This window comes from Ylistrum balloti, unplaced genomic scaffold (assembly GCF_031769215.1).
Source record: "Ylistrum balloti isolate Yb309-2 unplaced genomic scaffold, AGI_CSIRO_Ybal_v1 Utg371632, whole genome shotgun sequence".
In the NCBI taxonomy this organism is placed as follows: Eukaryota; Metazoa; Mollusca; class Bivalvia; order Pectinida; family Pectinidae; genus Ylistrum; species Ylistrum balloti.
This window is the reverse complement of record NW_026782831.1, coordinates 2,084-142,104: the sequence shown is the minus strand read 5'-3', so window position 1 is coordinate 142,104 and position 140,021 is coordinate 2,084. Positions and strand designations below refer to the sequence as shown.

Below are 140,021 nucleotides of genomic sequence, written 5' to 3'. Positions count from 1 at the left end.
GTGACCTCGAAAGCTCTTCTTTCTGTACTGATTTTCTTCTCGATAAGAATTGTTTTATTACGAAACATACATCGTAATATTAAAAAGATAATGATAAGATAAATAAGTGATAACGATATAAATATATGGATTGGAAGTCAGAGGGCTTCATATGGATACAGCAGCTGAACTTACATTGCATCATAAATGGTTTTTTAAAACTAGCTTTCAGTCCATAAATGACATCCCAATCGATTTCCAATTGAGGCAGACAATGCAAAACGCTTCAAGGTACATTGTCGAATTTACTGGATAAAAGGCGGATTATGTGAAAAAGAACAAGTATCTTTTGGCATGTTGTTGAATTTACAACATTAAACAATCAATGATTTTCAGTACAACCTGCCGGTAATTATCACGTTTTAAATAATGATGACGTACAGGAGGGATATTGCAACTTAAAATGTCCAATTTAGCATCATTAGGCTCCATCACCAGACACCATCAGGCCTTGTTAGGTAAACAATTAATAAAGTCAAAATAGACCAGCCATATATGAGGTAATTCTGACCTACTTCCTTTTTTTAATCGATTTTCGTAATACAAGCTATTATATTAACATTACAATGTGTTTAAAATATTGCCGGTTAGAAGTATCCCTGGTGATCAAAGTTCTAGGGGAATTTTTTTTAAAATTAGCTGTTAGCTACGTTTAACCTATGTTTGTTTTAGCTAAATATCAATACTATTATTTATTATTGATCCAGTGGAAATTTGCTCACAACAACACTGATACCTATCCTACAAGACCGATTACATGGTTCATGTCAGTCAGTCTCAAAGATCAGCTTTTTCAGAACTGAAGGCACCAGTATACTTTGACCACTTATTCAGCTATCAAGAATCGTCTTGCAACATATTAAAAAGAAGTCATTGTCCATTTAATGTGATTAAAAGTATATTCTGGTGTATTGCTTTTGATCAAACTCAACTCATCAACAGTAACTTAATAGTTTCGATATATATTAAAACTTTACTTGACGTTTGTTAAAGGGAGGTAGCTCAAGACAGCTTGATATTTAATTAGTGTATTTTGCGGTAAGTAAACCCTATACAATGTTCCCGTGTGGTGAGATCATCTAATTTAGTCAAGCTTTACTTAAATCCAAACAATGTTTCTGGGAGATGCGGGCTGGTATGGTATGATATACTGTAACTAGTAAAGGGCCCCAATGAAATAGCAGAGAGAAACTCACCACTCTCAGAATAATCCCTGGTATTCGACCAAGCAATGAAGATAACCTTTTAATCTTCAAAATGCAACAGTCTAAATTTACACACCTTTCTTTGACCGTGAATTCAAAACAAGACCGGCGAATTCTGCGATGTAGCTATGTCTCGCCACTGAAATCTAGGTCAAATAACGCTGGTATTTCATTCACTTTTACATGACATTTTTCGATTACATATATGAATACAAACTCCGCATCGTATGCCAAGTGTACAGTTTAAAAAATCTCTGAAATCAGACTTCATTTTTTTCCATGCTGTACTTCTTCAACAAACCAAAACAAGCTGTGGCTGGTGAATGTCTCTTTAGTATTCAGTTGCCCCCTCTCGAAGTTGCCCATCTCTCATAACAAACCCTCGTTCACCAGAAAACTTGTTGCAATGTCCCTGTTTATAAGATCATTGTTATATTATATAAAAATAATATTACTATAAATAGATACGTATTTAAATATCAACATTTTTATTCCTAAAAGTATGACAGTTATTTATTATAGTACACAAACTTGTGACCTCACATTTTCTATGTGCCCCCACAAAATATGACATTTGGAATCATAAACTATATGCAGCTGACCTAAATATATATTCGGACAAACACTTATTACTGATTGGGAACAGGATGGTCAAAATTGGCTCTCCTCCTTTGAATCCACTCGAATGATAAGATTTAGCGTAATTGCTAGAGTAGATATTGATCGTAACGCTGCATGATGCTGTATTGTTCCGTTGACTATAATGTAGAGCATACTTGGGTTAAAATGAAATACAACACGAGAGTAAATTGTCATGTAGTTTGAAAAGCATCTCTTATACAATTATTTGTACAATCAAACATAAAATAAAAATAAGCTTTAATGTGCGTCCCAATTTCTGATCCCATTTCATGAATTTTCTGTAACCTAAGGAATTTTCCTTACCTTCAAATTCTCCACAGAAAAGCATTACATAATTAGGGATACTTCCTCTAAGCTTTTCCTAAACAGAAGTTACATTGTTAGCCAACACTTGAGACAATGATAAGTGATAGAACGCACTCCAAGGCTAGAATGTACAGTTAAAAAAAACAAATACTTGCTATCGATAATTAGAAGTGTGTTGGATTGGGTAAGAGATCTAATTTCAGTTTCACGAATCTTCAACTTAAGGGAATTTTCTCAACTTACGTAATGATTCTATGACATTTAAGATTTTTTAAAGTTGGTGAATATTCGTGATAGTGAGGCCAAGCATGCTGGTACTGTTTACACTAACCACATTTTGTTTGATACAATATCTACTAACTGAGCTAAGTGATATTGAGAAGACGAGACAAAAACAAGTGATGTTTAACATTACAGCGTAATTGAATCCGGATAACAGACGATGAAAACAGTTGCAGCGGTAAGTTTCAATCCGGTGTAGTTCTATCATTCAATATCTCAGTCTTGTATGTGATATTTATAGAATTTCCATATGTATGACACCTTTGGGATATCTTTAATGTTTTAGAATTATGTTTAGCTTGTTGAGGATATTCGTGTTGTATCTTTGACGCTAAGTTAAGCTGCTTCATGATGCATATCCGGAAGTCAATTCGCGTACATCGTACCAGAATGTGACGAAACGGCTTCTCGTCGATATATGACCAGTTTGTCAATGTTTGTCTATCAATTTACAAATGCACGGAGTCATTGCATGCATATTTTGTCATACTAGGGAAATGCAATTATGATTCAACGATAAAACCTTTTCTCTATTTTAATCATAATAACAAAACAAAATAAAAAAAGATGAAAATGACAAAATTTCGGCGTCATATTCTAACCTCATATAGTTCGTGCATCACTAGAAGTTTTAAGACAAAACAACTGTATAATGAAGTTCCATTCATAATTCAGTCATACTAAACATATCAAAATGTGCTATTCACCCATGTGGCTTTTGTACAAACGGAAAGCTACTAGACTTAATTTGTAGGCTACTGGACGCCATTTATAAGCTACTCTACGAAATTTGTAGGCTACTGGACGCCATTAGTTGGCTATAGGGCGCCATTTGTAGGCTACTGGGCGTCATTTGTTGGATACTGGGCTTCATTTGTAGGCTACTGGGCGCCATTTGTAGGCTACTCTACGCCATTTGTAGGCTACTGGACGCCATTAGTTGGCTATAGGGCGCCATTTGTAGGCTACTGGGCGCCATTTGTAGGCTACTGGACGCCATTTGTTGGCTACTAAGCGCCATTTGTAGGCTACTGGGCGCCATTTAAAGGCTACTGGACGCCATTTGTTGGCTATTAAGCGCCATTTGTAGGCTACCTGGCGCCATTTGTAGGCTACTGGACGTCATTTGGAGGCTACTAAGCGCCATTTGTAGGCTACTGGACGCCATTTGTTGGCTATTAAGCGCCATTTGTAGGCTACTGGGCGCCATTTTTTGTATCTGTGTAATCTGATGGACTTTAAATACATATACGAACATGTTAACAATTAGCATGTAGCAACCATTCATACCTAAACTGAACTATATAATTTAAGATTATAGCGCTAAATTGTAAGATATTTGAATAATCATTTATTTGAAAATTCATTTATATATAAATACATGTAGCAATCCGGTTTTCAATGTGGCCACTCTACTGTCTATCAAAAGAAAGAAATATATAATATGTGTGAAACTTGCAACCAACATGTCTTGTTTTTTGTGATATCTCTAAAGCGTTCCGATCATGTGTGGCACAAGGGACTGAATGTAAAATTAGTAAATTATCGAATAAAGGAGATGATTTAAAATTGGTTAAAATTATGTCAGTAACCGGAAACAACAGATATTTGTAGGAAATAGTCAATTTTCCGTCGGAACTACTAATGCTGGCGTTTCACAAGGGTCAGTGTTGGGGCCTCTACTTTTTATTCTATATATATACGATATAGCTAATAACCTTGGAAGTCTTTTCAAATAATTTGCTGGTGATACTTCTTTATCATGTTCTGGTCGATCGCTTCCGGAAATTGAACTGAAATAAATAATGTCTTAGGAAAAATATTAATTTGGGCGGACACATGAACGGTGATATTTAATCCTCTAAAAACGGGAGCCTTACAAATTTCTAATAATGAACATGAACACGTTATAGATATAACATATAATAAAGTACATGTAGATTTTGTTGATAATCATTAACACCCAGGAGTTACTTAAGACTACAAATGATCCAGTCATATTGACAGCATCTGTAAAAACGTATCCCCCTTAAGTTCAAATATACTTAGGTAGATAAACTTTTATTAATTTTCAAGTCATATATTGTGCCATTATTTTAATACTGTTGCGAGGTTTTGGACGGGTGTTCTCTTGGGTATGCAGACCAATTGGGAAACAAAACTTCATTTAGAAATTGCAAGACTAATTACTAAAGTTAAGTAAAGTTTATTAACCGATACAGAATCTTATATGATCCTCTTCATCGGACTCAAAAACATGACATTAAAATCAAAATTTAAGTAAATGCGATTCTACTTATCAATGTATCTGAGATCTACAATTACAGACGAGTTTCTGATTATGACAATATGTATCCAGTGTGTTTTTAAATATATTTACGGTCGGCGATAATACCACATTTTCCTGGAAGGCTATTCCAAACATTTGCAATACGTAAGGAATGTTGTGGAAATATTTTCAGCGAATGATCTCTTATTCCTTGCCTTTGTGAGTGGTCTTTCCACATCCTAATAAAATCCGTTACCCATTCATCATAAACATTATTAAGGATTGTAAACACCGCTATCATATTCCCTCGTTGTCTCCGATAGCTGAGTGATGGTAAACACTGGATTATCTTCTTTTGCTAGCTGACTATAATGATATTCTGAAAGTGGATTAGAATCACCTGAACATTCTCGGAGAAAAATGTAACTTTTCTGTAAAATTCCAAATCAAGTAACACCTTGTTACTTATCCACTCAACTGCCTTCCTTAGTATCTGAAAACTCCCATTATTACCGACGTGACGCTAACAAGTCCTCTTTTCAAAATTTCCTACTGCAACTAACCAAAAAATCATTTTCCCATTTACTACTTTGGAACCAACTAGATCTAAAGATTAGGTAAAGTACTTCAGTGTTAAAAAAATCTATCTCAAATAGAACACAAATACCTAACTAATACTTTGTTGGAAATAGAATGTCTAATATTTTGCATGCAAGATTAAAAAATAAATGTAGCCCTTTTAGATAACGACCTTTTGCAATCTCATCTAATTGATTATCGTCACTGTCAATGTGGCCAGCCTATTGAGGATGCACGTCATTTCGTCTTGGTTTGTAATAATAATGTAGAACAGAAAATAGAATTGTACCGCACTACTACATGGAAGCAGTGATTTACCTGTAGAAAATAATGTTATGATATGCCAAAACACTCCGAAAGATCTTCTTGACTCAAATAGATTTTAATTCCCCATCTCTCCCCTTTGATCAGTGTGTTGTGGACTAATTATCATTAAAATGAATTCAGGTGTTTATCCTATCTTTTCCGATGCTGATGGAATTAGAGAAACGAATGTTTCAGAAGGCAACGACGAGAATGTAGAAAGCAAACCATGGTAGAGGATATGACAGATATTAGTTATCGTTTTTTATAAAGTGATCAGTGTAAACTGCATCGGCATCCGAATTGTTTATTCAACTGATAATCTATAAATATCAATGATTATTTATATTCGAATAAATAAACCTGTTCTTCCCCCCTCTCTCTCTCTCTCTCTCTCTCTCTCTCTCTCTCTCTCTCTCTCTCTCTCTCTCTCTCTCTCCTAAATATTTATATAAATGCAAATATGTCATTTTGTTTATAAAAATTGTAAAACCTCTTTTGGAAAAGAGCTTCATATAAGTTCAAAAACGTGTACACAATCCTGTTGTATATACTGATACTAATAAAATATGTATAAATCAAATGATTAAAGATGACAAATAAGCCTTTCTGTTCAATTGTTAACGGATAAGCTGGGGAAAACGTCAAGACTGGACACGCAGTCAAGTACGTGTTTTATTCTGAGTCTGAACACTTCAGCTGATAAAGAGATCCCAAGATAGATCCGTGGACGATCAGATTCCAGCCATTTATGCAACGAGCAGGATTCGTGCTCAATAGCAGATATGGACAACAAAGTATGACATGTGTCATTTTTGCGGTTAAAAGATAAGAAGTAAAACGCTTTCATATCTGTGGCCATGTCCAAATTTATAATGGATTCTGCAACAAATATGTATAAAGGTCACGGTGAGCGATAGTTGAAGGCGGTGGAAGAAGAGTGTGTGACGGCTGTTGAATGGGAAAACATTCAACACTCTAAAGAAAAGAAAACCTATCCCATAGAAATGTCAAGGAAAACACCGAGGTTTCAACAGAATCCTCATTTAATGTCAAAGTCGATGAAAGATTGACACGAAAGTCCTACAACACTCCTACTTCTACAAGGCAAAGTATGCGTAGGACATTATCAACTGATTTCAATTTTTTTTTTTTAGAATGGCATGACGCATGTCTGCCCAAAGAATACTTTTAAAGCTGCTGTGTAATCTATTAAAGCTATAGCAAAAATCACGTTCGGGATGCTTAAGCTTAACTAACCATTTGATTAGCAAACTGTGCTGCATGTTTATACGTGTTTGTCATGTGTTATCAGAATACCATGCCTAAGATAAGAAAACAAACCTTTCAGATGCCAACATTCTCGCTTGATATTCTCAAGAGGAGTCTTATATAACGAGTCAAAACCTCTATATAAAAAAAACCCAGATTGCCAATAAATCAATTAAATAAATAAGATAAATAAACGAATAATTGAATAAATGAAAAAAAAAAATGCCAAAAAGCAAAAGTTATATAATGATAAGATATCACGTGCCAATTTATGTCAGTTTCTTCGTTAGATTAAGATTGATTCATTATTTTGAATAATGATTATTTATCAATCTAGACTTGAAATAGCAATTTACACATAAGGATATAATCAGCAATTATTTTGGGAAAAAAAACTGATAAAATGTTTATCTTCGCAAATTAGGCATTCAGTATCACAAACAGCCGGAAGGCAATGGAAACAATCATAACAACGCACAATCTAACATAACCCGATATCAATATATACCAATGTTATAATATCCTAATACTGTATAAGGTAGCAGCATTTCGTACTGCTCATCAATACCATGCGAGCGAATCCATTTTGGGGAAAAAACTATTAAGTAAAGATAGCTTACCATGCACAGCAGAGAAGTATTCCAATGGTCACATAAACCCGTGTAGATATACAATAGAAATGAAATGACTTTTTCTTCTTGTTCCTGTGAATATATATACTTATTGATAAGCAATAGAGTATTAATGCAAATGTCATCCAAGCTATGAGCCTAACACGAATCACGTTATTTAGCGAACCTGCGAACAGCACATGACTGTATGAGATAGCGCTTCCTATGAGAAGCTGTCAGGTTTCATGATCTTGTGAACACTGCCATTCTGTGACGGTTTCTCTGTCCTTATATCCTGGCCAAAGTAATAAGGAAACTGACCACCGCTGGGTCAATCCAGACACACGCGTAGATGGCACATGAAGGCAGGATCATACATATATACCAGATATGCATGGATATTTTATAATGGTAATTGTTTGGTTATTAGGTAAAAACGACAAGCGATGTCCATGGAAACTGGCATTAATCACGTATGGGGATTGACAATTAATGTACTAATTGCCATTTTTCTAAGCGTAGACTTAATCGATCGCGAACGAAGACGCTCTTGGAATATTTCCCGTTAATATGTCATTAGTTAAAATGTTTTTTTATGGAATCGGTACAACTTACATTTCATCATTTGTCAAAATATATTAGGTAAATAAATTGAATGTTTTTAATGAGAATTGCCTTTAATTATTTTATTAAGTAATGATGCACGTGGAGACCCTATTTATTTTTATTTAGTTTTATGTATTAATTGTTTTTCGTGTGATTGATATATTGCGTTATAGTTTAGTTAATAAAGTGACACTTTATCTCAAGAATGAGGCTTTAGCTAAAGGAAACTTTTACATATAAAAAAGTATGTTACGATTCAGAATAAACACATGTACTTCACGTTCTTCTGAAATGATCAGATATATGAAATTTGTTGAATTATGGAGCTAGCGCACCTCCTCATCTAGATGTTAACATTTCATCGATTACTTTATCCCAGGCCCTTAGCATCACCAACGAGTCCTAGAAGGACGAAACGTCTGCATGAACGTCTGCATGACGTAGTCTCACTGACGAGTCCTAGAAGGACGAAACGTCTGCACGACATAGCCTCACTGACGAGACCTAGACGGACGAAACGTCTGTACGATGTAACATCACCAACGAGTCCTAGAAGGACGAAACGTCTGTATGATGTAGCATCACTGACGAGTACTGAAAGGACGAAACGTCTGTATGATGTAGCATCACCGACGATTCCTAAAGGGCGAAACAGCTGTTTGATGTAGCACCATTGACGAGTCCTAGAAGGACGAAACATTTGTAATTGTTTGGTTCTACTGTATCTAACTCTAAATTTGTATTAAAATGTGCTATTCACTTGTGTCTTTCGTACAGCCTTCATATTGTATTAAAACGTGACTTGCTTTATATGTGTGTTTACCTTGTCCTAATTTGGGAACTTAACACAACTTACTTGGAATTATAAAGATTCACATAGTGGGTGTCTCTGATTAAGATTATGCCTCTTATCCTTCCACAACACTTTTCCACATCAATCGCTTATCTCGTTCTTTTCCTACAACGAAACCATCATGGACAGCTTTCCACCAAGCAGTATGATAAACGTGATAGTTTCAGTTTCCCAATTGTGAATTTTTCAACTCTGGATAGCAACAGCTATGGTGTTTATATGTCGTAAGTGATTCGATATTCCAGGGACAGTTACTATTATCAAGATTTTCGTGCAAGAGGTCTGCAACTGACGAACAACCTTTTAACACAGAGTTTCAAAATTTGCAGTTTGATGAAAATCATGGGCAGTCTTAAGGTCGACATAGTGATCTCATTGAGAAATATTCTATTTGTTTGTGCGATATGAAGCTGATCATGTTTGATACTCATTAATTTCCCTGTTGGCTCCGTTGTTGTATACATTGTTCTCATTTGAGAACGCGACATTACTTGGATTGACAAGGTGAAGCAGGAGACGCCAGCTCTTCCGGAACACATAGTCTTATTCTCTTTGTACTTTTTCACGTCTCCTTGTAAAATTGTCTTTTGGTTTATGTTTTGCCCTAATTTGATATTAAATTTGGATTATGATTATGTTCACATGTTGGTTTTTCTTGTTTTTAAACAATAGAAATTAATATTTTCAGAAGAAAAAATCAAAAGAAAGAAACTCATACCAAAATCTCAAAGATATATCATTGAAAGAATACGAAACTTAATAATCATTGTTATTATCACCATAATGCAGCAATATTCGTTTTTAATGTAAATATCAGTATTGTCGCGTAAGCTGACATGCAATGTGATGTGTTACTGCCCATGTGTCGATTACAGTTCAATGCTCAACGAGAAACCCAATTACTTACTTGGATTGACCAAGATTTACATGTCGGGTGTCGTCGATGAAGCAGAAGACGCTTACTCTTCCGGAATTGTACCGTAATTTTATTGAATTTGAGTTCGGATTATTATTATGTTGATATGTTAATATTTAGTTTTTAAATTTATATAAAAAAAAAAAACATACACATTGTACCGTCGATGGAAACGTGTAATAAAATAATGCTGCTAACTCTCCAGGAGGTTGTTCACTGATATATGTATTGATATGCTGAAGTGTTCTCTCATTCGCTAGTTACGCTAGCGTGTCCTCGTCTTGTCTACAAACATATCTTCGATAGATAAAAAAGGCTGGAACAAAAGACATACTAGTAAATGGTATCATCCAATACAGACTTAAACAAAGATAAACAAGAAAATAGTGCCCTCCAATTCAAAGACCTGAACAAGGACACACCAGCATATAGTGCTTTCGAACACAAAGAACTCAACAAAGATACACTGGTAAATAGGGCTTTCCAAAATAAAGAACACAATAAAGGTACACCGGTAAATGTCAAAATGAATAGATGTAGATTGGAAGATGCACTGTTTATCTTATATCTCAAATCCGATTGTTAGTAAACATTATTATCCCCAGAAGAGTTCCCGAGACGCCGTCTAATAAGGTACAAGGTAAAGTAGATTATAGGGTTTCCAGACATAAAGGATGTGTAAACAGGTAAATATTCACGAACGATAAGAGATCAAGTCTGATGCCATTAACGTATTTATCAAGGATGATAGGTTCTGGTATTTTGACAAAACTAATGAGCAATTATCCAGCTTGTTGACAGTCTAAAGAGATAAATGTCACTACCGGTGTTTTGTTATCTACAAATTTCCATTGCACTACAATAGCGTATCAAATACTTCAACGCAGAATGATAGATATGTTATTTCAAATAAAACCTTTCATATAAACTTAATACTAAATCTTCCGATGCTGATTTCCTTGTAACATACATAGACGACTGTCCAGGAAAGATGTTAAATTGTTTTGATTATAGTAACACATTCAGAGTGATCATTGTACTAACTTACTTGTGTGTTGAATGGAATCGACCCTACCTATTTCAGTATATACTAACTACGATCTCGTTTTGTCTCAATTCCTTTTATGGTGAGTATGTAAGAATGGTGATACTCATCTTTCTACAGATATCCTACCAATTTTTAAACAAGTGTTTCAAAATGTTCTTATTTGCATGTTTGAATCTCCTATTAGTTAAATTTTACAAATCAAATGCAATTATAGGCAAACGACACACAAGTGACCATTCTGTCAGCACGATATCAATTTGAAATACGTACAAGTAAAAATATATATAAAGCATTTTTCTACGTTCAGACTAATTTTTTATGGAAAAAAAACACGTCTTAATACTCTGTCGTAGTTTTATTAGAAAAGCCGGACTATTCAGCAAGCTTTCGATAAGGCGCCAGAGTTTCTAATCAGTTTTGGCTTTGCAATGGCACAGCGCTCGTTATTCAAATTTTGTGACGCGTGGCAAAATTGGACGGTCCACTTGATATGTTGAAGAGTTCGTCTGTAAATGGGTCACTAAGTAAAGGCATGAGTGATTAGATGTACGAAATATACAAAACATGCATTCCAGAATAGAATGACCGTATTGGAAAAATAATACCATTAATCAAAAACGACTTTTCCTCTGGAAGATAAATTTGATATTCACGTCAATGAAATGAAATAATTTGAAGTTACCAACGAAACAGATGTGCCCGTCAACTAACAACACTTAATATTGATTTTATATATCAGCTGACGAAGACTGAACGGAAATATATCAATTGAAGCTGTTAATGATACGGGATAGCTAAGACTGCAATAATTATAACCTCTCTGTCACGGCAGTAGACATCATCACGTATTCCTGTGGTGGAGGCTGGTTATTAGGTTTAACACGGAGTCCTTGTCTCCTTCATTCATTTAATTAGTAGTGTATTTACCATGAGGAATGTCCTGTTGTGATAAACTCGTTTTCCCACCACAAAATGACTTCTTGTGCGCATGTTTCAAACTTGAATGTGTTGATAAGATTGCTTTCAAAGTACAACCCAGATCTCCAGCAGTTTTCTACATCCGTTATACTTTTTTAACTGCTTATACACATGTTCTACTGTTCTTTTTTTGCCCAAAGTTGATATTTTTTATCATATTTGGGTAATATTGGATCAATATCTCATCATGACGGTATTACTTGTGTTGACGATGAAGTGGAAACACTACGCCATATTAACACATATTGCATTACAGGGGATTTTAATGTGTAGGGCCTTTTTGCATTGTAACAAAACACGAACAATTTTGCTAATTGTCTTTTTAAATGTTTTGATAATTTACTTACGTTGATGATGTTGCATGATTTCATTTACTTTTTAATATCTGTCGGTAATTCTTTTATTTTGTGAGCTGTTGAAAACAGTTCATTTTTAAGTTTTCACATAAATCCTTGTATAGCTCTTTTTTTCCCCGTTTTATTAGTCTCCAGATATCTCTCTATAGGTTTCCGAAAAATGTCTTTCTTTGTGTTTAAAAAAAAAAAAAAAAGAAAAACAAATCTTTATGTTTCCGAAAAAGAAGTCTTTCTTTATGGATGTTACTGAGTGATGTGACTTGATGGCTTTAATAGCATCCATTCTCTTTCATACGGTAAAATTCACTAATAAGTCTTGTTCTAATAGGGGAAAAACGAATTCGCTCGATTTATCTTTTATATTTTTTTTTTTTTTTCTTAAAAATGCAATTTCAGCGGGTCTCAATAAGAGATCTTTATCATCTTAGAATGATAGAAAAGGAATGCTTACTTCGTTCAGTGCCAATTTTATAGAGCTTTCTACATCTATTTTAATCCATCGTATCACGAATTGCCGCAAACAGCCCATGATAATGGCTAACAGAAAACAGCGGTTTTAAGACGGTGTATCTGTGGACGATGTTTGACACACGTCGATATCACATTTCTCCCTTATAAAAGACCTACAAAAGACACCGGATTTCACATTGTATGTCCAGCAAACCATTTTCGTGTCAAAGGTTTTGACAACACATTACTAGAGTAGGTTTATATAAGGAAAAAACCTTAAAAAATGAGAATGCAGACAAAGATGATATTGTTGATGACGGTGAAAGTGATTGAAAAGATCTCAGAATCAATGAAACGAGGGCAAAATCGTTAACCAAAGAAAATTAACGAGGGAATTGAATACGGGAAAAACAACAAGAGAATAAGGTGTTCGAGAAGGGTAAGTGTCTTCTACATCATCAATGTCATGTTCCGGAATCAGAAAAAAAGCTCAACAGCCTACCCTTCATATGGCACGAGAAAGTGGAATAGTTCTCGCGTGGAACTGAAAAACTGAACTGAAATGTAAGGCAATTTTACCAGTTGGAATTGGGAAGGTTGCACTCAGTCAAGTATGAAAATTAATTCGGCGAATATTGGATATTGGATCAATATCTACAGATCGATACAATGAACATATTAGCTTATTAGCAAAGTAAAAAAAAATCAAACAATATTCTTGGGGACAGTGTCGTATAAGACACATTAGACGGTGTTACACCATTACTGTGACGGACAGGAGACACCAGAGACATGGTTAGATGTACTACAACAATTACTGTGACGGACAGGAGACACCGGAGACATGGTTAGATGTCCTACAACAATTTTGACTAGGAAATGCGAACTTATAATGATACAATATTTAAAAGAAAAAACAAAAAACCCTTACGATAACCAATAGTCACGCATAAATGGAGTGTACCGACCCTTCTACTGTATGACCCGATAAATTAACTGACGCGGATAAAATAATACCAGAAAAACGAGAAGAAAAGAAAGCAACATTACTTGCCACAGTCTGCCGCCTGTGCTTGATTCAATAATGATAAACAACGACATTTGCATATCGCGTAAACGAATGGACTCATACGTCGGTATGAAAACAATCGTCCATCTCGTGCACAGATCATACCCGTAACGTATATACGTCTAGCATTACCGACTATTAAGGTCACTTCCCCCATGGATAATAATTAAGTAAACGTTACAAACACAATGCAAAACACTTTCACAGAGTCGGACAGGAGACAGATAGTGTTAGACACAGTACATCATCACAGGGTCGGACAGGAGACAACAAACATAGTTAGACACAGTACATCATCATAGGGTCGGACAGGAGACAACAGACAGTGTTAGACACGAAACATCATTACAGGGTCGGACAGGAGACAACAGACAGAGTTAGACACATTACATCATCACAGGGTCGGACAGAAGACAACAGACAGTGTTAGACACAGTACATAATCACTGGGTCGGACTGGAGACAACAGACAGTGTTAGACACAGTACATCATCACAGGGTCGGACAGGAGACAACAGTGTTAGACACAGTGCATCATCAAAGAGTCGGACAGGAGACAACAGACAGTGTTAGACAAAGTGCATCATCACAGGGTCGGACAGGAGACAACAGTGTTAAACACAGTGCATCATCACAGGGTCGGACAGGAGACAACAGTGTTAGACACAGTGCATCATCACAGAGTCGGACAGGAGACAACAGACAGTGTTAGACACAGTACATCATCACAGGGTCGGACAGGAGACAACAGTGTTAGACACAGTACATCATCACAGGGTCGGACAGGAGACAACAGTGTTAGACACAGTGCATCATCACAGGGTCGGACAGGAGACAACAGACAGAGTTAGACACAGTACATCATCACAGGGTCGGACAGGAGACAACAGACAGTGTAAGACACAGTACATCATCACAGGGTCGGACAGGAGACAACAGTGTTAGACAGTGTTTAGACACAGTACACAGTGCATCATCACAGGGTCGGACAAGAGACAACAGTGTTAGACACAGTACATCATCACAGAGTCGGACAGGAGACAACAGTGTTAGACACAGTACATCATCACAGGGTCGGACAGGAGACAACAGTGTTAGACACAGTGCATCATCACAGGGTCGGACAGGAGACAACAGACAGAGTTAGACACAGTACATCATCATAGGGTCGGACAGGAGACAACAGACAGTGTTAGACACGAAACATCATTACAGGGTCGGACAGAAGACAACAGACAGTGTTAGACACAGTACATTATCACAGGGTCGGGCAAGAGACAACAGTGTTAGACACAGTACATCATCACAGAGTCGGACAGGAGACAACAGTGTTAGACACAGTGCATCATCACAGGGTCGGACAGGAGACAACAGACAGTGTTAGACACAGTGCATCATCACAGGGTCGGACAGGAGACAACAGACAGTGTTAGACACAGTGCATCATCACAGGGTCGGACAGGAGAATACAGACAGTGTAAGACACAGTACATCATCACAGGGTCGGACAGGAGACAACAGTGTTAGACACAGTGCATCATCACAGAGTCGGACAGGAGACAACAGACAGTGTTAGACACAGTACATCATCACAGGGTCGGACAGGAGACAACAGTGTTAGACACAGTACATCATCACAGGGTACAGACACAGTGTTAGACACAGTGCATCATCACAGGGTCGGACAGGAGACAACAGTGTGACACAGTACATCATCACAGGGTCGGACAGGAGACAACAGACAGTGTAAGACACAGTACATCATCACAGGGTCGGACAGGAGACAACAGTGTTAGACACAGTACATCATTACAGGGTCGGACAGGAGACAACAGACAGTGTTAGACACAGTGCATCATCACAGGGTCGGACAGGAGACAACAGTGTTAGACACAGTACATCATCACAGGGTCGGACAGGAGACAACAGTGTTAGACACAGTACATCATCACAGGGTCGGACAGGAGACAACAGTGTTAGACACAGTGCATCATCACAGGGTCGGACAGGAGACAACAGACAGAGTTAGACACAGTACATCATCACAGGGTCGGACAGGAGACAACAGACAGTGTAAGACACAGTACATCATCACAGGGTCGGACAGGAGACACCAGTGTTAGACACAGTACATCATTACAGGGTCGGACAGGAGACAACAGACAGTGTTAGACACAGTACATCATCACAGGGTCGGACAGGAGACAACAGACAGTGTTAGACACAGTACATCATCACAGGGTCGGACTGGAGACAACAGTGTTAGACACAGTCCATCATCACAGGGTCGGACAGGAGACAACAGACAGAGTTAGACACATTACATCATCACAGGGTCGGACAGAAGACAACAGACAGTGTTAGACACAGTACATCATCACAGGGTCGGACAGGAGACAACAGACAGTGTTAGACACAGTACATCATCACAGGGTCGGACAGGAGACAACAGTGTTAGACACAGTGTATCATCACAGGGTCGGACAGGAGACAACAGTGTTAGACACAGTGCATCATCACAGGGTCGGACAGGAGACAACAGACAGAGTTAGACACATTACATCATCACAGGGTCGGACAGAAGACAACAGGCAATGTTAGACACAGTACATAATCACTGGGTCGGACTGGAGACAACAGACAGTGTTAGACACAGTACATCATCACAGGGTCGGACAGGAGACAACAGACAGTGTTAGACACCGTACATAATCACAGGTACATCATGTTGATGTGATCGTAAGCATTCAAACTGTTGTTTATATCTTTCAATATCTCTTCATTTAAGAAAATGTATATGGAATGTATTGCTTGTTTTGATATGCTGTTTTATGGTTAAACATTACTTTGTGTGAGTACTACGTACTGATAATGTCGTTTACCTGAAGCATGAGGTATTGATTATCCCAATGAAAGCGTCTAGATATCCATTAAGGAATGCGAGATGTTTACGGTACACTAATTATATTATCAAAGAAAATGTAGAAATCAGTCGTGATTTCTTTAATGATGCTGTATTTTCATCGTTAATGTTTTTGATGCTTCTCGAATCGTGATTCCAATTACATATTTCTTGTCATCAGAACACGGCACACTAACAATAAATACAAAAGACGAAAGGTCATATATATATTACATATAGATTGACAATTTGCATCGACCAATGAAAAATAACACTTTTGTCGGTATACACCAATGAAAATAATAAAAATTGGCCAATCTTTATGCTCCGTACCAAGAACACAAAAACACACATCTGTGGAGGGGTGGGGTAGGGGTTGAGTTGTTTACTGGTAACAGAACTTTCAATATTTCGTGGCAAACTTCCATTTCCACGGAAGTCAGCAAACAACGCAAGTCGGTAGCTCAAATTACCTTATCAGAGGTCGAACCGAACATCTTGTAAGCGGATTTAGACATTTCAAGATGATTGGCATTGACAGCAACAAAACAGCGACATCTGTTCTGTCGTGTAGTAACTTGTCACAAACCATTATTGTTAAATTCTTACTGAACGTTGTACTGCAAATTCTGTCTGTTAGTGACAATAATAAGTAACATTTTATGTGAATACAAAATTAAATAAATAAATTCACATTGAAATTAAATTTTGTTTTAACATATCTAAATAAATTATTTGTTTTTAAAAATTGGGTTATATCTTGATGCATTATGCAAAGTTATAATGAATGAGTGGTGTCCGCGAAAAGTTATAATGAATCAGAAGTGTCCGCGAAAAGTTATAATAAATGAGAAGTGTCCGCGAAAAGTTATAATGAATGAGTAATGTCCGCGAAAAGTTATAATGAATGAGTGGTGTCCGCGAAAAGTTATAATGAATGAGTGGTGTCCGCGAAAAGTTATGATGAATGAGTGGTGTCCGCGAAAAGTTATAATGAATGAGTAGTGTCCGCGAAAAATTATGATGAATGAGTGGTGTCCGCGAAAAGTTATAATGAATGAGTGGTGTCCGCGAAAAGTTATAATGAATGAGTAGTGTCCGCGAAAAGTTATGATGAATGAGTGGTGTCCGCGAAAAGTTATAATGAATGAGAAGTGTCCGCGAAAAGTTATAATGAATGAGTAATGTCCGCGAAAAGTTATAATGAATGAGTAGTGTCCGCGAAAAGTTATAATGAATGAGTAGTGTCCGCGAAAAGTTATAATGAATGAGTAGTGTCCGCGAAAAGTTATAATGAATGAGTAGTGTCCGCGAAAAGTTATAATGAATGAGTAGTGTCCGCGAAAAACATTAGTCAGCTTCGTCCTTTTATATCTGTCCTAAAATGCAAGTATTTTTGCTTGTGTCTTTAGTAATAACAAATATATTTCGCTCATGTGTCTAATATCTTTCACCTCCTTCTAATATCTTTTGTACTTAAGACACTTGTGAAATAGATTTGTCATTACTGAAGACAATCAAATATCCTCTATGTCTTCAGAAGAAAACAATGCTTTCAATTATTCTGAATAGATGCAAAACATTGCAAAATTAGGGTAGTATTTTCTTCAATAACCCATTACACAAGTGGACCGTGACAGAAAATTGTCAATAATCAACTGTGTAAGGATTTTTACACGGTGAAAAGTGTCAATGGGTTTACCGGATGGCAGTGTATATGTGGCCTGCATAGTTTGCTGGAAAAAAACTTGTAAGTTATTTTTTCTATAGATGAAGATTTTAAAACGTAATGATGAGGCCATAAAATACCTCCATGTATATGATAAGTAAGATATGTTAATTGAAATATTTCTTATATTTTGAAAATTTGAATTTGAAATTCTGATTTTTACATTTGTATTTGGTTGATAAAATCATCGGAGACTGCAAATAAATAGGACAACACAGTTCTCTTATTATCACACCCACATTAGCATTATTAATGCAACTGAAAATGCGTTTTTTTCGTTTTCGTTAATTTCACAACGAAAATTGAATGCTTCATTATGTCAAGACACGGAAAAGCACTCTAGAACACTTCCTCTATTTCTGTTTTTTCTCTCTCCGTTAATTTTTCAATTTCTGACGAAATCTGTAAATGTTAATAAATGATAGCAATTTTCGAATCTCTCAACGACTGGTGGTAATGCTGGAAATGTGATCATATTATAATCAAACAGGTTCAGGACTAAATTAGATTCCCGAGTCAATGTATCAGCCTTTTCTGATAAATAACGCGTATAACGAGGTCACCGGATGTTAGTGTTATAGGAAGAAACCTTGTAATGTAGAGAAAGACCAAGTTACATCATAATGTAGAGAACAGTCAAGTTACATTATAATGTAGAGAAAGGACAATTTACATGATAATGTAAAGAAAGGACAATTTACATCATAATGTAGAGAAAGGACAATTTACATCATAATGTAGAGAAAGGACAAGTTACATTATAATGTAGAGAAAGGACAATTTACATTATAATGTAGAGAAAGGACAATTTACATTATAATGTAGAGAAAGGACAATTTACATGATAATGTAGAGAACAGTCAATTTACATTATAATGTAGAGAACAGTCAATTTACATTATAATGTAGAGAAAGGACAATTTACATTATAATGTAGAGAAAGGACAATTTACATTATAATGTAGAGAAAGGACAATTTACATTATAATGTAGAGAAAGGACAATTTACATTATAATGTAGAGAAAGGACAATTTACATTATAATGTAGAGAAAGGACAATTTACATTATAATGTAGAGAAAGGACAATTTACCATAATGTACAGAACAGTCAATTTACATTATAATGTAGAGAAAGGACAATTTACATCATAATGTAGAGAACAGTCAATTTACATTATAATGTAGAGAAAGGACAATTTACATTATAATGTAGAGAAAGGACAATTTACATTATAATGTAGAGAAAGGACAATTTACATTATAATGTAGAGAAAGGACAATTTACATTATAATGTATAATGTAGAGAAAGGACAATTTACATCATAATGTAGAGAAAGGACAAGTTACATTATAATGTAGAGAACAGTCAATTTACATTATAATGTAGAGAAAGGACAAGTTACATTATAATGTAGAGAATTTACAATTTACATTATAATGTAGAGAAAGGACAATTTACATGATAATGTAGAGAAAGGACAATTTACATGATAATGTAGAGAAAGGACAATTTACATCATAATGTAGAGAACAGTCAATTTACATTATAATGTAGAGAAAGGACAATTTACATGATAATAATGTAAAATACTAGAACTCGGCTAGAGAGAACTTTTACATTGGTAATGTAGAAAGGACAATTTACATCATAATGAAAAATGACCTACATTGGCGCCCATGTAGAACCCGGGATTAGTTACATGCCCCATCGGCATCGCTGTAACCCCTGGAAACTCGAGGACTAGTTATTTCCATTATAATGTAGAGAAAGGACAATTTACATCCCGGGTTCGATAATGTAGAGAAAGGAAAGGACAATTTACATTATAATGTAGAGAAAGGACAATTTACATTATAATGTAGAGAAAGGACAATTTACATTATAATGTAGAGAAAGGACAATTTACATGATAATGTAGAGAAAGGACAATTTACATGATAATGTAGAGAAAGGACAATTTACATTATAATGTAGAGAAAGGACAATTTACATTATAATGTAGAGAACAGTCAATTTACATTATAATGTAGAGAAAGGACAATTTACATGATAATGTAGAGAAAGGACAATTTACATGATAATGTAGAGAAAGGACAATTTACATTATAATGTAGAGAAAGGACAATTTACATTATAATGTAGAGAACAGTCAATTTACATTATAATGTAGAGAAAGGACAATTACATTATAATGTAGAGAATTTACAATTTACATCAAAACTCTAACAGATAACTAGGATAAAGGGTGAGAAATTTACATCATAATGTAGAGAAAGGACAATTTACATTATAATGTAGAGAAAGGACAATTTACATCATAATGTAGGGAAAGGACAATTTACATGATAATGTAGAGAAAGGACAATTTACATGATAATGTAGAGAAAGGACAATTTACATCATAATGTAGAGAACAGTCAATTTACATTATAATGTAGAGAAAGGACAATTTACATCATAATGTAGAGAAAGGACAATTTACATTATAATGTAGAGAAAGGACAATTTACATCATAATGTAGAGAAAGGACAATTTACATTATAATGTAGAGAAAGGACAATTTACATTATAATGTAGAGAAAGGACAATTTACATGATAATGTAGAGAAAGGACAATTTACATTATAATGTAGAGAAAGGACAATTTACATTATAATGTAGAGAAAGGACAATTTACATGATAATGTAGAGAAAGGACAATTTACATCATAATGTAGAGAAAGGACAATTTACATGATAATGTAGAGAAAGGACAATTTACATCATAATGTAGAGAAAGGACAATTTACATGATAATGTAGAGAAAGGACAATTTACATTATAATGTAGAGAACAGTCAATTTACATTATAATGTAGAGAACAGTCAATTTACATTATAATGTAGAGAAAGGACAATTTACATGATAATGTAGAGAAAGGACAATTTACATGATAATGTAGAGAAAGGACAATTTACATTATAATGTAGAGAAAGGACAATTTACATTATAATGTAGAGAACAGTCAATTTACATTATAATGTAGAGAAAGGACAAGTTACATTATAATGTAGAGAATTTACAATTTACATCAAAACTCTAACAGATAACTAGGATAAAGGGTGAGAAATTTACATCATAATGTAGAGAAAGGACAATTTACATGATAATGTAGAGAAAGGACAATTTACATCATAATGTAGAGGAAAGGACAAGTGACATGACAAGGTAGAGAAAGGACAATTTACATGATAATGTAGAGAAAGGACAATTTACATCATAATGTAGAGAACAGTCAAGTTACATTATAATGTAGAGAAAGGACAATTTACATCATAATGTAGAGAAAGGACAATTTACATTATAATGTAGAGAAAGGACAATTTACATCATAATGTAGAGAAAGGACAATTTACATTATAATGTAGAGAAAGGACAATTTACATTATAATGTAGAGAAAGGACAATTTACATGATAATGTAGAGAAAGGACAATTTACATCATAATGTAGAGAACAGTCAAGTTACATTATAATGTAGAGAAAGGACAATTTACATTATAATGTAGAGAAAGGACAATTTACATTATAATGTAGAGAAAGGACAATTTACATCATAATGTAGAGAAAGGACAATTTACATGATAATGTAGAGAAAGGTGAATTTACATTATAATGTAGAGAAAGGACAATTTACATGATAATGTAGAGAAAGGACAATTTACATCATAATTTAGAGAAAGGACAATTTACATTATAATGTAATGTAATGTAGAGAAGGACAATTTACATTATAATGTAGAGAAAGGACAATTTACATCATAATGTAGAGAAAGGACAATTTACATTATAATGTAGAGAAAGGACAATTTACATCATAATGTAGAGAAAGGAAATTTACATTATAATGTAGAGAAAGGACAATTTACATTATAATGTATTTACATGAGAAAAAGGACAATTTACATTATAGAGAACAGTCAAGTTACATTATAATGTAGAGAAAGGACAATTTACATTATAATGTAGAGAAAGGACATTATAATGTACAATTATAATGTAGAGAAAGGACAATTTACATCATAATGTAGAGAAAGGACAATTTACATCATAATGTAGAGAAAGGACAATTTACATTATAATGTAGTAGAAAGGACAATTTACATTATAATGTAGAGAACAGTCAATTTACATTATAATGTAGAGAACAGTCAATTTACATTATAATGTAGAGAAAGGACAATTTACATGATAATGTAGAGAAAGGACAATTTACATGATAATGTAGAGAAAGGACAATTTACATTATAATGTAGAGAAAGGACAATTTACATTATAATGTAGAGAACAGTAATGTAGAGAAAGGACAATTTACATTATAATGTAGAGAAAGGACAAGTTACATTATAATGTAGAGAATTTACAATTTACATCAAAACTCTAACAGATAACTAGGATAAAGGGTGAGAAATTTACATCATAATGTAGAGAAAGGACAATTTACATTATAATGTAGAGAAAGGACAATTTACATCATAATGTAGGGAAAGGACAATTTACATGATAATGTAGAGAAAGGACAATTAACATTATAATGTAGAGAAAGGACAATTTACATGATAATGTAGAGAAAGGACAATTTACATCATAATGTAGAGAAAGGACAATTTACATTATAATGTAGAGAAAGGACAATTTACATCATAATGTAGAGAAAGGACAATTTACATTATAATGTAGAGAAAGGACAATTTACATTATAATGTAGAGAAAGGACAATTTACATGATAATGTAGAGAAAGGACAATTTACATCATAATGTAGAGAACAGTCAAGTTACATTATAATGTAGAGAAAGGACAATTTACATTATAATGTAGAGAAAGGACAATTTACATTATAATGTAGAGAAAGGACAATTTACATCATAATGTAGAGAAAGGACAATTTACATGATAATGTAGAGAACAGTCAATTTACATTATAATGTAGAGAACGGACAATTTACATTATAATGTAGAGAAAGGACAATTTACATTATAATGTAGAGAAAGGACAATGTACATTATAATGTAGAGAAAGGACAATTACATGATAATGTAGAGAAAGGACAATTTACATTATAATGTAGAGAAAGGACAATTTACATGATAATGTAGAGAAAGGACAATTTACATCATAATTTAGAGAAAGGACAATTTACATTATAATGTAGAGAAAGGACAATTTACATTATAATGTAGAGAAAGGACAATTTACATTATAATGTAGAGAAAGGACAATTTACATGATAATGTAGAGAAAGGACAATTTACATCATAATGTAGACAAAGGACAATTTACATTATAATGTAGAGAAAGGACAATTTACATTATAATGTAGAGAACAGTCAATTTACATTATAATGTAGAGAAAGTCAATTTACATTATAATGTAGAGAAAGGACAATTTACATGATAATGTAGAGAAAGGACAATTTACATGATAATGTAGAGAAAGGACAATTTACATTATAATGTAGAGAAAGGACAATTTACATTATAATGTAGAGAACAGTCAATTTACATTATAATGTAGAGAAAGGACAAGTTACATTATAATGTAGAGAATTTACAATTTACATCAAAACTCTAACAGATAACTAGGATAAAGGGTGAGAAATTTACATCATAATGTAGAGAAAGGACAATTTACATTATAATGTAGAGAAAGGACAATTTACATCATAATGTAGGGAAAGGACAATTTACATGATAATGTAGAGAAAGGACAATTTACATTATAATGTAGAGAAAGGACAATTTACATCATAATGTAGAGAACAGTCAATTTACATTATAATATAGAGAAAGGACAATTTACATTATAATGTAGAGAAAGGACAATTTACATGGTAATGTAGAGAACAGTCAATTTACATTATAATGTAGAGAAAGGACAATTTACATTATAATGTAGAGAAAGGACAATTTACATGATAATGTAGAGAAAGGACAATTTACATGATAATGTAGAGAAAGGACAATTTACATTATAATGTAGAGAAAGGACAATTTACATGATAATGTAGAGAAAGGACAATTTACATCATAATAATTAGAGAAAGGTGAATTTACATTATAATGTAGAGAAAGGACAATTTACATTATAATGTAGAGAAAGGACAATTTACATTATAATTTTGAGAAAGGACAATTTACATTATAATGTAGAGAAAGGACAATTTACATTATAATGTAGAGAACAGTCAATTTACATTATAATTTTGAGAAAGGACAATTTACATTATAATGTAGAGAAAGGACAATTTACATTATAATGTAGAGAACAATCAATTTACATTATAATGTAGAGAAAGGACAATTTACATTATAATGTAGAGAAAGGAAAAATTAGAGAATTAGAGAAGAGTAGATTTGATATGGACATCAATACAAACTCGGATTAAGAGACTCATTATCATAATTATCATCCATATCTTTAAAAAGATATAGTTCACAATATGAAATCAAAATTGATTTTCTACTAAAAAAACTACAATGGTATTACAAAGAAATTCGTCATAACATTAACACCACACTTTACACAGTCAGGAAATAAATGTCAGAGAAAATGGAAATGTTCCAATTCTAATAGAATCGTCCATCCCTTTGTCAATCAGCCTGTTTTTGCAATTTTAGATAATTAGTCTTTTATGAAAAAACTGTTTACACACACATCTATATTGATACTGACTCAAAGATAGGAGTTCGGATAATAACAGTTATTGAATTTGTTAGCGTCGTGACTATTTACCAGAAGTATGTGTTTGTGTTGACATTGATTATCCGCCAGACAGACAGTCCCAATGCCGGTCTGTTCAGCTGGAACTAATACGTCTCGTCTTCAGCGGAAGTGGTCTAAGAAACCTGGTAAAGTATTCCATACTGAAGAGTTCAACAACATCATTAAGCAGAGATACACATCATGCCACCTATCGTTAAAAATACATAGTTCTATTTGTTAATGAAAAATAGCATTGGATATAAAATTATACAATTAACGAGAGTTAGTCTCTCTTTAGATTTGTGTTGGCATAGTATTTCTGTTGACATGACGATAATGTCTTTGTTGTTACTGTCCACTCGTCCGTGATATAATCCTGGTAGGGTTACTTTGTTCACTATGTTGAACAGCCCTGTCCCAGACATGTTGAACAACCCTGTCCCAGAAATGTTGAACAACCCTGTCCCAGAAATGTTGAACAACCTTGTTCCAGAAATGTTGAACAACTGTGTCCCAGAAATGTTGATCAAACCTGTCCCAGAAATTTTGAACAGCCCTGTCCCTGAAATTTAACAACCGTGTCCCAGAAATTTTGAACAACCCTGCCCTAGACATGTTGAACAACCCTGCCCCAGAAATTTTAAACAACCTGTTCAAGAAAACAACTTAACCGTTTTCAGCGGGAACGGTCTTCATCAGTGAAATAATCTGTTTCTCTTATATGAAGCCAATTTTAACGCACATCACGGAACGAACTTCATGAAGCTTTTCAGCTTTGGTAATTAACGCGAATCAATTCAAGGAGAATGTTTACGTATGAATATCCAGTAACGAACTTGGCTTTGTGTTATTTTAATCTCTTCAATATTCTGTAACATGTTGCAAATTTGTGTAAAAGGCTGACGATCGCAAATCTTAATGAAAAGGGTCATTTGATGTTACTGCGGCGAATCTCTTTGCTGATTGGCTAATGCTATTTAGCATGCCTATTAGCGTCTTGATAATTTCGTTAATTTAAGATAAATGATTCGATCGTTTCCTACAGTTTCCTTGAGTAAGGTGGTATTCCTTCTCCTGTTTTTAATATGTCTTGATATGAAAGCGGAGAACGTTTAAGACGTAAACGGTCCAATAAATCTGTATGATTGAGGCAAGGAGAGATAATTGGTGTATGTTTATTTCGGTAAAAATAGGTTCACCAGAGTACTATGATCTCCAATCATTTTTGATAATAGTGCATCTTCACCATTTACACGAATGTCGAGATTCTTTCTGACTTCCTGAAACATATACTTATTCTTCCTCTTTTTTCACATATATTGAAAAACTGAAAAAAATAAGCCGATTGCGGAGGATATTCACACTGAAATAGCATGGTTGCTAAAATACTGGAAACATATTTAAATAGCAAATGAACATAAGGAAACTCGACAAGAATATGATTCTATCCTATCTCAATACCACTTTTTTTTTAATTTTGACATCAGCGATGTTACTTTCGATTTTCATCACATGTGACACTGTTTTGATAAAGGATTTCTCCCATCAGTCATATTGGCTTTGCAGGTATTGGCTTCTCTGCACTAAGGAATTAATCCTATAAGATTCTATTATTAAGATTTTATAAAGCCTTTAACGGACCTAAACTGTAAGGGTAGTTAGAATTAGGATTTTAACTGGATACATTAATAGGATGTAAGGCAGGATCGTTTAGTCTATTAGAAACAAGAATTGAGCACAAATCTAAACATGGTCTCAATTCTAGCAAAACCGGTTTTTTTTAATTTGTTTATTCAAGCTGATCTGAATTTTAAATTTTGAACCAAGGAGCTGATTTCCAGAATATTGTATACAAATGTCCTTAATACAAAGTAACAAAAACAGTCTAAATCACATTACGGATGGACAACAAGTAGCCTTCCTAATTGTTGACGTTGTTGAACATTCTGTCTCTGACAAAGACATTAAGTATATAATAAGCTTGCCTAGTGTTAAGACTTCTGGTGATCACCTTCAGCTATAGTCTGTTTTGAATAGACATTATGGATGTTACTGTACCAATGAAATATATAAAGAGAGGAAACATATATTCATAATTCTTTAACCGATATTCACATATGACATGACCTGGAAAGATAAGAAATAGTTCGCTTCGAAAATACAACGATAGTTCAGGACGATGAATCCTGTCATTTTCATTGGCTGGTATTTATATTTAACATTGTGTACTCCCTTCCAAGATGGCGGCGATTGTTTGCATTTTTCCTGAAGTCTTCAAATGTCTGTATTCAACGATCACTCGTATGTCATCAAGTATATATTTGTACATTACTTTACAACACTACTGGTACATTTCGATCTACAGTTGTTTGTAAATTGAGAGTTCAAATCTAATGTGATTTTTCAGGCAGACACTCGACGTTCCGGTATTTTCAGCATCACATCACTGACTGAACCTTGGGCCTATTATCTAAAATGGTTTAAATAAGTAGGAACTATAGTATGAAGCTGAAACGAATGTCATGGTAGCAACATACCCTCAAAAATTGTCATTATTTTTGTATTATTGATATATTTATGTGTATTGTTGGTGTACTAAACATGCTCAACCCGGAAATAATGCATTGTAAAAGCAGAACCCGTGTAATATGATTTCCATGTATAGGTTGCTGAAAAAATCTAATGTGATTTTTTCAGGCAGACGCTCGACGTTCCGTTAATTTCAGCATCACATCACCGATTGAACCTTTGACATGTTATCTGAAACAGTTTTTAAATAATTAAGTAGGAACTATTGTATGTTTGAAATAAATAATTTTTAAACGATTTCGATACCTTTACCATTGCGAATACTTCTTATTCAATTCTTTTGCTATATCTGGCTTGTTCCCAGTGTTAACAGAAGGGAATTCCTGGGCTCAAATTCAACACAGGATTCGTTGATTGAATTAACCAATCAGCTTCGTTTTCGTCTAAATTTTGATGGTGGTCTTGGTGTATCTTAGTTTCAGCGAGAGTAATCTTGCAGGGAATAGTTGTTACTAAGGCAAGTAATCCAGCTTGCCTATTCAACATTACATTGTCTTGACGTCTACGGCAACGTCAAACTATTTGACGTCAAAGAGAACGACAACACTTACCGAACCTTTTTTGAACACTACTTAAGTTTAGGTTATGATCGGTTTTTATAATTTGTTTCTCCTTTTAAAATGTGATTAAAAGAAATTTTAATAGTTTCCCGTTAAATATCACATATATTTCACTCTTAAAGGAGAATATGTTCAATTCAATTCGTAAAATATAGAGACACTAGAATAGAGATTAATAGATATCCTCTGTTTATTACTGTTATGCATTCGGACATTGGTATAGTTGTACTCCACGTGACCCCGAGGTTCAAAGGTCAGTTGGCAGGTCTGATGCTCTTGATCATAAGAATCATGATGTAAAAATGAGATCAGATTTTCTTTTTTTTTTTTTTTTTTTCACAGATGTGGCGATTGAAAAATTTAAAAGGATGGAGCATTTAGAGCTGTAGGAGTTTAATTGCAGCGAACTTGAACTGAAGCAAGGACAGATGTGAAGTCCGGAATAGATTATTTTTGTATTTGGTGATTGCTATATACAGTTTAAGACTAATTTTGGTAATTTGCAGCAAAATTATCAAAGTCACCTTTGGAATATGTTCAATTCAATTCGTAAAATATAGAGACACTAGAATAGAGATTAATAGATATCATCTGTTTATTACTGTTATGCATTCGGACATTGGTATAGTTGTACTCCACGTGACCCCGAGGTTCAAAGGTCAGTTGGCAGGTCTGATGCTCTTGATCATAAGAATCATGATGTAAAAATGAGATCAGATTATCTTTTTTTTTACAGATGTGGCGATTGAAAAATTTAAAAGGATGGAGCATTTAGAGCTGTAGGAGTTTAATTGCAGAGAACTTGAACTGAAGCAAGGACAGATGTGAAGTCCGGAATAGATTATTTTTGTATTTGGTGATTGCTATATACAAGTTAAGACTAATTTTGGTAATTTGCAGCAAAATTATCAAAGTCACCTTTGGAATATGTTATGAAATACATTGTAAAACTTCGTTTAGGGATATACCTTGAGATTTAGAAAATCATTCTTCTCCTATAATAGAATATAACCGGCACATCTTTGACACTCGTTTTCGTTTGAATTTACGTTTCACATTTAAGCGAGTTTAGACCTGGGTTTTATGGAGTTGGTATAGGTTGATAGACGCGTGTAAATAGCGCTCGAAATACGATTACCAAGAGCTGAGATGGTCGAATATCGCTTAAAACTAGGAAGTAAAGTTTCCTCTGTGGGCGGCTAATAAATAGATCTACAGAATATCAAATGGAACTCAAGGCAATACCAGGTCAGTTCTCATGGGTGCAGTGTCCGGTTCTTGTCAACCAATGGATATAAATCCTGGTCTTTATCGCCTCCGTTTACTTTCTTCTTTCCGGGGAGAATTTCTCCAGTATGTCGTAAGGCATTATCGTACGCTTATCATTTTTTTCACTCTTTATTTGATCAGAATAAAGGACTCCGAACGCATATCGTCTGTCTGTCTGCCTGCTGCCTGCATACATGTATGTATGTATTGTATGTATGTATGTATGTATATATAAATTTCTTCTATATAAATGATCTTACACTCATTCATCTAAAATTGCAGAGTGCTCCTGTTCTTTCAGAGTTATTACACATAAATAAATCCGATGCCAAAAGCCTGAATCCCTGTTCGAAATGAAAGCTCGCCATGTAATCACTTCCTCATCATTAGGCCGGAAAGCTCATCTTTCAGCCTACCGGTATTATTGCATAAAGTCTTTCCATTCTACCCTGGTTACCTTGCACTGTTCAAAGACTTAAATAGATAATTGACAGATATATATTCGGAAATAGGAGCAAGCAAAAAGCATAGCAGAAAAAAATAATAAGGAAAGAAAAGCTTCCATAATAATTTGCTGGGGGTGTGTGGGTGGGGGGAGTTATATATTTTCATGAGGGTTGAATCTTCAGTGTGTGACAAATGTCCAGCCAGAGCTCATAGAAACAAAGAGGAGATACCGACATGCCTATAGAATCTGGATCAAGGCTGAAAATCAACAGAACGAGGATAATGTATAGAAGAATCCAGTGTTAGTAATGTGATTTTTCTAGAGGTGTAACGTCTAACTTGATAAAACAGGCATATAAGTTGTAACAAATATAATTTATAGTGAAAAATCGAAGCATACAGTGTGTCAAACCATGTCTAACAGCCCAGCATGTCTGGAAAAGGTATTTTTGGTGTGATCAAAATAGTTCTAGTACGACAGAGCAGAGGGAAAATATAAATTTCTTTTGAGAAAATAATATGGAATGGTATCTTAAAGATTGAACAAAAAAATACACAAGTGAAAAGCAGTTAGATACAGTAGAACCAAACAATAAATTAAACGGCATCATACAGCTGTTCTAGAACTCGTTAGTGATGCTACGGGCCTAAATTTTGACGCCTAAGAGGCCACTGAAGAAAAATGATCGAAAGAAAAGTCAAGTTCTAGACGGGGAGGTGCTTCATGCACTATGCACTTAATAAAAAATACGATATCTATTCCAAGTTTTTACGTGGCGAATACAAATGGATTGTGTTGAGTAAGAGGTGTGAATCATACAGGATTTTTATATTGGATGCGACATGTGTAGTGACAATAAAAGAAGAGCGAAAGTACTGGAACATGGTTTACCTTTAATGTTAAACTCTGTGATAGTTTTGAGTCTTTGAAGTATAAAAGGTTACAGATACTTTACGTTACGAACATGGAATCTGTTTTCCAAGCTTTTTTCTTTGATAAATATTTTAGTTTCCCTCCGACAAGGATATCTCTCCAGACAGCAAGTAAACATTGTCCTTAAAACACAGACTCCGGGAGTAGCTCATTTCATTCGATTAAGTGTAAAAGATTGCCTAGATGTTGCACATGTCGCGTTGGAACAGTACAAATTGCACTGTCACATGATCCGAAGCTATAGTCAGAGTTCTCATGACCTGGTCTGAGTAACACGCTAGTTGTTTTCAACATTGCTGAGAGATATAAACCTGCCGAAGGATTCGCCGTAGATATATAGAGAAATACTGACATTTCCAATGTAGCCATATATCCTTGATGTAGTAATCTAGAAAGGAAGCCAAAATAACTGACTGTAGCTAATGAATACACCAAATAAGGTGTTACTTGTGACACAGACTGGCTACCTGACTTCCAAACTACCATCAGATACACCAAATAAGGTGTTACTTGTGACACAGACTGGCTACCTGACTTCAAAACTGCCATCAGGTACACTAAAAATAAGGTGTCACTTGTGACACAGACGGGCTACCTTACTTCCAAACTGTCATCTGATGTATCAAATAAGGTATTACTTATGGCACAGGCGGGCTAACTGACTTCCAAAATATCATCATTTACACCAAATAAGGTATTACTTATGGCACAGGCGGGCTAACTGACTTCCAAAATATCATCATTTACACCGAATAAGGTATTACGTATGGCACAGGCGGGCTAACTGACATCCAAACTACCATCAGATATATCAAATAAGGTATTACGTATGACACAGACGGGCTACCTGGCTTTCAAACTGTCATCGGATACACCAAATAAGGTGTCACTTCAGACACAGACGGGCTACCTTACTTTCAAACTGCCATCAGGTATATCAAATAAGGTGTCACTTCAGACACAGACGGGCTACCTTACTTTCATACTGTCATCAGGTTTATCAAACAAGGTGTCACTTGTGACACAGACGGGCTACCTTACTTTCAAATTGCCATCAGGTATATCAAACAAGGTGTCACTTGTGACACAGATGGTAGGTATGTATATATATACTGACAAAATAAAGAAACACAACTTTATTAATTTCATATATAGTATACATAGCTGTATAAAAAGTAAGAGGAATATTTGGACACCATACCTAATCCCCCAATAAATGTTAAAAATCCGTGACAAAGAACTACTTCTGTACATCCGATGTACTTAAATTACCAATATATCCCGGCGCGTACAAATGAATGCGTTCCTTTTCATTCCAGCTAGTGACGATTGCTGACTATCACAAAGACGTGCCATCACCGATACATTTGTAATCAATAATTGTTTTTTCCAAATGTGCCACGGTTATCCTAACGTGATAGAGGACTGCCACTTTCAATGCTCATGGGAGGTAACGCTCAACAGCAGGTCGCTACTTAATTCGGTGTTCACAATTCGACTATAAACGGTTAGTTTTACATCTCAACGACACGGAAAGAGTTGGTGACAGAAAGAGATCCGGACGTCCACGTGTAACGTCGCGACGTTAAGATCGGCTTGCCCATTTGCGTGACGGGAGATTAACGGCAGCGGAAACGACACGAAATATCATTGGTAATGGAAACCGTCGAACCCACCTGAAAAGTGTGAGAAATATACTGCGAAAGCCAAATTTATGCCCACGTCGTCAGTACGTTGGTTTGACATTGACACTTCAAGGTCAAACACGCCGTTTGCGATGGTTGACGGCACATGTGCCCAAATGTTTCCCTATGAGACGTTTGAAGTCCATGCTCTTCACGGATGAATCTCGATTCACATAATTCAGATCAGATGGTCGTCAACGTGTGTACCGGCGTCAAGAAGAGCGTGTGTTTTGGAGCACCACAGATTTGGGGATGGATCGACTATGGTTTGGGGAGTAATTTCCCATGGTTTAAAGACACATTAAGTGATTATTTATGGAAATTCAATCGCTGTACACTATCGAGATGAAATCCTGAGGTCTCTTTTTCCTCTTCATTATAGGGCACAGTTTGATCTGTCAGCATGACAATGCTAGCCCACCGGTTGCAAGAGTTTGAAGGATTTTTTTGCAACCTAGAACATCGTCCCTACTGAATGACCTTCATATAGCCCCGATTCGTCCTTACTCTAACACTTGTAGGATGAATTAGACAGAAGAGTTCGAAGTCGAGCAAACATCCCAAATAAATTTCGCGAACAGTCTTACTAAGGAATGGAACAACATTCCTCTACGGACAGTCAACGTCCTTATGAACTCCATACAATGCAGAATTAGAGACACTATACATTGTAGCAGTTCGCGGAGGACACATACGATATTAGGGATTGGTCTGACAACCACCGTTATCGTAACTTTGTGTACATTGTGTTACCCTAATTCATGGCGGCCTATTGAAGTCATGCTCCATTAAAACATTAGGAGACGGGTGGCTCAGTAATCGCATTTCACTTAAATATTGCACTTTACTTTTATTTTATTGAATCTTGAAGTTGCGTCCCTTTTCTTACCATCATAGTGTTTATAAAAGATACCGACCATCGAAACAATAGCTATTCTAACTAAATTCGGCGAAGGAAGATTCAGACATAGAACTTTGAAAACGTACACGAATACTGCTGGGCGTTATAGAAGGTCAAATGTCTTCTGCATCGGTGGCGAAACCCGAGTTGTAAATCTGCGGAAAACGTATTGTAATAACGTCACTCATCTACTCCAGACACAAAGCAACACAATGGGTCAAGACAATTTCTCTTGAGACGTTACCTGAAATGAAGCCTGCATTTAGTCTACGGCTCTTGCTCCGGGAAGTGGAATCTTCTCACGAGAGAGAAAAGACGGTTTATCTGATTAAGAAAACAAAGGAATATAGCAACAAGAATACTAACAGAGTCTAGGTTGATTTCTCCCCAAGGGGGAACACGTATTCAAAGACCAATGAGAGCGAGCATTACATTGTCGACAGATATGATAAATACTTGGCAGGTGATTATTGATAAGATGTTTGAAAACATTTATGATTACCGGCACCATCAGATTAAACAGGAATATATTTTATAGACAATCTTCTAGCTTTATTTGATCTGTATTCCCAGGTGGTTTGTGACTCTCAGAAAACTAGGAAATGAACCCCTGCTTCCGTCTGTGATGTCGTTGACCCCCTAATAGCCCTATATGACATTGACATGCCTCCCTCTTGTTGTTCAGTAAGGTAGTCACCAACTACTACAAGAAGAATCCTCCTGAAACCGTCCCTGGCTATTCACGGGCTATATACAGCAAACAAACAAAAATAATTTTTCCTTTACTTCATAATCTCAATATTGAAAGAAGACTCGATCACTTGGCTGCTTGCGATTGCTGATCAAGATTAACTAAAATCTAACGGTAACCGACTTTTCAGTTACCCTACTACATACTTTTATCATGAATGGAATTAACCCTGAAGGAGTTAATTTTTTTTCCAATTCAAAAAGAGATTCTCTAATTTCAAAAAGGCTGACACTGTTACACCCGATATGTTACCTTTCAGATGTTAGAACGATCTTAAAACCTGCTACTGGGCTGGGAAAGTTCCTTTTACAGCTTCGGTGAATGTTTTATGAAGGAAGAAAAAACATGACATTTTGCCTCTCGAGATCCCTTTCATCTCATTGCTTTTGGTTGGTACGACCTTTAGCCTTCAAATCTTCTTGTTAACGTCATAAATTTTCCTGACGACCAGCAACATATACAGGTAGACGGAAATAGGACATCTGAGGGTAAGTAAACCTTAGCATTTCACTGCAACAATAGCCATTAGTAGAAAATGTCGGACTGAAACATAGATCTCGGTTCACCCTCTATGGGATTAAAGAGATACCAGCAATAACTTCAGAATTGATGTCAATGAAGATCACATAAATTTATTTAACGGACTTTACGTCCACTGTTACGGCCTACATAATTACGTCTGTGTAAGTTTATTGTTGTCTTTTTTAGAATGTACCAGAATTTAAATATACTTTGGAAACTAAATTTCAGGAGTATGTGAGTTTCCCTCTTTTTCGATGCATTGTGGAACAAGCAATGCTCATGCAATTCTTACACAGTTAACAGATGGGAATACATATATCAATTATAATTTTAAATACTGAGTAAACATCCAAACCTGTAGGGATTGTAATTTATCATAGACAAACAAACAAACAAAGAAAAAAAACAAAAAAACAAAAACAAAAACGATTTTTGTTAAACTACACATATGATGACAGTAACGTCTCATCTCGTAAAAACAAGTATGTGAACACAATCATAATAATAAAGTTGCCACTCGTTGACGATTTGAACACAAGATAGATAAACACGGAGACTACTGAAAAGTACAAGGAAGCCCAATGCCATCATCTTGCCTAGGTAAAAATCATGTGAGAGTATTTCGTACATTTTTCATTTACATTTCATTGTATGTTGTCAGTACCAATATTTCAACATCATATTAGTTAAACTGTACAGCATTGAATATGGAGAGTGACAAAACATATACCCGTGTTAGAACAAATAAAGGCCAGCACTGTGGATCGCATAAAACAAACTGAATCCTGAATCATCATAAGTTTGAGAAATTGTCTAAGGAAATATATTCAGTACCAGTAATGGGACCGAAACACTCAAACTGGAATCTAATCACTCGAGCTGATAAGTAGCTGAATATTTTGTCGTGGAAGAGTCAGAAAAAGAACCTTTTAAATACAGAATGTAAGTCCTGCTAATTTTGTCAGTTATGATTAAATATCCTATTTCGGTAGACAATACGAAGTAGCTTCAGGAACAAGGTGATGATAAAATCTTGAACGTGTGTTATGACAATGTAGACTTTCTTTACTTGAGAAAACAGTTTTGCTTCAGCTTCAGGAACAAAGTGATGCTAAAATCTTAAACGTGTGTTATGACAATGTAGACTTTCTTTGCTTGAGACAAACAGTTTTGCTTCAGCTTCAGGAACAAGGTGATGCTAAAATTTTAAACGTGTGTTATGACCATGTAGACTTTCCTTACTTGAGAAAACAGTTTTGCATCAAATGCAAAGTGTCAACCGCAGAGCAAAATTGATCCATCTATCCTCAGGGGAGGAACGGATTTGCTATAAATAGGAAACCACAAGTCATGGTACCTTATTTCTAGAAACCCATGCTGTTCCCTCAAGTAAATGAACTTAAATAGAAGATAAGGGCGAGATATCTCTTAACTATCATTGTTACTGTACCTGGGTTGTGAACGACATGGAGATGATCGCTCTGTTTTGCCGTTACTGAATTGTCCAAGAAAGAAACTCGTTATTTTCCCATGAAGGTGTCTAGCTTTACGTTGTTATAACCACAGCAAGGTCTGCTCTCTCAATGATGTTCCAAGGAAAAGATCGAGGATAGAAAAGCATTCTGCTACCATATACCAGTATGATTCACTTAAAGCACCTCCGCCTTCTCTATACTCATTCATATACCAGTATAGTGTTACCGAAGCAGAAACCTGGTGAATAGTGAGATCCTTGCCATTGAAAGTGGCTATATACCAACAGAGTATGCCCAGTCGAAGCTCCGTATGTATATATGCTTTGTATGAATGACGCAATCATGAGCTGATGATGTCGAAGATATTATGGAGGATAATTCGTGCACTGTACACCAGGTGTCGCAAAACTAAGACAACTAATTACAGGTTTCAAGTGGGTTTTATTTTCAAAGCCCACTTGTATTCACATGGAACTTTTCCCTTCAAATTTCTAGACTCGTTTTGCAATGCCCATTCCCTTCGAAGTTCCGGACTCTAGTCTTTTGCAATGCCCAAAACGTAGCTTTCTATGTAGATCTTGAAAGGTTTTAACACATACCTTGAAACCAATGCAGTGTACAGCCTAATACAGCATATAAAGTACAAATTTTGAAGCGAGAAGTAATTTAGTGTTTGTAAGATAACGAACCTCCATCAATGATCCATTTAAGGCAAGTAACAGTTTGTCTCTGCTTACCGATAACAGATCGGCTTGCTAGTTATAGATCATTTTTAAACATTAGTTTTCGAAATCTAGTGAATTATCTTTGACTTATATCATGTCTTGTGTAATACTAATTTCCTCATTTACACCCTTATTTGGCTGTTTATTCAGTCTTTAGATGGAAGAAATTCCATTTTTATTAATTTCGTCAATAACTTGTTAAGTTGATTTCAACAGGGTTTAACAGGGATGCGATGCAGAAATGTAATTTAATACTTCAACAAGAGAAGGCCATGAATCAAGGTCCGCGGTAGAATCCATGAGATGGTTGGCTAGGAGGACTTAAGGATTTATTTCACCAACGGATTAAGACAGATGTCTAAAATTGGTTTTATGGGACTGTGGCTGTCTAGGCTGTAAATGACAAGACGCAGATGCTGAACATATGTACTTTAACACAAGTCATGATTATGCTGGATTACCCTGTATTCTTGATTATACAAAATACTGATTTTTTATTGTAAGTTTTCAGGAGTTGCCAAAAGTTAAATGAATGCCAATGTGCTCTTATCAACATTTTATAAAGAATTTTCAGGGTAGACAGGGCTCATCCCAAGGTAGAAAGATATTCAAATTTCGGTTGAGATGGACCTGCGCACTTTTAAGCTCAAAGACCACATTGTAAAAATGATTACCCCTCCCACCTCCCACATCCCACAACCCCAACCCCGCCCGACCATCACTAAATGGAAAATACGAAGTCAAAAGATGATACAAGTTTGTTATTTCATAACAGAATTTCATTTTGTTGTCAACATCCTATGTAGCCCCGGTTGGGACTAGGTCACATGTCAACTTTTACATGCGAGATATAGCGCTGACCAAGAAGTCCCTCCTCGGACCAAATCCACAAAACCATGGGCTACTTTTTCGGCTAACCATTAGCTCTCGAGACACAGGTCCACTAACATGGGCTGGATTTGCGATCCACCACCTAGTCTAACCGTAGGAATAAAATAACTGGTTAACCGCTATAGACCAGACCCTGTCTAGAATTATTTCACTGATTGATTCACCGCCCTGAGCCCAGCTTGCTGCCTTCCATAGACTGAAGCCACTGGTCTACCATGGGTCAGATTGTTGATTTACAGCGTATAGCCTTGCCAAGCATTATCATGTGCTGCCTTGGCCACTGCTGTGGGCCTGAATTGTAAATAGAATGGCAGATTTGGACTAACATTGCCAGGTCAAGCTAGATTTCAGTACCATATCCATCCTCATCAGATCAATGAGTCTTGGAGAATATATTTTTAGCAAACTGCATTCCCTTTCTCATTAAGAGACGTCTTGCAAACACCATTTTGTCTTCTCTTGATACAATTTATCAAAATATAAAGAAAACGCGGTACTATACAGTACAAAAAGCGGTGCTACTTACCATGAAATTCTAAAGGGATTAACCCGAAGAATGCGAGTATAGACAATATAGTTTGGCGGAGAAGCACATCTCCTTTGACATACTACCTACAGCCTGATAATTGGTATTAGAACCTCTATGTCATTGTTTCACGACCGTCCGTAATTTTCTTAATAAGATCAATATCCATTCGCCTTGAAAAACTGCAAACCTCTCCTGACTGATAGATTGTCCGTTGATCTTTTCCCAAAGAAAAGACTGATTATACAATTACGTTGTCTTAGCTGAACACTGTATCAAATAAAAACCGGTTTAAGGCTATAATGGACTGCTGCCTCTTTTCAGGGCGTCATTTTATGAGTCCCTTGCTTATTGTTAGAGGTAAATAAAAAACCTAATTATCTCTCGATAATTTTTCAAATTCATAATTTAATCAAGGATAATGAGATAAAGATTTGGAATTGTTCCATGTATTTCTAAATTCAATGCTTCGTAAGGAAAACTCTTTTATTGTATAAGAATGTAAATGTATTCATTGCATCGTTCGTCATCCAAAATTATATAGATATACATGGTATTTTTTCTAGGACCAGTTATTACTGGCACGACTTACGTTGCGTGTAGAAGCAATTACATCATGAATAACGTATCGCTTGTGTTGGAATGGCAGTAACAGTTACATGATAAACGATGTACTCTCATAACACGGGGACAGAAACATTGAACATAAAGTACAATTTGTACAAAGACTAATTGAGGGTTAACCTATTGGTTGCATACATAAATGATTTTTTGCACTTACATGGCCAAATTATCAACTAAATTACCTTACTTATGATGTCATCAGCTACTTATATTATATATAAAGAGGATGTGGAAGATGTTATGCAATATTTTTTTCATATCCATTATTTGCCTTTCACTAGTATTTCCTAGACATGAAACGGAAATCTGACTTTATTTGGGGACATTTTATTGCGTAGTTGGAAAGACCAAAATAAATTTATAATGTACCTAAATACAGTATTTTGGAATCTGAAAAAGGATAAGGATTTATGTATTGACAACTTTAAGAGGCCTACGGTAGATTATTCTTCAAGCCGAATATAGAACATCGATATCATACTTCTTACAAAGATTAAAAATCAACAAAAATACCGATGAAGTATGGTAATTGATGTTAGGTCTATAAATGTATCTTGTTCTGAGGTGACAGACTTGACATGTTGATAGAGACATTAGTTAGTTATATGTGCACTCTTCGAGTCTATGTTGTATGAAAAACTAGCAAAATCCAGACGTCACACCAAACGAGCTTCGTATAAATGTTTTCTCTGGCTGTTAAATTCATCTTCACTTTGACAGCCACTGTAGATGCCTATAAGGATTAGTTACAAAACCATTAGTTTAATATTATGAAGCTGTATGGTAATATTATGAAAATGCACACAGCACCTTTCAGTTCACGTAATCAGGATTTGAAGATCTGACGAGGGGTTTCCTTTTCAAGAAACAATTATTTTCTATTCATGATAACAATTTGAATATGTAAAACGATAGAAATTATATATGTTTCATTTAATCTACAGTGAACATTTACCGTACACGTCGCAGTGTATATTTGAACCTTTTATCTAATTTTGAATGTTTGCGTAGAAATGAATCACGACAGTGTCAACCTCAGAAAACACATTTTTAAATTTTCAGTAAATGTAACCTAGTTTCGTGATTCCTTGTCACCACAATTTGATGCTACAGATAAATGATTCGAAATCAATCATTTCAAGTCAACGGATAGAAAAAAATCATGGTTCTATTTTTTTCATAATAATATTTTCAACGGCATCATTCCACCAGAAGTTTGCTCCTGTTTTACCGTGATCCATCACCATTGTTGACGGTCGGTCGGTCATTGCCATGTAATTAAGACTGATTTATAGCAAATTCTTACACGGCTTGGTAATTTTATTCTCTTTAAGTGTGGACCTCTATTTAGAAGAACTACTCCTTACGCTACTACTTTTGGTAACTCGAACTGAATCAATTCTGTTGTTTATGAATCCTTCAAAAGCAGGCTTACTTCGTAACAGAAACATGTGTTTACCGACATGCATGCCGATTAATTACGTTAACCATATGTTTTGCTTTCAGAGCATCATGATTTACTGCTCAATAAATCAAGTGTTAAAACCAATCAAGCTAAATAAAAACACACGAAAGACTAAATCCCCCTGGTGCACACTGGGAATAACATCACAAGTTAATTAATCAATATCAGTGATCAATATAATTATACTGAAACTGTTTGAACACTTCAAAAGAAGTAAGTGGAAATGTTTTGTTGCAAAATTAAATCTCGATCTGTAACTTTTGGGCTGAGCGAAGGTCAGAATAAAATTCATTGCAAATCAACACCCCATCCTCTCTCCCTATTCCCTCTGTATGTCTGTTAGTTGCCGAAATTATGCACGAAATTGTGATAATGAGAACAATTTCTTGAATATCAAATCAATTGAAACGTGTTAGCAACATAGTGTGAGAATGCAGGAGCATTGCTCTCCAGAAATGGAAAATTTAAAATAGGGAAATTGAAATCCTCACATTTATCATACCGCTTTGTAGAAAAATGTGTTCATTGGTTCAATACTTGGAAAAGATCGAGGAAGACAGCCTATATAGAAGGTCTGTCGTGCCCTTGATTCCAGTATTAAAAATAGCCAAACAAAAACCGCATTATCCAGCAGTTTTGATTGTCTAATAAAACACGTCAGGCAAAATCTTACATCTTAAGGATGAGTCGGGATTATTTTAATCGGCCGAAATAAGTTTGCAAATTATAAAGTGACGTGCCTAAAAATCTTTCACGTACAGACTGTGTAAACATCGCTTAATCAAATATTCATATCTGAAAAATTATTTAAATTACATAACTCATTTTAATTAGAATTCGGCGGTATGACCTTTTGCCGTTATTATACTCTGTGGTCGTCTCGGAAGAGGAGTGTACGAAGCCGCAATGGATCCTGCAGTGAAGGCTATATTCCATCTATAGGTTCTGAGATCTTAATTAATTTCCATACATGCCTTGTCAAAAACGTTATTCTTCCAGAAATAAAACATACAGATGCACAAACACATTCCCAAAACAAGAAAGATACATAGGTGATACCAAGACATACCCTGCTCACTCCGCAGGACACTTTTCGTTGGCAGTTCTCCAGATTTTCACTGTCTGATCTTCACGTGGTGTTGTATCTTTTTATGTTGTAGTTTGTATCTGACTATAATGCATCTACAAGGGACATGATTAAAAGCCAAACCAATTAATAGAGGTTATCGGGTACCAGACATCAATACTAAGTCTGTCTGAGATCGAGGTAGCCAAAGACGTTAGTTTTATTGTCAACGTCAATCGAACTGAACCAACAGCGTGTTAATACTACACACAGTACAACGTTTCTCAGTAGAAAATATCACAGAATTCCAGTTTCCATTAATTGACCAATGATTAGATTCACGACGTCACTCTACCCTCTTTTTCTTGTTGGTGACTGATATTGTCAACATTTGACGAACAGACAGCCTGGTATACTCTTCACAATGAAATCTTTTCTGTACAGATCGTTTTGTTAGGGGTAAATTAATCAACTTGGCAGATTGTTGAAAAAGGAATATACAGGAACACCTACAGAATCTTAATTCTAACTCAAATTCAATAAAACTATGGCAAATATGAAGAAAACAGAAATATTTGCGCGGAGATTCCTGCAAAAAGTACAGGGAGAATACGACTAGGTGTTCCGAAAGGGTAAGCGTCTTGTCCTTCGTCGACTACAACTTTAAAGCAGAAAGCAGAAAGTAGAATGAAATGTGTGTTTATTTGCAATTCAGAAAAAACACAATGTCGAATACAAATGCAAAGACATAAAGCCTTAATGAGAATAATAAATGGTCATTAATGCACAATGATGCTATACAGGGCGTATCGGTGTAATGTACCCCAATATTCTGATGAATTTCTTGTTTCAATAGAAAAAAATTTTTTTATTGTTAACCGTCTCAAATCATTAGCCAAGAGGGAATAACACTAACATATTCTCAAATTCATCCCAATATTTTGACGACTTCTTGTTTAAAAAAAAACAGAATTATCATTAACAATTTTAGATCACTAGCCAACATGGAGTATGAACTAACACATTTGTCGCACTGAAGTGACTTGGCTATGTAACAAATATGGTGTGGATGCCACTGTAAAAAGACAAAGAATATTGTATACTCGTAGATGTCAGGCGTTTAATGTTATCTACGTCATTCGTTATCGTCAAGAATGCTTTTCTCCGTCTTTAATGACTGTTGTACACACTAAACTTTCGAGAAATTCAAAATCCGCGACATTGGAGTGTAAAATCGTCACCCAAACATGATTAATCATGTTGGAAATAGATCAATATTCCTGATTACAGGGCAAAGTATTACTAACTGGTTTGCGTGCTTTTGGCTATAAAGGGCCTTTGTTGGTATGTATATGCAGATGTGCGAAGGATACATTTTCAGCTTGTAAAGATAAAGTATAAATTATATAATAACGTATTATGTAAATGTTACTTTTTTTCTCTCATGCTTTTATAATCTCCTAGATATCTATATTTAATGTTTATCTATATTCTTCCCTTATAATCGTTTGTACCTTAAGTCTGTCATGTTGACATATCTTATACTTATACAATTCAAATGATAGTGCAGCCAGCTTTTTCAAAATTAATGAAATCCATTTATCTTGCATAACTGTTCGTGCTCTTCAAATTCAAATACGTCAGTATCTTTATGCAAATGTTTTAGTTATCTATCGAACGCTTTCGTCACCAGGACAAGATATGTCGCTTTTATAAATGATACAAATATTACAGTCATATGAATGATTAACAGGAGACCTGAGGATTACTGGATGCTATCGCCGACTTATAAAACCTACAGTTTATGCATTCGCCTTCGGCGCCAGCCTGACAATTTGTCAAGCAATCAGTTTTCTTTCTCTTCAGAAAAATTTGATTGCATAGAAATAGCAAAGCACGAGATAGATACATTTACACCGGGACCTTAGCTAAACATGGCGCCATGTGGATGAAAATTTAATGGATATACGTACAGGATATCACTTTTGACGTTATTATTCACCAGATTGCCTGATATTTTTGCAGAAACAACTGTCAATGGTCTTGACATCATAACCTAGATATCTGAGGACGAGCTGAGATTGGGTATTGTATCGACTTCCTACAGGATAGATAAAGTCTTGCATTATTATTTTGATACAAGTTTGTGATAAGGTCGACAGCTACATACATTGCCTATTATATCATCTGTGTATCTATATTAGTAATGTCTGATATGGTGATTTCTGTATCATTTTCTACGAAAAATTATATTGATCAAAAGCAAACTTAGTAAAATCTTAAAGATGGTTCTCCTGGCACTATTGATCTACTAGCCGTGCTGTTTGAAATATAAATTATTTGTCTTTCAATATATATAGCCAGCAAGTATTTTGACAGGTGTGGGTAGATCAAAACTTTTCCAAATCATGTTTAATAATATTAACGATTGCTTACTTATCATTCAATTCGTTTACGTGAGGGACGTTGAGTTGATAATTGGATATCTCTCCGTTGAGTAAACAATAAACATGTCTTGTGTTTGACAGATGAGATTTGCAATCAGATTCATACAAGCAAGTCAAAGTATTTCCATTTAAAATGAAATAAGACTGACAGTTCGTGAACACACCAATTGTAAAATGACATCACTTTTAAATAAAAGTCGGAGACATATAAACTATCAATATTTCTGAATAGGTTTACAACCAACACAATTAGATCCTATATTGGTTAGAGATGTTGCTGAAATCGTGAAAGCTGGAAATAGTCTGCCTGTCGACCCCTTCCGTCAATCCATTTAGTTTATAACCAATTACTTAAATTATACAGCTAGGCTATAGATATGTCGGAGAAGGGTTCTGGTATGGATAGCAGTCGATTCCTCCCGGGAGGGTGTCGTAATGACCAATATGCGCATTTTGGATGCACTTTCAAGAAAAGTAATACCAATTTACGTATCAGCATTTAACCAAGAATTTAGACAAACACAAACCAAGCTATGGTGTATTGACGTTCATTACAATCCGATCACCATACATCTAGCAACATTTCTCTAAATGTCAAAACTTCGAAATTCACCCTTCAAGATTTCCTATGAAAGTGAAAGTGCAAAAACAAGAAAGGAAAAACTCATATATCAGCAGAATGTTGATCCAGATCCAAAGTTATCAAATTAAGGCAAAGGCAGAAGGAGGATCTAGATTTTAAAGTCTTCAAACGTACCAGGAAAATAAGACCAGGAGTTCCGGCTATGAAAGTGTCTTCTCATTCCAAGACAACACTTGCAATATGAAACCAAGTAAGTAATGTCACGTTCCCAAATAAATGAACTCCTGGCATACAAACGAGCAACAGACACGCGCAACGCTACATTGCTCAAGAACATAAAAATATTACCAATGGAGATCAGTATAAAAGCCTCAAAACTTTGTAATGATCTACATCAATTTGTAGCTTTCTGTTTAACAAGTTTATCGATCAACTACCGAGATTCAGTTCGAAAGTCTCGATACTGGGAACAAGCCCATGAAAAACGAATCAATTGTGATGTGATTTTTATGCGGTTGACTTTGTCAGTGAATTTCTTGTTACTGAAAGACTTCGTTGTTATATCTAAAAGTGAAATTGAATTATTTGCAATGATTTGGGGCCTGTCTTTTGGTAAGAGCCTGGGATGAAATCAGAAATATGTCAGCCAACAGAGTTGCACAAAAACATGTTTTTGACATCAAGACCATTGAATACACACTTTTTATAATGATAGACCGATGTATTAAATCCGCTCTGAAAATAATTCCATCGCATCATGCTATCGTCTCGCCCACTCTCTAGTATGGTCTTCCAAGAAATCCATCTTGTCTTGAAAACTCACTTTCCTGTTAATGAAAGGAGCTTCACTTTTGGTCCTTCATGTAAAGCTATCGAAGTTAAACGATTTGAATGCAATAATGCCGTAACCGCTATTTAGTATTTGTCCAGCTGCACCAGTTTGATAAGGAGGGGTAGAACATGTAGTTCTAAGGTCATCATCATTCAGTTGTTGCAGGGTTTGATTGTAAAGGCTTTATATCATGAAAAAGTGGTTAAGGCAATAAAGCTAAAAGACATTTTCAAATGTCACGATACATTCAGCTGGGGAATATTTTTATCTAGGGAAATTGAAAGCTAAACTGCTGAAATAAACTATTACCGTTATATGAAACGTTAAAAAATTCTGTCTTGTGCTTTCGTTTAGTATGCAGCTTCAATGATTGACATAAATACATTTCTATTGCTTTATTTATCATGTAACTTGAAATTTAAATTTATGAAACCACAACAATTCATGTCTGAATCCATCCTCTCCAACTTCAAAAACGCCATTTTGACGCCAGATTTAGCAATAAATTGGATGCTGTAAATAAAAACATGATATAGCAGGAAAGGATTTCCTTGCGACATATCACATTTATTTTTGTGACGTCTTTGAAGTCCAAGGATTCTGTTTCCGGTTTTAATGTAATAGTGACGTCACTACCCTTTTTGCCATGAAATATCCCTCTCAGCGCATTGCGGTACCTAATAACACCTCTGTAAATTGCTCACGCCATTTCAAGATTTTTGAAAAGTGTATTTTGTTTCAAATATTAAAGTACTTCATTATTTTCTTTTTTGTTATTTGCATCGTCATTTTGAAAATAAATGTTTGCTCTTGTGAAAAATGACTACATTTGCTGATACGGTTATAAATGTTATGGATTATATCGCGGAAGATTAACTTTGAGTAAACAGTCACCAACTGTCGTGTTTACATTTTATACTTTCACTTTCACTTTTCAACTAACGATGTGTTCTAAAGATACATGTTCATACGCAATGATATCAGTGATAAGTAATGGTATTTTGACTAAAATATCGTCATGCTACCTCTCAAAAAGCGTTTATATGTTGTTTTACGCTGATCGATGGCATTTTTGTATCAATGTTCATCAAGGTTTTCAATCTACACCTTTAGTAGGTAACAAGGGACGTTAAAGGGTTGATTGCTTTCCAAATAGTTTTTTTTATTAGTTTGATCCCAGTTGGATTCAAGTTCACGTAGCGGAATTGAATCTTGCGCTACCAGCCAATGTAATGCTATAAACAATTGTAATCAAATAAAATCAAAGAAACTATTATAAGGTATTTGGTTAGATACTGTAGATTTCCGGAAATAGAAAGGTATGACGTGAAGACGTGATGTGTAATAAAAAAGACTGATTTAAGCACCCATGTGTTGTTCATTACATTAATTCCCGATCCGATTTTTTTCTCAAAAAATAAGATAGCAATGAAGGAAATATTCTTCGATTTTTTTCCCCTTTAAAACAATACTAACTCAAAATGTATCTATTGGTTACGAAGCACGTTTTTCCACATCATTCACCCTTGTTGGTTCGGATGTAAGCGCGCGAGTGGTTTAGTGGGAGGAAACCGGAGTAACCAGGAGAAAACCAAGGTGGTCGAGAAGGGGACACCCATACTCATGTCCGTTCTGGGAATCAAACCCCGGACATCTAAGTGAAAGGCAAGTGCGCCCCTGACCACCGTCAAGAATGGTACATCTATTAAGTTGACCCGATGCCTTCTCACGTCCTTACGGATCAAACCACGGACATCTAGGTGAAAGGCAAGTGCGCCCCCGATCACCATGAAAAATGGTATATCATGTGCGCTAGCTTACCGGCTAAGGAAACCGAAGTACCAGGACGAACAACGGACGTTAAGGTCTAAGGGATTGTGTAACCTCTGCGCCGTCCGGCCAACGGCTTCATATCACTTTTTTAACGCACTACTGCCTCAAAATCATTAAATTTGTTGAATTGAATTTTATTTTATCATATGCAATAATTAAGAAAGAGAAATGCCCGTATTTACAAGTTATAAAACAAGAAGAAAAAAACCAAATTCTCAACAAAATCATCAGTCAAACTCAAATTTGATATGAAATAAAACTAGGGCAAAATATAAACAAAAAGTCTATAGAAAAAAGGACAAGGAAAATAAGACCAAATGCTCCGAAAGCATAAGCGTCTTATTTTTCATCGAAGCCATCCATCATGCTAATCTTGGTAAATGCACATTACTTCAAGTAAGCCCATACGTTTAGAACACGGGTTAAGCCTTTCGTGTTGAGCTATCGCTGCCCTATCCTACAGTAGATCGATAGGAAATTAAACGACGATCGGTCGAACAGTAATTAGCTATACCAAAGTGTAAGCCACCGCGTAGACTATCAAGACGAATGATAAAAAGTCGCCTCGTAATAAACCGCTTCGTGTGAAATGTAAAACAAGCAATGATTGATCCATTGATTAATCGATAAGGACACTAAATGGTCTGACCTAAATGTTTTACCGAATCAAACTAGCTGACCTGTCGATCTATTGTTAAATACAGAGGTTTTCAAGAGAATAGGAACTCAACTGAATAATACCATCATCAAGATGTTGTTAAAGTTGACAAAGACTCTGCCATGTATTCACACGACTTGTTCAGAAAACCACAGAAAAATAGCAAAATTACTAGCAGTCTTTTAACCATCAGAAATAAAATAGACTCAAAAATTTCATTTAAAATAATTCATTACCAACCAGCCAAACTTTTATCAATTTTAATAGCGGCACGGTTCAGAATACATTAGACAATCAATCTTAACATTTCTTTCGACCTATGCATAGTTTTCGTGGTCACCTCTAACGCATACAGACAAAATACTGACAAGTCCTACAGAGACGAAACAGTTGTATGATGCAGTGAAGTTCACCGTTTTAATTCTTCTGTATCTAATCTTCGTTTAACAATAAACAATGCCAACATCTCCAGCGTCATTTGCACAATCCTTAGTGTGGTGTTTTGCTTGATCAACGATCTACCTTGTATCAGTTCAAACTGAGTAATTACATTTCGTCAATGTAGGAAGCTAAGTAACCAAAGAAAAAGAAACATTTCATATTGGCTATTTCTAGAAAAACAACAGGACGAATAGTTCCTTCATTTTGCGCTCGTATTGTCGAATTGCCTAGAAAGAACTCTGTGGGATATTCTCAATTTTCTCTTGGAGTGTAAAATGTTCTAAATCAGTTGAACGACTGAGTGGAAAGTCAAAATACCTGTATTATGTTTCATAAAAAATGTAGCAATTTGTTTTAATTGATTATTGTATTACAACTATTAAAGGGCTTATTGTACAAAAAAATGTAACTTTGCAAAATGATATCCTGCTATACGTAATGGACAACTATTAAAGGGCTTATTGTACCAAAAAATTGTAACTTTGCAAAATGATATCCTGCTATACGTAATGGACAACTATTAAAGGGCTTATTGTACCAAAAAATTGTAACTTTGCAAAATGATATCCTGCTATACGTAATGGATTCATATTACATGGTATCCTGCTATACGCAACTATTAAAGGGCATTTTTGTAACTAAAATGATATCCTGCTATACGTAATGGATTCATATTACATGGGCCCATTTTAGTACTAACCTTTTATTGATACTGTTAGTATTATTGAGCTTTAAACAAAGTATATTAAGGTAACATTGATAATATTGTGTACATGTATGTGTATTACGGAACAAAAGCTGATCAATGTCCCTCTGAATGTCAATATAAAGAAGAAAGAAGAAAATAAGGACAGTCAAATTAGCCGACAGATTGCATCTTGGATTTCGGTATCTAAAGTTTAATATCAATATTTCTCAAAAAATACATATAGTGAATGAATTTATCACAAATTTCAAATGATGGTTTTTGCTTTATTTTATGTGTAAATGTCCAACTATAATTTATTTGAAAAACAAAATATCTGACTGGTGGCCATTTTGAATTCGGACAATGTTACACAATTTACATTGGACATTGCTGTCTCTATAACCTCAAATTTAGATGCCTGGTACTGTTTTTTTTCATTAAAAAATACAGGTTTATCGTTTTAGATGATATTACCAAATTCGTGCATCAAATAATCAAGATCAGTTTAGAGGAAGGAAGATAAAACGAGAGAACAGATTAAACTAATAAAGAAACAATAAAATTTACACTATGATGAAAGTCTAAGAGAAGATTTTTCTTTTGTTAAAAGTTTGACCTAATTATACAGATTTTGACTTTTGATCATGACTAAATCAATATTTTCATGTTTTTAAATTTTTTTTTTTTTTTTTTGGTTTATCATCTACTTTTTTTAAAATTTGTATCATTTAGTAGAAGGGCCTACTTACAAGGATGCCTTTTTCATTTAGATTTTTACTTGTACTTTTGTTAGAATCTTCCAATTTATACTGTAAACACTAAGTTCAGCTATAACTATTTCTAATGACCTTTGGAAACAAGTGAGGAGACCTCGTAAAATGGATGTGGTACAAATCATACTTATAGACAAGCAAGTAAGAAAGGTCGGTGTTAACTTTGTTTTTGAGTGTGACATTTACTTTACGACCGTGGAAGTTGATTTGGAATTTGTTATATATATGCATTTTTGTTCCTTTTCTTTCTCTTCAGTTTAGTCTTCTCAGTTCCTCTCTCTTTCAGTTTCGTTTGGTGTCTCGTTTGTATCTCTCTTTCATTGTATTTCCTTTTGGTATCTTTAGTCCTTAATTGTGTACTGTTTTGGCTCCTCTTATTTTTTCTATCATTTTGTGTTGGTAAATCCTTACTTCCTTCTATCTATCATTTTGTGTTGGTCTTTTTATTTACTTTCTTCTATCTATCATTATCTGTTGGTCTCCTCTTTACTTCATTCTATGACCTCAATTTATGTTGGTCTCTTCTCTACTTCCTTCTTTCTCTCATTTTGTGTTGGTCTCTACTTTCTTCTATCTATCCTTATCTTTTAGTCTCCCCTCTACTTCCTTCTGTCTCTCATTTTGTGTTGGTCTCTTCTCTACTTTCTTCTGTCCCTCATTTCGTGTTCTCTACATCCTTCTATCAATCGTTTTGTGTTGGAGCCTTTTTTTTCTTCTGTTTCTCATTTTGTGCTAACCTCCTTCATTTTTCTTGTTTCCTTTTATTTTTTTCTCCAAATTTTTCATGTACCTCTTTTTCATTTGAACTATCATTATTTCTTGTTTTGTTCTATAGAAATTAACTTTATCACAAGTGGTGAAAATATTTAACTCGAAGCTGTCGGAATTATAATTTTTAATATAGCTGTTCTGTAACCTTGTGTCGCCTTGTTTATTGTTGATTCTTCTGATATGTTCAGCATTAATGTCCAGACAACAGGTTTTATCAAAACCATTTCCATCCATTAGAGACATTATCAACATTTTTCGTACGTGAATATTTTTCATTAACTATATGACATAGTGCTTAACGCAATAGCGATACCACGTGTGTATTCTTTGGAAGACCTGACCTTGGCTAGATGTGTAGTAATCAATTAGTTCCGTTCGTTTTGTTTACTCATCATTAGAAAATTAATTACACGCGGATCAATTAGGAAATAGCTGTCCAAGAAGAATACATGCAAAGTATTGAAGATTAATCGGACAGATTGCAAACGAAGCGTAACAAACATCAAGTGGTAATACATGTTAGTGTCAACACAAAATGGCAGCCGTAATGCCTATGTCACAACACATGGTGGTGGCAGACCCAAATAATGGTTCTGAGTATAAAACAAATATGGAAAAGATCGGATTTGAAAATGATAAATGCACTTTGAATATCAATGTTTCAAGAATATATATCAATTTCAATCCTGTTTGGTGACAATTCAGCTTGTATTAATTCTGTATAAACATAACAATTGTTCTGATTCACTAAGTAAACTTTTCTGTGCTCGTAAAGCCATTGTGAATCCATCTACACTGCACAGTGTATTTGTTACAGCTGATTGAATACTGAAGTGATTGCCAGGAATATTAACTCTATATGATAGACGTCGGAAGATGACGAATCATGTTTCAAAATATTACATTACCCTAGGTTAGTGTTTATAACAAAGTGACAATAAGGCCAATATGATTGGATTAGCTATTGTTCTTCTGCTGTGTGCAATGGGTGCTAGTTAGAACGTGACAGTAAAACACATGTTCAATACACGATAGAGAAAGCGAAATCAATATCTGAATATATATCCTATAGTAGTATACTGACCATGATATGTATACACCTTAGTAATTATCTGCGCATGATATTTAAGACTAGCAAAGGTGATGTATATTCTGACATATGGCGTTATAGAATGTAACGTTGACAGGAAGAGTGGCCCAGTGGCTCATGAGTATGACTTTTTTAATAACAAAGATTGTACATAAGACACACAAGTGAATAGTAACTTTTGATAATTCAGAATCAGATATTGTTGAGCCAAACACCGAATTAAAGCTATTTCGTCCTTCTAGGACTAGTCAGTGATGCTAATTGACTGATGGTAAAGCCTATTTGGCGACTAAGGATGATATAATCTGAGTGAAGGTAGGCAGGCCCATAAATAGATAAAGTTCATAATTTTCGTACGTATCAGATAAGTATAGAACAGTGTTATATTCCTAACCGGGCCACAATGGTGATGCCACTTTCTTTATCTCAGTAAGTAGATAACGGTTTTTTTATTTATGTCATGCCTCAGTGATATCCAATAATAAAAAAATACCAACAAGTTAACCGAATTGTCATCCAAACCAGAAAAAAATGAAACAAAGCAAAACCGGAGGATATTAAAGGTTAACAGTAGATTCAGAAGGGTCGCCATTTTCTGCATCAACGATGACACATTGGTCAATCTAAACAACGGACGTAATGTTCTCAATTACGAACAAAGAAAACAGCAATGAAACAACGTAACATACATCGATGCATCAAATCCATCAAACTTTCCATCACACAAGGAAGTGAATATTTCCAAATGATATCATGGTGGCAACCATAAAGCAATCCACATATCATCTTAACTTGTATTTAATGGTTTGCTGAGTGTCTTTTGTACAATCTCCGAGATTGCAGGCGATAGACAGTGCTGGCGGAGGATTAGTCCCCGAGGCTTGTTATAACCTGCATGCCACTTTTTAATTCATTCCAATAGTCGTTTTCAAAAATATAAGATGGAGGAGACTTATGAAATTCTCTGAATTATGGAGTTAGTGGACAACAACTCGCCCCCACTCCCATCCCCGTCTCCCCTCTGGTGTCTGCTTGGTTGAACATTCATTCAGGCCCTTAGCATCACTGACACGTTCTAAAAGGACAAAACAGCTGTGTGTTGTAATTTGCTTCAATATATTGTTCTACTATATCTAAGTCTACATTTGCACATTTGTATTAAATGGTGCTATTCCCATTTGTGTCTTAAATCCTTGTTACTAGCCCTTGAAGATCGAATAAACTGTGAATGTTAACGCAATATATTATGGAAGCAGAAACATTACTGTAACTTTATCTAGAATAGATGGACTCACAATTCGTATATAGTAATCATCACGCTTATCATACAGATTGGTTGAAAGCTGTCCCTGCTGGTCTCGCTGTAGGAAAAGATCGAGTTGGTTGGCAGTTTGATTGGTTGGTTGGTTGGTTACAGGTCTCGTGACTATCCCCATCTCAAGGGATTTTTCAGCGACGAATGTCAGTATTCTAGTGACGTGAGGGAGCGACCTGCAACAATCCCCCACTCCCCCCCCTCCACCCCCTGACGTTTTGGTTGAAGGTGGCATGGGTTGGGCTGGGCCTATGTAATTTTGATTTAATATTGTGTAATTTTGGTGTTCATCGAATGCCATAATAACAAGGTATTCAAGTTTAACTGTATCCACAAAACCTCTGGAACGCCTACTCTTCTTTGAAAAAACATAAAGGTGTCTTTATCGTGCGAAGATGGACACCATTTAAAGTCCCGTCCGCTTGACTATCTACACTGGGGAATAGATCATCACGCGTATCATGCAGCGTGGTGGACAGTAAAACACGATGCTTCGTTGGAATGAGTAAAACAAAGAGGCATCCAAATGATTTGATAAAATATTACGAACGATTTGTTACAAAATGTCCGAAAAACATGCGAGAATTGATTAAAGTTATCAGCGACATCTGTGGATAAATAACCGTCACTTATTCTAGTTATGTGACAGAATGAATCCCAGAGGCAAGGAACTCAATATCACACCATGAAGCAACAAATAACATACCATCTTGTCATCAAAATTTTATTCGAATTTCGATAAAGCGAGAACAATTTAAACGCTCACCGATAACTCCTTTTTGATGTAATGAACGGGTATGAAACAGGCTCACAAACGATATGGTGTCAGCAGTGCAGGAAAACACTGGGTTAGCAAAGTCATTTGAAATAGCTTCCGAGCAAGCCTCACTTATCACAGATTACGCAATGTTGTACCTCGTTTCATGAACTACATATCTGAAGTAAAACTATATCTCTAGTTCGTGATCAAGCATACCGTGTATCGAAAAATAAAGATATCTTAACAAAACCAAAGTATCCGGGATGCACAGCGATTTACGCGATCGCCTGTCATCAATTTAATGTGAAAGAGGACAGGGTCACTTGCCTGTGCGCTAGGGTTTCCAAGGCCACGCAGGCTTTCTTCCACAAAGCGATTCCCTGTGTATTTCCAATCTTACTACCAGAAAAGACTGATACTAAACAAATTACTTGTTTCGCAATGGTTTTTAATTTTCAAATTTCAAAAATCTCTAGAATCTGTTCAAACTGTACAATAAATTTCTTGTTTTGCTCCACGAGTAATGTAGACTCCGAATTGGTAGACTTTCAAATAAAAATATGTTTATGATGGGGACAAATAAAAATGATTTCGCAGTATTGTATTCTATTTCCAAAACAAAAGATGTCATAAACGGGTGTAGCGAAGTCTTTCCAATAATAACGCTCCGAATTATATTACTGATAGTTTGTTATTAATAATATTGCTTATTATTTCTTGAAACATGATGATCACATGACCTTTATATTCTCGTCCTTTTTATTTTCATATTTTGATCTATTACTTTACGTGTACTTTACGTGAGCCTAAGCTATTTGTTTTTATTCCACCACAGTGGTGTTTCTACGATATATTTCTTTTTAGATGTTCTGTTAAACTCCTTACTCATCTGCTGATAAGGCTTTAATGAAAGACTATCCTCAGGCGCCATTCGTGTACTACGATGCCCCTGTAGCATAAGAGACCGATGGTGAGGCGATTTATTATCAGACTACAAAGTTCCAAGTGTGACCATTTATTTTCTAAGAATTATTTCTTTGGTGCTCACTAAGACCAAAAACTCTGGACAGAGATAAAATCACTAATGCCTCTTTGTATTGATCAAAACTAGATAACAGCTATGTGTACATGCAGATCACGTTTAAACAATCACAAAGGAATGTTTCAGTTACTGTGACAATTCATAACTCATCATTTATCTAGAAGAGAACACTCCTACATCAGTTCATCACTAGATTGACCTTGCTTTCAAATATGGCGATTTCGGTCTCTGCAGACTGTAGATGTATGCATTAAACATTGTTCTATTACCATCTCACTATGTAATGTCTTCCCTAGAAAAGGAATTTGATTATCTTTCCGTTGTCATGGGTTTGTAACAAGAAAAATACAGTAATACCATTAAAATCTGAGTTGAACTCAGCATCCAGTAAATCGCCATCGGGAAGTTAATGACTACAAGGCGCCTGTCATAAGTTGTTCGGTGAATAAAACCAAAAGAAACGCCGGCTGTTTGTAAGGTTGTCAATCAAATCCGCAATATACTTAATAATTACAGCATTTTGTTAATTGAGCACGAGGTTTGCTCAATGTATTTTTAATACCACGCACTCTTTGATCCGCAGCATAAATCACTCTTGTAATGTTCGACGTTGACAGAAATTGGCCCATCACTGCCTCTGACATTTTCATTTACGACTGGTAACGTGTTTTGACGAGATTATTTTCAATTTTTTAGTTGTCTTAAAATTTTAATTTGATTAATTTTCAGCTATAATTTTACAACAAGCATATTTCAAAATAGAGTGCGTGTTCCATCTCTGGTTTCGATGATTAAGATAAGAACATAAAATCTATAAAAAGATAACATCATATATACATTATATGTACATGAAGATTTTTGAAAAAAAAGTACACTACGAAAAAGACTTATTGTTTCGGAACTACACCATTCCGATGATTAATTAGAAGCGTCTGCCATGAACGAGGTATCGACTTGGACAACAGAAACATCTTACGACCACAAGTGATATTGAAATTATTATCACACAGGGAAATATATTATTATTCGGTGTTATGACGAAGACCATTCAAAATCTTTTTAAAAAGTCTTAAAATGCTACTTCAAAAGCCATAAGGTTTATCATTCTAAACAGTTTTAAAAACAACTCAACATTTGTTTGGTACGGATAATTAATCTTGATGGATAGACTAATTGACAAAGTACATCACCATATTGACTACGAACCAAAGTCAGTTCTTACGCAAAAGATATGCACTGCTAAATGGAATTAATCCATTTGCTCGCTGGTGCACTGTCGTTCATCTATTTGCGCAACTTGGCACAATCTTATTTAAAGTGAAAAATGAAATGTGACATTTTGCTTTAAAAGAAATGAATACCCTTGCATTACTTGAAATGTTTATCGATAGGATAGTTTATTTGTGGTTTTAAAAACTATCAAGGGTTTGTAATTTTTAAAGATATATATCACCTAGTTATCAAGAAATATATGTAACAAAACGACAAAAGATCATTTAAAATCGTTTCATAAATCCATCAATGCATAGCTATCAAACACCACATCACTTTTAATTTCTTTATATGATTACAAAGTGCGGTTTTCACTGATTGCATCATATACGGTTTGATAAATATCGATTTTTAAAGAAAGTTATTATGAATATATTTCATGCTCGTTAGTCAGCCTTGGTGCTTCTGTTGTAGTATACCATGTTCTCATTTGAGAAGCTGATATTACTTAATTGAATTCATCAAGAAGATTTACATGGCGGGTGTCGTCGATGGAGACAAGGACGATTACTCTTTTAACATACATTTTTCAGGAGTCTCAGTTTAAAAATCTTTCTTTTGTTCATGTTTTACCTTGGTCTTATCTATTCTGACTTTAGATTACGATTATGTTGACATGTTGGTATTTTCTTGTCATTTTTCATGAAGGCATCCATCACACAAATTGCATTATGCAATCTACATCCATTTATAATCAAACGGGCCTAGAAGCTTAATTCAAGACTTATAACGACACTGCATTGTTTACCAGTCATTCGTCCTAAAGATTACGCATTTGGCAAGTGTCAAGATAAATGAAAACATGCAGAATGATAGCTCATGGTGTTTCATGAAATCCGCCATTCAGCTGAGATTGTTGACGTACGTCTGAAGGCTTGGTGGGCTAGATAAGCAGTTGTCAATATACATGATGTGTAATCTTTTGATACACCTAAAAATAGTCCAACCAATACAGTTGAATGACCCAGGCAATGACCATTGCCTATAAAACAGCTGACTAACCAATGACACAAGTCAGGCGACAACTGTGTTATGACACAAGTCAGGCGTAAGCTGTATTATTACATTGTATTTCGTTCATCGGCACTTGTTGACTTTGGTAGAACAGCTGACTAACCCAAGACATAAATCAGGTGAGGGCTGTGTTATTACATTGTATTTAGTTCACCGGCAGTTGTTGACTGTGGTACAACTGCTGACTAACCCACGATACAAGTAGGCAATAGCTGTGTTATTACATTGTATTTCGTTCACCGGCAGTTATTGACTGTGGTACAACTGCTGACTAACCCACAATACAAGTAGGCAATAGCTGTGTTAATGTGTTATTACATTATATTTAGTTCACCGACAGTTATTGACTGTGGTACAACTGCTGACTAACCCACGATACAAGTAGGCAATAGCTGTGTTATTACATTATATTTCGTTCACCGGCAGTTATTGACTGTGGTACAACTGCTGACTAACCCACGATACAAGTAGGCAATAGCTGTGTTAATGTGTTATTACATTGTATTTAGTTCACCGACAGTTATTGACTGTGGTATAACAGCTGACTTACCTAAGACATAATCAGGCGCGAGCTGTTTAATTACAATGTATCTCGTTTACCAGTAGTTGTTGACTTCGCATTTTGTTTTTCCACAACGATTTGAAGTGTGGATGCAGTATCTGATAGCCAGGCTGGTTTCGCTTGAAAGTCAGACCGCAGGCAGTTAATATCGAATTGTCAATATATAGGTGTTTACAGAATCAACATCCACCACAGCGTTGTAAATGTAAGCACCTTAAGTACACAGGAGACTGGTGCAAACACCTTAATCTTATTGTGGTTTAATTTCTTGTGTTAACAAGAACAGCTGGTATTTTAGTAATTTACCACAAACTCGTTAATAGAATTATCGTGAGAGTAAAAGGTCGATACAAAAATGTTAAGAGCGCCTGATAAGGAACTGGTTAAAGGAAATGTTATCTTAAAGCAAGTTACAACAGAAATATCAACAAGAGTTCAATTCCCCAGTTTCAAATACTTTCTGATATGTTTGAAACAGAGACAGGCAAAAGTCAGACGTAATTATTGGCTCTTTCAACTCAATGATTTGACTTAAAGAATGCGCTTTTAGTTTTTTTGTTTTTTGTTTTCTTTCGTGTGTTTTTTTTCGGATGGGGATATGGGCTGGGGGTTAATTGGATAAAGTCCCCCGCCCCCTGCCTAACTCGCTATGAGAAACGGTAGTGGTTTGTAGACGTTTTGCAATCATTATGAAAAATGCTCAGAATACTCAGCATGCAAGCGAGGATTCATGTAGTAGTTCCCGCATCTATTGTCAGGGTTGTATTCCTCAGGGAGAAAATGGCGAGGTCTTATTTCAGTCAGAGTTGACGGATATGAGTACCGGTTTGTAGATGTATGTTCAGCCATCCATGTAAGTCCTTTAGAAGTACCAAATTCGGAAACTTTAAAAAATGCTTCTTAGGTTGAATGAAGAACCATTGCAATCTACGGCATTATGTAGCTGTTGAATCACAAAGCATAATCGAACATAAAAATGATCATTTCGAAACATGAATAAGGAAAGCTCCATTATTCATAACTTTATCAAAATGATCATTTGCTCATTACATGGAAAAACTGGATCGTGGTTTATGTTATACATGAAACGGTATAACTGTTATCAAATGATCTCTACATTCCGAAAACCATTATAAAGGTTTACTTTGACGGTTCAAATTTTCGTGGTTTTACAAAAGTTTTCAGGCAGCAAGGATAATTTTTCACGAGTCAAGAAAGAGCGATTTTGTAAATATCTTCCCAGAGTATTTATTTTTCGCAATTTTTACATTTTCTTTTTCTTTTTAATGCGAAATATAATAGAAGGCCTCATGCAGGCATCAATTATTGCAATTATTAGAATTTCAAACTTTCGGATCAACATACACTTGTACGTGGAAGTTACTGCTTGTACAGGTGTCAGCGCCTTTCTTTAATATATTATCACTTGTTTCGAGAAGATATTTATCTTAAACACAAGCAGTGATTGAAAACTGTATTTGTGCACATTTGAAAACATCTGTTTCCTTTATTGAAAGTGACTGAATTTTGAAAGATGATTATTCGGCGATAGGATGAAAGTGTGTAGGCAACTGTCAAATTGTCGCCGCACATTTTTATCCCAATATCATTTTACTACTGTAGAAAGACTGAAGGATGAGTGATGTTTCATACGTCAGGCAACATAAAGGATGTTTAAAAGGGTTTCATGTTATTATCTTTAAATTTTGTTTATATGTATTACAAACATTTTTTTTTTTTCAAAACTTGGTAATACAAAGCTGATAGATCGGAACCCGATCACAATAAACTTCTAATTGTGTTGTGAAAAGATGGTACGTTTATCACAAATTTCAAGTATAAAAAAGGTTTTAACAAAATGATTCTAGTATAAAAAGTCTATGCTTGCTGCGGAAAAAAGCAAACACATGTACATGTATACATCCAACTTCTTTTTGTTGAAAGGGACAAATGATGATGATAAATGTATGTCACACAAATGTCTACTTCTGACTATCGACAACACAACTTATATCACGTTTATCACACAAACGTTGACATGTGACAATGATAACCGCAAATTTAGGCCCATTACACAAATACCAACGAACGCCACGTAAATAAACCATTCATGACTTCAGAACACCATGAAATGTCAATTCTGAAGACATATTTCTTTTCGGAAAACAAACTTCAAAAAATAGCAAAATTTCGATGGAGATTAATATCAAAATAGGGTGTTAATCTATCAAAGAAGTGTGTTTTCCCAGAAAAGTAAGACTAACACAATCATTGATTTTAAGCCTGCAGTAAACTTTCCGCTGCGAAGAAGAATCGTTTTTCATAACTGTAATACTCTTACAGCAGGGGGGCACTGTTATTAACGCAAAAAATGTTACATAACCACGACATCTTTTTAAAATGTCAATGTAAAATATTAAAAAAAAACACCTATTATTTATTTTCCGAATTGCAGTAAAACGATATTTTTAAAGACATCTTTCATATAATTTTTATTCCATAAACTATTTTCATCTTTTTTATATGAATCTGATTAAAAAGACTTACCTTGTTATGTCCATGTGAATTTTACTTTCACGCACCAACCGTAAGTATGTACTCTTCCTTAATGCCAGGAGTTTTGCTGAGTCTGTATATATCCATGCGTCGTCCTGGTGTCCTGGTCATGTGGAACTGAGGATGCTTCCAGTTGTATGATAGAAGCGGCTGATGCAATAAAGGCATGCGCTTGATAACTGTTAGCGGAGTACGTCCCTAGCTTAATATGTTAAACCTAGACGGCTATCTTCTTCTAGCCCATAGACCATCTGTCAATATACTGGCAAGTTCAAGCTGAAATAACGTTGAAACTCTCGTTTATTATGCATTCTAGAAAGTTAAAGAAAACCAAGACCATAATAAAATACTTTGGTTTATAACATGGATATAATTGATTAATTAATAATATGATATGATTTGTCTAATAGTTGATACCTCACTCAGGTGAGAAATATCGCTTACAATAGATTACAATATCAACACAGTCCTAAAATATAAGATAAGGGGAAGCTGACATGTTTATCCTTAGAAGTGGAAAGATACAGAGTAAAGATGAATATATAGGTCCCCACTAGAAAAAACAGTCGCTATAAATGCCGGTATGACAGTAGATTATCGATCGAGTGTCAAGAGGTGTTGTAATTGATGATAACTAGTATGACATTGCGTATCGGACAGTTCACAATCATCTGATATCTAGTAAGTAACACAAATACCTGATTACAAAGACCATCTTGATAACGTAACACAAATACCTGACTACAGAGACCATCTTGATAAAGTAACATAAATACCTGACCACAGAGACCATCTTGATAAAGTAACATAAATACCTGACTACAGAGACCATCTTGATATAGTAACATAAATACCTGATTACAGAGACCATCTTGATATAGTAACATAATTACCTGACTACAAATTCTCCCGTTTTAGCCGGGAAAGGTCAGCTTGTCATCCCTCGGGGGAGATAGCCTCGTGCCGATTAGCACGTGCAAAAGTAGAAGTTCGACCGGAACTATTTCTGGATTGTAATCAAACATCGTCTGCCAGCTATCGGTAACCTAAAGCAAATCCAAACTTAACAGAATTTTTATCAATCAAGAACTTCAAAGTGGGAAGTTTAGTGAGAGCAAGTGCAAATGGTAGGATGGGGAATTAATGGGGACACTTTTCGTCCCACAGGAACATATTTCATGTCATGTCGGCAAGTGTACGTTTTTAAGTGACAGCGAGAAAAACGACTGTTTATATATGAATGTGGCATATATCGCATGTGTTGATCCATTTAATTGATATATAATATTTGGAATACTATATTGTAAATGATAAATTAATAAATAAGATTGATTTTTAGATCTATATTATGTTGCGTAATGATTTACATGCATACGGTGACGTCATGAAACATGAATTGTGTGTTGGAGATTTCTCTGTCACACCCTCATGGTAGGGGAATATTTTATTAGACCATCTTTATATAATAATACCTGACTACAAAGACCATCTTGATATAGTAACACAAATACCTGCCTACAAAGACCAGCTTGATATAGCAATACAAGTACCTGACTTTAAAGAACAGCTTAACATAGTAACACAAACACCTGACTACAAAGACCATTTAATATAGTAACACAAATACCTGCCTACAAAGATCATATATATATAATAACACAAATACCTGCTTACAAAGATCATAAATACATAATAACACAAAAACTTGTTTATAAAGGTCATCCCTATATAACAAAACAGATATCGACCTTAATAATCATATCTAAAGGATATCACAAATACTTGTCTATAAAAGTAATATGTACAAGTTGATACAAATTAATGCATGTAAAAGTCATCCCTACACAACAACACAAATCTCTGTCTATAAAGGTCGCCTCTATACAACAACACAAATATCTGTCTATAAAGGTCGCCTCTATACAACAACACAAATATCTGTCTATAAAGGTCGCCTCTATACAACAACACAAATCTCTGTCTATAAAGGTCGCCTCTATATAACAACACAAATCTCTGTCTATAAAGGTCGCCTCTATACAACAACACGAATATCTGTCTATAAAGGTCGCCTCTATACAACAACACAAATATCTGTCTATAAAGGTCGCCTCTATACAACAACACAAATATCTGTCTATAAAGGTCGCCTCTATACAACAACACAAATATCTGTCTATAAAGGTCGCCTCTATACAACAACACAAATCTCTGTCTATAAAGGTCGCCTCTATACAACAACACAAATATCTGTCTATAAAGGTCGCCTCTATACAACAACACAAATCTCTGTCTATAAAGGTCGCCTCTATACAACAACACAAATATCTGTCTATAAAGGTCGCCTCTATACAACAACACAAATATCTGTCTATAAAGGTCGCCTCTATACAACAACACAAATATCTGTCTATAAAGGTCGCCTCTATACAACAACACAAATCTCTGTCTATAAAGGTCGCCTCTATACAACAACACAAATCTCTGTCTATAAAGGTATCTGTCTATAAAGGTCCCTCTATACAACAACACAAATATCTGTCTATAAAGGTCGCTATACAACAACACAAATATCTGTCTATAAAGGTCGCCTCTATACAACAACACAAATATCTGTCTATAAAGGTCGCCTCTATACAACAACACAAATATCTGTCTATAAAGGTCGCCTCTATACAACAACACAAATATCTGTCTATAAAGGTCGCCTCTATACAACAACACAAATATCTGTCTATAAAGGTCGCCTCTATACAACAACACAAATATCTGTCTATAAAGGTCGCCTCTATACAACAACACAAATATCTGTCTATAAAGGTCGCCTCTATACAACAACACAAATATCTGTCTATAAAGGTCGCCTCTATACAACAACACGAATATCTGTCTATAAAGGTCGCCTCTATACAACAACACAAATATCTGTCTATAAAGGTCGCCTCTATACAACAACACAAATATCTGTCTATAAAGGTCGCCTCTATACAACAACACAAATCTCTGTCTATAAAGGTCGCCTCTATACAACAACACAAATATCTGTCTATAAAGGTCGCCTCTATACAACAACACAAATATCTGTCTATAAAGGTCGCCTCTATACAACAACACAAATATCTGTCTATAAAGGTCGCCTCTATACAACAACACAAATATCTGTCTATAAAGGTCGCCTCTATACAACAACACAAATATCTGTCTATAAAGGTCGCCTCTATACAACAACACAAATATCTGTCTATAAAGGTCGCCTCTATACAACAACACAAATATCTGTCTATAAAGGTCGCCTCTATACAACAACACAAATATCTGTCTATAAAGGTCGCCTCTATACAACAACACAAATCTCTGTCTATAAAGGTCGCCTCTATACAACAACACAAATCTCTGTCTATAAAGGTCGCCTCTATACAACAAACACAAATATCCGTCTATAAAGGTCGCCTCTATACAACAACACAAATCTCTGTCTATAAAGGTCGCCTCTATACAACAACACAAATCTCTGTCTATAAAGGTCGCCTCTATACAACAACACAAATCTCTGTCTATAAAGGTCGCCTCTATACAACAACACAAATCTCTGTCTATAAAGGTCGCCTCTATACAACAACACAAATCTCTGTCTATAAAGGTCGCCTCTATACAACACAATACAACACAAATATCTGTCTATAAAGGTCGCCTCTATACAACAACACAAATATCTGTCTATAAAGGTCGCCTCTATACAACAACACAAATATCTGTCTATAAAGGTCGCCTCTATACAACAACACAAATATCTGTCTATAAAGGTCGCCTCTATACAACAACACAAATATCTGTCTATAAAGGTCGCCTCTATACAACAACACAAATATCTGTCTATAAAGGTCGCCTCTATACAACAACACAAATATCTGTCTATAAAGGTCGCCTCTATACAACAACACAAATATCTGTCTATAAAGGTCGCCTCTATACAACAACACAAATATCTGTCTATAAAGGTCGCCTCTATACAACAACACAAATATCTGTCTATAAAGGTCGCCTCTATACAACAACACAAATATCTGTCTATAAAGGTCGCCTCTATACAACAACACAAATATCTGTCTATAAAGGTCGCCTCTATACAACAACACAAATATCTGTCTATAAAGGTCGCCTCTATACACAACACAAATATCTGTCTATAAAGGTCGCCTCTATACAACAACACAAATATCTGTCTATAAAGGTCGCCTCTATACAACAACACAAATATCTGTCTATAAAGGTCGCCTCTATACAACAACACAAATATCTGTCTATAAAGGTCGCCTCTATACAACAACACAAATCTCTATAAAGGTCGCCTCTATACAACAACACAAATATCTGTCTATAAAGGTCGCCTCTATACAACAACACAAATATCTGTCTATAAAGGTTATCTCTATATGATAACTGACATACCTTCATACAAAAGTCATATCAATATAAGAACACAAATATCTGTCAATAAAGGTCATTTGTTTATAAAAAATACCTGTATATAAAGGTCATCTCTATATAATAACACAAATTCCTATCTATAACGAAAAATCGTTTCGGTTCTAAAGAGTAAATACTCAGAGATCCGCTCATCCTCAGAGATCCGCACATCGTCAGAAGTCCGCACATCGTCAGACGTCTGCACATCGTCAGACGTCCGCTCATCGTCAGAGATTCGCATATCGTCAGAGGTCCGCTCATCGTCAGAGGTCCGCACATCGTCAGAGATCCGCACATCGTCAGAGATCCGCTCATCGTCAGAGATTCGCACATCGTCAGAGGTCCGCTCATCGTCAGAGGTCCGCACATCGTCAGAGGTCCGCACATCGTCAGAGATCCGCACATCGTCGGAGATCCGCACATCGTCGGAGGTCCGCACATCGTCGGAGGTCTGCACATCGTCAGAGGTCCGCACATCGTTCGCTTATCGTGAAAGATATACATTTGTAGTAAAACATATACCCGTCGTCAAAAATTCGTTCACTGTTAAAGAATCGCTCACATTCAGAGATCTGATCATCGTTTACGATCTGCTCATCGTAAAACGTACGCACAGCGTCAATAATAGGTTCATCGCGCAAAATCAGCCCATTCATAGTGTTTCTGCCTTGTCGAGTTTATTTATACGGATCGATTGGAAATCAAGGACACCGCAGATCATCAGTTTATCTCGACCTTTTCCTACATCTAAACCAATAACCTTCCTCCAAGCTGTATGATAAATGTGAAGATTTCAATTTCACTACTGTGAATTTCCCACTTCTGAATAACAACATTCCAGCATTCTCAAAGTATGGTGTTCTTATATATCACACTTTTTTGTGCAAGATGTCGGCAACTGACAAAAAACAGGAATTCGAGAGATGCAGATTGGTGAAGGCTATATTCAAGTTTTATGGTCGCCATAAAGATATTGGTAAATATCCTATTTACTTAACTTGACATGTGTGATTCTGGTGGCTTAATTCTACTTTTTTTTATGTGGTAACGTTACGTTATTTACTTGGATTAACCACGATTTAAATGAGTGGACCAAGATTTGCATGGTAGGTGTCAATGATGCAGTAAACTGCTACCTGTCATGAACATCTAGACTTATTCTCCATGTACTTTCGCAGGAATATTCGTGTAAAGCTTTCGTTTGTTCTCATTTTCTCTCAGTTTCATACAATATGAGTTTGAGTTAATATTCTGTTGACATATTGGTATATTCTTTGTTATTTTTATAACCGCAGATCTGTGTGAATTCAGTTGAATATAATCGAGTTGATTTGTGAAGCATGGCAACCACGATCTCTAAAATTGGTGATGAACATCACTAGCAATTTTTCCTTTCTTGTCTTTCGTATGTGTGAATGTATTATCCCTTTTCCTTAAGTTTGACTGCTTGTTCTACCACCTTGTAATTAGAATGCCTATTTGCAAGATGAAAAGATATATATCTTGTGTGAAATATGACCAGGATGCTCAGATTATCGACTTCGATGATCGATTCTTCCATCGTCAAAGGGAATATGTTCAGCCATTAGTGTCTAAAATAACACTGTGTAAGGGTTTACTTACGTGGATTTTAGAATCCAGGTTTTTTTTTTTTTTTTTCTTTCTTTTTTTTTTAGAAAAAACCCAGATGTATCAGGAATCACATTACTCAATTATCCAAATATCCAATTTTTTCGATATTAGACAGGTACAGTTTTTAGAAATCTGCAAGCTTTCGTTTCCAAACCATTGATTCGACATTTACACTAAAAGATATGAACTCCTTGATCAAACATCGATGATATGGATACCGATAGTTTTGAAAGCGACAATTATGCAACTGTTTTGAACATTTTGGAATTTTTAGTCTAGAAATACAGTTGTCGGATAAAACTTTTAAACTGTCTGTTCTCAGTTGAAAATTGAAATCGCTCAGATTCAAGACATGATGAAAACAGATCTGCAATTGGAAAAAACTGATTTATCAAATAAACGGACGTATTTTGCAGATCCAGCACCTGAAACCGAAGGAATACAAAACTCTCCAGCTGAGTTAATTTTCTCGACAAACACCACATCAAACTTGTCCTGGCTGTTGGCTTCCCTTGTACTTTAAAGAATTCGATTACCATCACTACCATCGATTACCATATCTAATTAGTCTTTGATATTATTATTTCTACGGACAGCAAAATGAAGTAGAAAATCGACAATCCTGTACATAATCTGTATGGCACGCAAAAAAAGTGTGAAGATATTAGCTTTGTGAAACATTTCGTGTAATTGCTGGCTACGAATTTAATGGAAAACAGAATCATTCAAAATGGATACCAAATGGGAATCATTACTTGTGAATGTGTTGTTCATAAAACTGGACAAAACGTCCTGAAATGCGGATGCTGTGACCACACACCAACGGCAGAATTGACTTCGTGGAAAATTAAGAAAAAACGAGATGAAAATTTCCTTTTTTATTCGTTGAAGTTAATTTGGAAATCTCTAAGGACAGAATTACATGTCGCCGTTACAAGCCAACAAACTGAAAGTGTGTAATCTTTCAATTGAGACCATTGGCAACTGTGAGTGATACTAAGTGCGACACTGAAGAACCAAAATAAATCAACATCGTGTCAAAATTGACGAATATGTTCCCGGAAGCAGAAACAGGATATTTTATATAAATTATACATTGTTTTCCAAGTCTTTCTCGTCTTTGGTGGTAAAATCTTTCAACATACTATTAGCATACCTATGGGAACTCACTGTGCCCCTCTGATGGCTGACTTTTTCTGTCATACGAGGATGAATCTATCGCAGAGCTTATCAAAAGAGGCCACAAAGACCTAGTAAAGTCTCTCAATTTCACTTTCGGATATATCGGTGACACCTTGTCTTTAAATAATATGGAATTTATTGACCACGTCCGTCGTATATATCTATCAGAACTTGAAATCAAAGACACGACAGACACTTCTACAACAGCTGTTGAGCTCGATATTTTTCCTATAACGAAACCAACATGGATAGCTTTCTGCATATCTTTTCGATTTCATGTTCCTTACTTTGAATTTTTCATTTCTTGACAGAAGCACCCCTGCATTACCAATCTATGGTGTTTACATGTCTCAGTTTCTTCGATATTGAAGAGACTGTTCCAGTTATCATGATTTCGCGCAAGAAGTCGGCAACTGACGGACAAAGTCGTAACAAAAGGGTTCAAAAGATGCTGGTTGATGAATATTATGGTCGCCATAGAGATCTCATTGAGAATCATGAAGCTGGACGTATTTGATGCCCGTTAGTTTGCCCGTAGGTTCCGTTGTTGCAAACCTTCTTGTCATTTTAGGACGTGCCATTATTTAATTGGATTTACCAAGATTAAAATGACAGGTGTCGTCGATGAAGAAAAAGATGTTTGCTCTTATGGAACACCTGGTCTTATTTTCCTTGTATTTTTTCAGGAGTCTCTGTATAAATCATTTTTCTCCTATTTTATTGAATTGATTTTGGATTATGACTATCGTGCTATGTTGGTATTTGTTTTAATGGAAACTTGGTATGCAGGTTAAGGCAAACCTTTGGGACTATATGCTTATTACTTGCAAATACCACCTGCAATCTTAAAGAGTGTATAAAAACCACACAAATTAATAGCACCAAGAATTAGATACAGTAGAACCAAATAATACATTAACTAGCATTATACATTTCACTCTCCCTCGTCCTTCTAGGAATCGCAAGTGATACTAAGGTTTTGAATTTTTAAATCAAGGAAGGGTTAAGGAAAATAAAAAAAAATATTTGTGTAGAAATGTTAAGATTTATATGTATAGCTGCATTTGCCCGATAATTCAATTAGTTTCGTATTTTTATACAAGAAAAAGATACAACCTATGAAATCGACCTTGGATTAAGATATGACGGATTTATGGACGATTCCTTGAAACCATAAGGGATCAATAAAATGTGAGTATCTAATAGTAAAATACGTAGGTCCACTTACTCCAAGACCTTGTCGTTTGAACCCTAATGTCAGCTGAGCTTGTATGTCTCGTTATAATACAATATTACCCATTATAACCCATTATCGTTTTTGAAAGTACCGAACATGTTATCAAGGCTTTGACAGACCGACTGTTTTTATCCCCATCGTAACTTAATTCTGACTGGTATATCCTATTGATTGTTACACTTAATTGCAGTAATTAGGGAAATATATGATGTGTTGTTTTGCAAATGAAAATCATAAGGAGTTAATTCACATTAAGACTGTCGATAGATGTCGTTCCCAATGGTTGTGAGATTTGTAGTGAAAATGAAAGCAAAAATATTTTTGCTGTATCCAATTTTATTAATAGTTTGAACAGATTGTGTAATCATTAATTAATTCACTCCAAACTCGAAATTACAAGTTTAAAATCTAAAAGATATTTAATAGACAATTGAAGAAGTACCATTTTCAGGATTCACTTGGTGATGCAATATTGTGTCAGTTAAACAACTTTCAAAGTGAAAGTTAATTGTCAGAATTTCTGCTACAGGGTGAGAGTGAACTGTAGGAATGTCTGATACAGTGTGAGAGTGAACTGTAGGAATGTCTGATACAGTGTGAGAGTGAACTGTAGGAATGTGTGATACAGTGTGAGAGTGAACTGTAGGAATGTGTGATACAGTGTGAGAGTGACTTGTAGGAATGTGTGATACAGTGTGAGAGTGACTTGTAGGAATGTGATACTTGTAGGAATGTCTGATACAGTGTGAGAGTGACTTGTAGGAATGTCTGATACAGTGTGAGAGTGACTTGTAGGAATGTCTGATACAGTGTGAGAGTGACTTGTAGGAATGTCTGATACAGTGTGAGAGTGAACTGTAGGAATGTCTGATACAGTGTGAGAGTGAACTGTAGGAATGTCTGATACAGTGTGAGAGTGAATTGTAGGAATGTCTGATACAGTGTGAGAGTGAACTGTAGGAATGTGAGAGTGACTGATACAGTGTGAGAGTGAACTTGTAGGAATGTGTGATACAAGAGTGTGAGAGTGAACTGTGAGGAATGTGTGATACAGTGTGAGAGTGAACTGTAGGAATGTGTGATACAGTGTGAGTGTGAGTGAAGTGTGAGAGTGAACTGTAGGAATGTCTGATACAGTGTGAGAGTGACTTGTAGGAATGTCTGATACAGTGTGAGAGTGAACTGTAGGAATGTCTGCTACAGGGTGAGAGTGAACTGTAGGAATGTCTGCTACAGTGTGAAAGTGAACTGTGAGAATGTGTGATACAGTGTGAGAGTGAACTGTAGGAATGTGTGATACAGTGTGAGAGTGAACTGTAGGAATGTGTGATACAGTGTGAGAGTGAATTGTAGGAATGTCTGATACAGTGTGAGAGTGAACTGTAGGAATGTCTGATACAGTGTGAGAGTGAACTGTAGGAATGTCTGATACAGTGTGAGAGTGAATTGTAGGAATGTGTGATACAGTGTGAGAGTGAACTGTAGGAATGTCTGATACAGTGTGAGAGTGAATTGTAGGAATGTGTGATACAGTGTGAGAGTGAACTGTAGGAATGTCTGATACAGTGTGAGAGTGAACTGTAGGAATGTCTGATACAGTGTGAGAGTGAGGAATGTCTGATACAGTGTGAGAGTGAATTGTAGGAATGTGTGATACAATGTGAGAGTGAACTGTAGGAATGTGTGATACAGTGTGAGAGTGAACTGTAGGAATGTGTGATACAGTGTGAGAGTGAACTGTAGGAATGTCTGATACAGTGTGAGAGTGAACTGTAGGAATGTCTGATACAGTGTGAGAGTGAACTGTAGGAATGTCTGATACAGTGTGAGAGTGAACTGTGAGAATGTCTGATACAGTGTGAGAGTGAACTGTAGGAATGTGTGATACAGTGTGAGAGTGAACTGTAGGAATGTGTGATACAGTGTGAGAGTGAACTGTAGGAATGTCTGATACAGTGTGAGAGTGAACTGTAGGAATGTCTGATACAGTGTGAGAGTGACTTGTAGGAATGTCTGATACAGTGTGAGAGTGAACTGTAGGAATGTGTGATACAGTGTGAGAGTGAACTGTAGGAATGTGTGATACAGTGTGAGAGTGAACTGTAGGAATGTCTGATACAGTGTGAGAGTGAACTGTAGGAATGTCTGATACAGTGTGAGAGTGAACTGTAGGAATGTCTGATACAGTGTGAGAGTGAACTGTAGGAATGTGTGATACAGTGTGAGAGTGACTTGTAGGAATGTGTGATACAGTGTGAGAGTGACTTGTAGGAATGTCTGATACAGTGTGAGAGTGACTTGTAGGAATGTCTGATACAGTGTGAGAGTGAACTGTAGGAATGTCTGATACAGTGTGAGAGTGAACTGTAGGAATGTGTGATACAGTGTGAGAGTGAACTGTAGGAATGTGTGATACAGTGTGAGAGTGAACTGTGAGAATGTCTGATACAGTGTGAGAGTGAATTGTGGGAATGTGTGATACAGTGTGAGAGTGAACTGTAGGAATGTGTGATACAGTGTGAGAGTGAACTGTAGGAATGTCTGATACAGTGTGAGAGTGAACTGTAGGAATGTGTGATGCAGAATGCAGGTTTGTTGATAATAATAAGCATATTTGACATTTAAAGTTTGGTTACTACCCTCTCGAAAGAAACCCGTCTCTGTATTTACTGGAAAAGATGTTGAAAAATTATTTTTCGGCAAAGTTTGTTATTAGTACGGTAACATTACCAATGATACAAATATCTACCAAATCTGGTGAATCTTGCTGTCAGTTTTCTTGTGTTTTCCTTCATTAACTAGTTTGAAACTTCTAAAATCAGACTGTTGCTACTTACACTTACAACTACACTTTCATTCACACTTCTGCCAGGGTAAATATATTTTGTCGGGATAGCCGTCCACAAGTTCCACCTTCTCTAAATAATTGTTTAACAATAAAGACTTAAACGTTGACCATTTCTGAATTGGGTTAACGGAATGACGTCACTCACTTAAAAGATAAATTTCTGTTATTTTCAATCAATTTGTTATAGCCATTTAAGTTCCAAGACTATTGCAAAAGGGATTTAAAACTACTTAACTTAGGAGTCATCAAATGTAAAAGTACTACACGGCACTTCAAAATCATTAGTTATTCCAATTAAAGATCATTGCCGTATTTCGGGGCAGGAATACCTCTTAGTATACAGTATTCCCAGTGACAACAGGTAATCAATCAACCAATTAAATAAGTTCTACTCTGGCCGTGTAAATTCACGGTATCACACATAAAATGGAACCAATCTTGATCAACGCTTCATGACATCGTGGACGAATCAATTTTGAATGATCGTTCTCTGGAACAATTGAACATTTAAAAAACAAAGAAAACATCAACATGTCAACAAAATCCTTAATCCAATCTCAAATTCAATAATGCTAGGTGAAAATATTAACAAAAGAAAGAATCACACGCAGGCTTATGAAAATATATAGGGAATAAGATCAAGCGCAGGGATCTCGAAACTATTTAGATCCGGATTCTCATCTCCAAATTCTCAACTTGAATACTTGCTCAAAATGGTATTTCTCAAAAAAATTCTCAAATATTTTATAACGTACTTAAGAATCTTCTCTAGTGAAAAGTCTTCTAATGACTATTTTTTGAAAGCCATACCTCATTTTAAAGGTGTATCAAGACAGAAAGGCGAACGATAAGTCAGTGTAATCGTTTTCCCAGGGCATGTTGCTAACCTTGAGCAGTACTTTTTATGTATGTAAGGGTTGTTTTCACTCGTAATCATTGTTTTTTTCATATTGTTAATACTATGTGATATTTCATAGTGTTAATCATCATCTGTTACCTTTCTGATGAAAAAGTTAACATTTTTTTCTGAAAATAAATAGGCAAAATCCTTCTTCCAGCTTGAATTGTTGTGTGTTGTTTTCACTATCAGTATCTTAGATGACAAATGATATTATCATAAAACAGCGGCATTTAAGTTTGCCTTCAAATGTAAATATATCATATTTCTGACTAAAAATCATAAAAAGGCGATATATTCACGTAAACAACAGTGACATAAATTTTTTTTAAAAATAATAAAATTTCAATCAAAACTGTACAAATGATTATGCAAAACATAATATCTGCATGGTTGCATAAATCAACGCAGAATTTTCATGTGTATTAAGATGAAATACATTCGCTAACAATTTTTCTTCTGTTTATAGCTGGTGAATTATCTCCCTTATCAACGTACATGTGAAATTTACAAAGGGCAATAACTCTTCCAAAGGTTAACAAATCATATTGCTACAAATAGTAGAGGAAGTTTATATGCTGTGAAAAACACTGAGGCTAACATTATTTTATGTTATCTTTCGGGAAAAAAAAACATTAAATGAATTTGTCCATTTGGACAAAACTACTGTATACAAATTTAATCATCAATACACAAGGGACAGAAACAGCTTCACAAATTCGTATAATGGAGGAAACTTCTTTCTTTCTTGTTATAAAAATCAAGTGCGTCAAAAGAGTTTTCTACATGTCATTATAATAATGCTACAAGAACATCAAAATGCACCTGTAAGGAGACAAGCTATAAAAAAGACCATCCATGAAAATCAAACAATGGAAACTTCATGTTGACACAGGATTTCTTTAAAACAAAGATTCTGATGTTATGTCCAGTAATGATGAAACATGGTTAATTAGTTTATAAATTAATTTGAAAATATCCTCCAATGCATTTGGTACAATGAATACATAGAAGGGGTTGACACCTCTATCCGTTTGCACCAACACATTTTGCCTGATGCAGCTGTCGAGATTAACATCTTTGGTATTCAAACTTTTGTTGCTGCAAAGGGCTACCATTTTTGTGATGTGTTTTGTCTGAGCTCAAATAAGCAAGAGTTGGGGAACTGCTGATACTGAAATGATTAGAAACCTGTTATAGCTGAAAAGAAAGCTAAACAACTGGATAACTGACAACCAAATTCAATGTTTTCAATGAGAATTTTTTTTCCTTGTATCTCTACTTATTCAAAACTGACATCTAATGACTATGTACACCATTGGCTTAACATACCTTTTTTAAAAGAAATACTGTCCCCTGTCAACCAAAAGTGACTAAAATTGACAAACTAATCCTTTGGCTTTTAATGACTCCTTTACCGGTTCTCGATTTGACTGAATTTTTTACCATACATCCTTGACATTAAGGGCCAAATAATATATAAAGAATTTTGGTGCACTCAAACTGGAAATACATGCCTCAGTTCTTTGAAAATTGTCTCAGTTGAAAAAAATGACAAAAAAAAAAAAAAAAAAAAAAAGATCTTTTTCAATTTAATAAACTATATATATATATATATATATATATATATATATATATCATTTTGCAATATTTTGATACATATATACCACCATATTTTCAATCAGATCTTTGTAAATGAAACAGTATATCATTTGGTTATGTACGCTGTGGTTTTAATACGTTTTCAGATGAAAAACTGAACCTTGTCATACTCCTATGGTTACGACAAAATTCCATTCTTTCCGTAAGGGGTCACTTTGGGTGGAAAGGGATTGGATAGTTGTAAGGAAGAGGCATGGATTTTAGTTTTAAGTTTTACTATTTTCTTTAAAGTTAATATACTCACAAAAGGGGACAGACAAGAATTACACATAAAAATATTTCTTGAAATACCTTTGTTTATTTGTGTGTCATAAAAACACATTGACAGGGTAAGTAGTCAAGTTGTTTCAATGTTTATATTTAAGTTTAATGTACAATCGGGGGAAGACGATTGATTAAAGCTGATTTTGACTTTAAATGAAGGAGTCATCGTTTTTATTGTCATCATCGTAAACAATGTGAAATTGTGGATACCATTGGTATCCTCCTGATCATTACTACTTTTATTTTGTCACATACATCATCATCATCACTCAGGAAACTTACCCATCTTTATCATCCTGCATCTCTCGAATTTTAATGTTTTGAATTTATGACAATTGCCAACATCTTGTTCGAAAATGGCGATAATAAAACAAACTTTAAGATATCGATTTAAAAGCGACATATCAACATCACTGTCTGAGGAAGTGGATTACTATATATGTTGGACTGAGAATGCTTTTCGCTCTGTTCTGGTGGGTTTTTTTTTTTTTTTTTTTTTGTTTTCTGGAGATTTGTTCATGAAATCGGTCCCCGAATCTCTTGTCCATTCTCTGATATATATATATTTCACATTTGGTTTTGCTTTCGCAATCTACATCGTCTTGGATGTTTCGTCCTTAAGACGGACAAGGACATTTCGGAGAGTCTTGTGAGATTTCATGGCTGTTCACAGTATGACCATTGTTGATAATTTAATTGGTTTCTGACAAGCCTTTGATATAAGGGATGATCTTTCATTTTGTTCTTTTCCTTAGAGTTTCGTCTCTTGGTCGTTTCATTGCTTTCCCAAAAATAGGTGTTATTTTTTTGGATGAAAGTATCTACATGTTTTCATAACGTTACTTTTGGTGTAAAGGGGGATGCGATTGGACGTTTTGGTATTGGTCAGCCTTTGTGTGCCTTTTTCTTCTCGACCATTTCTTAGATAAAACCATCATCTTTCTTTCCTAGAAATATGGCATGGAATTGCTAAGTAACCCCGAATTCTTCATCATGAATGAATTTGATGCTGTTGGTGGTTCTACGGTGTTCATACACGCTATCAATTCCTTCTGTGACCCCTTCTTGACTATTTCCAATATATTATCAAGATATCGTTTCCACGGACTAGTCTTGCATTCTACAGAAAACTATTGATATACTCTCTATTTGACTTATAAAAATGAATTTGAGGTTAATAGATTACATTAACGTTAAAATGATAGAGGAACGGAAAAGCCTAAAAGATATTTCTTAAGCTTAGAAAATAGAAATTATACATTAAACATTATCCCCCCAAAATACGGAAAGAAAATAGTGATACATATGACGGCCCAGGTAGAAATTTCTAATGAAGGTGAAAATTTTTATGAAAAAAAGATGCTTCAGGAATTGTGGTTGATGGAATACATTTTCTGAAGCATTTTAAAGTTTCAAAACTAGATTAGAACTGTTATCCTGTGGATAATTATTATCTCCTCAGATACAAAGATCTTACACTAATCATTGCAACCGGAATATCTGGTAAAATAACGTTGCATGCATGTCTACATACGGTCCTTTATATTAATATGAAGTTTCATTGAAATTGGTTCACCGGTTTAGGAGAAGTTCTCCGGACAATATTGCAGACAACATCCAGACAGACAGGGTGGTACATTGTATCCTTTCTCCTAATTCGTTGTGAGGGTTTATTATCACTAAACGAAATGCCAAGATTGCATTTTTCGATAGAAGAAACAGGTAAAAAATTTTGAGAAATAAAAATGATAAGAACCTTGGTTCGGAGGGTTTCTCGCCAGATTTTTTAATGTATAAGAAAACAATTAGGTACAGGTGTTGTTTGATAGTTGCATTTTAGTTATAATAAAAACGACCACTTCATTAACCTTTAAGTTCTCCCTAAACTTACTGTCTTTCTTTGACATTCTTTTCAATGATCGCGGATCATAAAGTGTATGATAGAAAAAAATGAAAATAGAACGTTCACTGTATAGCAGTGATGTTTTAAATATTTGTTGATAGTCTCGCTGTTACACATAAGCTTGAAACTGAGTCATGATCTTCAGAGAAAATCAATGTGTATCGTCATTCTATTTTCAATGTGGGTAAAATATATGCATTAATGATTACTTCTTCATGTATCATGAAAAGTTCGAGTCATTAAAGAGTCCTTGTCTCATAATAATAGTCAGTTATTTCACCATGACTGTCGTCTTGAATATAAAATAACATGCAATGGACGATCGACATTTTCTTTGGGAGAAATAACTTTGAATTGTCACGATAAAACACATGTAAAACTCTGGTTCTTAGAAGTCGCTGAAGTTTGGCTCAAAGTAGATGATTTCGTCATCTGCTTCTGATGAGATTGTGGCCCACCCTCTCCTGGTAGTGAGATCAAATTAACATTTGATTGTAAAATAGGGAGGTTTATAAAGTCATCAATCGGTTCCTTCACTAGATTATCAGCCATGCCAAGCAGAAAAAATGTATTCATACTTCCTTTGCCTTTGACTTCGATAGGACCTCTATCACGAAGCTTGAAATTGTCTCCTTCTAAAAGTCTGAAAAATATAAAATGCATACAATATCAGAAATATTTATAAAGAATACAAAATGGTCTTAAAAAAACAAAGAAAATGCCAACATGTCTCCATAATTTTAATTCAAACAAACGTATAAAATAAACAAAGAAACGATTTATACAGAGACTGAAAAAATAGCAAAGACAATAGTATATTCAAAGTGAAAATAATATTAATATGATATTGCAGTACAAGAGACGGTGGCGATATGCAAACTGTGAAAATGTGCCCTACCTTCACAAGACAAGTATCACAGTAATCGTCATCTGGCATGAAAACACCAGATATGAACTAATAAGAAGATAAAAAAAAACAACACGAAGTTGTAAACAAACATCAAGTTAACAAAGCATGCTGTGAAGAATAACAGTCGAATTGTTGGATGTTGTTGCTTATACTAGATACCTTGAGAGATTTTCATTTTTCAAATTTAAAATGATATCTTGAGATTAAACTTTTGATAAATTTTATTCAGTTTCTCACATTTGACATGATTTAAGAACATCTTAACTGAGATCTGATTGTTGATTCCGTTGGTGTCATTTGATAAAATCATATTTCCTATTCATTGGTCTCAGAATTCATTCAGCGTTGACAACATATTTTATCCTTTCTTATCATCATATGTTTATGATATCATGAAGGCATCAACATCCGCCCAGCTCTGTAGAAGACGGTCGATATATGATAATTGTCGACATGTTTTATCTCCTGTTCCATGTTCTTACATATATTGCCAACGACCAAATTTATAGGATTTCAGGCTAGATCCAACAGGGATATTGATGCCCACAATTAGTTGGCCTTTATATGTGTTTTAAACGTTTGATCTTTTCTTTGGTTTTTTTCCTCTGTTCTTGCACTTAATTCAATGAAATCATCGGATGAAATGGTGACAATAATTGTTTATTGACAAACCAATGAAGATCACATATCGACCTGTTTGTTTTTTTCTGATCCATCCCTAAATCAGACAACCACAATTAACGACCAAGGATAATTTATATGTGAAATTCGTAAAAGAACCATCTCGCATTTCTCATGAAATAGCAATAACAATAAGTCATGGTCAAAGTCAAAGATGGGCGTACGTTATCAATTATGTTTATCTGATCAGTTTCATTTCAAAATAACACAACTATGAACCACGTGGAACCAACGTACGTAATTTGAAACAGATCCATCCGGTGTTTCTCGAGCAATTTAGGTAATTTTATAAAATTATGAGGACGTTTTATGGTCGCCACAGTTATTTTTATGAGAACTTTTTTATTTCTACGATATAAAGTTTGACATGATTGATGCTCGTTAACAAGCCTGCCTATTTCGTTGTTGTGTACCTTGTCACTTACTCTGATTGACTAGGATTCACATCGAGAGTGTCGTACATTTATCTCAGTGCAGATTGTTCTTTCGTTCTTATTTTGCCATAGCGTCATCGACTTTATGTTTGAACTAATAATCCGTACACATGTCGGTGAATTCTGTGATTTTTTAATACAAAACTCATAACGTATGACACTTAAACTGATGTAAATAGTGGGGAAAAATAACCTACTGTATATTAAAACATTTCCATACGTCTCGTTTTATATGATCGACAATGCATTTCAGGGTATCTATTTGATATGAATTATGGCAATGCCAATTGGAGCGAGCGTAGTATTATCAATGATTAATATCAGTTTGGTTAACAAACGTGACAAACTATGTGGCGACAATATTTATTCAACCTAAGCTTATTCTCGATCAGTCAAACTCTTTGTACCTGTAAACGTGTTACAGCGTCTTGGTGAACGACACTATTTGTTGCGATGTCCGCCACGTAGCTATCCGCCACTGGTGCAGGGCATTACTGGGAAATTCACTTCCGTGTCACAACCTCGTTGCTGCTTGCATATGTGGCAATTTTCATTTTTCCCTTTCTCCCGTGCTTCGCGCTCGCGCTACAATTGCTAATAATTGAAACTGGCCATTTTCAACCATTTTTCCGTTTCCTGTCTCGTCATCTTATGCGGTGTCGCTTATACCACTTCATGACCAACCACTTAGAAATACGGCAGATTATCACTACTACACAAAACGTTTTTTAATCAAAAGGCCGTATGAAAAGGTACATAGTCTAAACGCCCCCACAGGGATCAGGTTAAGTTATTGATGGAGGTATTTTTTAATCAAGTCATCTATTCGTTCCTCTGCTTGGAAGGTCATTTTACAAATTACATCCTTATACTGTACCGTTTTTTAATTATACACCAATATACACATGATCCCCACATCCTGCAGTGATAATAAGACGATCGGTATTAGCGGTGACATTTAAGACTGTCGACGAGGCATCTAATAGACTAAAATTATTTCTTCCAGACTCCCGTACATCTATGACCAAGTGTTAAACAAACCGTAGCCGAATTGACTACAGTATATTTACAAGGTTGTGTACATTTATTTCTATAATCTGTTTACCATCTCGTCACATTATTTTCGACCTTAGTACACAAAGGAATGTAGAACAACCGAAAAATTGGTCGATTCCTTATAAAGAACATTATGTACGCACGACAGTACTAGTAAGCTCCACACTGATCATTTGCCTGATGAAGTTGACGATGTAGTCATCGAAATGTCACATTCAAATCTCCTACTGATTATGTTATAGTATCATAATGACATAACCACACCGAAGAAAGTAGTCCGAAATATCATAGCAAAAATAAATCTTATAAAAAGAAATTAGCGACACACAGAAATCAATTTGTTTTTACGCTGCGATGTAGGCACTTAGAAATAACACCTTCAAGTCTCTACATTAGATGCTCGACTAAGACTATCAACGCCGGAAAGATCATTAGTAAAGTGCACAAAGATCTAGTGAGAGAAAGAATATGTGATATTAACACATGCATTAAAAAGCGGGATAGCAAAATTCACGGTTGTTTACTTAGCGGTTACCGGGTAACACTCGCGGAGACATGAACAAATTGTTGAAGTGCAGTGTTTATTACGACTAACGAACATCATTTGACAAACAGGAATTATTTGGTACGGAAATCGACGAAAAACAGCACAATGGCAGCTGGGGATTAGAATGAAACTATTCTAAACAAATGGATGATTAACATCTCTAACACTCAGCTTACGGATAACGACAAAACACTACTAACTATATCTGTAATTGTAAGGGTTTGAATGATGCTCTCGTTTCAGACAAATTTCCTATTGATGAACAGTTAAGTAAGAACTCAAGTTACGCTGCGATTGATCAACTGAGATCACAAATGACAGATGTCGTAAAAATCAACAAAGTTACCAGCAAATAATAATATTAAAGGAAGAACGCATTGCACTTTAACAATTGAGCAAGGCCAGATCATAATTTTACCAGTAAACATGGGGTAAATGACAGTCGTCATGGTCGCTGACCAATATGAGAGCAAAGATGCTGCTATGCTCAAAGACAACAAAGCACATGAACACTCAAAAACAACACTACCCAAAAATTAAAAAAGCGCCGGTCAGCTATCTTATCAAAACTATAGCTGAAAAGAAGATCCTTGAATTATAATATAGACACTTCTAGAGAACATTGCTAAAGTGTTGTGTGCACCCATGATCCAAAAAGAAGATAGGACATACGGCGCATGATGGACTTCCCTGGTTCTATTAGTTAGAATGTCTTCAGGTCACTAGCAGAGATTTTTGGACGCTGGTGGGGAGATCAGAACCTTATCTGAAAAATTCGAAAGACTTTGTAGGTAGTATCCCACGGTACTTATTAAATACGACCGAGAATTGATATCACACAGTGTAGTGTCTCTTTTTACCAGCACACTCATTGACAAAATGTTTGGTATCATTCGGAGCCACATAAAGTAAGACCTGTCATGGCAAAAAATTACTATTATCCATATGCAAGACATTATGGATTTACTAGAATTTGTACAATACCTACGGCCCTTGTAGGTTGCATGCCTTATCTGTTCAAACGGTATGGTGATGCGATTATGGAAATAGTCAACAATTACAAAGAGATTTGACTGCGCAAATCGATACCGTAGATACCACCAAATTCACCTGTAAGGAAACAATATATGACACTATGCCATTCCATGACACCTAACAAGGAAAGATGAGGGTACTGTATTGATATATAAGATAAGAAGGCAAACGGACCAATATCTCAAATTCCCATCGCACCTGCTCTTACACCAAAAGCTTGATGTTGTACAATCTCTGTGCAACAGATGTAAAACGACTGTCACAAAAGAACTAGACAAGAAGCAAAAAAAATCACAATTTGGTAGAAAGCAAAAATAATTTAAAAAGAGTCCAATCAACAAGTAAACAATACTAAATAAAATTATAGGCAGTCCTTACAACAAAGGTCTGTCAGAAACCATTCAGAGGATTTAGCGTTGTCATGGTATTGCAACAGTCATGAAACCACACAAGACAGGCGGCTGGTCAATAAGGTCATCTAGAAACCCCAGAGCAGGCAACTGCTCAAGAGAAACGAGGGGAGGGGCACATTTACGACCCAGTGTTAAACAACTCATAGCGAAACTTACTACAGTACACTAATGTCATTTTGTGTACTTTTATGTATAATCTGTTTACAATTTTATCAAGCTATTTTCGACCTTCATGTACTTAGGATTATGATTCCTCCGAAAAAAATCGTACACTTCCTTACCATCACGTACACTACGTACATCAGGGCTAGTACGCTCTAAATGTTGTCGTTGTCCTAATAAGAGTGACCTTGTACTCATCGAAACGTCACACTCAAATCCTCTATTGGTTTTTCTTGCCAACACGAAGAAATTGTTGCGTTCATTATTTTCATCTCGATGAAAGCGTAATTGGTGTATTGTACATATGTCATAAACCATCAACATGAAGATAGATCAAGTTTCTTAAATAATTCCATTTTATCTCTTGTTATAGCTTCTCTCGCAAGCTATGTTTGGCCTTGCATGAGGACGTTTACAGATCACTTGTCCTGTTCCAAATAAAAACTTAAACGTCATTCATGAATATTCAAAATGTTTCCTCCCGCGGGGCGTTTTGGCTTTTTGTGAGATTTCCATTTCCTATCACAGGATATTGTGTGGGATTTCCCATTTCACCTACGAGGTATTGTGTTGGAGTTCCCATTCCACCTACGAGGTATTGTGTGGGAGTTCCCATTCCACCTACGAGATATTATGTGGGATTTTCCATTCCACCTACGAGGTATTGTGTGGGAGTTCCCATTCCACCTACGATATATTGTGTGGGTTTTCCAGTTCTGCCTACAAGACATTGTGGCAGATTTCCATTTCCTCTTATAGGATATTGTGTTGGTTTTCCCATTCCACCTACGAGGTATTGTGTTGGATTTCCATTTCCGCTCACAAGGTATTGCGTTTGATCACATTTATTTCCTCCCACTGACCATGGTGTGGAGTTTCTATTTCTTTCCTCAAGATATTGTGTATGATTTCCATTGCAGTTGTAAACCTACTACAGACAATTTTCATCACTGTCTACCCTCCCACATATCTTTGTCTGAAATCGATAAGAAACTTCTAGAATTCTTATCTCGAGCCATAGCTCGTTTAATGTTTCGTTTCCTAGGTTACGACCATGCTTCCAAGAAAGAAATAACACAAGGCCATATCAATAAAAGAGACTAATGACGAATTGTATCGTAATTTTGACTTCATCCGATAACGAACATAGAAGATATCAAATTTTGAAGGGGGTTTCTGAAAAAAATACATTTTAGTGTGCAGCAAGTGAAGCTGGATAACTGGCATATAAACTAAATGAAGAACACGCCCATGATGCCATTTAAAATAAATGCATTTATCAATCGTAAAATTAGATAAAATAAGTTGTGGAGAGCAATACAAACTAAAGTTATCACAATCAACATAAAATAGTGGTAACCTGGATCCGTATTTGTTATCGAACTTAACGGTATGTAAATGTAGAAGATATGTTTCTGTAAACCAGATGATTTATTTTTAACGCAGGTTGTGTGATGTAATGGTATTTTAAGACGTCGTTTACCGACCTATGCATACGTGTGTTCTTGCCATCGTAGGTGACATTGACATGTATATAAACTGACTTAAATTCCCACGGTCGCAATGCTTTAAATGAATTCATGACTGAAGAAATCTTCAAGATAACAAACTGTATCGTATAAATACACAAGGGACACAACAGTGAACAGCACATTCCATGCTAAAGTTGTAGATAAGACATACAAGTTAATAGTGGCCAATCCAAGTCAGGAATGTCACGCTCTCTAATTTGAACAATAATAACGGACCCAACGGGCAAACTAATAAGCATCAAACACATCCAATTTTATATTGCAAGAAAGAAATGGAATATTCTCAAAGAAATCAGTATGACGACCGTAGAAATTGCCAATAATTTTTTTCAGCTTGCATCTCTTTAAACCATGTATGTACAATTTTGTCCGTCAGTTGACGACCTCTTGCAAGAAAATGGAGATAATGGTAAAAAGCCCCTAAATATTGAATAAGTTTCGACATGTAAATTTTATAGTTTGGGGTTGTAGGGATGTTGCTATAAAGAAATGGAATTTTTACAATAGGGAAATTGCTATCATAACGCTTATCATACACAATTTGGAAAGCTCTTTATGTTGGTTACGTTGACGGAAAAGATCGCCATAAGCAACTGATATAGAAGACTCTGTGGCGTCCTTGATTTCAAATTCTGGTGGAAATATACGATGGACGAAGTAAAACCATTTCTTCCTATTCAAAGACAAGACGCCATCGGTGTAAATCTTTCTTTTGTTCATAATTACCCTAGTTTTATTGAATTTTAATTATGATTGTGCTGACATGTTGGAATTTTTTGTTGTTTTATGGAAGAAATCTGAAGATTGGTTATACAACAATTTCGTCGTTCTAAATGTTATGAGTGATGTTAAGGGCCTAAATTATGAAAACCAAGGAGGCAACTGAAAAAGAGCGAATTATCTGTTTAAGACAAGATGATAATGTAAACTAACATCCTGAAATTACATAAATGTCATAGATTTTAATGTTAGATTATCAGAAGGAATGTCAAGTAAATGTGACTTTTTATGCTATTGGTTAATTCATGAAAGCATCTCTTTCAGGGAGACTGATATACCAAATAATATACTGGCTGATTAACAAGGATCGGTTTGATAATATCAAAACTATCAATATGTCACAAAATAAAAAAAATCGTATAGTTTCTCGTATAGCGTCACAAAAAATTGAGAACCGGTAAAATTGCCATGTTAAATCTCGAGCAAAGTGACTATATTTCAAGGAATTGCAATTAAAGATAAGTATAATTATCTAATTCTTATTATCGTATTCTGACAAAGCAAGTGTTTACATATGTATATAGAGTCTAGAGGTGGTTGTTGAAAAACATGAAATAGTCACCATGCATAGAGGACATGTCTGTGAGTGTAGTGGACTTATTTTATCTCGTGTAGTTTGTGAATTTTTCTTGAATCATACAGTTCTACATTAAGTTGTAAGAGGTATAACAATATATATTTATTAGATGAGCGAGATCGAGTAATATCTTGTACTAGTTCAGTAATTGCATCAGAATGAAAGACATATGCATTATTCCAAGTTGTCATAAAAGGTTCAAAGACAGTGAGAAAACCCCAAAATTGCCTAGGATTCTTGATTCTCAGCATAATAGCTATCAAAAATCTTTTCTCATAGAAGAGGCGTTATCAATGGGAACCGATAGCAAGATTTGCAAAAGGTGTTACACAAAGTATCTAAACAAGACCAAGACCAGATACAAAATATCAGTAGTGACAATGCAAATAATGTTCAGATTTTCACAGACGCTATCCCACATTTTATTGTCGACGATCTGACGTAGGCTGCAACCTCTCTTCGGAAATGTTCTATATGTCAAGTTCGAAATTATTAATTTTTATCAATTAACAATATCGATATTTTTTTTTATATTTACATTAAAAACTTGCAGCAACGTATGCAAAACTAACATCAAATGACTGTGTGCACTATTGTTTTTTAACAGATTTGTTCAGTAGATCAAGACTCCCCCCCCCCCCCACCCCCGCCTTACCGCAGCCCAACAAAATTGACTAAATATGAAATACTAATCTTTTGACTATAAAATGACACATTTACTGATTTTCCTGAAATTTTCATCCTAATGTTCTTGACATAAATGGCTAAATAATATCTAATATATATAATATTGTATAATATGATTATATAATATTTTCGGTGCAGTCAATGCTTCTGCCTTAGATGAAAAACATAATCCTATTTCTTGGGCAGTCACTCGAGGTGCTACAAATGCCACCCACTTTTGGTGCGTAGGCAAAATTGCATTCTTCCTAAAAGAAATCCTTTCGTGAATCATCTAATAGAAAAAAACATACTTGTACTAACATTCTTTCGAACCATCTAACATTAAAATCTATGACATTTATGGTTTTTTCGTTGAGGAAATACTAACCCCCTATCTGACCCCAACAAAACTGACTAGAAATGAAATACTAATCATTTGACTTTAAAATGACACATTTACGAGTTTTCCTGAAATCTTCACCAAATGCTATTGACATACAGGGCCAAATAATAAATAAAGATTTTCGGTGCACTGAAACTAGTAGTACATGCTTTATGTTTTTGTTTTTTTTTTTTTTAATTGTCTTAACTGAAAATATAGAAAAAATATCATATTTTTTCAATTTTGAAACTGTATGGATTTTTCTATTTGGCCATATGTTGATACATGTTTATGACCGTATTGTCAAACTGATCCTTGTTAACCAAAGAGTATATCATTTGGTAATGTACGCTTTGTATTAATACTTTTTCATATAAAAAAGTGAACCATGTCATATTCTTTTGTTACGGTAGTAAATGGGTCGTAGCACAGGCCTAATGGACCTTTTGAAGTTTTTTATCCTATTTCTTAGGAAACCTCTCCAGGAGCTACAAATACCACCCACTTTTATTTAAGTAGGTGCGTAGGCGAAATTCCATTCTTCTAGAAAGGGACCCTTTGAATTAAAATTCATTGTGATAGCATGAAGTAATCTCTTTTAATTTCAGTCCTTATGGCATTTTTTCATTTATTTTCTTCTTTACAACACAGTAAAATGATACCGCATCACTTGGGCTTTCAAATACCGGATATGCCTATAGCTAACAAAATAGGAAAACCACGTGACCGGCGTGATTCCACTTAGAGAAGATTTGGGTTATTGGATTTAATGCAAGGTACATCACATTTGTTGAGTGACTTTTTTAATCCTGCATTACGTACAAAAGGGCTAGAATATATAGTGAGAGAAATAAGTTGATAAATTACGCATGAGTCGTTGGGCTGATGTGTATTCTTCCAGGTACACCGTGACTCTCCATCCGTGACGCTGTGTTGACAGTATCCCCGAACAAGCAATACCTTGGCATTTTGAGTCCAACCACCCCGGCAACAACAGGACCGGAATGTATTCCAACTCGAATCTGTAGGAAATCAAATAGGTAAATATGAATTATTATCACTCCACTCGATCATGCTCTTCGAAGTTTTAGAAAGGGAGACAAACTCATGAAGCAAAATGAAATTTCAGGATAACAGTTTAAGACGAAGATATTAAATTGCTCCTTCTAAGACACAGTATCGAATCACAGAAACCCTCGGCTACAGGTTTTGATATCAAAGACTTAAGAGACAAATCGGTAACTAACGGTATATCGTCACGTGCACAGCACTGAATTTTTTCAGTTACGTGATAAACGGACAATTTCTTCCTTTTTCCCAGCTGTGTTACGTGCTCAACTATGTCATTTTATTTTAAATTTTAGAATCGAAATTTATTATATATCTGGGTGTATTTAATCAACACGATTTGGTTTGTATCATATGCATTGTCTTGTATCGACTTAGTGTCTAGGTCCTGTTAAAGAAAGATTTATCATCATGAATCCTATAATTGTTTTGATAACACATTGGTAAGCATTGACGCCACAATGGATTTGGAAACTCGTTTGAAATGCTTGTGACTGCCTTTTAACTGACGTCGCAACTGGAAAATACACCATGTGAAAGGATTGCTTATCTATTTCAATTTACTACAGTTCTTACAATCAACACAACTTTAATTTACTTACACAATGCCTAATGATAAATTGCGTAATAAAAGCTGTTTGTCAGCACTGGAGTGAAATACTGATAAACAAGGGAGATTATCGAGTCGAAATTCTTATATCGAGTTTTGTGCTAAATAAGGACATTAGCGAGTCCATCGCTTTCGCTACCACGCAAACATTTACCAACAGCTCAATTAATTCTCAACTGAAGATAATGTTATTTGTGTCTTATTGTATATTAACGACTGATAAACACCTTTTACACCACTAAACTGGTTTCAGCAGTGAGTATGCTTTCCTCTCTATCTTTAGATATTATTTTAAATCGATAATTAACAAGTAAGGAACGCGAAGAAATAAGCCTGATAGCATCACATGGTCTCATATGCATTGACACAAACACACGATAGGCTAATTATCTTAGATAGTGCGGTACAAGTTGGTTAGTGAAATCAAGAAGACTCTTGAGATTTAGTGAAATGCTTTTCACAATGAAAACATCTGCAATTGGAATCATTAGTGTTTGTAGTTATGCCCAACATCATTGTTGGTTACATAATAAGTTGGATGAAAACCAAACTCCCTTCAGCTTCACAGCTGATAAAAGCTAATTGAACGAATGAATTGGATGTGAAGAAAAAACGAATATTTTAAACAACAATTCATCATTCACCAATTTAAACCTTACACTTAGGGTCATTTAGAACTGAAATCAAAAGTTTTCGCTCTCACATAACGAAATTGCAGCAGATAAAAAAGAGTTCCGGAACAATGTTCTTTTTCTATGATTTTTTAACGAATAAAATCCATCGCTTGGGTAATTTGAAGGAAGTAATTCAAATGTTCAAGTTCCTGATGTTAATTGAGTCAGAGAACAATCATTTAGCATACGAGACTGTCTTCCATTATTTCTTGAGAAGCTCGTGTGTCTTTGTGACCGATATATATGATAGAAAATACCTTAAATCACCTACCAATAAACGGCGTAAGGTCATATAAAGGAAACTTATTTACAATATTAATTTCATGCCATTTTATTTTATTGTCTTCTTGGTGTATATATATTGTCGCTACCGCTGAGCTCGAACATCGGTTATCGTTTTTCAATCATTTTATTAACGTGATATAACAGTTATTGCATTTGAAAAAGAGAAAGCTCTGCAGGAAAATTATTTTTGCAGGTAAAATTTATGGCTGTAACGCATGACATTTTTGAAGACAAGACTATCGAAGAAAAATGCTAACATATCCAAATAATCATAATCCAAGCTCAAAACCAATCAAAACTAGGGATTGAACAAAGGAAAATTGCAGACCTGATGTTTCGGGAGTAAGCGTATTCATCTTCATGGACGACACCCGCCATGTACAACTTAAGCAAACCAAATAAGACTGAGAACAAGGTAAACAACGACGGAACAACCAGGTGTGCTAAAGAGCATCCTTGGCGTACAACTTCATATCGCAGAAGGAAATATATTTTTACCAAGTGAAAGTTTTAAGACAACCGTAGAAATTGAAGAAAAGTCACGAAAGGTTGGTTGAATGTTGTCCCTGCTCGTGTCGCTGTAGAAAAAAGATTGAGGAAAACATTTGATGTAGCAGGACGGAGCATTTTTCTTAATTTGCATATATTGTATGTAATTCTATTTTTTTATTTGGGAACGTGGCAATGCTACTTGTTTTGACCAATACGTAAATGTTCCATATGAAGTAGAATACGTTTACCCTTCCCGAACAGCTGATATTCGACGATTATGTTTTCAGATTTTGGCCTAATGTTATTAAGTTTGAGATTGGATAATGATTTTGTTGATATAATGGTATTTTCTTGTTTATAACCCCTACTACATTTAAATAATTATCTAACAACTCATTTACGCAGTTTCATTAATTGTTTTGCTTGTACATGTTATATATATATACCATGTGTCAAATAGTTCCGACAACCAAATGTACGTCATTTCGATATTCACTACGGATGTATCGAAACATATCAAAAGACGTATTAGTACCTTTTTGTAGGCATAACAATGAAGAAAATGTATCGGTCGAAACAGCTATATTATCCATTGTGTGGCTATGCTGTAGGTGACTCTGATTTAAAAGTGCTATTCACTTGTGTGTCTTTTCGTGCAGTCTTTGAGATAGTATGTGGTACACACTGCTTGTAAACTTTATATCCCAGATCCGATTATAAAATTTCCTAAATTTAGCGCTATTGTTCCCCAAGTCTAGATTTTAACATTCCTTTTGATTACTTTGCATTTTCTTAAATCGCCTTCTAAGCTTGAAAATAGGCCCTTAGAAGCGCTGACGAGTCCTAGAAGGACAAAACAGCTGCATGATTGAGTTTAAGGCTTTGTTGTGTTCTACTGTTTCTAACTCTAAATTAGTATTAAAAGGTGCTATTCACTTGTGTCTTATATACAATCTTTTAAATTGATTTGATAAATTGGACTTTTAGAATTCTTCTTTCGATTAAAGTTTATCACATGATGAAAGAACCTTTCTGTATCTATATGTGTGTGTAGTGTTTGATTTATCAGGAAATAAGATTTAATGATGCAATCAATGTGACAACATTAGCCAACTTTCCTTTATCAATATAATATATAACAACGCAATTCAGGAAAAATTAGTTAATGGTGCATCCATGTACATCTTATTTAAACAGGATTAAATGCAATATATAGAAATGCAATTCGGATAAGCAACACTACAGTATTAGGTTTAGCTCATTCAAATGCAACATTTAATCTTAATTCAAGAATTATGAGTAAGTTTTCGCATGCTTTGCATCCCCTCGACAGAATCTCTATATGTATCAATTATCAAACCAATAAATGTTATGCATGGGAGGTAAACATTCGCTCTTGCTCTTTCTCAATGTTGCTCTCACACGAAGAGGATAAATACCTGCCGAAAATAACGTAAAACTAATTAAACTAGAAAACAATAACAAAAAATGCTTGATAACTGATGGTGTATTAACTAAATATAAGTGGAGATCGAAAAAGTCTATATGATCCCCGTCATTGTGGCAAGATTTGCTTGATTGCAATGTAATAGAGCGGGCATAACTTCATGTAGTTAATCATATGGGAAGCCTCTAGTTTAAGATCATCGCCTTTAAAGAACAACACAAATTCTGTGTTGTTTGCTACTCGCGTTTTAAATCTTTACATCAAGCGAACACACTTTTCTATAATTCATTAATAGGTTCCTTTGAATTTGGTATGGGACACACCTCAATGTTTGACAATTATACAAAGTTCCTAATCGCTTTTATAACTGGTTACAATATTATGAAGCGAATACGAATGTGTTTTGGATAGATGCAAATAAAGACAGACCTATGGTCTCAGGAAAAATCATTAGTTTTTACTCCTGTCTTATAGGAGTAGACAAGCATACACAGTTTCAACTCTCTGCTATGCGTTTTTTCGGATGGACGGATGGACAGATTGATTACTACAGGACATCCACCACTATTTTTGGTGTCTACATAATTTAGAAATATATTAGAAATACCTGTACATTCATAGGTGATAAAGATTTATTTACTTTCCTATTGATTTGGTTTTAAATATCTAGGAATCCCTTTTTATCAATAGCATCATGTATTCGGTCTGTTTTTGACACTAAAAACTCACTGTGCGAAAGTTGGAAACATTTTAGATGAACTCTATATGCCTGTACAAGGAAGGATGCCAGAACATTTCTGTGTCAAATGAAGTATGCATGTATCGGAAAATAGTTCTTTCTTACAGATAGGTCCTAACTAGTAATACTCCGCGGAGATACAAAGACTTCTATATACCAAATTTTGTCAAAATTCCATGCAAAAAGTCAAGAACAGTTTGAAATTGACTTTTGGCATTCAATAATATCTCTGTATACATAAAAAAAAAACAGACAATATCTAGATTTTAACCTATAAGAAGCCCCAATTTGCCTCAGCATACTGTTTATGACAATAAAACATAAACATTGCCGTTTGGCATTCCCCAATGCCCTTAATATTTAAAGTTTCAGCCAATAAGAGACCATCATCTGATTTGGCGTGACATGGAAACACATGCAGTAATATTTGTCATTCTCCTATATCCCTATATGCCAAATTTAGTCAAAATCGGATAATATCTAAATTTTGATCAAACTTAATCCAGGATTGTGTTGCCATAGTAACTGTTTCAGGGAAACGCTATGTATCCTATTAAAGGTTTCAATCAATCATAACACTTGACCATAGTCAAATAATAGAATCTGTCGAATCACTAAGGAGTAATGGCCATTTATCGTTAAACGTGTCTCTAGTTACCAGTTACCATGGCTACCAACATTTTGGAAAAAGAATAAACCTGTATTAAATGTTACGTGTGAACCTGATTTCAAGTCAATTGGATGCTTGGAAAATAGCTATTTCTCAAAATGCATAGCCGTTCAACATAGCTTTCATTTTCTTATATAAAAAGGAAGATAAGTCTCCAAAAGGGGAAGGGGTGTGTGTGCAAAGTTACTTCAGGGAACACATTTATAGCTAGAAAAACTATTTTCGTGGGAGGGGGGAAGGGGTGCAAAGTCGGGTCAGGGTGTACATCTCCATATTGTACTGACCATTCACAACTTTAAAAAAAAAAAAGAGATCCGACGAAAACTTTGCCAACACATAGCTGGACAAACTTCGTCTACGGACGGACAGACGGATGAGGTAATTCAAATATAACTTCGTTTCGGGGGTTTCAAAAAGATTCCAAGTGATTAAGGTTATGGAAATAAATCGTTCTCTTAATTGAACAAAGCTTGATTTCGTATCATTTAGTCGAATTTTAGTTCAATTATTAACACACTGGAAATCCTTGTACAAGAAGATTACGATAAGACGCTCTTGAAGGATGAGCGTTTTCTTCTTTGTCAAATACACAAAACAAAATAATGATTTATGATTAATGGATTTATAATGATGAAATCTCCATACATACATAAAGTAAATGTAAATTGAAAGTAACTTACCTGCAGAGGGTTGTTGTTGACAGGTGAGTGTACCTTCGATGCCTCTCGGATCATATCCATAGAAAAATGAGCTACTTCTCGGGCGTGATTTTTGTTTTGCTCGGGGACACCACTCACAATCATGTAAGCATCACCGATTGTTTCAACCTGCATTGTGACAAGTGATTGTAGTATCTCTATAATTACAATTTTCACTTTATTCAATTTTAGAAATCATCAGCAAGTTAATTCTTTATTGAATGGCCTTAGGATTTTTATACTTTTTCAAACTAGGTCACTTTACATATCTCCGCTCATCCAGATCAAAAATATTTCTTTATCAAGGGAACTAAACTACTTTCTCTTACTTTACCAGAGGTATACCATGTGCCAATTTATTAACAAGCAACATTTGTCGTTGACACTGGTGGTCCTACCTTGTATACATTATGTTTGTTGGTGCATTGGTCGAAGCGTTGATAAAGGTTGTTCAGCATGCTCACAATTTGCAGAGGTGTACTAGCCGCTGCAATGTTGGTAAATGTGACAATGTCACTAAACAGGACTGTCACGGAGCCAAACTTCTCTGAAAATATAAGCATATGTGCTTAATATATATACATATATTGCATATGTGCATGATTTTTTTTTCACACCATATTCTTATGATCCTAGTTAATAATACAAAGGATGATAGGCACAGACTATCCGTTTTACACTTTTTTAAACTTAACAAAAGACATTCATGTGAATAACACCTTTTAATGTATATTTATGGTTGACTACAGTAGAAACAAACAATAAACTGAACTGAATGTAACAGTTGTTGCGTCTTTCTAGGACTCGTCAGTAATGACTTAATTTTGAAGCCAAGGAGATGATTGAGGAAAGTCCAAAGTAATCGAGAAAAAAAATAATTCAAAACCTAGATGAGGAGGTGATCTTGCAATAAAAAAGATATATTCATCGGCATGAACGAAATATGTTGCTCGCTGCGTTTTCTGTAGCACTGCAAAAGAAGCGTTGCTGTGAGACAGGAATCACAATAATTTGGAACTATCATCTCAGTTTATCAAAAATGAGAAGAGATGTGTTTTGAACAAACACACTCAATCGATAAGTCACATCAAGAACAAAACTGATTAAGGTTAGTTGTACAACCTACAAACATATTTAACATTGGTCATACATATCGTACATTCAATTTGAAAACAAATGAAATTGACACTATTGCATCATATGTTATTACAGTTTTGCCGTCATAAGTTGGAAAAATAATTAGATTGAAACAGTTTTAGTAGAATTTATTTTTCACACGCTGAAAAGGCATTAAATACATGTTACTTGTAATAATTGGAACTGCCTATATATTTTGTAATTAATCATTCCGAAAGTATTACCCCTTCTAATCCAATTTGTTCTTGACAAAGAATTAAAAAAAAAGGAATAAAAAATCAATTTTGGAACACTTGCTCGGCGGAATGGGTTTTGCTGGAGGATTTGGCTTCCTCCCACAGAAAGACCCTTGCTATCAAAGAAAATAGGTCACGTAGCAGTACACAGTTTCTCGGTGTGGCCGTGGGTGATTTTTTTGCTCATTAGATTATCCCATTATAAAGGTTTTAATTAAAAATGAAAAAAGAAACCTTGCTAAAATTGGTCCTGTCATGTTTAAGTGGACAATGTGGGGTTTCATTTTTTTTTCAGGATAATATTTTAGCTTTGTGTTGGAGATTACTATTTGGGCAGTCTCGAATCTGTGTCTACGCACCAAAAACTAGCTTTACAGGAAGTGAAATTTTCATAGTGTTTACATCTGGTCATGTTATGAAGAATTTCCGAGTTGGAATTTGCTGAAATGTAAGTACTTTGTTATCAAGACAGTGTTGTTGATTGTAAGATAGGTGTTTAGAATTAAATTTCTTCTAGAAAGTTGTTAGATTGAAATTAACAGTATTTTTGCATTTTTAGCATTTTTTCAATAGGTTACCATGACAATCAATGTTAGAAACCAGAGGAAATTTTTTTTACACAAATTTCATCTCTCTACTGTTAATGTAATTGTTATGTAGTTTATAAATATATATACATGTAATGATGTATTTTTCATAACCAATCCGCTATACCTGTATAGCTCAAACATGTCAAATAATTTCAGGAAAAATGCAAATTAACTGTTTACTGCTACCTTATAAAATGAAAAAAAAAATGCTGACGAATCCTCCCATTATACACGAACTTGAAATCACATGGAATTTCCTTGTTGTAGTTCTATCTGACATATAAAGGAGTATTTCAACAGTTATATTGATTACAAAGTTCGTCGCCTTCTCCTTTACACAACATAAACAACTTGAATGTACCTGCTTCCACCTTCTTGCCATTTTTCAGTTCGATAGCCACTTTCTCTGGTAGCATCTGGTATAAAAGAGTTTCTGTTTTTTTCTTCTCGTCCTCCAACGCCTCCGAGGTTTTCTTCAACTCAGCAGTCGTTTCGTCAAGCTTCTTCCTGTGAGAGGAAAAAATATTTAAGCTCATCAGGAATATTATTATGTTATATTATTATATTATATCATATTAGTATATTATATCATATTAGTATATTACATCATATTAGTATATTACATAAGTGTAATAGATGAAAGTTTAGTCTGATGTTGCGCTGAAAAAATGATTCTCCAATATTAAAGCAATCATGAAAAAGTTTTCATATGAAATTACAACAATAACTCGCCTACACTGACATTTTACGGCTTATATGAATGGCGAAAGCAGTCTTTAAATTCACTGAAATTATGTAACAATTAAAATTTATGCTTACGCCACCGAAATATGATACACAATTGTATTAAATAAGGGGAGATAACCATGATACCGTAGATAACCATGATACCGTAGCAACGCTAATGACGATCAGTTTATCCGATGCTGTACAATATTTCAAACTTCCCTTTTATGCCTTAGAATCTATATAGAAATTTGTATCTTGTACAATTGGTTGTAAATGAACTAAAATATTTTAAAATAGGGACGAAGTATATGATATGATTCGTTGTATCTACTTCTAGTCGTACGCTCGATTTGCTGTACTTTAGCCCTTTTTATTAAAAAAAAATTTGACACTTTTTTAATCGAACAGTAAGATTAATAAACCATCAGATTGATCTGCACTTGTTATCTGTAAGTTATACTAAAACCCCAATTATGAACGTTACTGACCTATATATCCGCAGGCACGGTAACGCATTAACTATCATTAGGGGGAACTACATCAATATCTCTAGCATCCTTAGATATGTAGCCATGATAAATGAACAGTGGCTGACTTTGATATTTGGAAAGACCCTGTAATAAAAGTATTGCCATTTTGTAAATGATCGTATTCTACAGCGAAATTCCAAAAAAGATCACTGCCACGAGCGCAGATCTCGTCACTTTACAGTGATACACTAATGAGTTATGTTAGAAAAAGCCCTAAACGACAACCAGGGTTATTAGTTAAATAAAATGTATTAAGTACCATTGAAGTACATGAAATTACTCGGATATTAAAAACAAAATTAAAAAACGTGTAAACGTAAAAAAAAACAAAAAAAAAACAGTACATACGCTACGTCAATTTCAGCGATACGTTGCTGGTTAAGTAGGACCAGTTCTCTTGTGACGTCATATATTGGGATATCAGACATAAAGACATTCATCTCTACTAGTTCAGTAAGGCTCGTTAGGCGCGGAGAGCAAAGGAATATCATTTGAGAAACATCGTCCAGCCAGAGCATTTGTCCTGAATAACAAATAAAACAACTACCATACATGATATAAGATTATGGTACATGTATTTTCAATTTTGATTCGATTGTTTTCACATCACAATTTTGGTTTTTGATGTTTATTTATTTATTTATTATTTTTTTTGTTTTTTTTTTTTTTTTTTTTTTTTTTTTTTTGTTTTTTTTTTGTTTGTTTTTTGTTTGTTTGTTTTTTTTTTGTTTTTTTTTTTTTTTTTTTGTTTTTTTTGTTTTTTTTTTTGTTTTTTGTTTTTTTAGGGGGTGGGGCGGAGGGTGGAGGTGAGGCATCTCCTTCTAAATACCTTATAAGTCAAAGCTGGCTGAATAGATAACGATCCTGACCTATCATCACGATTTCAACAGAGGTTATTGAGTGCTGATGAATGAAGATCATTGAAGAGTACATGTAACAACACTCGCCTTAACAAGCAACATTCGCTGAAGAGACATCAGTGGTCATATTAGATAATGAAGTTTATGTAGCCCGTATGTTCACCGCCGTATCTGAACACATGGATTTGTCATTTGAGAAGAAAACTGTCATGTCCAGGAGGAAGTCATTCGGAATTTATATCTTTACTTCTCAAAGGGCCCAATACTTAACTGTTTATATCCAAGTTTTTACATTTCAATCGAATACAAGGTGACGTTTTAATGATCATGATTTTTGCTTTGTTTATTTTTATTTTTAACAAAACCGATGCTCGTTTGTTGCCTGATGGTTTTTTTTTTTTGTTTTTTTTTTTGCAGTTAATAATGCTCTTTGGGAAACGAACGGGACATGCCTTATTTGGATTGTGTAAGATTTAAATGACGGGTGACGGATGAAGAACACAGTTACTATTCTGTAATGCCTGGTTTTATAATCTCTTTTTTTCGAGTTTTAATTATGAGAAGGCGCTACATACCATATATGATGTCAAATTTGTATCATATTATTGTTATTACTATTGCTACATGATGGCCTTAAGTAAATTGACTGACGTCTTTAATAGGAATTTAATAGATTTCGGAAAATAAACCTTGTACACACTTCCCGTGCTGTCTGATCATCTAGATTAGTCACGATGTATTCAGATCAGTCGGTGTTCTGTCGCTAAGGTTATTATGATAAAATGCTATAACAATGTATATTAGTGATTATCTAATCAATCACACGTACAAGCTATCTTACAGCGGGTGTATTGAACAGATCAGGTCTGTTAGTATACATAGCTAAGGCTTATTGGGAATTTTGTTTGCAATTTTGCAGGTAGGGTATATCTCTTTATATACGTGTGAAATATGGAAATAATTATACAGGTAAAATATTAAATAGTAATTATTAAAAAAGTAAAGTATGAAATAGCAATCATCATAAAGAAAAGATATAAGTAATCATATATAGGTAAGACATTACATATTGATCATTATATAGGTAAGATATTGTGATCATTATATAGGTAAGACATTGTGATCATTATATAGGTAAGACATTGTGATCATTATATAGGTAAGACATTGTGATCATTATATAGGTAAGATATTGTGATCATTATATAGGTAAGACATTGTGATCATTATATAGGTAAGATATTGTGATCATTATATAGGTAAGATATTGTGATCATTATATAGGTAAGACATTACATATTGATCATTATATAGGTAAGATATTGTGATCATTATATAGGTAAGACATTATATATTGATCATTATATAGGTAAGATATTACATATTGATCATTATATAGGTAAGATATTGTGATCATTATATAGGTAAGATATTGTGATCATTATATAGGTAAGACATTGTGATCATTATATAGGTAAGACATTGTGATCATTATATAGGTAAGATATTGTGATCATTATATAGTTAAGACATTGTGATCATTATATAGGTAAGATATTGTGATCATTATATAGGTAAGACATTGTGATCATTATATAGGTAAGATATTGTGATCATTATATAGGTAAGATATTGTGATCATTATTTAGGTAAGACATTACATATTGATCATTATATAGGTAAGATATTGTGATCATTATATAGGTAAGACATTACATATTGATCATTATATAGGTAAGATATTACATATTGATCATTATATAGGTAAGATATTGTGATCATTATATAGGTAAGATATTGTGATCATTATATAGGTAAGACATTGTGATCATTATATAGGTAAGATATTGTGATCATTATATAGGTAAGATATTGTGATCATTATATAGGTAAGACATTACATATTGATCATTATATAGGTAAGACATTGTGATCATTATATAGGTAAGACATTGTGATCATTATATAGGTAAGACATTGTGATCATTATATAGGTAAGACATTACATATTGATCATTATATAGGTAAGATATTGTGATCATTATATAGGTAAGACATTGTGATCATTATATAGGTAAGACATTGTGATCATTATGTAGATAAGATATTGTGATCATTATATAGGTAAGACATTGTGATCATTATATAGGTAAGACATTACATATTGATCATTATATAGGTAAGATATTGTGATCATTATATAGATAAGATATTGTGATCATTATATAGGTAAGACATTGTGATCATTATATAGGTAAGATATTATATAGACAACATATTAGATAGCATGCTGTCTGGTTGAATGGAATATTGAAATGTAAAACACGCAGTTCAATGATATCCCACTTTTGATCATCTCACGAATTTTTGGATTTATCAATACAAACCAAATCACAGGTAAATAAAAAAGGTTCGCTTTATTCTATCACACTATTACATATATTACATCTAGTCTCATTAAAATTATCCAGGTATTAAATAATAACGTAACACGAATACGGTTTGAGCGTACCGGTTTCGGTAAATACAAGTTTTTTTACAATGTTCAGAATACAGTGACCTTCACAATCTCCTTGTCAAATGTCAAAAACTGCGTCATTGCAAATATGTCGATACCATTTCCCAAAAGCAAATTTATCCGTGAAATGCCCCGACATAATTCTTGTTCCGTCTCATAGCAAAGAAATTGTCTTTATTATCCCAATGATGATATGTCCTTTCATAGAATTTTGAAATATCATCTTTCAGCGTTTTTCTGCAGAAGAGATGTGACTTGTAATGTCCCCTCTGTCATTTGATGTCGTCATCAAGTAAAATACACATGTATCTGTGTGGTATTCCAAGGAACAACATTGTTATTTTAATGTCCCCTTATCAAAGATATCATTGTGGTGACCTCACCTTGTCTGAGATATCTCCCAACAGACCCCCAAAAATGTCATCTTAAGCTCTGATTGGTTGTGTTTGTATAACTACCTGGTTACATCTTTACCAAAGAGTGTTCAACTTTTTTTAATATGTATCAATTGCGGTTAAGCCTTCTTTACCCAGGAGTGTTCAACTTTTAGAAATATACAGCAGTTCTATACTCTAAGTGTTTTGTAAGAAAACGTTGTATCAGACAGAAAAAAAATGCACACATGCTTAAACATTTACAGATCTAATCATTCTAATCTATTTTCTTACCTAGGTACAATTAATGACTTGGCATTATCGCATATAACGATTTATACGTAAGTGATAAAATTAACCTTGACTCGGGCTCCAATTCCCGATACAAGTCTCACGTATCTCCAGCGTTACACAAATGAATCGGTCTACTATTGATTCGTATGGAAGTCAACTTGTGTATATCCAGATCTATTTTATCGTCCAAGGCTTTGACAGATTTCATTGATATTTTCATTAACATATACATTAATTTTAATTGAAATATGATTTATTTTATCTGTATGTGATTACTAAAAGATAAAAGCATTTCATCTTTCTATGGATATTTCTTACAACCAATAGATATCTTGTTGATCTATTTATAAATCACACTATCCGATAAAGTTAGTACAAGCGATTGCTATGTTGTATCATATCCCACATCGCTGTTCTGAATTTACGTGCTGCAGACACGTGTCCTGGTAACAAATCAACAGAAAATCAATTCAATTCCCAGGAACAATGTATTAGAAACAACACCCTTATCATGTAAGATTAGTTGTAAAGAGCAAATCCGCTTTGTTACACAAATTCTTTTAGATAAGAAAGATAAGAAAAGTTTGTTATTGAATCAGTAGTTGATATGTATACCTTTTAAAACGAGTTTGCAATTTCCCCTGGCCGTCTGTCTTACTTCAAGCATAAAAACAGCATTGATGAACATCCGTATATTTTCAATGGTAAAGTTCATGATCGGGTGAATGATATCGAAAATGGAACTGATTTTAATACCGGGTTTAATACGGCTCTGCACGAATCTCTGTATCATAGTACCGCATTGCATTATCTGTAGGTCTTTGTCAAAGACGATATGATACGGAAGGGCCATACAGAATTGATCCGGGCTTATTTGTAATAAACCGGAAGTACAGGGATTACGTCGGTTCACTTCCATCCTCGTCAACACTGAAGTACGTTTGCTGGCGGCTAAGGTCACCTTGAATATTACATGTTCCTGAGGTTTCCCGCCTGTAACTTTTTCTGTCGACTTTTTGAACATTTCTATATTCGCATGTTGTTGATATAGATCTCTCGCTACCGCACGAACCAAACCTAGGTAACGAAATCACATTATGATTAGTAATATTTAAAGAAAAATGAAATTATATAAATAATTAAAACACTCTCAACTTTTTATCTTGAATACCATGGTTTCTTTCACGGTAAAACTAATGTCTGATTGATACTTCTGACCAATAATGTAGAAACCTAAAAGGTTTAGATGTTAGAATCGATCTTTACACGTGTTAGGTTATAGATTCCATAAAAAAAAGTTGTTAATTTTCAATATTAAAATGATGTAAAGTAATGTCAAGTATTTGTGTATAGTTTAAACCGCACAACTACCCATATCTAGTATAACGAGACAAGAAATGTACTATAAAAGGCATAAACAAGCTGATAAACAAGAGACAAATGTGTTTCTTGGTTAAGAATGGACTGAATAAAAAATTATTTTGCAATTAAGACCTTAATATCGATAAAAAACAATTTAATAACTGAAAGTTTGGACAGCAATGCGAAGACCTTTATCAAAGATAGATGATTTAAACATTACCAACAGTTCATGGGAGAAGACGATCAAACGGTCTAGACAAGATACTAGCAATGGAAATCAATTTATCAAATGTCAGAATTAATAATCATACCAGAAAACGATGAAGGAGATGTATAAAGCCTTTTAACACTATTAATCAAGTGTCATTATTGACCAGCGTTATTATATAGTATCTCCTCGGAGCCTCTTACCTAAGACGATTGGGTAAAGTCCTGGTCGAATAGTGTAATAGTGAAGCCATAACTGGCCATTCTCATCTGTCTCACATCTACAATATACACCTTGATATATTCAGGCATTGTCTTAACAATATACACAAAAACAATTTTATACAAAAGACACACAATTATACTTACATTATTTTAATGAAAATTTAGAATAACATAGTCATATAATGTATCAAATTCCATCAAAAAGTGTTTGTCCTTCTTGCATTCGTCAAAGCCAAGATCATGCAATCTAGAGGGAGGTTTTAAAAATCAAAATTGGTCGAGAGTAATATAAAAAATGAAATGGAGAGGTTACTCTGTCCTAAACCTGCAAACTTTAAAATATTGCACAAATCAACAAAGAGTCTTGAACACTGTAATGAACTAAATATCGTACATAAACGATTTAGAATATGATGCTTTTATTTAAGAACGTAATGAGTTTAAGCACATGGGTATCGAAATGTTACATTGTTTGCTCTCAAGGACAGCCATTATGTTTTGATAAACTGGTAATTTTTCACTGAAGTCATGCAGGAGGTCAATCCCATTATATCCAAAGTAACAGGGGTAACATGTTCAAGACATTACAAAACGTTTCTTGATCCCACTTTCCTAAGAGGCATAAACCTCCACGGGTAGGAATCAAAGTAAAGACCGTTGACCTTTCGCAGCACCCTACTTTGGTCAGCATCAAGTGATTTCGAATCCTTACATGTATTGGTTGGTCAATATTACGTGTATCCACGTTTGAGAACATTTGGATTGGCCAAGACTTGACCCTTGATCCTAATTATCTAGCAATAAAATATCATATTTCAAATAACATCATTATGGCTCCCACTTTGGTCCCTATCAAGTGCTGTGTTTGCCCATCAGCAATCGTAATTAACCAAGAAAATCGTAGTTTCGTTGAGAACTCATAACGAAATACCACTTAAATGTATATACTATTTGATAAACAAACTAGACTTCCGATATTTCTGGAAACAACATTAATAGCAAAAGGAAAACACCTTTTCTGTGGTATCATATTTGAAACACGTAAAAGGTTGCAAAGACGACGTCAACCCTATCAAATTCTATGGAAATCTGAAGGACACGACAAACTACACATAAAAAAGTTCGATGACATGCCAGACAATCCTTTCCAACCTTTCCGTCGTTTTTATTAAGTGCTTTATGCACCATTGATAGAGGCATTTGTCATTTCATATTCGATTATAAACGGCCTGAAGCCTCGCAATCCAAAATCAATTACGCCATTTGATGTAGACATACACAGCTTTTAACCCTTAAGTTAAGGTAGGTAAGGTCACTACCCGACGAAGTCTCGGAATATTGCATAATGCCTTAGAATGTCAATCTAGAAACAAATCCTGAATAGCGAATCTACATCGTAAGGCTGTTTTTATTTCCTTAAAATGTTTTAAAAGAAGACGCTTTTAGCCAAAACGTGACAAATTCAATCAGGAAGTCAAACCTGGCTAGAAGCATGACGAAAATATTGGTGGCTGATCATACCGTTGAAAATTGATAGTAAAATTCAGAAAAAAAATTCCTGTTAATATAAGCTTTCGACTTACTGCTTTCGTAGACGTATTAATGATAACAAGGTAGAGCAAACCCAGTTAAACTCAATAGAGCTGTATGCTCAGTTATCTAATTGGCATTCACGTTGCCATTATTGTGAACTTGAAGCAGTTCATAACTATTGAATACTCGTACATATCTGTCATTTTTTTAATCTTCATCCAGTTAAGTAGGTAATATTATTACGTTTTCAGTTTTTTCAATATTTCAAAGCCGTTGGCAGTTGATAAGCTAGTAATAACATATGAGTTTGGTAGGGTTATATCATAGCAATGGCGTGCAATATTCAACACAATGATATATCCATTACACGGTTACTTATGGTAAATTTCCAAAACACAAAGGTAAACAGACTTATAGTACAGCGTTTTGTTTTTATAGGGGACTGAAAAAGAATCTTGCAATATGGGTTCCTTAATTGGATTGCTTCAAAATATGGTTTGTCTAATTTTTATTTCCAAACAAGAAGCTTGTTTTGTTATGTGTCAAAAAAGCAACAGAAGATGACACTATGAAAAGACGCCGGGCAGACAGGAAAAACATGTAACACAGGGAAGCATATTGTATTAGTTTTTCGTCTCTAAAACAAAAAACTTCAAATGAACAATGACGTAAAATAACCAGCATGTTGTGTCATTAATGGAACAGTTTGTTTTATATTGCCAGAGATAAAAAAACATGAAAACCTGACAAATTAGGTTTTTTACATGGTTCGAGAACATAATCTTTTTTTTTTTTTTTTTTTTGTTTCCGGTTCCCCGAAAAAAATATTTGAGAACAATATGAAGTAAAGGGGAGTAATAATGTTTTGGCTCCCTGTCTTTTCCAATTACGTATGCGTTCGTTGCCATTAAGAGCTTCGCTGACGCGCCTGCTCCTCACGGGTGAAACACTTATTTTCTAAGTCATTTTTTTATTTTCTGTGCTCGTGTCGAGAACGAACTCTAAGGAATGTGATTATCCATATATCAAATACAAGTACACTTATATGCACGTACACGGAATGGTTTTTAAATAGAATCAATTGATAAATTGGCCTTCATAACTACAGATTTTCATAAAATATTAAAAAACACATTTCCTTCTGATATTGATTACTCAAACAGCCTTGTTATACTGTAAGCAGAATGCAGGTTTCTTAATGCCTCTTCACATTTAATTCCCGTTTAAATAAAATTTAGGAATATAAACAAATATCACGCACCCAAGAACAACACACTGCTGTGCAAGCCTAATCGCCATGCGTAAATATCGGTAAAAGCACAAATCATCACTCATAGGCTTCATCTAGAGACTGTGTAACGCCAGTATAAATATTGCATTGGACATTCGAGTTCCTGCCTGATTGTGACTTCAGTACCTATATTTATCCAGAATTTCAATCCATATAGTTCTACTTTGTGTTTGACAATAAGTCAACAAAAGTAGATTTATCAAGAAACTATGGCAAACAGAAAATCAATAAGTTGTATTTTGTCATCATTTTGGTCAATTTATCTTAAAAAATGAAGACGTTCTGTATGATGAAAGCGGACCTAAAGAATCCAAAATTCATAACAAATTGCACACCATACACAATATCAATGATTCATAAAATAATTAAATAAATCGCTGGTTTATTTCGTTTTATAGTACAATTCTGACTGATAATAGACATGCGAAAACAGAAATCATCTATCTTTTCCAGTTACTTGTGTGTCTTTGGACCATATGGTAATTTTGTGATTTTAACAAACATTGTAATCGAAAAATATTCCTTCATAAGTATTTAAAAGAAAAATTAGAAATTACTGGAACTAAAAGATGAATAGGTATGTATCTAAACGTACAATTTATACAAAAGAATGTAAATTCAAATTCTACGAAGCCAAGGCAAATTATCACATAAGGTAGGATTCGCAAAGAGTAAGTACACGTGAAATAGTACCATTTGAGTCGGAAGGGCAAGGGTCTTCTACCTTATCGTCAACAGCCGCCATATAAATCTGACAAATCTATTAAGTAATGTCACGTTCTGAAATGGGAGCAAGGTAAACCAAAGCGGAACCACCAGACATAACAACAAGCATCAAACATGTCCAACTCCATATAGTGTGACATCGGACAGTAAATAATCAGCTTGGACGTGATCAATAATCCACGAAATCCACATACCACAAGAATGAGCATATCGATTTTTTCTCTTCATTTTGTTAGCACTTAAATCTGATTTAAAATTAAAAAAAAAAATCTTACAAGCATCGCGACTCGGACGTGTGATAACAGCTTATCATACTTTATTTCACTTTCGTGAAAATGTGAAAATGTAGTCAAAACCACACTAAAACAGGCCCTGAAAATTAACTCATGTTTCCTGATTATTCCTGTCTAGACAAATTATATGGCAATACCTTGAGTGATCTACCGTTTTTATGAAAGCGCCGTCACCGTGCTCTGTATTATGTCTCAACGGTGTGGAATGTAGCTGTCTGATTGACGCTGACCTTTGTTTGGCTAAACAAAGTCAAAATTCTGTTACTCATACCTTTTTGGTCCCCTGATATTAGTTCGCTTTTTTGGCTTTATGAATTTGAAATCAGACATTTTCTCAAAGGAAACGGAAGAAAGTAAGCTCTTTCAATAACATAGCACCCCTTTTTGCTTGAGAATAATTGATACGCAAGTCGGAAGTCAATGACAGACAATGAAAGTGCTCGAGGTTGAAAGCACATGATGCCTCGAATGTTTTCTGAATCACATTTAATAGAGTTGTATTTAAATCAAGTTTATTTTTAGGATAAGGGTTAATGTTTCAAATATCCACTAAATTAACTATGTTGTTTTGGAACTACATGTATTTGTCACTATACTATCAACCGACAGTTGTTGTGTTACACTGAAAGTACCAGCTACATAATCACACTATTTCACCTGGGGACATTTTGTTTTTCTGTCAAACCAAACGGAGGTGCCACACCTCTATCTTATATCATCCACATGAATAACACTTTTGGCTGTAGCCATTGTGTTTCTTTTATGATAATGACTTGCAAATATATTAATACTACTTGGCACCATGATATCAGGAAAAGATCTTATTGTGTCACATGTGTAACAAACACTATCTATCGGAGTGCACGCTTTTTATATCCAAGGATCTCCGTGGTTGTGGTAATGCTAGTGAACATTTAGTCCTCGAAGTTTGCATTGATCTATGTGCCATATAAAATGTAAAGAACGGGTAAATTCCTAAACACGTCGCTAGACATGTGTAATCATTGAACAAGTGCTCATTCGTATATTGTTTCTGGCATTTCTTTGGGGGTTTTTTTCTCCCTCAATCGCTACAAAGTATTTCAACTGCTAATTCTTTTGATGGAATGAACTTGATCTCTTTTAAGTGTGAAGAGAATGAGGGAATATAATCCTTACTCAAACAAAAACCCGCTGGTTATTCTTAACATTTTATAGGATGTGCCACTTCGTCATCTTACCTGAATGAAGGTGCTGCCATCTGTTTGTAGCTCATGGCCAGCAGAGCATGAAGAGAGTCCAAGTTTTGTATGAAGGATTCAAAATCACTTCCCAGAGTGCGTAGCATTTTGTCGTATCCGTGTCGTAAGCAGTAGGTCAGGAAATACTCTCCAAATACTTCAAGTACTGCTGGCAGCGCCAAACCTACATTTGTACGAATAATTTTGATGTTTATTTCAACAGTCAACATATTTTCATATCACACTCAGAATATGTGTTCTTCACTGATTTGTAGGGTATATGTTTGCTAGGACTCAGAAAATCTTGGCAACCGTATTGCCTGTTCTGAATTGAAATGCCTCGAGAGTAGGATTAGATAACGTATTCAACCAGGAGGCGCCTAAATGAGAGCTGATCATAATATGTTTATTTTTCATTATACCGTAACTTTAAACATGTCACATGAGTGTATTTAATCTGACACAATTATCTTGTGCAATACATACCGTGCTTATAAGAATATGAAATATTCTCTGAGAACCCTCTGCCCACCTTACATGTCTTCAAATATAGTTCATTGTATTGATCGTATTTGGTGATTGAAATACGGTACAGAGCAGAGAAACAGACACTCATAATATTCTTCACAATAATACTCCAAAATCTCAAAAAGTAATCAAAATACAATTACTTCGTATGACCTTTGAGAAACTTAAACAATTTTTATTCGACAAAGCAGGCTAGATTATGTTTTGGTTTCAAAAGACATATATTCAAAAACGAAAGATTCAAAACTCATACCATGTTACAGAACAGATCACTCTTGTATAGTATCAGATGTAGATTTCGGTAAAGTAGAACGTGATAGAGGAGACTGGAAGAGAATTCAATAACAAACAACAGGGACGGGAATCTAGTAGGGAAAATAAAGTGGAAGGTCTTATTTTACGGTCAAAAGCAAACTGGTATACTAATACGGAAAAGGCAACAAAGTTTTCTTTTTTGATTTAGAAAAGCGTCATTTTGTAAATAAAAGTATCACTGAATTAACTACAGATGGTGGGGACATATTGGATAACCAAGGGAGATAATTGAAGCAAACAAAGATATCTTAAAGAACCGGTTTACATCGAAACAACATAATTTTCCACAATTAGAACGTTCCCATTTGTTCATCATAATATTAGACTAAATAACACTGATAAGAATAATTGTGTTGAGGAAATAAAACTGTCAGAACTAGAAAAGGCATTGAAAGTATAATAGGAAATGTCAATGGTTAGTTGGTTTCAGTGCGGAATTTTAAAATGTTTTAGGAGGGACCAATGAGTCTTCTAAAATAGATCACTTAATTATTCATAACACAAGTCAGTTGTCTAATTTTCAAACTCAATGAATTATTTCTTGTATTCCAAAAAAGGATAAGGACAAAAGATTTTTATAAAAAAAAAAAAAAAAAAAAACTGGCGAACCATTTCTTTATCAGTTGTATACTGCAAGATTGCCACTGCAGCTATAGCCAACAAACTGTTCTTCCAAAAAATATAAATGAAACACAAACAGGTTTGATTAAGGGTAGATTCATATGGGATAACACTACGCTTCTGTATGACATTATTAGACGAAAAAAGGCAATCAAGACTCTTGTTTATTTTGGATTTTGAAAAAGCATTTGACACAATTGAGTGGAATTTTATCCATAAGGCTTTGAAATATTTTAATTTTGGAGAGTCTTTATGCAAATGGTTTTATTTTGTTTTTGATAAAACTTTTTTAAAACTCTATACTTAACAATGATCACTTATCACCTTTATTTGACTTGGGTCTTGGTTGTCATCAAAGCGACCCATTGTAACTATATTCATTTATTATTGGAGTTTAACTTTTATCATTAAAAAATCCAATAATAATATTAAAGGCATAGTTATGACAGAAAGCCAATTGCTTCTTGGTCAATGTGCTGCCGATGCCTACCTCCTACCTGATAGCAATAGTCAACCTTTATACGCAGCGTTATTGAACGTTTTTGCCATAGCATCAGGACTTAAGATAAATTTACAAAAGTCTACTCTATACTGGATAGGAAATTACAAAAAAAATCAAAGGAAATAATATGTCCTCAACTGAAGATTACTTGGTCAAACTGCTGGATATTGCATTTTCATTAGCTATAGAAAACATGGAGCGTATCAGTTATGAAAGTAAACCACAGCAGGTTTTTTACGATTCTGGACCTGTCGAGACTTTACATTGATTGGGCGTGTAACACTGATTAAAGTATCTTATATCACCCAAGTTTGTGCATTTGTTTTCGAAGCTTCCAATGCTTCTGGAACATGTCTACTTAAGTTAAACCAAACTTGATATGGTTTAATATGGAATTTTAAACTGAAAAAGTCAAAGGAAACACTCTAATTGCATGTAGGTAAGATGGAGGGCTTAACATGACCATTGTTTTCTTTCCTTAAATATCTAAAAGTAAAATGGATCAGAAGAATAGTTGAGGTTTCAAGGAAAATTTGGATATTCTTTGTTAAAAGTAATTCTATTCTACACTTTCGTTGGAACTTAATAGCAAAACACTATGGACGTCTCCTTTCTGATATAGTCAATGCCTTGTCAAAATTCCAGAGAGTCAGATACTCTGTTAGAGTATATATGTATGAGCTTATTCAGTTGTGAGCAAGTTGAAAATATAAAGTGATGTAGCCAGTGGAAAACACGAAATAGTGTAGATAAGTTGGGATTCTTTTTCATTATGTTGTCATTAGAGAATTCAACGATTTAGAAACAATACCTTCTCTCTCTAAATTTTATTATATGCCATTCTATAGTAAACAAGACAGTTAAAGTACCCACTAGGAAGGAAGATATTATAACATTTATGTTGATCAAAACTGACTGCAAATTTATTTAATGGAAATTTGTTCAGCATTTTGTAATAAAATCAGTAAGAATTTCATGGAAATCTGTTATAGAAATAGATGACAATTTTAACTGGCACGAGATATATGCCAATACGTTTATATGTACAATGCAAATAAGATTACAAAGTTTTCAATATAAAATCAGTGACAGAATTCTTCTTACAAATTGAATTTAGCAACAACTATGAACATTGTGTAATAGGGAAACAGAAACATTGGAACATACCACTGCTATTATGTATAGAATTTACTTGGAGAGATCGATTGATGGTGTACTGAACATGATGACATCCATACTACAACTTCAAAGACACAAATATTCTGCTCGGTGATCCAAAGTATTGACAATTATTAAACCATTTTCTAATTTTCATAAAACATCATATATCTAACTGTCGCATGAAAATCTCCAATTCATATTTTAGAATGTGTAGAATTATTTTTGCAAAAACAATGAAATTAGAGAAATATATCAGGAAGAAAAATGGGGTGCTTTTTAATAATCTTTGAATGATATGTTAGGGAAAAAAAAGGAATGCTTTGTTTCTTCAGTAGAACACAAGTTATCTCCTCTTGTTCACTGTTCAGTTGGCTTGTCCAGAGGTACAAACTTACATTACTTGTCTCATCTATCTAAAATGTTATCTCAGAGCAATATGATGTCAGACTTGTAAAAAAGATGAATGAATGAATGATTTGTATTTGCTTATAGATTCAACTCACTGAAAAAAGTCCGTTCATATTTTATGATGAATTATTGAGTTGAACAATGAATGTATAATTTACAAATTGAATAAATGAATTACAGAATGAATGAATTACAGAATTAATGACATACTAATTACAGAGAGATCTGATGAATGAATGAATGAATGAATGAATGAATGAATGGCAAACGAATTATAGAAAGGTCTGATGGGCAAATGAATGAACAGATGAATGTCAATTAGGTGTTGAATGAGAGCTACAAGTTTGAATGTTCTAGGGCAATAAAATATTGACTTTTGGAGAAAAAAGAATGCTAAATAAACAAGTTTAACGTGAAAAAATTCAAAGAATATTGAAATAAAATCCTTGTGACTTTGTCCATTTAACAAACATTTTCAGAAACCCTCTCCAAAGCAGGTACATGTTGTTTTCTTTTAAAGGTAAGATATATTTCGTCGACTAAGTTATATAAGTGTATTTGTAACCTTACCCTTATCCTTAGCGAATGGTTCTTATCTCGTAGCTAGTACAAAGTGGAATCAGCAAACTTGTCTTCATTAAGGCAGACGTCACCAGGAAATTACATTGATAGGTGTGTATTACATAGGTTGAGCAAAAAACGACAAGCAATGAGAAAAAGTACATATCACACTGTCTGTTTTGATACTTGTGTATTCCATTTTAACACGTGAATTAATCACGGATGGGACGTAAAGTAAGACATATATATCATTGATATTTCGTCACGTTGAAAGAGGAGTCAGGTTTAGACAGATTGTCATATTAAACTGCATATAAAGCAAAATCGATCAACTTTTCAAAACCTACAGCTTCGACTCCCCACTATGCCAGGTGACTAAATATAATGTTCTGAGTGTAGGAAGAAATCTAGGTCATGTGCACTCAGAAAGACATATAATACTTTAACCGAGTGACTTACAGGCAAAAAGGATCGAATTACATTCACTACGATAGTGATATATCTTTGAGGCTACAACGACCATCATGAGTGCAAATATAACAATGAAAAAATTGGACTGAAGAAGAGTCTATTTCATTTAATTCCCTTAACTAAAAAGCACGTGTGAACTTCCTTTATTCATAGGAATATCGGACGGTTAGGGACGTGCAAATGTACTTTTCTTTGAACTCATGCAATACTAAAAAGGTAGGAAATTCATCATGGAGGCTAATTCACCTTTCCATCTTATTGTTTTAGGTTTTCTTTTGATGTAGTTAAACCGCTTTCTATATCTTAGTACTTAAGGTGCCTCCAAGTATCCTTGACGCTGCTCGATGAGTAATTTCCATTTTGTTATTCTATTTTGACTTTAACAAAATCGAAAGTATTTAAAGGTGCTGTTCACTTGTGTTCAGTCTCTAAAGCGGCCAAAAATGGCATTTTTTTTTTCTTCTTCTTCTTTTTTGAAACCGATTCTGATATAGTCATTTTATTGGCGGTATCTGATATCCAAACTAATAAAACTGTTTTTTCATATATATATTTAACACCCAAACGATGTCGTGATTTCAACACTTTCTGTCCCTAACACGAGACACTTTTAAAAGGACGAAAAACCTACATGATGCATGTTCATTTGTTACTTGAAGAACACAATAAATATATTTTAAATCAACCGGTTAATATCCCTACCACCCTTCTTGTTTAAGGACAATGTTATTCAACGTCAAATTTTAAGTCTTTCGATAATTATACGTACCAGATACCTCACACACGGCTCCTATGAGGACAAATGTCTTTTCGTCGAGGTACTTGTGGAAAACCATAAAATCTACCTTTTCGTCGAACCCGCTTTTCTCTCTGAAATAACAAAATGTTTTATTAAAAGAATCACACAATCACACAGCCGGTGAAAGATATGAATCGAATGTTTAATTTGATAGCCATTGCAATCTGGAAATACATGAAATGCGTATTTCTGTTTTGTTGGTTGCATCTGTTTTAGAACTGATACCTGATATTTAATGTGTCTTTTTTGGTGACGTCACTGTGGTTAATATATCCTATGTTTGTGTTACCTCTTTAACTGTTGAATGTCTTTATTCTTCATCATGACATTGATTAAATCCTCACCTTGATACCTTGCCTTCATTTCGATATTGAGCTTGAATTACAATTTTGTTAACATTTCTGTATGACAGTTTTGAACGGTAACAAACATCTCGTAGTTGCATTGTCCTTTTCTAGCTAATGGTATCATTTCTGGTGGTCAATTCCCCTCTAATTGTGTTAATCCTTTCAATGTTAATCCAGTATACTTTTGGTGACATACTCTGTAAAACTCCCTTAGAGACACGTGTACCGCTGTTGCTCATTTTCTGTTTATATCATGGCTATTTACTCAATAATGTCAAAAGTCTTCAAACAGCAATGGATGACGTTTTATCTAGTGTATGCTTTGTTAGCCCCCGGTTGCCTTTTTTTTGTACTGGCTGTCTGTCTGTTTGGTTGTCTGTCTGTCTGTCTGTTTGGTTGTTTGTTTGTGTGTTATTAACTTTAACCTTGCCCATTACTATTGCACCATAAGAGGTAGGGTTTTTATATGTGGCACGTATGTTCCTTTTGACAAGACATTTCTGGTAGTACTAAAATGTTTGACTTTGACCTTAACCTGTGACCTACATTTGAAATATTATACATTGGCCATAACTATTGGACTAAAACATACCACAATGGAGATATAAGTGTTTCACAAAGTGCGCATGACTTACACGGTACAATCTTTATGTCCCACTTCAAATTTTATCGCAACCAGGAACATAGTGTTTCATAAACACATCTCATTGTGGTTATTTAAAACGAGTATAAGTGGCATTAGTTTCGGTTTCATGTTTTGAATTAGAATTTCTTTTTTTATATGTATGACAAAGCATGTGTCACTTTAAGTACTGCCGTACAGACATCAGCTGTAAGAGCCTGATCTTACACATTGCCCATGCGATCTGTATTAGTTACATCTTATTACATGTATATTCTAACTTACAAATCACACCAAATTAATGAAAAGTTCTTCGGCAAGTTTGAAAAAGTCTTTTAAAATGGAACCAGAGTGCGTCTTGCATATTTTTGTTTCCATCTTAAGATTTTGCGGGCCGAAAGATCTGTTTTGAAACAAGCTTATATTGTACAACAAAAGTATCAATTCATAATTTAGACGATATATCAGACGTATCAGAATGCCCATATCTTATTTCTTAAACATTTAATACTTTTATACAATTAGCATACCATCCTCAAACATCTACTGCTGCATTCAGTATTTCTAAACGTATTGTGTTTTTAAATGTTATGACTTAGAAAGGCTTTGACAGTATGTATATCTGTCAATAAGATAATAAAATAAAACGACGCCGGTAAAAAAAAGCTCCGGATTCGTCAACATTTTCCGAGTTTTTGCTTTATTATAATTATCTCTCTCTCTCTCTCTCTCTCTCTCTCTCTCTCTCTCTCTCTCTCTCTCTCTCTCTCTCTCTCTCTCTCTCTCTCTCTCTCTCTCTCTCTCTCTCTCTCTCTCTTCTACTTTATGAAAACGAGGGAGGGTTCAATAGGTTTATTGTTCGAGGACGGATTCTTAAGGAAATTGTGACCGTGTTTAGATACGTTACCGCCAGAAGAAGGAGAGGGATGTTGACAGGTATAGGTGTCAATACAAAACAGCTGCTAGACACAGTCTCGGAGTTTATAGACAAGCAACATCGACAAACTGTACAGAATATAGCTACTGGAGATAACCTCGAGCTATATCGACAAACATCACTGATAGATTGTACAGAATATAGCTACTGGAGACACCCTCGGGGTATATAGACAAACATCACTGATAGATTGTACAGAATATAGCTACTAGAGACAACCTCGTGGTTTATAGACAAGCAACATCGACAAACTGTACAAAATATAGCTACTGGAGACAACCTCGGGATATATAGACAAACATCACTGACAGACTGTACAGAATATAGCTACTGGAGACAACCTCGGGGTATATAGACAAACATCACTGACAGACTGTACAGAATATAGCTACTGGAGACACCCTCGGGGTATATAGACAAACATCACTGCCAGACTGTACAGAATATAGCTACCGAAGATAACCTCGGGGTATATAGACAAACATCACCGACAGACTGTACAGAATATAGCTACCGGAAACAACCTCGGGGTATATAGACAAACATCACCGACAGACTGTACAGAATATAGCTACCGGAAACAACCTCGGGGTATATAGACAGATATTACTGACAGACTGTACAGAATATAGCTACTGGAGTCAACCTCGGGATATATAGACAAACATCACTGACAGTCTGTACAGAATATAGCTACAGGAGATAACCTCGGGGTATATAGACAAACATCACTGATAGATTGTACAGAATATAGCTACTAGAGACAACCTCGTGGTTTATAGACAAGCAACATCGACAAACTGTACAAAATATAGCTACTGGAGACAACCTCGGGATATATAGACAAACATCACTGACAGACTGTACAGAATATAGCTACTGGAGACAACCTCGGGGTATATAGACAAACATCACTGACAGACTGTACAGAATATAGCTACTGGAGACACCCTCGGGGTATATAGACAAACATCACTGCCAGACTGTACAGAATATAGCTACCGAAGATAACCTCGGGGTATATAGACAAACATCACCGACAGACTGTACAGAATATAGCTACCGGAAACAACCTCGGGGTATATAGACAAACATCACCGACAGACTGTACAGAATATAGCTACCGGAAACAACCTCGGGGTATATAGACAGATATTACTGACAGACTGTACAGAATATAACTACTGGAGTCAACCTCGGGGTATATAGACAAACATCACCGACAGACTGTACAGAATATAGCTACCGGAAACAACCTCGGGGTATATAGACAAACATCACCGACAGACTGTACAGAATATAGCTACCGGAAACAACCTCGGGGTATATAGACAGATATTACTGACAGACTGTACAGAATATAGCTACTGGAGTCAACCTCGGGATATATAGACAAACATCACTGACAGTCTGTACAGAATATAGCTACAGGAGATAACCTCGGGGTATATAGACAAACATCACTGACAGACTGTACAGAATATAGCTACTAGAGACAACCTCGTGGTTTATAGACAAGCAACATCGACAAACTGTACAAAATATAGCTACTGGAGACAACCTCGGGGTATATAGACAAACATCACCGGCAGACTGTACAGAATATAGCTACCGGAAACAATCTCGGGGTATATAGACAGATATTACTGACAGACTGTACAGAATAAAGCTACTGGAGATAACCTCGGGGTATATAGACAAACATCACCGACAGACTGTACAGAATATAGCTACTGGAGATAACCTCGGGGTATATAGACAAACATCACCGAAAGACTGTACAGAATATAGCTACCGGAAACAACCTCGGGGTATATAGACAAACATCACCGACAGACTGTACAGAATATAGCTACCGGAAACAACCTCGGGGTATATAGACAGATATTACTGACAGACTGTACAGAATATAGCTACAGGAGACAACCTCGGGGTATATAGACAAACATCACTGACAGACTGTACAGAATATAGCTACTGGAGACACCCTCGGGGTATATAGACAAACATCACTGATAGATTGTACAGAATATAGCTACTAGAGACAACCTCGTGGTTTATTGACAAGCAACATCGACAAACTGTACAAAATATAGCTACTGGAGACAACCTCGGGGTATATAGACAAACATCACTGACAGACTGTACAGAATATAGCTACTGGAGACAACCTCGGGGTATATAGACAAACATCACTGACAGACTGTACCGAATATAGTTACTGGAGACACCCTCGGGGTATATAGACAAACATCACTGACAGACTGTACAGAATATAGCTACAGGAGACAACCTCGGGGTATATAGACAAACATCACTGACAGACTGTACAGAATATAGCTACTGGAGACACCCTCGGGGTATATAGACAAACATCACTGACAGACTGTACAGAATATAGCTACAGGAGACAACCTCGGGGTATATAGACAAACATCACTGACAGACTGTACAGAATATAGCTACTGGAGACACCCTCGGGGTATATAGACAAACATCACTGATAGATTGTACAGAATATAGCTACTAGAGACAACCTTGTGGTTTATAGACAAGCAATATCGACAAACTGTACAAAATATAGCTACTGGAGACAACATCGGGGTATATAGACAAACATCACTGACAGACTGTACAGAATGTAGCTACTGGAGACAACCTCGGGGTATATAGACAAACATCACTGACAGACTGTACAGAATATAGCTACTGGAGACACCCTCGGGGTATATAGACAAACATCACTGATAGATTGTACAGAATATAGCTACTAGAGACAACCTCGTGGTTTATTGACAAGCAACATCGACAAACTGTACAAAATATAGCTACTGGAGACAACCTCGGGGTATATAGACAAACATCACTGACAGACTGTACAGAATATAGCTACTGGAGACACCCTCGGGGTATATAGACAAACATCACTGCCAGACTGTACAGGATATAGCTACCGAAGATAACTTCGGGGTATATAGACAAACATCACCGACAGACTGTACAGAATATAGCTACCGGAAACAACCTCGGGGTATATAGACAGATATTACTGACAGACTGTACAGAATATAGCTACTGGAGACAACCTCGGGATATATAGACAAACATCACTGACAGACTGTACAGAATATAGCTACTGGAGACACCCTCGGGGTATATAGACAAACATCACCGACAGACTGTACAGAATATAGCTACCAAAGATAACCTCGGGGTATATAGACAAACATCACCGACAGACTGTACAGAATATAGCTACTGGAGACAACCTCGGGGTATATAGACAAACATCACCGACAGACTGTACAGAATATAGCTACTGGAGACAACCTCGGGGTATATAGACAAACATCACCGACAGACTGTACAGAATATAGCTACTGGAGATAACATCATGGTATATAGACAAACATCACTGATATAGAATGGTTAGCGTACCACTTTAAACGCTATTTTAGATAGAGAGAATCTACGTTTGATATTCCAATGGAAAAAATGTCTTATATTAGTTTCTGATGATTCAACAACAAAAAATAGAACGTAAAAAAATATCATTTAAAAGTTTTTCCGACTTTTGAAAAAAAAAATCAATATTAAATCTGTTCGTGTGAGACCTCAGATTGAATGACTTTGAACTAAAATTTAGTTTGAAGCAATAAAATTGGATATGGATCCATGTAAAAATTCAAATCTGGTATGAAAATAAAGTCTGACCTGAGGGACAATATTTCAACGTCATATTCTGACTGAAATTACTTCAACTTGGGAAATAGATTTGCTAGAACGCCTGGAAATCAAAATGATTTAGTAATGTTCAGATCACGTTTTGCATGTGTGGGTGCAAAACCATAGACTTACAATTTTGTACTCATTTTAAGCACATCGTAAGAGTTGTTCTGGTGGATGAAATCCCCTTAGGTCAGATTTTTTTTAAATCTCTTATTTTATTTCTTTAAAGTAACTACATATGGATTATTCGCTCTACAATATAAAACTAAGGCGGTGCTGAGAACTCGGCCTTGTTTGGAGAAAGTTACTTATATACAGTACATGTTTGTCAGATGTAGAGAACGGTCAGTGTTACTTTTGTGGACCGTAGGTAGACAACGAACACTGTAAGATCTGTGGGAGGTAGGAAACGAACACTGTTAGATCTGTAGGAGGTAGGAAACGAACACTGTTAGATCTGTGGGAGGTAGGAAACGAACACTGTTAGATCTGTGGGAGGTAGGAAACGAACACTGTTAGATCTGTGGGAGGTAGGAAACGAACACTGTTAGATCTGTGGGAGGTAGGAAACGAAAGCTGTTAGATCTGTGGGAGGTAGGAAACGAACACTGTTAGATCTGTGGGAGGTAGGAAACGAAAGCTGTTAGATCTGTGGGAGGTAGGAAACGAACACTGTTAGATCTGTGGGAGGTACGAAACGAACACTGTTAGAGTTTTAGGCTGTAGGGAACGGACACTGTTAGATTTGTGGGAGGTAGGAAACGAACACTGTTAGATCTGTGGGAGGTAGGAAACGAACACTGTAAGATTTGTGGGAGGTAGGAAACGGACACTGTTAGATTTGTGGGAGGTAGGAAACGAACACTGTTAGAGTTTTAGGCTGTAGGGAACGGACACTGTTAGATCTGTGGGAGGTAGGAAACGAACACTGTTAGAGTTTTAGGCTGTAGGGAACGGACACTGTTAGATCTGTGGGAGGTAGGAAACGAACACTGTTAGATCTGTGGGAGGTAGGAAAAGAACACTGTTAGATCTGTAGGAGGTAGAAAACGAACACTGTTAGAGTTTTGGACTGTTGAGAACCGACACTGTTAAGTTTGTGGACTGTAGGAAACGGACACTGTTAGATCTGTTGGAGGTAGGAAACTAACACTGTTAGAGTTGTGGGCTGTAGGGAACGAACACTGTTAGAGTTGTGGGCTGCAGGGAACGAACACTGTTAGAGTTGTGGGCTGTAGGAAACGATCACTGTTAGAGTTGTGGGCTGTAGGGAACGAACACTCTTAGAGTTTTGGGTTGTAGGGAACGGACACTGTTAGGTTTGTGGACTGTAGGGAACGGAAACTGTTAGGTTTGTGGACTGTAAGTTATATGAAACGGCGACGCTTACATTGTACAAATTACACACAACCGAATAAAATACAGTTGGCTTAATAATGAATTTAATTGCTCCATTCAGCTTTTAAGATTTGTCAATTATGCTAAAGGTTTAAATTTGGAAATCTATGAGACAGCTGAGAAAAAACATCCATATTAGGAGGTGCATTAGTCCCAAAATTCAATGAATTTTGTAATATTGCTATATCTGAATATTTCATCAGAACTACAAGAACATATCTTTTCAGGAGGCATAAGGCTATTATTTTAGTAAATGCAACAACATTAAAATAGTAATAGAACAATTTACAATATTTGATTTCATCGATTGCGACACGGTGTGAACATTGATAAAAGAATTCACGATATCAGCAGCAGAACTCATGGTAAGAAATCATTTCGGACTCTTAATAGTTCTAGAAGTAGTCTCCCTTTGGTCGGACAAATCCAGTGCGACTCTTGGTAGAAAAAGTAAATGTTTGCTAATAGTTGCTACTGGGATTGTCTGTTTGAAATTTTCACACTGTAACGAACATAGATCTTTTTACAAATATATATAAGTTAGTAAAAAAATATATAGCTGTAATACAATACACAACGATATTGTTTGCATAAGAGTGCATGAAAATAACTTTCATAACAACTTATGTAATAATTTGTCCGCCTGTAGCGCCCTCTAGATCCTCTTTGCTGCATAATCGAATTATCTAAGGTGGTGGTCCCTGTCAGCGAGGTATGCTCAAGGTGAGCCATCTAGTGGTTCGGAGGTTGATATTCTAACACCAGGGGAGACTACTCCCAATGACATATTACGAGAATGATCTCATGTATTAAATTGATATTATTATTAAAACTTATTTGTAGTATTCATCAATGCTTAGCTTATATAACACTATTTAAAATAATGTATGCGATTAGATTATCACATCAGTGATCAGTGATTTTAGTGTAATTTGCGATGCAACATGTTTCTATAAACCTAATTTTTCACAGTTATTAAAGCTTACGAAATAACTTTTCACGTGAAAAACTGCGTTAGGGAAAGATAACCCGAGCCAGATAATAAGTGAACGACTCGGTACATTTAACTATGTCGTTAGTTAACGAGAGTTTCGAACAACCGAGCCCTGATGCCTTTCCATATAATTGATAATTGATGGTGTACCTATACAACCGAAATTAATGAATGGTAAATGAGAGAAATCACTGATTTCAAAATTTACTTATAAATTTTAGAAGTTGCTTTATGTCAAACTGTTAAAGTTAAGATGATTCTTCAAATTTGTTTAAACAAAAATCTTCAAAGCCAAATGGACGTCTATTTCCCGTAAACCTTGCCACGGAATCTGTTTTTCTGTATTTTTAATTTTGATCTCAATGTATTTTATTACTGTGTTGTATGTCATTATATAGAACCCAATAGAAAATAACTACTTTACAGGAAAAATGTATAACTGCATGTAACATTCTGTAGCTTAAAGGTGAAAAAAAAACAAAATCAACATAAAAACCTCATAGCATAAAAACAACAATTACACTTACATTATCTTGTCCCATGCTTCTTGGTTGAATTTCTCCAGCACTAGTTCGCGGACACACACGTGAATTTGACCGTACTAAAAATCAAGAAAAGTAAGGGTAATGGTAAGTTGTAGGTGTGTAAAATTAACAAAAGCATCACTCGAAAAGATACTTATCGAGAATTAAAACTTTTTAGAAAAAGTAAGCGATTTATTTAAAGACCAACATATCCCCACATTGTTAGAGACGTGATATCCCCACATTGTAAGAGACGTGATATCCCCACATTGTTAGAGACGTGATATCCCCACATTGTAAGAGACGTGATATCCCCACATTGTAAGAGACGTGATATCCCCACATTGTAAGAGACGTGATATCACCACATTGTTAGAGACGTGATTTCCCCACATTGTAACAGACCTGATATCCCCACATTGTTAGAGACGTGATTTCCCCACATTGTAACAGACCTGATATCCCCACATTGTTAGTGACGAGATATCCCCACAATGTTACAGACCTGATATCCCCACAATGTTACAGCCGTGATATCCCCACAATGTTACAGACGTGATATCCCCACAATGTTAGTGACGTGATATTCCCACAATGTTACAGACGTGATATCCCCACAATGTTAGTGACGTGATATCCCCACAATCCCTAATTGGTGAAAATAATTATTTGTAAACTGATATCAGTCACAGTTTCATTGGTTTAATCTTTTTTTTAATTAAAACCATCAAAAGTAACAAGACAATTCTGACTTGCAAACAAAATTATATTTGAAAATTTGAACAATTGATCAGTTTACAGAATATGACCTATATTGTTGTGAGTGTGTACAGGCACAGCGTACTGTTGAAACATTGACACAGTGACGGCCTTTGTTTACAATTTATCACAACCTGAGTCACATATCTTCACGCCGTGGTCATAACTTATATTACATTGTAGTTAAAATTAACACATTTATCAAATAATTTCTATAGGGAGACTGTCAAAATATTAAGAATGATTAGATGATTTACAGTATCATTACTAACTCCAATAAATCTCATAATTGCGTTCTGATACCATTTAGAAATCCCTTGTCACGCGCATGCTGCCGTTGTATGGTATAAGGACATTTGTGTTATGCATTTCAGTTCCCCCACTCGTTTTGCCGTCTCTTTATTTATTCCAGAGCTTAAGCCAGAAATTATCTTTTTTTCTTTGTTGTTGTAGCAATAACTTTTATTATAAACCATTATTATTATATGTATTATCACGCCTCTAAGATGAGAAACAGGTTCAGTAACTAGTTGTATTTAAATGGTAAAATATGGTAGATTTTTTTTTTATAACATCACGATATATGACATGATCAATGTATTAGAAATAATATCTGTATTGAAGCTTGTCGTTATTTTTATCTAGGAGTGATTGCTATCATTAGAACGAAATTCTAGATGTATGTAAATCCCCCCCCCTCCCAAACCCTTTACCCCACCCGTCTTTCAAAAACGACATTTGATTCAATAAAATGCCATTGTTTTGTGTTATAAACCCTGGCCAGACATATTGAAGGTGATGATAACACTGGCCTATGTCTGATAGATGCCATAGAGTTTGTTGTTGGCAGAGTACAAAGAGGGGTTCAAACGCTGACCTATAAATGAAGACCTCACTCGGTCGATCACGTGACAACACACGAGATAAGCATTCTCAAAAGGCTAAATGAACAAGGAAATCCACTTCAGATCATGTATAAATTATCCAATCAGAGACGTGTGTGGTCAGTTCAAACCCAGCACGAGCGAATTTGTTTGCGCTAGGTCAATAAAAGGCACTTGTTGAAATGTGACATTTACTAAGTGGTCAGTGGTCACGGTAAGGCTGTAGTCTGACCATTAGTTAATGTTGGAGTATGGTATGGACATTGTTTATCTATTGAAAATACGGACTTCAAAAATCAAATTGTAGCAGATAGTTATAGTAATAGCTGCAGCACAATTTGCTTCATTATGACATCATTTAAATGACACAGCATGCATCTGACGTAGCATATATAGATACACATACACTATTGTGCGGTATAAATGTCATATAATACCTGTGATTACTATGGCTACCATTGTATGTGCTATTTAATTGCTATTTATTATTTTCGATTAGCTATTCGTTCCCGAAAACAGATTTTATCCATTTTTGCCAATTTATGACGTCATAATGGTCACGCATTTAATGATGCTTATTGTCTGATAAATTTCATTTTACTCTTGCAGATGGAAATTCCTAATATTTATCGATCTCGGAACTTTGACGAGGTCATCAAATGGTCAATAGTATTTCAATCAGGTTGATAAAACGCCATGTTGACCGTAATCGGAGGTCCTCCATTTTTATAATCCCCTGCGAAACGCGTCCGTCCGCCTGAGCATGGCCATTTTCCGTACCAGAGCTCTGAAAATACTCAAAACTATTGAAAATTTCTTCTTTAAATGCTTTTTCTGTCACCATGGAAACAAATAAGCTAATTTACAAATTTCTTTTAATTTTTTTTTTTTTTTTTTGAACCAGAGCTCTGAAACTGAACAAGATAAGTGCTCATAACCTTGTACAGTTATTAAAACTAGTACTTTAGTGGTGCACTTTGCTATGGAAAAGTTTCCTTTTAAAATACTTTTTCCGTTACCATGGAAACAGAAAGGCCAAAATAAAAAATTCATTTGTATGGAGGATGACTATAAAATCATTCAAGATAAGTTCCTGAAACTTTGTACAATCATCAAGCTAGCATTCTGGTACTGCCTTTTGCTAAGGAAGGGTTCTCAATTTTGGTAACAATGGAACCAGGCAAAACTACAAGTAACAATCTTACATAATCCGTGAACAACTTATATGGTTCGCTCAAAGGAACACGATTCCTTGACAGCTTGATGATTCCTCAAAGATACTTTATTCGTCAACAACGTAAGTGGTTCCCCGAAAGAAACGTGGTTCGTGGACAGCTTACATATTTCCCTCAAAAGACAAGGTTGGTGGACAGCTTGATGATTCCCTCAAAGGAACGTGATTCGATGACAGGATATATATTTCCCTCAAAAGAACGTGATTTGAGAACAACATATATGCCTCCCTCAATGGAATGTAATTCGTGGACAGCTTGTTGATTCCAACAAAGGGACGTGATTTGCGGATATAACATATATTGCCCTCAAGGGAAAGTGATTCATGGACAACTTCATGTTTCCCTCGTGGGAAAGTGACATTTGATGAGGTGCTTTATAAGATTTTGTTAGAGGCAGCAGTGATCATGGGTTTGTTTGTCACTTACATACAGTTAAAAACCAATCATTCTGTCGTCTAACGCCGAAGATTATAATCACAACTACTATTGACAAATATGGCGAGAAAACGCGACAGTAACAGGACACCAGTGTTTACTGTGTTAACGTTGTGTATCTAATCAATATGTTATGATTGTATGTTCTTTTTATCCCTAATTCAATGTCAGTTATTAGAGTGAACGATTAATTAACGCACAATCAAATCAATACTGAAACACACAAGAATTTTATCCTTTACACTCTCTGGTCCGTATTTTCTAATACAGCATCAGACATGAGTAAACGGTCTGTCTCCTACAGATATTTGTATCCATTGAGTACAAATAGATATTACCATCACGAGCACTTGACTTTAGTCGTTAATTCGTTTGGTTCGTTATGTTAAAAGAAATATGAATCATAAATACAAAAATGTGTTTCGGTGTTTGAACATATACTAAACGAATGGTCAAACGGGCGAGAAAAAATAACTCACGTTTTAAACGATTTTATGTTCCATAACGCTGGAATGGGCACTACGTCTAATGGGACAAATTTCCCTCTGTCTTCGTGATTGCAACCTGCTGTATTCACCACATATTTTCGTACGTATCTTTCTTCTATCTCTCTTTATAAATTGGCCCCATCAGAATTAAGGGTTGTCATTGGCTTTTCTTCAAAGGATATTGAAGAGGCTAAACTTGAACTATCCATTGCCAGGTTTTTTGTCTCCTTTCTCTCTTCTGTTTCATTTCTTTAACCTCTGTTTTTTTTTTCTATCATTGGATATCAAACTATACATGACGCATTCCATCGCGAGAAAGGTTTACTATGAATCGATAAACTTGTCATAAAAGTTCGCATGTACATTTTTATTGTCTCCGAATATAATCCTACCTAGGTAGTTTTGTCTCCGAAGTTTTATCAGCAAAATTTCAAATAAAAAAAACCTTAACAAATACATGTTGTTGAGTACCCTGATACGGCGCGTTCGGGAATCGTTACTTTTTCATCCAATGAACGTGCGTTATTTCTATCAAATCTCCCCGTTATCTAATGTTTAGAGTTGTTTGAAATGTTTTCAAATAAAACCTTACCCACGACTGAAATAATATTGTTATGTTAACTACTAGAAGTACGTATTTTACTTCAATTTTTTGGTATCCTACTTGGGTTCGGCACATGTAACTTCATGTTGATGAATATCTAGATCAGATGAGCTTGCAAACGCGTCTCAGCACGCAAATTAAACAGTACATCAACCTGGTTTACTGATTATGAGGACTCATTGTTTGACGATGACGACGGCGACGATGACGAAGAAGAAGAAGATAATGATGATTATGATGACGTTGATGATGATGTCTACCAATTATTTTAAAAAGACACTTGAATGCTCAAATACGGAAACAGACAGCGTTGTATTATAGAAATCGGTTGCTGTCGATTGGGAACAGCTGTCTACAGGATTCCTCAATTAGACAAAGTAATTGCTTACAAATTAAATCTCCTTGTAGGATTCATGCGACGGGTCAGCAGGTGCTTTCCTGAGACATTTCTACTTCAGCAGGTCTATGATGCTGTCGTGTTTCTACGTTAGAGCTTTCATCTATATCTTCAAGATTATATAACCGCCACTCATTAAAATACTTTCCAAGGTATTAATTAAATTCTAAACAAACCATTGATATTTCGATATTATTACATCCAACTGATTCCATTGTTCTTTCTGTGTGATAAGGGAGTTACCAGGTATCTAGAATTGTCCTCGGTGGAGACTTAAAATAAATATTGATGACATGACCAAAGGCGAGTGTTAAAGGCTTTATCAGACCAATGAAAATCTCAACCTATGTGATTTAGTATTATTTGATTTGCAAATAAAAACATATATCCAAACACAATAGGTCCATATCGGCTTAGATACATTAAGAATATTGCGATATCAGCTTAAGCCCAGATTTCGCTAACCTTTCTGACAACGTTCTGATATCGTCCAAATTCCTCTTTCAATCTGATTTTTCAAGTTGCGTTCTTATCGAATGAAAAACAAATACCCTTTAGTAATTTCATCCTTAATTTTACAATTATAACCTTTCTTTATAGCAACCATCCCGCCCTCTGAAGTACAGTATTAATTTTCTCGCATTTAACTGAATATCTACGCGCATGCCCTTAAAATTCTGATATTTTCAATGACAATCCCAGTGCTGCGTTTCAAGAGATGAACTGGGTGAGCAAACATTATTTGTTCATATTTTGGCATGCTTTAATTGATTTTAGTTCGTGTTACAGTTATTTTAATCAATAAGTATTTGGGGTTGTTACATTGATTTGACTGAAAATCGAGACTGTTGTAATGTAGAGAATGAGTTGTCACTAAGCAACATTAATCGTTATTTGATGAAGAACAATTAAACTTCTCAAAACTACTTTTTCTTGGTCTTGAAAAAAGGAAGGTCTTTTATAATTTTATGTTTGTCAGTACGAAAGAATGGCTCCTCAAACCATCTTTTAAATAACTTGTTATCGCCTCACAATTACCTCGAATGATAAATGTACATAACAGTTTATGATATCCTACAATTTCGTTACTTCGCCTCACGTTTTCATTTGAAAGCATTTCTAACCGATTAACAATGGCATGAATCCAATCCTTGCCTGGACTACAGCAAACTGTTTATAGGCCCATTAACCCCTCCTTTAAGATAAGCCGGCAGTCATTAACCCAAGAATGAGGTGATTGTCGTTGGATATAGAATGTCAGTTCCGCACAACAGTCGAAATCAACACTATTTGGCATTGATGCAAAGGACAAAGGCAGAACATGTAGAAAACGTGAAAGAACAGAAAACTTTTCACGGTCAATTTCATCAATATACGTCACATCTATTATCCTCTCAAACTATTCAGTTCTTATCCAATAGCAATTGATTTACTTAAAAACTCATCAGTACTAAAGTGAAGTATGAGATCCATAAAATCTAACAGACGTTTTACTGTTAATTTGAAATTTTCCATACTGACAAATACTTGGTACTCGAATTCGGCTCTATAATTTAAGATTTTACACATGTTTTTATCGTTCTCTATTGTCGCATATCAAGTAATAGCAAAATTATATTGTTGTTAAACTATGACGTAATTTTGACTTAACACCGATAAAACAAGCTGTCAAAGAGTAGATGGTTTAAAGTAAAACACTTCCAACTATACAAGAATGATACATTCAGGTGTCCGGTCAGGGTAATCTGTTTCTTCGAAGCCAACTCCATAGAAATATGTCCCAAACAGAATGAGGCGTTTTTGACAAAAAAAAAAAATAAAAATCACTGACAACGAATTAGCCATGCAATTAAACAAATGCCGAAAAGGTCAAACAACCTTTATAGGGATAAGGTAGTATCACATATCCCAAGGATGTCGTAACTGGGATCATAGCGCGTGCTTTTGCTCGTTTGTCCTTCAGGTATTACACGAATTGTTATATAGTGTCGCAACGTTTATAGGATAAAATGTTCAAGAATAATAAAAGATGTGCACGAACGAGTCTACAGAATTAAGATAGAAGACTTTTGGCGAAAAGTTCGGGTATGTGGTTGATCGAGTTTCCATGTGTATTTAAAGACATATTTTACTTTCTTTATTGGAGCTATATTTTTAATCAGTATAAAAATCATAATGTGATGTAATGTCCTATCGTAGGCCAACTCAAGGTGGATATTAAAATCGGATACTCTTAAACAAATCATTGCGTCTGCCAAGATTGGCGTTATGTTTGAGACGGCGGAACAAACTATTATTCTACCTAAACTCACACACTCGGACCAATCAAACGTTTTATTTACCGTATCGTAACCTATTGTAGACATAACAAACACATCGGGCAGGCTATGTTGAATTATAGATGGAGAACAAACAGTTGCAATATAGTTACAGATTGAAACTCCATTATTTCGTTTGTTGAAATCTTACTGCTCATACAATTTAAAGTTTCAAAAAATACCGACCGCTACCCCAAGTAAATAATAATCGATTTAAAAAACGATAACTAAACAGCTAGAAATGTAAACTAAGTGTTGGAATAGTGTGTTGTATAAATATGTACAATACTAGGAATACTGCAAACCTACGTGTACATATTTAAACTTGATCTTATTTTAGTGCATTTCGCGTTGAAAGTATTACACTAAAATTATTGATGCATGAATTTATCCTTGCGCTAGTTTGTCTAAAGCTGATAATGCGCTAAATGAAGTATAATGATAGTATTCTAGACTCTATAACATAAAAATGAAGATTTTCTAACGGAAAATGGATTTGATTTGTTTAATCTTCTACTTGAAAATGCTGTTAAATAGTTCAGGAATAAGGACACTTACTTCAAAAAAATTGTTTTGATATATCAGTATGACAATATATGTTATATATTATCTTACTTTTGGAACCAAACAATGACATATATAACAATTTTCTTTATTCTCTGCCACTCCACAACAAAGAGAAAACATTCCTCATAGTTAGGTCCCTTCATCTAACAAACAGCAAGAGTTCTTAACGTTGTATACTTAATCATTCACATAACAAAAGAGTTTGAATTATGATTGATTGAACCAATTAGGCATTGATATTGTAAACGAAAGGGCCAACAGATTCTTAATACAAACTCATGTTCGATGAAACTAGGAAAAATAGAAAAAGAACGATTTACACGGAGTCCCATGAGAAAGTACAAGGAAAACAAGACCAGGCGTTCCGGAAACGTCTTCTGCTTCATCCACGACATGTAAATCTTGGTGAATCAAATCAGTTATGTCTTGTTCTCAAACTAACAAATGAAAACAAGTTTGCAACAAGGTTATCACCCTGAATCAACCTGACTAGAGAGTATCGAACACATCTAACGTTATAACGAGTAAGGGAAACAGTATCTTTATTAATCTTATCATGAAGTGTTTCCATATAAATCTGGATACAAAGTACTCCGCAGAAAAGACTAAGTGGAAATCTGAGTAGGAGATGCTCTTCATTAGTACAATCATATCTGCCAGGTAGTAATCTACAGATTAGCCTCCAGCAAAGACGCACTCCTTCTCTCTAGATCTTGAATGTTTAATGTTTTCAATTTGTTCAAAAAGATTAGAAATAAAGATAAGTTAAACTACAGATGAACTCGCACCGTTGAATAGTTGATAAATAATATGCATCTAAAAGATTCGAGCTTTTGAGAAAAGAGCAAAGATGCTAATGAACATTAAGCTCGCTGTTTAATATTCAATCAATGATACTCATCTAAAATGTTGTGAAAGGTTGATAAGAACCTAGGCGATCCTAATGAGCATTGAACTCGCTTTTGTATAAATAGGAAAGCAATAATCAACTTATTTATGTAGAAGTTCCGGTCCTCAACATCTATAAAGTGTAGTTGCTGTATAAGGTGTTCGTGTTTTAAAACGCTATCAGTTAAAATGATCTATCATATCATATTTCACAAATCACATTGAAATCAAATGATGTTCTTTATGAAATTTAATTATTCGTGGTAGGTAAGGACAGCGCGTAATTAAAAAAATATATAACTTTTAAGAAACCATACATCTTCGAAATTTACTTCAGAATAACTAGTTATGTTTTTTATAACAGGCACGTTTATAAATGTTCATAATTCATCCCCCCCTCCCCAACTCTCTCTCTCTCTCTCTCTCTCTCTCTCTCTCTCTCTCTCTCTCTCTCTCTCTCTCTCTCTCTCTCTCTCTCTCTGTGTGCAATATTTTAATAAAGCAGTCATTATGCGGAGACTCTTGCCTTGAACAATATACCAATGGAGCAAGAAACGAAAACACACCAACATGTCGACATAATCAAATCCACACCTAAGTTTAATAAAACTAGGGTAAAAAAGAATGATAATCACGAAACTTGTGATGGGTTTGTCCGTCAGTTGACGACTTCTTGCAAGAAAATCGTGATAATGGAAGCATGCCCTTGTATATCCAATCAACTGCGACACGTAAACACCGTAAGTTTGGGATGTAAGGATGTTGCTATCCAAATAAAACTTTCTGAAATGTTTTAGTTTTATGCCTCTGTTACAACACCAGTCATGTCATTCTCATGAAATCTTAGTCAGATCCTTGTAGTCAGAGACGACAAAAATATTCCATACTTTTTCATATAATATTCTTCGCTACGGAGAAAATAACACTAAACGCTTGTCATGTTTTATATCACGACATTTCATCACGACCTCATGATATTTTTTTCTTTGAGGCAACAAACTACACAGTATGTATAAAACAACAGAACAATGATTAAGGAGTTAACGTAAAAAGAATCACATCTGATAATCATCGGACGATTTATTCGAGGGACGGATATCTTGTCAACACCAAATGATTGATTTTGCAATACATTACGCCATTTTGAAAAATAAAATTTTCCGATAAAAACCTAATTAAGAATATTTAAGTATCAGATGTAGTTTGTTGCTTATTGTATTTGTAAATTAAAGCGATATCAATTTTCTGTCATTGCAGTTTACCTCTATTTTCACTGTACGCTAAGATTTCAAATATTCCTCGAAACACTACCCCTAACGCTGTCAGGTCACACATAGGTACACATATAAAACATTTTCGTTTACTTACCATATTTTAAAGTACGGTATAACTCTTGTCCTGATCAAAGGGTGACATCGTTATCTCAACCTTAAGGGGCACGTGCTTGATCTGTAACGATGAAGGGATATACTGAAACGTACTGGGTATACAGATGGGCGATCTTAAAGCCAAGTTTGACGCAAAATATCACAAACAACGACTACAGGTGTGGTGTACATACTGGTCAAACACCTAATTAGATATACCTGCCCAGGTGAGGTATTCGTCAACAGGTAATAATACAGCTTATTGTATGACTTAAATACAAGGTAGATGGTGTTACATGTTTGACGGCGAAACACGATAACCTCTTTAACACGAAGTTGAAATCTTCGAATTAAAGTCGATGATTTCGGATATTTCGAATAAGCATTATGATAACATATAACAAGTCGACCATCTAACAGTGTTCGTCAATAATGATAATTTTGTAATGCAAATTGGGTCATAGAAATGTTGGAAATTAACTGTTTTCGGCGATACAAAAAGAACATAAGAAAAATAAATTTTTGTTGAATACTTAAATAGAAAGGTTCCGTACTGTGTTTGGTATTTTATTGAACACTTACTTTCGAAACGTCGCGTGGATCGTGGTTCGGAGGTCCTCTCAACCTGTAAAAAGAACTAGAGAAGAAATATCCTACCTTGCCATTGTCCTATCTGTTGCAGAACTGGACCGAAGTGTGATTCTACGGGAGATGACCACCGGTATAGGAACTGCACGCGTTTACCTGACTATTCGATTAGTCATTGTTACCTGAAGCAATCGATGACAAAAGATCCATAACTGTACTAGAATTTCCGATTTCCCTCGAGACTATCGTCTATCTTTCACTAACCAAACGGCATTTTAATGAATTCGTTAATGAAATATGATCAGTGCTTGCAAAGCCTAAGGAGCATTTAGAATTTATATTTACAACCGTGTGTTTATTGAATTTTTAATCAAAACAAGGGGAGGATTATTCTATTGTTCTTGTGTCAACAAACACGGAAACGCTGTTAATGGGACTACAGCAACCGCCGAGCATAACATTAACATGTAAGTGAGGGAACACGTATGTTTATAGAACGATCAGTAAAACTGTTCCTACCTTTGCCTTTATCAGTTGCCAGTAGCTTGAAGACTGACGGAGTCTGTAGAGAGCACAGATATAATTAACAATTTGTTTTCAATCAGACTCTGAGCGTTTTATTAAAATCATTTTAGACCATTTCCGAGCGACAGCCAAAAAGGGTGAGATCAGTCGTACAAAGAGGGCAGGGAATACGTGCGGGAATTGCACCCTATTCACTTTTCAAACGCACAAGAACAAATTATTAGATGTTTCAAAATGAGGCATCATCATCTTCTATTCATCAAAAACCTAGTGTTATTTTCTTTTTAAAAATAGTCCAACATCTATCGACGGAACAAGCTGCCACTGCCAATCCTAGCTTTCTGATTGGTTGAAAGATCCAGGAAAGTGGCTGGTGTTTGTTGTGATATGATATCAAGCGTTTATTCAATCGACTGAATAAGTGAACTGAATTTGTAGCCATTTTCACTTACATGTTTTTTAATCTGAGTCTCTGCGTTTCTCAGATAAAGAGTTTTAACATTAAAATATTTGTTTTGTTAAAACAATAATGAATCAAAATTTTATCAAAATAATGTGTTCCGAAACACATATAGACAAGCAGACACGCCCGAGTTACATTTTAGAGGAGTACGGAAAGCATTCTACTATGTTTTATTGATGACATATTTTCGCCCACTGTATTGACAGCTACTTCGTTCTACTCCAAAACGACCGAAGAAATACCACTAGAATGTTCTATCTCACTTAAATATCAACTGTTTTTCATACGGTTTTATAACACAATATAGATCGAAACGTGTTGTCTATATTATTTTGGCCAATAAAATGAATTATATTCCTGTGAAGATGATAACATACAGAAAAAAATTAAGTCTTATCTTATCCTTGAATATCAAATTGACTCAATCACTAGGTCATGGAACGTAAAGAATAATGGCCTCTATACATAGGATATACAATAATGCATATATGACGTCATTACTATTAAATAAGATATCAAATCACGTCGAACATTTCCGGAATTCAGTAGGAAATATTTGAAATATTTTTTTCAAATTGCGTGCTTTTTTGAGAAACATCAAAACTGCTAGATCTGTGTTGCTTGTGTTGATTCCCCAACCTATGGTGTTAAAATGTTAAATGTTAAAATTCCATATTCAAGAGCTTGTTCTTAAATTCATGAAGATATAGGTATCTGATAGCCAAACTTAGGGCTTCGAGAAATGTAGGTTTATGAAAATGATGGGGAAGTTTTACGGTCGTCATAGTGATCTAATTCTTTATCCGATTTGAAAACAACAAGAAATCGGCGACATGTGAACGTAATCAGAATCCATACTCGAACTCAATAAAACTAGGTCAAAGTATGAACAAAAAATTCTTTTACGCAAAAACTCCTTAAAGATTACATGGAGGATAAGACGTGGTGTTCCGGAAGTGTAAGCGTCTTCTGCTTCATTAACGAGACAAGCCATGTAAATCATTGTCAATACAAATAAGTCACGTTCTTAAATGAGAACTTGGTAAGCAAAAACGGAACCAACATCAAACTGATAATAATGTCTGCGTATTATTTCATATTTTTTTTTATCATACCCTACTTCTATTAAATCTTAGTTTGTTTTATGGTTCTGAGGGCAGGGTTCTGGTTTTCTTTATAGCTTAGAATGTCTCTACCAGTTTATATCCGACATACAGTAAATTTGATGCGCCCTAAAACGTACAACTTGATTGCTCTCCACTCCTACGTAACATATATATCCCATAATGAAACGGAAAGGTAATACCTTGTAGAATTGATTGTGTTATTGTTTCAATTCTCTTTCAGGATAAAGTTTATGATATGTTCATACGTCAAATAATTTTAACACAGGTTAACTGCATCATTTTGGAGAATATCTTGTGAGAAATGAGAAAACAGCCTGAAGATTTACAAGACGTTATTTGATTGATTGCAATGTTTGTTGTGTTTCAAAGCAAAGCATCCGCATCGCATGCCTGTGCTTACGATATGACATTAGCTGTGTTTGAAACTCCTTACCTTGCCTGATTAATTCAGTTTGTATTTTGAGAATATGAGTTATCGTATAGACCTTTGTTGATCTAGAGAATGATAAATCCGTTTACACTTCAAGAACATCGGATCTTCTCTTTGTCCTTTTTTTTTTTAAATCCGACATGTAGATATTTCTTTTGTTCGAGTTTCTTTTGTCGATTATTTTGGGTTGGATTACGACCTCGAGAACATTACAAATGTTTCCATGTCAACCGGATACATCTGGTTATTCTCAAACCACAACAAATTCTCATGTTTGACAAACACCGAAACCTTGTTTTGACAACAAGAAGAACACATGTGGATTGTCAAAGAGATGCTTCAATTACACGTGGGTGGTAGGATGACGGAGATAATAGGTGTATTCTCATTCTGATAAAGACGTGTAATTGAAGCTATCGATATTTAGTAGGTCAGTGAACAGATGTAAATGATCACAATACGGGATTAATTAAATATTGATTATCATCTTTCATCAACTCATCGAGATTCGTTATTGTATGAACATTAATCTGTACCATGACAGTTTTGATATTTTTTCGGATATTACCTGGTGTGATGTTGCATTCACGCGAACACGAGATGAAAATATACACTGATTGAGTTTTTGTCAATGAATCAATAGGTATAGTAAAAGATGGAAAGGGAGGGAAATAGGAGTGGACAAAATACTGTAATTTCATTTTTTTATTATCAGCTTTTTGTCTGATCCAGTTATTCTCTCTCTCTCTCTCTCTCTCTCTCTCTCTCTCTCTCTCTCTCTCTCTCTCTCTCTCTCTCTCTCTCTCTCTCTCTCTCTCTCTCTCTCTCTCTCTCTTAATTCCGAGATTTTAAAGTTCTGATGTATATATATTACCTTGATGATATCAAGCCATCGCATTTACCTATTCTAAGGTGACTAACCATGACATTTGTATATTAGTATTCTTTTTTTTAATTTTCAAGCTAACCATACACTTTATTCACATTCATGAGGGTACACAAAACCTCCATCTCTTATTATCAAAAACAGCTAATTGACAAAATATCATTAAGTGAAAATGATATAGTAGGCAAAGCTTAATCTCCGTCTCTAAATAGTTTAAAAGTTGTATTGAAAAGTGTAAAATCCTTGTCGATGTAATCCCGTCCATCTATTCTCCCCTAATTTGGATGCAAGTAAAGTAGCAGCAGCTGTTTCTGGAATTTTCTTATAAACCAAATTACAAGAACGTCATTACTAACAAAACCAATAAGACTAAAGAGTTTAGAATTTGTCTTTCAGCGTGCGTGTTTCCCATGCTAATATCGAAAGGTCGCTAAGAACAGTATTAGATATGTTTGTACTATAGAAAGAGGAATGGAAAGTTTACTCGGTTGATATTTCAAAATACCTTCTGACAAGGGGCCGCGGTCACCGTCTCTATCACCAGCCCTCCACCTCCGGGTCGCGGGTTCGAGACCTACGTGGGGTCAGGTACTGAACACAATTTACTGGGGGTTTTTTCCGGAAACTTAGGCTTTCCTCCATTACGTAAACTTGATACATACTTAAATGACCCTGGCTGTTAATAGGACGTAAAGCAAAATTAAACTAAACAGATCTTCCAACAAAAGTCAACCACTTTATGACATCTGAGATTTATTGACCATGATGAAAATATCATTCAACAGATATTTATCTCAATCTTTCAGATTTTTACAACAAAATGACATCACTCAAACGTATGAGATAGTAGTTTATTTTTGGCATCATTTATCAGCTTTTGTTAATGCTGACAGACTAGATTAATTTTTCAAGAATAAATGAAATCATCTGATATAATGAGTACGTCTGATCTAATCGTATGTGGCATAAAGTGATAAACTAACGCATCTTGTACACGTGATAGATAAACTAACTCATCTTGTACACGAAATAGACAAAGTGATAAACATACTCATCTTGTACACGTAATAGATAAACTAACTCATCTTGTACACGTAATAGATAAACTAACTCATCTTGTACACGTAATAGATAAACTAACTCATCTTGTACACGTAATAGACAAAATGATAAACATACTCATCTTGTACACGTAATAGATAAACTAACTCATCTTGTACACGTAATAGATAAACTAACTCATCTTGTACACGTAATAGACAAAATGATAAACATACTCATCTTGTACACGTAATAAATTAACTCATCTTGTACACGTAATAGATAAACTAACTCATCTTGTACACGTAATAGATAAACTAACTCATCTTGTACACGTAATAGATAAACTAACTCATCTTGTACACGTAATAGACAAAATGATAAACATACTCATCTTGTACACGTAATAGATAAATTAACTCATCTTGTACACGTAATAGATAAACTAACGCATCTTGTACACGTGATAGATAAACTAACTCATCTTGTACACGAAATAGACAAAATGATAAACATACTCATCTTGTACACGTAATAGATAAATCAATTCATCTTGTACACGTAATAGATAAACTAACTCATCTTGTACACGTAATAGACAAAATGATAAACATACTCATCTTGTACACGTAATAGATAAATTAACTCATCTTGTACACGTAATAGATAAACTAACTCATCTTGTACACGAAATAGACAAAATGATAAACATACCCATCTTGTACACGTAATAGATAAATCAATTCATCTTGTACACGTAATAGATAAACTAACTCATCTTGTACACGTAATAGATAAACTAACTCATCTTGTACACGTAATAGACAAAATGACAAACATACTCATCTTGTACACGTAATAGATAAACTAGCTCATCTTGTACATGTAATAGATAACTAGCTCATCTTGTACACGTAATAGATAAATTAACGCATCTTGTACACGTGTTAGATAATTTATAACAAATGATTAGTTATCACAAGTATCATGTAAACCGCCCGAGTATACAAATCTCATTGTGATCGCTGTGACCAAGGATGTATGAAAATATAACCATACGTCTCTTTCAACTGATTGATTCAAGAATTGATCAAAAGTTCATTAATGTACGATCAAATACAAAAATAGAGAATTAACACTGTCTATAAAAATCATTAATACAGAATGTTCAGTCAGATGTTCCGTCTAATACATGATCGTCCATTACTGACATCGTTCTGAATCCTAGTTTAATTCTGATACATTCAGGTCAGACATGCACAATGCCTTCAGGTATCCACATCCAAACTATCATAAACAAGTTAACATTTTAATATCTAAAATAATGCATCGTAATGATCGTAATGGGTACTAGATATCCATTCCGGAGTACTAGATGTTCCATTCGGAGTACTAGATATCCAATCCGGAGTACCAGATATCAAATCCGGAGTACTAGATATCCAATCCGGAGTACCAGATATCAAATCTGGAGTACTCTAGATGTCTCATCTGGTGTACTATAGATGTCTCATCCGGAGTACTATAGATGTCTCATCCGGAGTACTATAGATGTCTCATCCGGAGTACTATAGATGACTCATCCGGAATACTAGATGACGCATCCTGAGTAATAGATGTCTCATCCGGAGTACTAGATGTCCAATCCGGAGTACTAGATGACCCATCCGGAATACTAGATGACTCATCCGGAGCAATAAATGTCTCATCCGGAATACTAGTTGACGCATCCGGACTCATTCGGAATACTAGATGACTCATCCGGAGTAATAGATGTCTCATCCGGAGTACTATCGTTAAGCTTCTGACATTATCCGTCTATATCGGTTGTTTTGTTGAGGTGTAAGTTTCTGATATTTTCCGTCTTTATCGGTTGTTTTGTTGAGGTGTAAGTTTCTGATTCCGTCTTTATCGGTTGTTTTGTTGAGGTGTAAGTTTCTGATTCCGTCTTTATCTATTGTTTTGTTGAGGTGTAAGTTTCTGATATTTTCCGTCTTTATCGGTTGTTTTGTTGGAGGTGTAAGTTTCTGATATTTTCCGTCTTTATCGGTTGTTTTGTTGAGGTGTAAGTTTCTGATTCCGTCTATATCGGTTGTTTTGTTGAGGTGTAAGTTTCTGATTCCGTCTTTATCGGTTGTTTTGTTGAGGTGTAAGTTTCTGATATTTTCCGTCTTTATCGGTTGTTTTGTTGAGGTGTAAGTTTCTGATTCCGTCTGTATCGGTTTTTTTTGTTGAGGTGTAAGTTTCTGATATTTTCCGTCTTTATCGGTTGTTTTGTTGAGGTGTAAGTTTCTGATTCCGTCTTTATCTGTTGTTTTGTTGAGATGTAAGTTTCTGATATTTTCCGTCTTTATCGGTTGTTTTGTTGAGGTGTAAGTTTCTGATTCCGTCTGTATCGGTTGTTTTGTTGAGGTGTAAGTTTATGATATTTTCCGTCTGTATCGGTTGTTTTGTTGAGGTGTAAGTTTCTGATATTTTCCGTCTGTATCGGTTGTTTTGTTGAGGTGTAAGTTTATGATATTTTCCGTCTGTATCGGTTGTTTTGTTGAGGTGTAAGTTTATGATATTTTCCGTCTGTATCGGTTGTTTTGTTGAGGTGTAAGTTTCTGACTCCGTCTATATCGGTTGTTTTGTTGAGGTGTAAGTTTATGATATTTTCCGTCTTTATCGGTTGTTTTGTTGAGGTGTAAGTTTCTGATATTTTCCGTCTATATCGGTTGTTTTGTTGAGGTGTAAGTTTCTGATATTTTCCGTCTGTATCGGTTGTTTTGTTGAGGTGTAAGTTTCTGATATTTTCCGTCTATATCGGTTGTTTTGTTGAGGTGTAAGTTTCTGATATTTTCCGTCTGTATTTGTTTTGTTGAGGTGTAAGTTTCTGATATTCTTCCGGTTGTTGTTTTTTTCCGTTGAGGTGTAAGTTTCTGATATTTTCCGTCTGTATCGGTTGTTTTGTTGAGGTGTAAGTTTATGATATTTTCCGTCTGTATCGGTTGTTTTGTTGAGGTGTAAGTTTCTGATTCCGTCTTTATCTGTTGTTTTGTTGAGATGTAAGTTTATGATATTTTCCGTCTGTATCGGTTGTTTTGTTGAGGTGTAAGTTTCTGATATTTTCCGTCTGTATCGGTTGTTTTGTTGAGGTGTAAGTTTCTGATATTTTCCGTCTGTATCGGTTGTTTTGTTGAGGTGTAAGTTTCTGATATTTTCCGTCTTTATCGGTTGTTTTGTTGAGGTGTAAGTTTATGATATTTTCCGTCTGTATCGGTTGTTTTGTTGAGGTGTAAGTTTCTGATTCCGTCTTTATCGGTTGTTTTGTTGAGGTGTAGGTTTCTGATATTTTCCGTCTTTATCGGTCTTTATCGGTTGTTTTGTTGAGGTGTAAGTTTCTGATTCCGTCTTTATCGGTTGTTTTGTTGAGGTGTAAGTTTCTGATATTTTCCGTCTTTATCGGTTGTTTTGTTGAGGTGTAAGTTTCTGATATTTTCCGTCTGTATCGGTTGTTTTGTTGAGGTGTAAGTTTATGATATTTTCCGTCTTTATCGGTTGTTTTGTTGAGGTGTAAGTTTCTGATATTTTCCGTCTATATCGGTTGTTTTGTTGAGGTGTAAGTTTCTGATATTTTCCGTCTGTATCGGTTGTTTTGTTGAGGTGTAAGTTTCTGATATTTTCCGTCTGTATCGGTTGTTTTGTTGAGGTGTAAGTTTCTGATTCCGTCTGTATCGGTTGTTTTGTTGAGGTGTAAGTTTATGATATTTTCCGTCTATATCGGTTGTTTTGTTGAGGTGTAAGTTTCTGATATTTTCCGTCTGTATCGGTTGTTTTGTTGAGATGTAAGTTTCTGATATTTGCCGCCTTTATCGGTTGTTTTGTGGAGGTGTAAGTTTCTGATTCCGTCTATATCGGTTGTTTTGTTGAGGTGTAAGTTTCTGATTCCGTCTATATCGGTTGTTTTGTTGAGGTGTAAGTTTCTGATATTTTCCGTCTTGATCGGTTGTTTTGTTGAGGTGTAAGTTTCTGATTCCGTCTGTATCGGTTGTTTTGTTGAGGTGTAAGTTTCTGATTCCGTCTGTATCGGTTGTTTTGTTGAGGTGTAAGTTTATGATATTTTCCGTCTGTATCGGTTGTTTTGTTGAGGTGTAAGTTTATGATATTTTCCGTCTGTATCGGTTGTTTTGTTGAGGTGTAAGTTTCTGATTCCGTCTGTATCGGTTGTTTTGTTGAGGTGTAAGTTTCTGATATTTTCCGTCTATATCGGTTGTTTTGTTGAGGTGTAAGTTTATGATATTTTCCGTCTGTATCGGTTGTTTTGTTGAGGTGTAAGTTTCTGATTCCGTCTGTATCGGTTGTTTTGTTGAGGTGTAAGTTTCTGATTCCGTCTGTATCGGTTGTTTTGTTGAGGTGTAAGTTTCTGATATTTTCCGTCTGTATCGGTTGTTTTGTTGAGGTGTAAGTTTATGATATTTTCCGTCTATATCGGTTGTTTTGTTGAGGTGTAAGTTTCTGATTCCCTTTATGTATCGGTTGTTTTGTCGTAGTTTCTGTTGTTTTTTGTTGAGGTGTTTTTCCGTCTATATCGGTGTTTTGTTGAGATGTTTTCTGATTCCGTCTGTATCGGTTGTTTTGTTGAGGTGTAAGTTTCTGATATTTTCCGTCTGGTTGTTTTGTTGAGGTATCGGTTGTTTTGTTGAGGTGTAAGTTTCTGATATTTTCCGTCTGTATCGGTTGTTTTGTTGAGGTGTAAGTTTCTGATTCCGTCTGTATCGGTTGTTTTGTTGAGGTGTAAGTTTCTGATATTTTC

General features: G+C 35.0%; 1 protein-coding gene across 1 annotated transcript; it reads right to left on the bottom strand.

The window, feature by feature from the left end:
- Window positions 1-76,681: 76,681 nt before the first annotated feature.
- LOC132563188 (guanylate cyclase soluble subunit beta-2-like) lies at window positions 76,682-136,987 on the bottom strand. The gene is made up of 12 exons (XM_060227940.1): window positions 136,796-136,987; window positions 120,228-120,301; window positions 111,644-111,744; window positions 106,308-106,491; window positions 101,224-101,300; window positions 100,066-100,527; window positions 95,753-95,927; window positions 94,507-94,652; window positions 92,581-92,729; window positions 92,165-92,311; window positions 86,367-86,521; window positions 76,682-76,967 (listed from the first exon to the last, which is right to left on the bottom strand). The coding sequence occupies exons 1-12, from the start codon at window positions 136,985-136,987 to the stop codon at window positions 76,682-76,684; spliced, it is 2,148 nt and encodes a 715-aa protein (XP_060083923.1).
- Between the last annotated feature and the right edge of the window lie 3,034 nt (window positions 136,988-140,021).

Bases quoted from the DNA above. Each gene is read 5' to 3' on its own strand.
- LOC132563188 (XM_060227940.1), bottom strand. From the start codon at position 136,987: ATGAGTCATCTAGTATTCCGAATGAGTCCGGATGCGTCAACTAGTATT. The intron at 95,928-100,065 runs GTATACATATCA...TTTGTTATTCAG, and splicing joins TTGCAAACTCGTTTTAAAAG to GACAAATGCTCTGGCTGGAC. The intron at 92,312-92,580 runs GTAGGACCACCA...GTCACAATGCAG, and splicing joins ACAAACATAATGTATACAAG to GTTGAAACAATCGGTGATGC.